We start from the raw sequence: 144,179 nt of genomic DNA, 5'->3' as shown, positions 1-144,179 counted from the left end.
GTTAACATCACCGGAACAGGCATACATCACCACTGACACAGCATGCTCTTGATGACTCTACATCGACTTAAGGGTTCACATTTATGGCATTAACTAATCATATAACCAGTGACATGAAGTGTGTAGGAGAACCTGTATTGCAGAGTGTGTGTATGCAGGCATAAGTGTGTTTTTGCATCGTTGCCCAGATTTACGTGCACAAATGCAGTTATGATTATTTAAAATACAGAGTTGTGTCTGGAGATGCACAGTGGTTGCTGTGCGTGTTTTCCGTATGTTTATCAGCTTCTCCCAGGCTCGCAGATTTCGAGACCTCAGCAGGGATTCAAACACAGGATTAGTACTGATATCATCCGGAAAAGGTCATTGTCTTTCTATCCTTCTCTTGCTCTCGTTTTCTTCCACCTTTCATCGCTTTCTCCCTCGCTTCATAGGAACTTTCTATCAGCTCATTGTTTTTATTTTTGCTTTTTTTCCTCATCTCTCTCTTACATTTCTCATATCATAAACAAATTTGTAAATGTACACTGTGTTGTCTGAACATGCAACATATATTTTGCAAACAGGCTGAAAAAAAACCATGGTAAAACCATCTTGTACCTCGCTTAAGAGGTTTTTGTGTGCATGCTGGGGTATTGTTTCAACACAAGCAATTTAAATGTTGAAGTGTGGGACTGAGCATATTTTTTTAGTCTACGACTCTGGTGCAGAGAGTCTAACTTAGTTATTACTGATAACAGTGTGATACTGTTCCTCTGGGTTCTTTTCATTTGTTCTTATCACCTACCGGTCCAGCCGTTCTCTCTGCCGACCTGCACGACCCTGCAGTTCACACACCCACCAATGTCCATTTCCAGCCCACGTCAACAGTCTCATACACTGATCTGAGGTCAGGTTGGGTTTGTTGGTTCTAATATATGAACAAAGTTTCCCTCCCTTTTGACAGAGGAATACTCTTGCAAACATACACATACAAGAAACATACACTTGGGGGCCTGGGTAGCTCAGTGAGTATTGATGCTGACTACCACCCCTGGAGTCACAAGTTCGAATCCAGGGCGTGCTGAGTGACTCCAGTCAGGTCTCCTAAGCAACCAAATTGGCCCGATTGCTAGGGAAGGTAGAGTCACTTGGGGTAACCTCCTCGTGGTCGCTATAATGTGGTTCTTGCTCTCGGTGGAGCGCGTGGTAAGTTGTGCGTGGATGCCGCAGAGAATAGCATGAAGCCTCCACACACGCTACATCTCCGTGATAACACGCTCAACAAGCCACGTGATAAGATGCGCGGATTGACGGTCTCAGACCGGAGGCAACTGAGGTTCGTCCTGCGCCACCCGGATTAAGGCAAGTCACAACGCCACCACGAGGACTTAGAGCACAATGGGAATTGGGCATTCTCCAAACTGGAGAGAAAAGGGGAGAAAAAAAAGAAAAGAAAAAAAGGAAACATACACTTGACCCAGATTTGACATTTGACATTAAGTGGTGACCCAAGTAAAAAAACGTAAACTGTAAATAATGTAGCCTGGTCACATTTTCTTTTTTCTTCCATAGTTTTGTTCATGATTTCAAGTATAAGGGCATGAATTAAGTGACATTATTTTAGTTGTTGATGTCATAGGTCTTGGATGTCCAGACTTTAAAGCCTTTTATTTAATTGCCCTTATATTTACAGTGCAATGCCATATAAGCACAGGTAAGACCATGGAAGGCTCCTCATTACTGTTACAAGGTCAATGTAGAGTCTTTCTAAAAAATAAAAATAAATTATAGTATTTGTTTTGAAAAAAAGATTCCATGGAGGGAGAACCATGGCATTGTTCGTTCAAATCCAAACACACCTGCACCTACTTTTGGTCGTGACCACTGATTTACTGTATAATATAGAACTGGATTGCTGATGACGTTATAACAGTGAAGCCACTGCGCCGCCTTATTGCTCTGCCCAAACATTCCAGTGTGCGTATTGATTGAATAGAAAATCATAAAGTTTTATGAGTAAACAGTAGTCATTCAATCACTGATTTTATATCTGAAATCTGCCTGTAAATCCCTCTTCGCAAACATCCTACACGTAATTATTTATTTATTTAAAGTTGGGAAGTTTTCCTGTTTCTTGAAAGCCAGAGCGAGTTAGATATATATCTATGTCCACATTCACACAGCAGCAGAATACGGTTGTCAGTCCTGTTTTGAGAGCTTAATACGATAATGTTCACACACAGGATGGTTATTTACAGATGTGACAACCACATTCTATAACCGAAATGACATCTGCAATTTTTGAGGTCTCACAACCGCATTCTCAGCAAACCTGTGCTGTGTCAACAGAACCGTACTGGACAACTAATTGTTAGTAACACCATATACAGTGAGAGACACACTGTACACGCGCAGGGTTGGGAAGGTTAATTTGGAAATGTATTCCACTACAGATTACAGAATGCATGCTGTAAAATGTAATTTGTAACGATTACTCAAGGTCAGTAACGTATTCTAAATACTTTGAATTACTTCTTCAGCACTGGTAGATTTTTTCACTTGTTTTGACTATAAAAACTCTGCCAGTACAGTAAGACAAAATACACGTTAAAAATACATTCTCTGAAAAACCTAAATATCTTATGCAGTGTTGTTTCTAAAACAAGATAAATCAATTTGATCTTGTTTTAAGGATTTTTAGATATTTATACAGGAAAACAATACAAAAATGATCAAGAATATGATTTTTGCCCTAATATCAAATGTCTTACTAGAAAAAAAGAAATTATGATCCAACAATCTAACGTGTGCATGTAAAATGGCTAGAAATAGCATTTTAGCTTAGCGTAAAGCTGACAATTTACACAAGGTTTATTTCTATTTCTTCTGCTCCAAACTTACTTCAAACTTACATTCATACGAGCAGACAGAGAAGTAACACATCATAAGAAAGTGTTTCACCGCTGTTCAAATGCACTTTGGATCACATCATTTATATGTATAAATGTTTTCCATCTGAAAGGACTAAATATTAAATGAAACAAATGACAATAAAATGCAAAGTAATCTCTTCAGTAATCAAAATACTTTTTGAATGTAACTGTATTCTAAATACCAATGATTTAAATTGTAACTGTAGTGGAATACAGTTACTTATATTTTGTATTTTAAATACGTAATCCCGTTACATGTATTCCGTTACTCCCCAACACTGTACATGCGTGTGTTTTTATGTGGGTTTTCATTAATTCACAGAGACGAGGATCCAACTGCTGTTTTCCACTGGAGCTTCTCGTAGGCACGAGCCGCTCGGCACAAAATCTGTCTGGTAAATCTGGTAAAAAAGCATTTAAAGCCGCTGTCGGTTAACTATGATCTGATGGATGAACTCGTGCCTCGATTGGACTTGTTTGTTTAATAACACAGCGTCAATTGTAATAAGACATATTGTTGTGGACGTCGCCATCTAGTGACGTTAAACATAATTGTCACTAGAGGGCAAAATGCGACTGTCGTATCCGCAGGTCCCAGATGGTGAAACAGAGGCATTTTTGCCTATCAATCATTGATGCTCAATGACATTTTGGGCACACCAAGATGGCCACGTGAACAATTCTGGTGACTTCACCTCCTAGTTTACCATTGCGTCAGCAATCCAGATATATACATCGCGACCCACCAGTTGAGAAACAGTTTCAGCTGAACAAATTTAAAATGGACAGCATTTCTCTTCCAGGAAAACAAACTAAAAATATTGATGATGTCATCTTTCACTCATGGGTGTTTACAAATTTTTGTCCAATGCAATGCTCTCTAGAATGAGAATGTCCCTGCCCATAATAAAACCTACTTCTGACTCTCAATAGCAAGTAACAAATCATGGTTCATAGCTGTGATGTACATTAGATGCTACTGGCTATTTTAAATAAAAGGGTCATTGCCTTTTCCAAATTTCAATTTTTTTTTTTTTAAATAGGAAATATTTCAACAAGGTAAAAACATTAGCTATTTGATGGGGTCTTTTAATACCTGACTAAATTTTGTCAACCAAGACATGTTCATTTACAAAGTAGGCAGAACTTTTTGTTTCTACATAATTGTCAACCTGCACAGATGCTTTTGCTCTGATTGTCATGTTTTGTTGTTGAGTTGTTTATACTACAGCCAAATCTTCTGTATTATTGTTATTCTAGATTAAAAATGCATTAAAAATAAGACTGCTGTGAGAATAAAGCCATGTCATCTCTCTTCTAAATGCAGTCTGTATGAGGTCCGTACAATCAAAAAAAAAAAACATCAGAGCGCTGCAGGAGCTGCATATGCAGTGCTTGTATGTGTGAGCACATATATGTGAGTGTGTGTTATGGAAATCTAGCCCTTCCACTAGGATCTCTCCATCAGCGTTGTTTACAGGGTCATGACATTGTTAAAACATGTTACCTCATCTCAGTGAGATAAGTGGTTTTATAGTTTATCTTTCCTTTTTTCTAGTTTTTATTTTTATAAAGTTGATTAAAATGTAGTTGCCATTCCTGTCATTTGAGTGTCTAATTGTCTTGTATGTGTTATATTTGAAGTCCTGTTATGTTCAGCAGCAGCTTATGTGGCATGTTTGTGTATCATTTTAGATGTGTGCTATTGAGTATACACACACACACACTTGTGCATTCATTTTGTGGTGTATGGGATACATAGCTGATGTGTTTGTATTTCCATTTTCCCACCAAGATTTAAATCTTATTTAAACCAAAGAGAAACAACCTTCTGTATACCTGCTTTTTCAGGATATCAAGGTCCTATTCATTTTGGCTTATTCAGATAAAGAGATCTCATAATGGCTGGTCTTATCACTACCATCTCTCTTGTGTGTTCATATGAGTGGGCAGCACTGAGGACTGGCATCATGTTGGCTCTTGGGCGTGGCATCCTGAGACTTCAGTTCAGTATAGTTAAATTTGTGTGCTATGTGTGATGTCCCAGCATATTATGAGTATGTTTTGATGGAGAGTTCGATCACAGGTAGACTACTGGTAAAAATGCTTATATTTAGCTTTCTTTTCTAATTAAATACAGTTTTCATCACATATTGAGCTAAAAGGTTTATAGAGAAATGTAGGCTACATGAATTTCTGAATTATTTAGTATTTTGCATGTCCCCTTTTTGATTTAATGACAGCATGTACTCAAGCTGGCATGAACAAAACCTGATGATTCATGTTATCACAGCATGATCTTGCAATGTTCAAAAGAGCATCTTTTGTGCTTCAATGGAAGAAAGGAATCTTCTCTTTTTTTCCACTAAGCAGTTAATATAGTCACACATTTGCTCTTGTGTGATTAGTGATCTAGAAATAGTGCAGAATCTTTATTTTAAATCAAAACTTTTCTTTGTTTTAACATTTTCAAAGTCCTAAAGATTTGTTTATTTCGGGGTTTGAAAATAAAAAAAAAACTTTTTAAAATTAAAAGCAGATCTTTAACCAGATTTTTAATGCGCTCACAGACTTTCAGACCCCACTGCATATGCATGTGTTTGTGTGTTTTTGGAAGGTTCTCTCATTTCGAAAGGTTTCCCAGGCTGTTTGGCTGGTTTGTATTTCCAGTTGATTTTGCTCTGTGTGCTGATGATGATGATGCAACTGATTTAACAGATGTCTCTGTGCATGATAGAACGCCTGGTGGTCATATTACCAGCATGTTATTGCTTTCACACTTAATGTCCTCAAAACACTATAGACACCAACAACCATTATAGGTTGTTAAGGCACCATCACTGAATTAATTCTTAAAGGAATGTTCCGGGTTCAATACAAGTTAAGCTCAATCGACAGCATTTGTGGCATAATGTTGATTATCACAAAAATTTATTTTTTCCTTTTCTTTAAAAAAAGCAGAAATTGAGGTTACAGTGAGGCACTTACAAAGAAAGTGAATGGGGACAATTTTTGGAAGGTTTAAACTGAGAAATGTAAAGTTTGTAATTTCGTAAAAGCACTTACATTAATTCTTCTGTTAAAACTTATGTATTATTTGAGCTGTAAAGTTGTTTAAATTGTCATTTTTACAGTGGTTTTAGGGTTTGTTGACATAACATCGTCATGGTATATAACTCTACACAGAAAAGTTTAGTAAGTGATTTTATCACACTAAAATCATGTTTACACACATATCCTTTGTCTTGTGGGTATACCTTTGAAAAAGTTAGTATTTTAACGTTCAAAAATATGCTACATTCACTTCCATAGTAAGTGCCTCACTGTAACCAAGATTTTATATTTTAATTTTTTTATTAAGGAAAAGGAGGGACGAGTCAAAATTGATTTTTGTGGTAATCAACATTATGCCACAAATGCTGTCGATTGAACCAAAATTGTATTGAACCCGGAACATTCCTTTAAACATCCGGTCTCACTCTCCTCCACAATAGACAAAGAAGGGTGGTGATTGGTTTGAAGAGTCTGACGCATATAAACACGCAAGCAGGCTTTTGATGTATTTGAAAGATGTGGAAAGTCATGACAGATGACGTAAATGTCATAACTGGCACTTAATGCATGTTGGAAAAAAACAGGATAATTTCATATTAATATTTTCTGGAGGTGAACAATTTAATGGACTTTTATAAGTAAACATTAACCAATAACCAATAAATGCTATTAAAAAAAAAAAAAAAAAAAGGAAACAGGTACCAATATTTTGTAACTCCAAAAGCATATAAAGGCAGTATAAAAGTAATTCATATGACTCCAGTAGTTGAATCTATGTCTTCAGAAGTGATATGATAGGTGTGGGTGAGAAACAGAACAGTATTTAAGTCTTTTTTACTCTAAATTCTCCACTTTCAGATTTTTTTTTTTTTTTTTGGCGATTCGCATACTTCGGTCATATCGCCCCCTACTGGGCAGGGAGGAGAATTTATAGTTTAAAAAGGACATACATATTGATCTGTTTCTCAAAAACACCTATCATATAGCTTCGGAAGATATGGATTTAACCACTGGAGTCGTATGTATTACTTTTATGTTGCCTTTATATTCATTTTTGAGCTTCAACATTTTTGTCACCATTCACTTGCATTGTGAGGACCAACAGAGCTTCATAAAAATCAGAGGATATTCTTCTAAAAATCTTCATTTGTTTTCAGTAGAAGACAAAGTTATACACATCTGGGATGGCTTGAGTGAATGATGAGAGAATTTTTATTTTTGGGTGAACTATCCCTTTAATACATTTTGAACTAATGTGAACTAACAAATGAACAATAGTATATTCATAAAAGAACTTTCACCAAGAATAATAAATGCTTTAAAAATGTGTTCCTTGTTAGTTCATGTTGTCTAATGCATTTACTAATTTTATCCTATAAAACCTTAGTGTAAAGTGTTACCTTAGATTTTATATTTAAAGTTTGGACAGTTTTCTGATTATCTATTTTTTTTCTCTTACATGCTTTAAACACGAGCACATTTTCTGCATCAATGAAGAGCCATATTAAACAATATATAGAGAAATACCCTTGGGTTTCACCAGTCCTATTAGTTAACCAGTTGTAGCAGCACTTTAAGATTTCCAGCCAATTGGCTGCTTCTACAGCAGAGTGAATGGGGTCAGGGCCGAGTGACTATAACTTGTTTCTGAAGTATGTATTGCCTGCAGTCACCTGCTGGTGTATTTTTAGTTGATTGTTGTTTATAGTGGGGTGTCTGACAGGCCAGCTGCTCTTTCTCTGTGCTGTTACGATTTGATGCAGTCTGAAGTATATTGCTGCTAAATCTCATTTTTATGCAGTTTATTGCTGCTCTCTGCTTGCTAAAGCACTTGTCCTGGAAATTAAAGGATTTGAGAGAGAATGAGAGCGCTGCAAACAGACATCAGGAGCAGAGAGGACAATATGGTCCAAACATTGTATGTGTATAACCTCACAAAGGTTCTTGCCATTAAACAAACTTATGCCAATGTTCAGTTTTCCTTTCTTGCATTAAAAAAAAAGCTGCGAGTAATAAGACTAGATGTGTATTATTTAAATAAATATCTGTTTTTATGGTAATACATTTGTTTTATTTAAACATCTTATTACTAATGGGCTTTGGCTATTTTCTAAACAGAGATTGATGTTTGCTTCGAAATACCCTGATTCCAAAAAAGTATTTGTACTCTTAAGCCACAGTTAAAAAAGCGTGATGTGTGTGACCATTAATTGCTTGCAGTCACATTGGGGTCTGGGTTTTCAATAGCCAGTATCCCCTTTCTTTCAGAGTCCCCTTCTTTCGCTCTTTGAAGCAGAATGTCACCTGTTGAATATAGAGCTTCAATGGAGAGTGTTATAAAGCCATGAATCTTTTGGCAGTATCAGACAGCTGCCAATTGTAGAATATTGGGACATTTGAAAGTCCACTTTTAAGTAACTGGCTCAGTTTAAGCTGAGAGAATGAAAATGACAAACAAAATGCCAGTGTGATAAGAGCGCTCTTTTTTCCCCGCATGTTGGATGGCCTTTGAGTGCTGATAGGAGAGACTCTTCATTCTCCCATCTTTCATGCAGTCTCTCGTTTTACCTTTTCTCCCGAGTACATGGGGGATAAGCTGGGGGAGGGACTATGTAGATGAGCTGACAGATCCTAAGCGGGTGAATAACAATGAAGGTGCTAAAAACGGAACCGGCTTGGACAGACGTTAAAGAACGCTCTGGCCGCTGTGAATGATTGCAAATGAGAGGGATGAGAGGTGTCTTGTTTTTTGAATGTCCCCGTCTCCATAACAACCCTCCCTTTTGTGAGTGATGCTCTCTGAAAAGCCTCTTCCTATCACAAAACAGCGGCAACATGAAAATTCAGACGCAACTGAATTCACCCCAGCTTTGAACAATTGAGTGCAAATAAGAGTGTTTCCTGGAACAGGCTCATCAGTGAACAGAAAATGAGAAACAATTAATGGAACTTGCAGCACATCTGCATGATCTTTCCCATAGAAATAAGGGCTTATGTATTTATTTAAATATAATAATATAATTTCAAAATATGATGATGAAATTCAGCATTTAAGTTCATTTTGAAATCATTAAATTTGTGGTTAAAAGAACAGAACCAAAAAATAAAAATTCTGTCATTTACTCACCCTTATGGTGTTCCAGTATTTGCTGAAAGTCACTTCCTTAAATATGTTTTAGGTATTTTTTATGGTGCTTTTTGCATTCTTTTTGAAGCTTGAAAACTTTCAAAGGTCAGCTTTGAGATTGAAGTTTGTAAAGTAGATTTTAGAAAATAATAGCACCATGTAACTATGTTTGTATGAGTGTGACAAAGGCTTTGTTCACACTGAAAAAGCAGGGACATCCTGTATTTTGGCCAAAATTATGACGTCTCATACTGGACGCCTTTTATCTTGGGTCCTGTATTTTAGCAGAGAGCGAAACATCCCGCTTTGTGTCCTGTATTAAATCATAAAAAGGTCAGATGGTGAGATGGGTTACTGCACCTTAGCACATATCTTTGGCTAAGTTAAGCCAATTTCTGTGTTATTATAAGAGGCAGTGTTTTGCATGCCTTGTAACATATAAATAACATATGGGTGTGTTTCATTCAGAAGTGGTGATCTCTGTGCCCTGTTTACCTTCCACTGTGAGAGTTTTGTTGGTCTGAAATGTGTAATAAATCAGGCTGAACTCACTTTTGAAGTCATTTTTATTGAAAATTCTGTTTGGCCTACTGTGTGGCCATCATTATTGTATTAAATTCGAAGTGCCCTGTGAAGGAATTAATTATGCCATTCGGAGCATAGTATGTTTTCTCGTCGCAAATCCTGACATATAGCAACCGTCGCACACAGCAAATGAAGAAAAAACCACATGAAATCCAATCTGACCATTCAGACTGAGACACGTTAGGAAAAATCTGATTTTAATCGGATTCCAAACCACCTACAAATGTTGTTTGGATGAGGCTTGTAAAAATCAGATTTAATGTGTTTCTGTCCTGTTCAGACTACAAAAACCTAAATGGATTTGAGTGACTGCATCCAAAAAATCAAATTTTTTTCTGCCTGTGTGAGCATAGACTTAGTGTTTTGTTAATTTGGATGGGATAGGGGATGAGTGAAATAGAAAAGAGGAGCGAGTAATTGAAATAGAGGTGTGCCGGAAAAGAGAAGTGTTGACTATATTACACCACGCCGTCTGTTATGTCATGTGACTCAAACCAGACATCATAAAACAACATGTATTAATCCACAGTAAAGCTCCCTTAATTTCCTTAACTCCCCCTGGCTTTAGCTGTCACACGCTTTGAAATTTAGATATTATATGAAATTGACTGGAGTTTTCATCAAGCTCAGGAATTCTCAAACGACATTTCCATTGTTTATAATTTAACATCACTACTGATGAAATGATTTAGTGTAATTGTTTTTCTTTGTCTGAGGATAAGTGGATCTGGCCATGCATGTTTAGGTGATTGTCACAAAACCTGTCAATAAAATGTCCTGTCCTACTAATTCTCATTAAAGAGCACCTATTATGGTTTTTCAAATATTAGCTTTCATGTAGTGTGTTATATAGCTGTTTGTGAATGTAAAAAAAATTCTGCAAAGTTTCAGAAATCAGTGCAAGACAAATGGAGTTATAGACTCCCAAAAGAAAGAACCGATTCTGAACACCTGAAACGAGTCGTTAGTAATTCCAGACTTACTTCCTGTATTAACCTATGTAATGTGGTAACAAAAAACCCACCTCTGGTCTTAATTGGCTGCTCGCGAACAGCTTTGACCTCCCTCAAACACTACACTAAGCGGTAGACCAATCACAACAGACTGGGACATCTGACCAATCAGAGCAGAGTAGGCTCTCTGAAAGGAGGAGTTTAGAATGAATCCTTTAGAACGGATCATTGAGTCGTTTTTGACACTGAGAAAAAAAAGGTAATGCTGCAATTTAAATTATGAGCAAGTTAAAGTGTTTTTTGACATTGGATGCATGTAAATCTATCGTATGAGACCTTTAAAACAAAATTAGGCATGTTTAAAAACCATAATAGGTGCTCTTTAATGCAATGCAAAAAAGATGGTCATTGTGATTATTATCATTACTGCAATGTAAAAACAATGACATGAATAGCTATTATTCAAATGATAATGTATTTTAATATCATAGTAGTATTCCCTTAGTAATGAATCATTATTGTTTTTTTTGTTTTTTTTTCCATTTAAAAAGTAATTGTACAGCAGCATCTTTTTTTAGTGTATTACAGTGTTACAAAAATGAAAATCATCATTGAAAACATAAAATGTCAGGATGTGGCACGGTAATGAGAATTAGGGCGTAAAATGAGCTTATGTGTCCTGCAAATGATGTGTCAGTATCTTACTGGTCCTAAATGTATGCTTCATTTTCTTTATGCATAATATCATCTCATATGTTTGTTTCTATTGATTTAAGGTAAAATATAATCAGGGCTTTTTCTTGACAGGTTTTGTGAGTTAGATAAAACGAGCCTTCAGAAAGGTCAAAAGTCAGGTCGCGTTCATGAAAAGTCTTTTTTTATGTGTATTTCATATTTGGTGATATTTGGTTGAAAATGTATAAATATGATTTGGTGAACGTGTGAAACGTGTCTGATTTTGACATCATTATGATCATCAGTAAGCCAGTTCAAATAGAATCAGATTTGTGATTTGTGATTTTAGCCAATTAATTACATTCCCAATAACGTTCACTTCATCTGTTTCCACCAAATCTTCCATTTGCTTTAGATGATCAATCTAAGCCTCCTTGCTTTACGTCTCCATTACCTTCTTTCTCCACCTTCCTTTGGAATAAACAATGAATCGCTAGAGCTCTCTTACCCTGCGTTAGTGTGTACGTGTATGCACACATGCCCTGCGGGGACTGCTACCCTATACCCAAACACTAATCTTTCTGACATGTGCAAGATGATTCCATTACTGACATTGCTCTGACGGCTCTCACTAGAGCATCTGGCCACAGAACTCAGCTATTGCATGTGTGTGCTTGTGTGCAGTAGGGCTGGGCAATATACAAAACAATTATATATAGATCATTTTAAGCCTTTTGACAATATTTGTTGATATAATTCTGGTGTGATATTCATGTATATCCTCTATAATGGCTTTTAAGGTGTGTTGTTTAATCAGAGAAAGCATCATCAAACAGCCACTTTAGAGAATTAGATACATAACGTTCATTGCAAGAAGTAAATTACAGTGAAAATATAGTTTACAACAATAAAGGTGTGGTTTCCAGACCATCTTTCACTGAATTAACACAATATTTAATCATTTTAATTTATGGACACCAGTTTAACAGTAGTTGGAATAAACTGCACTGCACAAATAGGGGCTGTTTGAACTGTTCACAGAAATGTATGGCACTAATGCCTTTTTTTTAATAGTTTAAATCTGAAACACTGTTTAAACACATCTAAGTGTACTTATAGAAGTGGTGAGTCAAGGAGGAGTCATGAAATAAGTGTAATGACATGCTCTTTAGGAACCTTAATAGCCAAACAAAAGCACACTCAAATCATATTTAACAATGATAACGATATTTAACAATGTTGCTTAATTTTATTTCATCTGCAGAATAGTGTATGCTGTATATCATGGATTTTCAATATACTGGACAAAAGAAAGAATATATTAAAGAATAGAAAGCAAGGGATTTGCCATTCTGCTCTTACCATTCTGCTGCATTGTTTTATGTAGGTTATATTTACTATTACTAAGTCCAAAACATTTTTGATAGATGATAAATGGCTTATGATGGTATTTAAAATATGTAGCATTATTTTATCTCTTTGCGAAGTGGTCGAGTGAATGTTATCTGCCCTTGTCAATCCTAACCTCAATAGCCTGGTTGCATATAAAACTAACAGGATTAAAAAAGACAAGCTCTCAGTAGACACAAACCATAACACCCCCCCCACACCCCAAAAAAAACAGGTTTGCAGTTTTAAGATTGGTGCTACAATTTTAACCATATACAATTTTACATATGTAAACAAATATTCAAGTTTTGGTGAACCAAATGTAAAAGTTTCAGTCGTTTATTGAAAACCCCATTTTGAACGACCTCTTATCTGAATATTGGGGGGCACGTCTTTGTTTGGATTATGACCCTTTTCACTGAAAATCTGTATAGACCAGAAGTTGCTCATGGCCGCCGCTTCTGTCCTTGTTTGTTCTGAGTCAGCCATTGAGACGTCAAACTGCATTACATTTCCAGTGTGTCTGATCATTGTTTGACGATGGAACTCTTTACCATACACCTCCTTTAATCAACATAAAGCACACAATTAACCTGCTGCTCTACTATTATTGATTCTGTTTTTCATAACACGATTATCCATGCTGTGTGTGTTTGCATTGGCACAGTCTTTGGCTTCTCAGAACCTCTGTGCGTTTGAAATGGAAGCTACAGATGTAATGTGGATAATCACACTTCCATGAAGCGACCAGGACTTCACTAGATTTTGTCTTGGACATCATTGGTGTCATCTATGCTGCTTAACGGGATAGTTCATTGAGAAATGAAAACTCTGTCATTTACCCACCCTCATGTTGTTCCAAACCCATACGACTTTCTCTCGTCCATGGAGCACAAAAGGAGATGTTTGGCAGAATGTTACCCTTAGTCACCCTTCACTCTCATTGCATTTTTTCCATATTATTCTCCATATAATTGAAGTAAATGTGACTGAGACTTAAATTTAGAATAACATCTCCTTTTTAATACAGGATTAAACATTTTGGGTGAACTGTCCCTTTTAGAAGGGGAAGTAAGTTTTGCTCTGTAAAGGGTAGATTTATAAAAGCCAGGCTCTTGAGAGCAGTTATGGGAGTAAAAGGTGGGGGATGGAGGGAGTGGGAGGATGAATGAAATGGATAGAGGGAAAGATGGAGTAGAGAGATGGAGAGTGGGAGGTTTAGCTGAACACACACTCAATCCTCCAGCAACAGGTGTACACACAAGACAACTGTCCGTTTTGCACAATAGCTTCAATGGATGTCTGTCAACAATCACACCGGTGCACGTAACCACGTCTACCAACACATACACACACTTTATTCCACCTACAAAAAAATGTGCACTCAATGACACACAAAAAGCCCCCCTCCATACACACACCTTAAGTATTCTTTTTTCTTTAGACATACAAATGCACTGTATCTGGTATGAGTGTGTAGCATTGATGTTTTGTGACATGTTTGCTGTCTTTGAGCAGGTATTTATCCGTCTGCCGTCTCTTTGAGTGCACAGCACGATTTGATGTCTGTGCGCATTTAGAGGCAGTATTAGGGTGGCCAAGCGTACTGCGTGTGCATGCATGTTTAGTGGTGTGTGTGTGTGTGTGTGTGTGAGAGACTTTGTTTTGTAGATGATTTCAACCTTAGGTGTGCCATCTATTCATTTCATTTTATTTTTTAGAGTTTATCCTAATCCTTTTTAAGAGAAATTTAAGAGTAAAATCTTTAATCTGCCATTGACTTACATTTGTTAGGGGGTGTTCACACTGCATGTGTCCTTGTGCTAAAAAAAAGCTAGATACAATGCCACGAATAGCACTGGTGTCAAGAGGCGCATTTGTAGCATTAGAAGTTCTTTTTACTTGATGGTATCTAAAAATGCGGCACTCCTGCATGGACAGCTAAAAAACAGTGAGACACAATAGTTAAAGCATGTTTACATAGGAAAACAACTGAGAAAACAATGAATAACAGTGCGGATGGTCGCAAATGTGTTTGGTTTTAAAGGCCTCTTAGAATGTTTGCCATTCAAAATTTAACTGACAGTGATGTTGCCAATGTAATATTTGCATACTGAGTTGCAGTTGGTCTTCTTTCTAGCATTAATGTGCAAACTGTGGGGCGAATTCACTAAATCGCCACTTTTGCGTGTGATATTTCAGCTCAGGAACTCTGTGTCTTACTTATTTCTACACAAGCATGCCTTTTATGCAAATTAGGCTCATTAAAGATAGCACTTTATTAAAAAAAACTCTGTGCTGTTTGCCTGCAACAATAAACATTGCTGTATTACCACCTGAGGAAAGCAGGCAGTGAACTGAATTTGATTAAAAAGACATGTGTGTATATGTTCTATCAATCATGGCATAAGTATTTCATCAAATAATGATCAAATGATGTAGAGCGTTAGAACCGGGCATATATTCAGATGTGTGGTGTAGTCAAGCATGCTTTCGTCATGTTAAAGGCATGTTAAATTCAGGTGTCTGGATCTTAGTAGTGTAGTGATGCTAAACAATCCTGTCAGAGTGAGCCAGATTGTGGTGGTTTGCTGCATCCTCCACAATACAGCGCTCAGAAGTGGCCCACAAGATCGGAATTGCATGTGCAAATTGAGCTCAGCAAAGATTTTGTGGGTGTGTTTGCACTATTACCATCTAGACTGTAGTCACCTTTACACTGCAAACTTGTCACGTAGTGTTGATTCTTGTGCACAGCTGACAGAAAACAAGAACAAAGCAGCTCTGATGCAGCATTTTGTTGAACCAAACAGAACCAAAGCCTAAAACCTAACTCTACATAAAACTTGTTTTGCTGCATTGCATACAATCTTGTTACATCACAGGGGTTTTTTTTATTTATTTTTTTACATTGGATTTAGTTATTATTGTGGCTTTATTGAATGGAGATTATGGTATGTAAGTGTCTGTGTTTAGATGAGGTTTTCTGTTTTTAACTCTGACATTTATTGTGGAATCAATGGAATTGACCTGAACATTTCCCACATCCTGTGTTTGTTCGTTGAGGTAAAAGCTGTTTTATATTTTCCCTGTCTGTGTGTGTGTCAACCTTGTGATGAGGTGAGACGGATACTAAATTGACACATGAACAGCATCCTCACGTACCAGTCAGAGCGACATCAGTCCGTTTACCTGCACTCAATACACACAAACACACACAATGAGTGTGTGTGGTGTGTGTGTGTTCCTCCTGCTGTGTCTTTCTGCGGTTGTGTAATTACCCCTTAGCCACCGCTCAGCTACAGTAATCGCCTGTAATTGCCGCTCAATGTCGCTGTTTGGTTCCTGTGTCAGAAAAATCTTTCTTTTGCTCTCTCTTCCTTTCATTTTCTTTAATTCTTTCTTTTTCTCTCTCTCTTTGTCTTTCTAAAAGCAAAATAATAAAGATAAAGGTTAAGCACGTGTTGCTGTTCCTTGGCCTTATTTACAGTTTAGTGGCCCCTGTTTAAGTTCAAATTATTTTATTCTTCATTTTGTGCAATTTCTCTCAATTTTAACTGTAATTCCAAGGACCTTGGAATTCCAAGGTGTCCATTAAGTCATTTTTTTAAGCTGAAGGCTGGACCAAATGTTTCTCATTCAGGGCCAGTTGCATAAACATAAGCCGCTTTTCCACCGTTGGGCCGAACGGTTCTGAGCACAGTATGGAACAGTTACAGTAGCATTTCCACTTGAGCACGATTATGAACCATTCTCGGCATGGAATTCGTGGCATGGTTAGCTAACCGTACTCAACCGTGCTGGTGAAATGGCTTTAGTATGTGTAGACTTATTTAGTGTATCTTCATGATTTTAGTAGGACAGTTTAGCTAGTATTTCGGCCTATATTTTTCTACATTACTTTTTGTCAGGGAAGTAGATTACTAGCTCATTTTAACTCAAAATACATCAATATATTCTCCTAAACTATTTTAATATAATACTTATATACTATTTGGTGAACAAATACCCTTTTTAGCTAGTCTGGAACTTTTACCTTTCTGCATGTTTGTGTCCAGTGGCAAACACAAGCCCTCAGCAAATTATGGTAAACCCCTCGCCTTATTCAGTTTACTTTCCTTTTTGTGAAATGGTCTGTGTTTTTGCTGATGTTAGCAGAGTAAATCACGGGAAAAAATCAGTCCTAAAAATTGGAATATGCGATCATCCTCCATAGCGTGCCGCACTTGCTTCCATGTTTACCTCTCACGCCTTCGCCAACAAACGGATCTGTTATGGACATTCTCCTGATTTCATTTCACCACAGTGGAAAAAGAAACTGTAACCGTGCCAACTGGCCCGGATCGGCTCGAACGGTACGGTTTTGCAATGAGAACTGTTCGGCGCGATGGTGGAAAATCGGCTAATGACATAAACTTAAGACTGCATCTAACAATAAGTCTGACTACCTAAAGATGCCAGAGAAATCCTGTTGCATAAAACAAGCTCACAGCTGTCTTTAATAAGACAGTCTAATTCGCACTGCATTGTGGTAAAAGACACTGAACAACTTAAAAAAACATGGCCGACAGTGGGCACTCAGCACAGTTTTCCTTCACTGTAAATATTTGCTTATTAAAAGAATGCAATGCTTCAAAATCAATTCTAATGAACAAATTTTGTGATTTTAACCCAAAGAATAAAAACACAAGGAATAGGGGGCCTGGGTAACTCAGCGAGTATTGACGCTGACTACTACCCCTGGAGTTGTGAGTTCAAATCCAGGGTGTGCTGAGTGACTCCAGCCAGGTCTCCTAAGCAACCAGATTGGCCTGGTTGCTAGGGAGGGTAGAGTCACATGGGGTAACATCCTTGTGGTCGTGATTAGTGGTTCTCACTCTCAGTGGGGCGTGTGGTAAATTGTACGCGGATCGCGAAGTGTAGCATGAACCTCCACATGCTGGGAGTCTCTGCAGTGTCATGCACAACGAGCCACGTGATAAGATGCACGGATTGACTGTCTCAGAAGCAAAGGCAACTGAGACTTGTCCTCCGCCACCTGGATTGAGGTGAGTAACCACATCACCACGGGGACCTACTAAGTAGTGGGAATTGGGCATTCCAAATTGGGAGAAAAGGGGATAAAAAAATATAAATAAATAGTAAAACACAAGAAATATTTTTGCCATCATAGAATTCAAAGTCTTAAAGTCTCAACTCAAGCCCCTTTCAGCCCTCAACTGAAGCCCCCACTGACTCAGCTGACAGTTATTTTCCATGGCAACATGGAATGCAAACAAAAGTTAGCCTAGGGGTGTGCTGTCTTACATTTTAGTTTCAAATTAGACTGATCTTTTATGCAACTGACTGAAAAATTCAAGACCAACATTTTAGACGATTAACTAGTAAGACCAGACTAAAAATGTGTAATGCAACCGGCCTCTGGTCGCAGACGAATGGCCTTTCACATTGAAAGCCAGGAAAATCGCTGTTAGTACATTCAAGCCTTTACAATAGGCAGCGCTAATCTACAAGCAATTTTATCCCGGTACGGTGGGTGACGCAAAGCACCTTTCAAGCAACATAGTTCTCTAGCGAGCTGATCAAAAAAATAAAACGCATCTCTCTGCAACAGGAGTGCCATTTTTTTATTTTCCTAGTCAATGGCTGTGCCCTCCCACACACACTTATTTTGCATTTTTCTAATTTAATCGTTTATTTTTCATTACAAATGATATTATCAACATAACAGTTTGAGTAAAAATGTTTGCAAAACCCAGTGATTATGATATAATCATGATCCTGCATGTGAATTTTCACAGAGCATCTTGTGAAAGTGCTTCATTGAAAGAAAACCTGTCCTTTTGTACAAAATGAGTGAACACCGTTAATGTCACATTTGCTTATTTGATTACTGATAACGAAATTTTTGGAATCTTAAATATTTCTTATATTATGTCTCAAGTTTTTCAAAATCACACAGAGGGGTAATCACTAGTACGCAAGCAACAGCGAGAGTGGAGCAGGCTATTTTATTTATATGAAGTTTCCACACATGCATTCCAGTCTACATCTTGATGTTATCCTTCCTCATGATGACGCAGCATGTTTTCATCAGCTGAATGGGAGACTAAACACAGTCTCGTCACATTTTAACTTTTTGTTTAGCCTCCCATTCAGCTCATGAAAACACGCTGTGTGATCATGAGGAAGGATAACGTTAAGATGTAGATTTGAATGTAGGTGTGGAATTTATACAAATAAAATTGTCTACCCCTCTCTCGCCGTTGCTGGCGTGCCAGTGATTACCCCTCATTGGCATGCGTGCCATACGTTGCCGACCCCTGCTCTACAAGCTGCAGCAGCAGCAATGATGAGTGTGTTGTTGATTTGCTTAACGAGACAGAAAACATTCAAGACACTTTCACAAACTATAGTAATTCACCTGCTGGACAAGTTAACTGTTAACTGTTAGCAATTGGAATAAGACTGATTATACAGTATGCAACTGCCAAGCATACTGTATATACTCGTGTTAAAGAGTCATGAAACACCAAATCACATTTTTTTATGTGTTAACAGATACACTACCGATCAAAACTTTTGAAACACTTGACTGAAATTTTTCTCATGATCTTAAAAATCTTTTGATCTGAAGGCATATGCTTAAATGTTTGAAATTAGTTTTGTAGACAAAAATATCATTTCATTATAAAACTACAATTTCATTTAAAAAAAAACAACTTTTTTGAAATGGATGACGTGGACCAAATAATAAAGAAAAGCAGCCACTAAGTGCCCAACATAGATGGGAACTCCTTCAATACTGTTTAAAAATCATCCCAGGGTGATACCTCAAGAAGTTAGTTGAGAAAATGTCAAGAGTACATGTCTGCAAATTCTAGGCAAAGGGTGACTACTTTGAAGATGCTAAAATATAACACAGTTTTGATTTATTTTGGATTTTGTATAGTCACAACATAATTCCCATAGTTCCATTTATGTTATTCCATAGTTTTGATGACTTTACTATTTTTCTAATATGTGAAAAAAAATTATAATAAAGAATGAGGAAGTGTTTCAAAACTTTTGACCAGTAGTGTATGTACAGGTTGCACATAATTGAAAACAATGATTGCTCTCATTGTTTATTAATAAGGTGAAAGTGGTTATTTTTTCCTTTTTTTGAGACATTTTGTTCTACCAGTGAATCCACTGGTTTTAGTAACTGCAGCGGCTCCTGTCATCCAAAGACCAATATTTTATTGGTCAGGGTATTTCATCACCAGGCAAAGAAAAAACAAACTGAGATACTCAACGTAAAAAATAAAAATAAATAAATAAATCTTTGTCGGCTCGCAAATGTTCGCTCCATGTGTGAATTGCTTCCTAGGAATCCATTATTTCTATTCAAACTGTTTATTGTGGGGAAAATTCATGTTTGGTGTGAAAAGGCCTTATAGTCAATGCATCTTAATTACGTAGGATCAACCAGTTCTTAGGTTGAGATACAATACGTACCTTGAGGCACAAGACTTTGATGCTGAACTTATGTTTTGAAAGTAATGTTTGTGCTTATTAAGGTGAAGTTTAGATAAAAGGCTTTTCTCGATCACAGTCCTTTTCTACTGTCCAAACAATGGTGACTTGTTTTCTGTGGTTGCCATATTTCTTTTTAATAAAAATACTTTATTAACCCAGAACTTCAGTTTCATTCAGGATCATATAGGTGATGATGACCGAGTTCCTTCAAATACACTTTGCTGTAATTTTTCATTCTCTTTCCTGAACAACCTGTCACAGTTGATACAAAACACGCCATTAAAAAGTCCGTCAGTGGCCTCACAAAAGCCTGAAGCTTCTCTTGTATTTTACTCTGACAAACCGTCTCTGGCATGTTTAAAGGGTGCGATCAGGTTGTTCCCTGCGGGAGGAAATTTTCAGAATTAATATTCTCTGTGGAAAGCTTATAAACAGACCTTCAGTCTTTAAGTTTTATGATCGCTTGTGTTTTCTTGTCCGTTATGAACAAACTTATCTTCAGTGTGTCAGCTAAGCTGACATGTATGCAAATACAAAAAAACGGTATTCTCCCTTTCTCTCTGTGTACTTGTATAAACCTCATCCATACGAGCCACTTCCTTTAATGACAAGATAATTTATTATGGAAAAATGCTACAAAGACATTTAGATGATGCCAAAACCAATTCTACCTATGAGTTTTGAGTCCTGAGTCTCAGGTTTTTTTTTTGTTATATCATGACAAGCAGTGACAGCAGTGTGACATGCTCTAATCTTCATAAAACTATTTCTAAAACTATTTTAAAGGATGTTACATTTTTTGTTTAATTACAATCTATGCCGTTTTTATGACCTCATACTAATTGATAGACTGGAATTGGAATATTAGTACTTTTAAAATTCCTTTGGAACACTGCAGGACTTTTTAATGAAATTAAAAATGTTGAAAAACTAAAAATGGTGAACTGTTACTGCACGTATTCCATTGAATTTTCCTTATACATTCATATAAATTTTAACCTAAAATCTTAAAGTTTTAGTTCACCCAAAAATGAAAATTATCTCATAATTTACTCCTTAAATTACAGTCCTTAAAATGCAAGTGGATGGTGATCAGACTTTTGAAGCTCCAAAAAGAACAGACAGTCAGTATAAACGTCATCCATACAACACCAGCTGTTAAATTAATGTCTTCTAAAGACATACGATAAATTTTGGTGTGATAAAAGATCAACATTTAAGTACTTTTTAACTCTAAATCATCGCTTCCCGTCAGCAGCGGTACACGCGTGTGACATAATCACGTTGGCATATTCACACGAGAACTGACACACCTGTAAAAGCAGCACTGTTTACAACTGAGTTGGAGGAACGCTGTACAGAAGCTTTGTTGGTTTAGGTTTAGATCTGTATTTATTTCGTTTCGTTTCTTTTTTTTTTCTCTCCCCTTTTCTCCCCAATTTGGAATGCCCAATTCCCAATGCGCTCTAAGTCCATGTGGCGTAGTGACTCGGCTCAATCCGGGTGGCGGAGGACGAATCTCAGTTGCCTCCGCGTCCGAGACAGTCAATCCGCGCATTTTATCACTTGGCGTGTTGAGCGCGTTACTGTGGAGATGTAGTGCGTGTGGAGGCTTCACGCTATTCTCTGCGGCATCCATGCACAACTCACCACGCGCCCCACCGAGAGCGAGAACCACATTATAGTGACCACGAGGAGGTTAACCCATGTGACTCTACCCTCCCTAGCAACCGGGCCAATTTGGTTGCTTAGGAGACCTGGCTGGAGTCACTCAGCACACCCTGGATTTGAACTCGAGACTCCAGGGGTAGTAGTCATCGCCTTTACTCGCTGAGCTACCCAGGCCCCCTATTTAGATCCGTTTTTTACTCACAATGGGGCATTTGTTTGCTCATCCTGAATGACTCAACCAAGTGGAGAACGTGAGATTACACTCGTAACATGGCAAATAGGGATGCACCGATCCGATACCTGGATCGGTATCGGCTCCGATACCGAAGCTTTTAGACGGATCGGGTATCGGTCCGACGAGCCCGATCCAAATCCGATACTGTGTGTTAGTCATGTTTGTTATTGTCAAGCTCCAAAAATGACATAAAAGAACCATAAAAACACCATTAAAGCAGTTCATATGACTCGTGCATTTTATTCAAAGCCACTGGAAGACGTGTGATTAGCTCTGTGAATCACAAAAGGCTGTTTAATAAGTATAATATAGTATGCGCAGCGCCAGCATGTTAGTGAATGGTGCTGCTCTGTTGACACAAACTCATGCACCGGCTGGTGATGTACTCGCGGCTATTTTTAGATATATTTTAAAATTAAAAGTCAATAATAATAATATTAATAACAATTTTTTATTATTATTGTCATCATTAGTATTTGTTTACAATTTATAACAATATTTAAGTTGACTGGGTTCAAAAAATAACTGTGTGAATGAAAAGTGGACTGACGTCTTACAACTAAATTGAACAAAAAAGAGATCTGAATCCTTTAAAGTCCAGATGCAAGTTGAAACATTTAAAAAAAAAAGAGAAAAAAAAAGGCAAAAATAAAACACTGGTTTCTTTTCTACTGAAAACTTGATGACTGGAATTACTGTTAATTTTGCTGCTACATTATCCAGTATACTAGTTAATAATAAAGTGTTTATTAATAAGCTATATATTTATATTGAAATAATGTGTAGTTAGAGGTTTGTGTTTCTTTACATATTAAAGTGTATGCCCAATTAGTTCCACACAATAATGTAAAGATATTCTAAACTGATTATGCAAAAAACAACACTGGTATCGGCTTGGGATATTGGAATCGGATCGGAAGAGAAAAAGTGGTTTCGGTGCATCCCTAATGGCAACGCGAATACTTCACACGAGAGACCAGGTGAACTCCACCCTCTCATGAATCTTACGGAAGCGATGGATTATAGTTAAAAAGTACTTAAATATTGGTCTTTTTTTCACACCAAAAGCGATCGTATCACTTTTGGAGATATTAATTTAACCGCTGGAGTCGTATTGATGACATTTATGCTGACTGGCTGTGATTTTTGGAGCTTCAAATGTCTGATCACCATCCACTTGCATTTTAAGGACCTACTGAGCTAAGATATTTTTCTATTTTTCTTCAAATGTGTTCTGGTGAAGAAAGAAAGTCATACACACCTGGGATGTCATGAGTGTGAGTAAATGATGAGAGAATTTAAAATTTTGGGTGAACTATCCCTTTAATGTTGAACAACAAAAAAATCATGTTCATGTTATTTGTCAATTACCTGAATATTTCAACCAATCAATGCATGCTATTGTTAAAACGTGGTGTTTTTGTTACTTGCCCTTTAAGAACTTTAAGATGATTCTAGAATGTATCTATAGACAGTCATTGGTCAAAAACCGGGCAAGTCGGCCTTCTGTTTGCCAGCTTGAGTAGATTGTCTGTGTTTTCATCCCATGTTTAACTTGATCAGTGCCCTTCTCAAGGGTTATAACAAATGACAGCAACAAAATTACAGTCATCCATCTCAGCACTGTGGATCTGCATTCTGTCTTTTCTTGCCCACCCCCAACACAAACAAGAACAAAAAGACAAGGAAGACACAGAGGACACATCATGAAAAGATTGGCCCATATTTCTTTCCCAACAACTCTAAAAGATCAATAAAAACAGTCTTGCTGGTGTTTTGTAAAACTATTCTTGTGTCAAGTTCATATTTTTTGTTTCTTGGTGGAGATAGGCCATGTGGAATCCTTACGTAAGCGCACTGACTTCCTTATGTACCTGTTGTTTACAATGAGTTTTTCACAGTGTCAAACAGTGCTGCAGGTGGAGCTGCAGGTGGATTTTGTGACGCTGGCAGCACAAAAACTGCAGCTGCTGCTGCTTTGCGAATTTGGAGTAAAATTAGCAGTAATTACTGACCTCCCCTGCCTTCAGTTCAGAGAACATTGTTTTATCACCATGAAAATTGGTGGATGTGGTGGGAAGAAAGAGCTTTGTATAGAAAGTGAAGACTGTCTTGTTCAAATCATAATGTAGGTTGTCCACCCTAATTATAAACTGCTATTCCTGACAAAAGCTAAGCTTTTTTGAAAAACAGCAACAACTTTCTTTTGGTTTAGGCTAACTGCTACTGTTCCACTCAACTAGGACTTGTAAATGTCCTAAAAACAAAAGCTTTCTCTCTTGTCTTCTTTGGGGACAAAATCTTGTGTATGGGAACCATTTCAAGCTACTTGAACTGCAGTTGCAAATTCTCTTCTTTTCCTTAACAAAGAATCTTTTTTCATCTGTACTGCTTTTTAAAAAAAAAAAAAAAAAACTGTATTAGCAAATCTTATATTGTTTCTTTTCGTTTATGTGTGTGTTGCAGACTGAGGTGATTAAAGGACCATCTGGGAGTGTGGGGATGACATTCAGGCATGTTCCGGCCACTGATGGTGACACGGTACATGTGAGCATAGAGACCGTCACCCCAAACTCCCCAGCTGCCCTGGCGGACTTACAGAGAGGAGATCGCCTCATTGCTATTGGAGGTCAGAGTCACTATCTGAGCAATCTAGATCTTTTGCACTGCTTTAGAAAAAAAAAAAAAAAACTTCAAGACCATGCAGGAAAAAGTTTTTTGACGTGTGCAGTTATGTGCAGATGGTTCTACATGCCTATTTTGACTCTTAATGTGCAATGATTTATGGTAAATTAATCAAAAAGTGTTCATTTTAACCCTACTTTTATAAAATTATATTGTAGATCCAAGTAGCTTTTCCACCATCAGCCAGAATGGTTCTGAGCAACAGTACCAGTAGCATTTCCATTTAGAAATACAAACCTTTCCTGGCCTGAACACAGAACAACGCATCACCCCTTAAAGGGATAGTTCACCCAAAAATGAAAATTCTCTCATCATTTACTCACCCTCATGACATCCCAGATGTGTATGAATTTCTTTCTTCTGCAGAACACAAACAAAGAGTTGTAGAAGAAAATCTCAGCTCTGTTGGTCCTTACAATGCAAGTGAATGATGACCAGACATTTTAAGCTCCAAAAATCAGATAAAGGCCACATAAAAATAATCCATAAAACACCAGTGGTTTAATCCATATCTTCAGAAGCGATATAATAGGTGTGGGTGAGAAACAGATCAATATTTATGTCCTTTTTTACCATAAATCTTTCACTTTCAAAATGTGAAAGAATGTGAAAGTGGAGATTCCCAGAAAGTTATACACATATGGGATGGCATGAGGGTGAGTAAATGATGAGAGAATTTTCATTTTTCGGTGAACTACAGCTTTAAGCATTTTGCTCAGCTTTCCGACTTGGCAAACTCAGTCACTATTTATTTTTTTTCAAGGATACTGTGGCCATGTGGCAACAAGCTTCCATAACTCTTCTTTACATCCGTCTGTTTATACAGGAGTCAAAGTGACATCCTCTGTCCAAGTGCCGAAGCTGCTGAAACAAGCTGGAGAGAGAGTGTTAGTCTTATATGAGAGGCCAGTGCGGCACCAGGTGCCTACTGTTGGGTTAGGGCCACTCCAGGAAACCTTAGGGCCTATGGAGGAGCCCGTCTACCTTCCCCAGCCTGGGGGCTATGAGGAGGACCCAGCCCCAATAGCCACCATGGACATAACTGATAACAGAGACATGGACTCTGAGTTTGAGGAGTTAATCGTGGAGTCCAAATCAACTGGAGCTCCAGTCAGTGTTGACACTAAAGAGGACTTCTTGCTCTCTGTAAACCAAAGCCCCAAAAAGACTGTGGCGAACCTGGCCAAGCCCCTTGGTTCCATCTCTCCAATTCTAAACCGCAGACTGAACCTTCAGTCCCCGCTCAAACCCCAGCCCAAAGAATCACCTAAGCCACCAACTCACAAGACTGTTGAACCATGCGAACAACCACAGAGACCAACGGTGCCCCCGCCTCCACCACCCGCACGCCCTCCTGTTCCTCCCAGGCCCCATATTAAGGTCACATCTGCCACCTCAGAAACCCAAAATATGGTGGAAGGTAGTGAGTCTGCAGTGGAAAAATGTCCAGAGAAAACACAGCCCGCTCCTAGCAATGGGGACAAACCGGCAGACAAAATCCCTGTTAAATCACCAGAGCCAAAGCTTTTGAGTAAACTCCCAGAGCCCACTGATGAAATCCCCAGTATTCCAGGCACAAACAAGCAAGATTCAGCCAAAGACAAGATATCTGAGAGCTCCACCAACACTAGGGACAGTGTAGATGAACAGGGTCTCTGGGAATCATCCGAGACCATGTATCGCAACAGAAATGCTCGCTGGAATAAAGCCTCGGTGGTCTTTGAGGTAGAAAACAACCACAAATTCCTCAATGTAGCACTTTGGTGCAAGGACCCCTTCAAGGTCGGTAGTCTCTTGTGCTTGGGGCATGTCAGCTTGCGCTTGGAGCACATTGCAATGGAATGCTTATCAACATCGTCTGCTGAATATCAGAGCACATTCCGAATATGTGCCCCTGAACCAAGAGCAAGTGTCAGCCGCACCGCTTTGCGCAGCTTGAGTACTCACAAAGGTTTCAATGAGAAATTGTGCTATGGAGACGTAACACTCAACTTCACTTACCTGGGAGACGGGGAGTCAGATATGTTCAGTGGACTGATGGAACGCGAATGGGAGGGGAGTCTCCAGGAAGAGGAGTTTAAAGACAAAGAAAATGTACGGGAGCAAATGCTCATGGTAACTCGGGATGAACTGAGTTACAGCGGCATGCAGTTCGGGGAAATGCGGCACAATTTTCAGGACACTCAGTTCCAGAATCCCACTTGGTGCGAGTATTGCAAGAAGAAGGTATGGACCAAAGCTGCTTCGCAGTGTATGACCTGTTCTTATGTCTGTCATAAGAAGTGTCAGGAGAAGTGTCTAACTGAGCACCCTTTTTGCGTAGCAGCCTCAGACCGCCGTGGGGCAGATCCTGAGGCAAAATCAACTATCAACCGGGCAACGACGGGTCTCACGCGTCACATTATCAACACTAGTTCACGCCTCCTCAATTTGAGGCAGGTGCCAAAAGCCAGGCTTTCAGAACAGGTTGCAGAAATGGGACCAGGAGTTGTAGAACCTTCTCCAAAACACACGCCTAACACGTCCGACAACGAGAGCAGTGACACGGAGACCTATGTTGGGGCCAGTCCTTCTAAACAGCCACCTGGTAGCAGTGGTTCAAAACTGGTTCGCAAGGAAGGTGGGCTGGATGACAGTGTATTCATTGCTGTAAAAGAGATTGGTCGAGATCTTTACCGTGGCCTCCCCACAGATGAACGTTCACAGAAACTAGAGTTAATGTTGGACAAGCTACAGCAGGAGATTGACCAGGAGTTGGAGCACAACAACTTACTGATAGTGGAAGAGCGAGAGACGATTGACACCCGACGAAAGGCCCTGATCTCTGCAGCTCTTGCAAAGTCTGGTGAACGGCTCCAAGCTTTGACTCTACTCATGATTCACTACCGTGCTGGCATTGAAGACCTAGAGTCTGTAGAAAGCACCTCACCTTCCGAGCAGCATGGCTTTCCAAAGGCGAAAACAGAGGGTCTGGATGAGGCGCTGCTGGGCACAGAGGTGTACGATAGTGACATTTGTAGTCCAGTTGACGTTCCAATGCTGGATGAGATTACAGAAGAGCAAATCTGTGTAGAGGCTTTACCGTAGAGATGACAAGGGGCATCAGGGGCTTGAGACTCAAGAACATACTTTTTTTTTTGTTTTTTTTTTTTTATGGCAAGGCTTAAGAATGACCTATGAGCATCCCACAAGTGAATGCAAGGTTTACAAAGTATTCATGGATATTTGCCAGAAGATCATGGAAATGTACTGTCATATGAGGAATTTTGTGAGTGTCAGTAGTTTACCAGATTTTATTTACTTTTTAATCATTTTTTTTTTTTTTTTTTTTTAATAAATATTGTTTTTTCGTTTGGTTTTGTTTTTGTTTTATTTTTGGTCCCTTATTAACTATTGAAGAGGACTAAACCACCTTTTTGTATGCTTTCTGCAGTATTACAAAAATACATGTAATTCGGGTCTAGCCCATCTGAGTTCTCATGGAATCATGATCAAACTGAGTTTACCTGCCTTACCTGAAAAGGTGCAATACATTTTTTAATCATAACAAGCTTCAAAAGAGAGTGTCAGTGTGAGTAACATACATCTTAATATAGATATAAGTCTCTGTCTGCAGTAATATGTGCTTTTGGTGATGTTCATGGTTGGAAATACTTCACAGTTTTTTGTTTTGAGCTTCAAGCCCCTCTGCCTTACACTATGTACACTACAAAAGGTAGGATTATATCCTGAAAAGCAGTCCATAGAACATGATGTCCAGAAAGTGTAACATGACTTTTTTTTTTTTTTTTTTTATTCTAGTAGTACATATTGGTTCCTAATCAACCTTGTACTCTCCTGATAAGTACCTTTTATCATGTTACTTTTTGACTCATTTTAAGTTTGAGTCAATTGTTTAATTTTTCAGTTATTTAGTTTTTTGTTTTGTTTAATATGTTTTTAACATGTTTAAATGTTGAATTGAGAGGAAATCCTCATAGGAAATATAATCTTGGCATTATTACAGCATAATATTGGGGACCATTTTTTGTCATTTATATTTGTTACTCCAAGCCAATGTAATGTTGTTTTCTTTTTTGAGGGAGGGATATTTCTACTGCATACATGATATCAGTTTCGAAGTATGTTTTCGATAATCACATTATATTATCATGTCACAATGAATTTGTTTTGAGCCTCTACGAGTTCAAAAATTGTAGGACATTTTTACAAACGTATTACTAATCTTTATCAACTGATGCTTCAATTGGTTTAGATGAGTGGTTATGTTTGTGTGAATGTGTCAGCAAGTTACATTTTTGTTAAAGTATTCTTTTGTTTTGGTAATCTGATTCTGTTAATAGAAAGTTTTCAGTTTGTCTCACATCAGTGTGTCTGAGCATATTTTGCCGCATTTGAAAGTTCATTTCACACGTATACTAATGAATGAATCTCCCAAATGACTCTTTAAAATAATTATTACATTCACCACTCTACACATCACCTGTCACACTAAAAAAATACATTATTAAAAACTCTTTTGTCAATACACACAGTATTCCATAATTCTAAAAGCCAATGCATTCCTTACAGTCTATAGCTTGTCTGCGGGGCCTAAACACTATAGTGCTTATGTTGTGGCCTCCGTCTATGTATGTCAGTTTAATTGTTTTTTTTAAAATTGAAAATAGATCCAGTTGATTCAATACACATGCATTTCTGGGTCTCTCTTCATGAATATAAGGTTTTTTGTAAAGACAGATGACAAGGCCTTTAATAAAGGGGGTGGGGTGGCGGGGGGGGGGCGAACAGAAATATGTAGGGTCAAAGCAACCTGCTTTAACAGTTGTGGTGTCCTAGTTAATGTTCCTGCTGGTCGTACAATATCTATTCAGCTGGTAGAATCAGACTCACATTCTTGCTTGTGCAGTATTTGCATATGGTGTTCATGGAACCACAAACCAGAAGGGAAGCGTTTTCCTTTTGAATCACTTAAAGAAATTACATTAAAATATTACACTCAGTAAGTCATAAAAATGAATGAAAATCTTTTGTTGCTGTTTTAGTTCTGTTTGTCTAGTTGCTGCTGCTGTTATGCTGTGCTTCTCACACCAACACATGCATTCATGTTTCTTCAATTATTTCAATCTCACAGTGGAAAAACAAACAAACAAATAGAACAAAATATAAAGCATCATATCCGCCTTGGCAAACTGTGGTTATGCTTTTCTGGGAAAGCTGTTGTTCTTATTGGAAGCTGTATCATGTTTTAAAGTGCTATTGTAAATAGCCTAGTAATGTAGGTCACTTTAAACCGGTCCTTTCTCCCTGAACTCTTATATAGTGCTCAACATGTGGGTTCATCTTTGTTGTTGTATTTGCTTCATGTAAATATTATTTTGTTTGTTAGTGGGTTTTAATTATGGTTGAGGGCATCTACTGAAGAAGTGCACAGCTTTTAAACTTGCTGCAAGACATTTACGCACTGACATATCATATTTGCTTATGCACTTGATAAATTATTAGAAATAAAATAGAAAATGTTCCCCTGTGATTTTTTTTTTTCTTATGCATCTTAACACTTTTTAACACACATACACCTTATGATTACATGCTTGATACCATTTTCTTTGTTAAACTCTGATGTATGGATAGTCACTCCTTTTGTGTGTATTGCAGGATTATCGTAAACTTGCTACATGTTTAAAATGCTGCAACGAGCTATTAGGATTATTGGGAGCAGGTGGCTTTCTATTAGTGGACCCATTAACAAGATTGCCAGACTGAACAATAAATAAGGGGAAATAACACTCTTAAGCCTTGGGCTGATTCAGTAAAGAAAAGCCCAATGCACCTTTTAAAATCAATAGAACATATTAGTGCTTGATTGGAGTATAAAGCATTATGGGTTGTCATTGGATAAAATAGACTTGAATTGTCATTCTAGCTGGTTCTCTTTTCATGCCATCATGTTATGATCCAAAATGAAATGATCAATAATACAGACCCTGCTTTGTTCGCATAATGATTAAGATCATTCTGGAAACATGAACATTCAGTCTTATTAAACATTTATTTTCCGCTCTGGTCACAGACAGTAGTTCCCTTGCAGCTCTCAAGCTGATCACCAGACCAAATACTGGATAAAAAAAACTCAACCCATTACTACTGAAGTTGATATAGTTAAAGCACAAACAAAAGACATACCAGTCTGAAGGCACACACTGACATTGGCACATACACATATGTTTTTGATAAAAACAAATTTAAATTATATACATAATACTCTTAACCCTTAATGGGCAAACAGTTTAAGAAACAACATTGAAGTTTAAAGGAAACTGCTGCAACAGTAACCTAGCAAATATTGGCAAAACATTTACCAATCTGATTAAGCTTAGGGTGCTCAGTCCTGTTTCTAGAAATTGGCATCCATCTATCCTCTGTAACACCTATGTGTAGTTGTATACCTTGATTAGCTGGTTCAGTTGTGTTGGGCTAATTAGAGCAGGTTTTTATACTTGTGTTTACATTTAAACCTGTGGAATTGTTTCAGATAATAGTGGAAAACAACATGTGCAGTTTGCTGCCCCATGTGCATTTGGTCTGTCCATAATTATAATTCTAATGACAGAGGAATGAGTGTGGGGGCCCCATCTCTCATATCTAACACAAACAAGCTCAGTTGTCCAGGGGCCGGTTGCACCAGCTATACGTACATTAGAACTTTGCCTAGTTGTGGCGTAAATGGGCAATTTACGCACTACTAAATATTTGAGCGTTGCACCATTAAACTTAGGTAGGACGTAACCCTACGTATAAACTAAATATTTACAGCAGACTCCAACCAGGCGTAACTGATGGAATAAAAAAGCAGAATGATATTTAATGACATCAGTGAGCTCATGTTTTGCATGACAGGCATCAATCATTTCGACATATATGATGGTGCTGGCATTTACACTCGTTTACATTTACGAGAGAGAAAAAAAAACATACTTTTAAGCAGCTCTTCAGCATTAAACCAACCTAACGGTGCAGTTTTCAGGGTGTATCGCCTGGTGTCAAGTTTCAACACATTCAAAATACAGTATATACATGAAAATGAATAATTGTCTATTTTTCCAGCCTGTTGTATTAGTATTTATTTATCACCCTTTATTTATTTTAGATACAGTTCCTATATATTGTTATTTACACAGGGCAAATATGCTATTTATTAAATCTACTTCTGTTACGTATGGTATTTTAATGGGGATATAATTTATTACAGCTGACAGTTACATGAGCAAACAAGGTTTGAACATCAACCATAACAACATCAAACTGAAATGCACAGCTTTTTAATACATCTGTGTACAAATTGGAAAGATGTTTATTGGATCAATACAGGTAAACGTCATAATATGCGACTACGCATTACTTTACGGAGAGCTTACGACCTACTAGTTAAGACTTGCCTTAAGAACAGGTGGTGCAACCAAATTAAGCACTGACTTAGTTACAAACTAACTAGTAGTTACTAAGACCTTAGTGTAAACTTTATGTCCCAACTTACGTGAGACCTTACGCACAGCTGGTGCAACCCTACCCAGATACCTAAAACTGAGCTCACATGATTTTTCTCAAAGGCTTGTTTGGGTTAAAGTTGTTGCATTAAACTGATTCTAGCTCCAGAGGAAAACATGCTGTGTATCAAATCATTTACCTGTGGGCAATAAGAGAACATGGTGTCCTCAGTACTTAGATACCAGGAAATGAAGGAGCATGAAACAATATTGAAGACCTATTTACTCACTATATAAGATTAGTTTGTATATAGCAGGCTCAAAATGCTTTTTTAGAATATAACGTAAACAAAAGATGGGAAGAAGCTGTCTGGATTTTTAAATATTAGGTTTACCAGGAATTTACCTTGTTAGCATATGTTAAATTAGGCCCTTGGCACAACAGTATTATTATGGGGTCAAAAACAGTGTACATACAGTACATACCTAACACTTGCCATTAAATAGTGTTTGCAGCAGGTTTATCTGATTTTAAGGCATATGATGTATCTTTACAAAAATAAAAAAGATGGCTAAGGAAACCACACCATGGCCTGCACAGACCTCTGATGACCATGTCCCTTGGAAAATAAAGAAATACTTACATGAAACAAAATATTTATAGTCTTCATAAAACTCTAGTCATTTTATATGGCTTTAAGCATTTAGGGTTTTATGACCATTTTAGGAGCTCAATTTAAGGAAAGTTCCAGGTTCAGTACAAGTTGAGCTTAATTGACTGCATTTGTGACAATGTTGATTGCCACAAAAAAAGCAAAAATCAAGGTTACAGTGAGGCACATACAATGGAAGTGAATGGGCCAATCTGTAAACATTAAAAGTATAACCACAAGACATAAACAATATGCGAGCTAACATGATTTTAGTGTGATAAAATTGCTTACTAACCTTTTCTGTGTAAAGTCTTAACCTATGTTACAACTTCGTAAACCCTAAAACAATGTTTACAGCTAAAATAATTCACAGGTTTTAACAGAAGAATTAATATAGGTGCTTTTATAAAATTATAAGCTTGACATTTCTGCCTTTAAACCCACCATAAATTGGCCCCATTCACTTCCATTGTAAGTGCCGCACTGTAACCTCACTTTTTGGACAAGTAAAAACATTTATTTATTTATTTTATTTTTTTGTCGTAACCAACATTATGGCACAAATGCTGTTGACTGAGCGTAACTTGTATTGAACCCGCAATATAGCATTCCTTAAGGCCATTTCATTTCACAGCCAGTTCATGATAACACATTTGCTAGAACCAAAACAACAGAGGGAAAAAAGAAAAAGAAAAGAAAATGACTATGGGAAAGAGCAATATTGAGGCATCCTGTACAAATGAAGATATTAGCATTCCAGCACATTCAAATGACTTACTAAAATATAGATATATATATACTATATACACTTTAAAAGCAAAATATAATTTTAAGTACCTAAGGTATCTGGATGCTATACAGTAATAATTTACTTCATATAACAAAACTAAAAGTTTATATCACCATGTAAAATCTAAATATAGGAGTATGGTACATCATGTTCAGTTGACACCACACAAGTCACACATATAAAACAGATTTCCAAAGACAGTAGGACTTGTTGACACATGACACTCACTTGCTTGATTATCTAATGTAGTCGGACCTTTAGCTTTTTCACACACACACACAAAAAAAAAAAAAAAACATTATGCAGATTTTGTTATGTATTAAGCTTAGGTCCTGCAGGTCCTGTTTGTCTGCTCAAAAGCCGGAACTGAAATAAAAGCCACAAATCAAATCATTAGTGTAAATATCTCGTAAGTAATTCGCCTAAAATGTTCTTCAGCTGTTCTTATTTATTCTGTGTGAAAATTGACACTGTTCATTTTCACCTGATTATGATAAGGATGAAAACATTTTATGGCCCATTTCAAGGTGTTATAATCCATCTAGCTGAGTCAAATGCACCTTAAATGACGTTTTCACCTATGAAAAGACTTCAACAGGACCAACAGATATGATATGAAGACCACACTTTTTCCTACCACCACAAACAAACAATAAATATACAATACATATCTGTCAGAAGTCATATTTAAACGAAACCAATTCATATCTGAATCCTCCATATTTTACCTTATCAGCTGCCCATTTTTCTGACATGTGCACCTAGAAACGACTTTTGTTAATAACATTGTTATACTGGATAAAAGTGCATGTTTTCCCTTTTATATTCTCACAAATCAGCATTATAGGTTTTCTTTAAAGTCTGTCGTTTTGCCCATTCATAAAACAAAACAGATACTCTGGGTGACATACATGGCCAAGGACAGTGATGAGGCCTATTCAGGGCTCTCTAGATCCAGATCGTCACCCATTTGGTAGCTGGAGCCCTGGGTGGAGTAGGAACGTGTCCTCATTGAACAATTAGAGTCCATCAAAATGGCCTGAGAAAGACATATATAAGAAACAGTGAGACAGATGGTGGGTTGATTTCACTGTAATTGAATGAGGCTTTCATGAAGAACACGTAAGCACACAAAGAAAATGTGTGCTTGTGTGTGTGTATATATGTGTGTGTGTGTGTGTGCATGCAAGTACTCATCAGGAGCAGTGTAGTGCCCCTCTTGAGAAAGAAAGCCTGTGATGCTTGGCTTTGATCAAGCAGCATTTAAGGGCAAATGCACAAGTCTGTTTCGATCAGCATCACTCTTTGATCTCTGCTTGAGGGCATCCTGCGCAGTTTTTATTTCTATCTATTCTGTAACATAATTTTCTATTTCAGTCATATTCTACCTTGTCAGTGGTTTGAAGTTAGAGATGAAATCAAAAGGAAAGCATTTTGCCAGGTGGAGTGAACAATATGATTGTTATTGTAATAATAATATTAATAATAAAGAGAATAAGGAAATGAGTCATGAAATCACAAATAAATCATATCAAAGAAAAAAACCAGTCTTGAGCTGGAGGTTGTTTTCATATATATTTTTTTTTCTTTTTTTTGCTATTATCAGCTTTCATTCACATTGAAACAGTTTCTCCTTATAGAGTCAGACTATATAAGCCAAAATCTATTATAAATGCTATATATTGTTTTCAGTCTTAGTTTAACTTAGAAAACTCTAACATTCTCCAAGTGTTAAAGGGATAGTTCACCCAAAAATGAAAATTCTCTCATCACTTACTCACACTCATGCTATCCCAGATATGTATGACTTTATTTCTTCTGCTGAACACAAATTATGAATTTTAGAAAAATATTTCAGCTCTGTAGGTCCATACAATACAGGTGAATCGGTGCCAAAATGTTGACGCTTCGTAATGCATCATAAAAGTAATCCATATGACTCCAGTGTTTTAACCATATTTTCAGAAGCGAAATGTCTTCTTCTTTTTTTTTTTTGCTAGAAATTCTTCTCCCTGCCAGTAGGAGGTGATATGCATAAAGAGTGTGAATCACCAAAAACACAAGAAGAAGAATGTGAAAGTGAAAGTTAAAGTGGAGATTGACTGAGCAGGGAGGAGAATTTATAGTAAAAAACAAATTATTTATCTGTTTCTCATCCACACCTATCATATCGCTTCTGAAGACATTGATTTAACCACTGCAGTCTTATGGATTACTTTTATGCTGACTTACGTGATTTTTGGAGCTTTACAATTTTGGCATCCTTTACCTTGAATTGTATGGACCAAAAGAGCTGAGAAATTCTTCTAAAAATCTTCATTTGAGTTCAGTATAATATCATCTGGGATGGCATAAGGGTGAGTAAATGATGAGAGAATTTTCATTTTTGGGTAAACTATTCCTTCAAGATGCATATGCATATCAGCTTCAACACTGCCTCAAAATTTGTATATGTGAGTGAGTAGTTTGGCTGTGATGTCACAGCATGAATGTAATGTGTGATGCATGTTGAATCGATAATCAATGGTGGGGTCTAACCATCTTTTCCTCATTGGCGGGAGGATTGCGCAGGAAGAAACAGAGAGGAGCGAACAGGATGTCCACCACACCAATGATGGTCATGAGCCAAGGGAAGCCGATGCTCCGAGCGATCGCACCACCTGCGGATGGACCTACACGACAGACATGTGTTAACTGAGCCTCTTTATAAATTTAGCCAATTTCAATGTGTTAAAAAGTCCCATGGGGAAATTAAATTAAGACATTCATAATGGATTGAACAGAATTAGATATAATTTTAGTTATCTTTCTTGTTGCTTACCTAAAGCAAAGCCCATGCAGAAGGCAACGTCAGCAATGGCATACACACTGCCGTACACAGACACGTGTCTCAGATCTACAAGATAGCCCATGATCGGCATCATCGAAGAGTCCACCATACCTACAGACCACAAATGATTAACTAAACATTTCTTAAATATGGAATTTTAGATATTATTATATAGTAATAATTAGGGTAAATCAACATGGTGCATTAAGATTTTAAGAAATAAAGAAATAGATTTAAAAAAAAAGTAATACTTTGTATTGAGGTCAGACTTACCAATTGCAAATCCAACTCCAAAGTTTGGCACAATGAGTCCGTATATATCTTTTGCAAAAGGCACCTGTAGGACAATGAGCAGAGCTAAATAAAGAGAGCTGCTGCATATTATCATTTTAATTACAAGGTTTGTTACAGCACATTAATTTCATTAACTTATAAACATACGAGAAACATTCTGGCCATTTAACTGTCCAACACTAGTGTTATTCTCACTTTTCTACAATGATGTTTATTCCATAGGCAAAACTTCAAGTGTGTACTTGATTCTCTTCCGAACTGGTTTTCTAGTCTAATCTCATATTTCCAGGGTAAACAGTGTCAGGGCTCTGTTTTTCAAATACATTTTCTTTCAAGCCCTAAACAGAGCTAATGGGAACAAAAAATTAGGTCTCGTCTGTAAACTGTGTGTTTACATCCAGTTTGGCATATTAGAGGGACTAAAAATTATAGTCTTGGGCTTTTATTCACTTGGTGCTAAAAATTCATTCATTTGGAAAGAGTGCTTAACCAGTGTTGTTGGTGGTGTTGTTGTTGTTGTTGTTGTTGTTGTTGTTGTTGTTGTTGTTGTTTTTAAAGAGAAAGGCAGTTTTGGAATGATTTAATCTCAAACTTACACAAAGAATGCTGATGCCAACCAGCAGCATCCCAATAAGTGAGCACAGCCACCTATGCAGAAAGAAAGTGAGAAAACAGGCATGAAAAAAAAGCTAATGACAGAGCCAACAAAAACAGTTCTCCCTTAAAACCTGTTGTTCTGAACCAGAAGTTCTTAAAGGGACAGTTTACCAAAAAATGAGAATTCTGTCATCATCAAGGGCAGTTCTAGGGTCAGCGGATATTGGGGGCTTAGCTCAAATCTCTGTAGATACATAGTATGGGGCCATCCTATAATGAAATAACAGAATATAATACACTTACTGTATAATAAAAGTTTAAATGTGTGAATCTTAATATATTACTGGAATTAAAATGTCTTACTAACTTTTGTCTCAGCCTCAGATGCGCTCAAAGAACAGAAGTGATTTTAAAGGAATAGTTCACACAAATTATGTGAGTAAATGATGAGAGAATTTTATTTTTGGGTGAACTATTCCTTTAGCATTATGTACTTTAAAACGTGATTAAAAAACACCTTTTGGCTTTCTGTAGTACAATGCGTATTATGTTAACAGTTGGCATTTTTGTATCTTTGATTAGTGATTTTTAATTAGCTAGTAAAGAAAGTTAACAGGCTGTAGATAGGCTAATGAGAAAAAAATAATTGCTGGATTTGCCAAAGATTGCAAGGTTCACAGTATTATGTCTTAATAGAAGAGTTATGCAAAAAACGCTTGTGTATGAAATTAAGCAAATTCCTTTTCAAGTCATCACAGTTTCTAGTGTCTCACCAAGAAAGGCCATTCAAATTTTGAGCCAATCGCAAGTGCTCTTCTTGTATGCACGCAAATACACCCGCGTGCTGGAAAGCAGCCACAAGATAGCGTGTGGCAATTGAACTGTCGGTATTTGGTATAACCAAAAATTTAGTACATAAGTCAATACTTATATATATATATTACTTAATATTAAAAATATATTTATAGTTTAGTATTGACTTGGTACCAAAGTACTGGTACTTATGACATTCCTAGAAGATGATAAAAACATTCAGGGCTTAAGCCCTGGAATCCCACCCCTAGCGTCGCCCATGGTCATCATTTGCGAACCTCATGTTGCTTAAAGCCCATATGACTTTCTTTCTTCTGTGAAACACAAAAGGAGATGTAACAAAATGTTAGCCTCAGTCACGAATAACCTTCATTGAATATTTTTTCACACAATAAAAGTGAATGGCGAACGAGGCTATCGTTCTGCCAAACATCTCCTTTTGTGCTCCACAGAAGAAAGGAAGTCATATGGGTTTGGAGCAACATGAGGTTGAGTAAATGATGACAGAATTTTAACTATCCCTTTAAGGTTTAAGACATTCAGTAACAAACCCGGGCCACTCAGGACACAGCAAAAGAACCAGTCCAGATAATGACATATATTAAAATGTCAAAGTGGAAATCTGCAGGCCCATGTTGAGTTTTCCAATGAAAATTTTAATGTTGCCAGACATTTTTTTTTCTTTTCTTAGAGACATCTCCAGGCATTTTTAAAAGAATGTCATATGTGACGTAAAAACAGACAAACATACATGACACATTTTGATAATGGGAAACTCTTTTAAGTGCTTGTGGTTTATTATAAGCAAAATCACAACAGTAAGCATCACAACATGCTTGCATTGATCTGTAATAAAAATTAAAAAAAAGGTAAACAAACACAAAACCTGGCAACAGAGTCTAATTTAGGCCTGTCCCAAAGCAGAGGAAGCCGATAGTAGAGCAGAGGAAGATAAGAAAAAACTTAATTTCCCTCTCCTACCTCCCCATTTTGTTAGCCAGAACAGCAAAGATGTTGGTCCCTATAAGATATGAGACACTGGCTGGCACGAATGCAACCCCTAAAAGGAAAGAGGAGAGAGAGAGAGAGAGAGAGAGGAGGGCTCAGATAAGAAGACACTTTATCAGTTTGATCTTAAAGCTGTTTGTCTCACAGACACTGTTATGAAGCAGCTTTTCTCATTCTCTCACTCCTTCTCTTCTTTCATTAGCTCGCTTGCTTTTCCATTGCCTGCCAATGACACCTCAATATCCTGTCAGACCGCAGACACTCCCTTGCCTGCTCTCACTCCTTTCCCTGCCTCTTGTTCTACCTTTACTCTCTCTCTCTTTTTATTATTTAAGCTTCCGAAACAGCAGGAAAAACCTTGGAGAAACCCAAAGAAACCCAATCGAGAGTGAGAAAATCTGCTCTGTATGGAGAACATGACTAATGCTGTGCTCTCATAGCTTCATGAATTCTTTACACAAATTTTTGCACAATACAGTTAGGGTTAATGGTTATCCAACAAACTTTGTAGATAATGACTAGCAGATAAACCTTTACTCAGAGCTGAAGAGATTTCTAAAGAATAACTGAATATTCTGGGTTCAATGTAAGTTAAAGGAATAGTTTACCCAAAAATGAAAATGTTCTCATCATTTACTCACCCTCATGCCATCCCAGATGTAAATGACTTTCTCTCTTCTGCTGAACACAAACGAAGATTTTTAGAAGAATATTTCAGCTCTGTTGGTCCTCACAATGCAAGTGAATTAGTACCAACATTTTAAAGTTCAAAAAATCCCATAAAGGCAGCATAAAAGTAATCCTTAAAACTGCAGTGGTTATATCCACATCTTTAGAAGTGATATGATAGGTGTGCTTAAGAAACAGATAAATATTATGTCCTTTTTACTATAAATTCTCCTGCCTGCCCAGTAGGTGGCGATATGCACGAAGAATGCAAACCAAAAAGCAAAAGAAGGTGAAAGTGGAGATTGATAGTAAAAAAGTACTTAAATATTGATTTGTTTTTCACCCACACCTATCATATCACTTTTGAAGACATGGATTTAACCCCTGGATTTCTTTAATGCTGCCTTTATGTGCTTTTGGACCTTCAGAGTTCTGGCCACCATTCACTTGCATTGTAAGGACCAACAGAGCTGAGATACTCTTCTAAAAATCTTTGTTTGTGTTCAGCAGAAGAAAAAAGAGAGAAGGGATTAAAGGGAGAATTTTCATTTTTGGGTGAACTATTCCTTTATGCTCTTGTGGACAGCTTTTTACAGAAAGAAGAGTCAGTGTTGTTCCACTCAATGATGATGGCTTCAAATAGCTGATGAGACCAAATATTCTCTATAGCTATATAGTTGTCCGTAAGTTTACCCACAAGGCTTAAACATTTAAAAAAATCAAAGGGAAAAACTATCCAGTACATGAACTCTTGCTCATTTCCTGGCCAATGGTTTGTGGTTAAGACCATTAAAAGCTTAATGTTTTGCCATTTTAGTCTTGGCCCATTTTTTTCTTTCTTTTTTTTTTTTTGCCCAGGAGTATACACAAGATTTAACCAAAGAATTAATGCAAGTGCTTTTATAAAATTATAAGTTTAATATTTCTGTCTTTAAACCCTCCAAAACTTGGCCCCATTTACTTCCATTGTAAGTACATCACTGTAAGTACACATTTGATGTTTGCTTAAAAAAAAAAAAAAGGGAGTCAAAATAATTTTTCGTGGTAATCAACATTATGCCACAAATGCTGTTGATTGAGCTGAACTTGTATTAAACCCAGAATATTCCTTTAAAGGCCTTAAATCGCTTAAAGAGTGCAGTTTTATTTTCTTTGTTGACGTATTTCCTATTGAAACTTTGGGCTGCACAGGGCTTGTCCCTTTTTTTAATAGCCAATAGTCATTGGTTTATGTCACAGCCATGAACCATGATACTTACTAACATGCTACTTACTAATCAGGCATTCTCATTCTAGAGAGCATTTGATAGAAAAAAAAAGTTTGTGTAGTGCAAGATGAGTAATCAATATTTTTGGTCTGTTTTTCCAGAAGAGAAAGACTATAAATGTAAGTGTGTATATCTGTTTAAAGTTAATTCTGTCAACTTTCAGGAGTAAACTAGCATATAGATGGCTTCAAAGCTAAAAGACATTGACTGAAAGCCACAAAATACAGATTATAATTTCTTTTATCCTTACATGTGTTTACATTTACACTCTTGTGTCCTGCAAATGAGAGATACATTATTTTTTACTTACCTGTTTCTCTCTCAAATCAAAACGGATCAATAATCCATCCTAAATTATGACCCATTTTATAAATAGAGTGAGAATTACTTTGGAAATACTGCAATTGTAGAATTGTGTGTGTGCATAAAAACAATAAAGACATTCTCCCACCTAGCTGCCATTTCCTGGGGCACATTGTCTCCATCATCCAGATGGGCAGAGCTGGCTCCAGCATTGCAATGGCCATGTTAGCAAAACAAATGGAACCTGAAAAAGAAAATGAGGGAGAGTAAGTGGATTCATCTTCTGAAGAATTCTCTCTTTCTGTACACACCCACATTAATTTTTCTTTCCCTTTCTCGGATATAATAAACAGCATCATCCTGTTCCTACTCTCAGGCCACTGTAATTGGAGAGGAGGAGATTCTCTCTCTTTCTCTCTCTCTCTCTCTTTCCCTCTCTCTCTCTCTCTCTCTCTCTCACTCACTCTTTCTCTTGTTCTCACATATACACACTTGACATTTTCTCATTCTTATCTCACAAAAATACATCCCTGTTTAATGTGTCATACTAAAGCATACACATTCAACAGTGTCACACCTGCAATCAAATATTCAACTAAAAAACATACTGTGTTTAACATATTATCAAAACACATAGATCAGAATCCATTCTTAAGGTGCACTCAGTATATGTTCTCTCAATAAAAAGTTGAGAAACAATAAAAACTGAATAGTGCTTTCAAAAAATATGTTTAGAATTATGTTCTTTCACATGAAATGAAAAGTCATATCAGTAGCCTAATAAAAGCTGCGTTCACCTCATGGGGCTCGACAAGTTGAGATCATATGCTATTCACTTTATCTTGGTAACTATTGGACACTTTTGCTCAAAGAATACTTAATTTCTGTAATGGCATCAGGAACTGAAAAATTTTGTGTAAGGTGTCCAGGATCCAGGACCACTGCCATATCAGCCAGTGAAGCATTAACAAAAAATTACAGAGTGCACCTAAAGTGCACACTTTTATTTTCAGGAAAAATCCTTAAGAATTGTTTTGTGTGTGTGTGTGTGTGTGGTTACTGGTCTGACCTGCTGCAATGAGGATGTATGGATCTCTCATGAGAGTCATTAGTGGAGTTCCTTTCTGGCTCTGTGAACAATAAAAAATAAATATATTAAGCTAATCAAAATAGTAAAAATTGTTCCAGGTTTTGCAATATTACAATATTATATATTTAGACAATATTTGTACCCTGGATTTGATTTTCAGGGGCATTTGTAGCTTTATCACAGCATATGTTTTCTAATCATATAAAAGCAATACCAAATACTTCAATTTGATCAATTTACTAACATATATTCTCCATCTGAATAATTATATCTTATGTTTTATGCAACAATTTGCATAACAATGCCTAGAGTAGAATATGAAGAAATGTATCAGATGTTACAAATAAAACAAAGAAGACCTTATTATGGGGGTATTTTTGCCCACACATATTGAATATCAAGGGTATTTTTGTCACTTTTGGTGGCGTTTTTGCCCCAAGCTCCCGTTTATTTCTGACCCTACCTTGAACACAATAATGACACATTGATAAAACATTGTGCTTCCCACTGCACAGAACTTGGATTCCCTTCCATCTCATTCAACTATCAATGCAGCCTCGGGTTTTTTATGAAGGGTTGTGTGTCAGGGTGCATGAGCCTGACATGCAGTCATTTGGGAAACCTCAGCAGTTCCCATCTAAGCCATCTTTGAACAGAAGATCACAGATGAGTGTGTGACAAGAAGGTACCAATGTTAACTCTCTATATTGATATGGGAATTGTGGCATTGCTAGTATAATAAAGAAGATCGTTTTTAAGAGAGGGGAATGACAGAGAACATTTTTTGATTATTTTATGAGTTATGCTATCTTAGAAATAACTGTTTTACTTAAAGGTGATATTTTCTCCTATCCCATCTTAACATCCAGAGACAGTTATAAGTAAGCCATTAATAGGCTGATTCCCTTGAAAAGTGTAAACACTGTGGGACTGTGGCACTCAAAACATTGCTCTGTTTGTGTGAGCATCCTGACAAGGCTGACACAACAATATTGGATCAACAAAGGTTTAAGTTTTTTTTTAATTTTTATTTTTTTATTTTTTTGTGATGCGGTGTAGAAATTATACTTTTAGGTATGACTGTTTAGTCAAAAGAAAAGAAAAGCCTGTTAGTTATAGTTACACCTTTTCACAGGATTATTTTTAATGCCACTCAGTGGTCACTAGGTGATAGCTCATATTTCACATTACCACTCTTCATTATATTAGCACTGCTGTTCTTTATTCCACTTAAATGCACATACCTCTCTGTGGATATGTCATTCCACTCAAAACCCCCTGTCATTATCACCCCAATGCTGCTACCCTAGCCGAGTTAATTAATGCTGGGAATGATCTCATTGAAGAACAATTAGATTTTGTCACTCACTGCTATCCTTGCCAATAATACGGTTGGATATTGACACTCATGAGGCTTCTGGCTGCAGGGTACTTCATCTGTCTGAGCCTAAGTACTATTTGATGTCCAGGCGTTATTGATTTGATTGATTATTGATTTGAAATAATAGGTTTATTACATTTTGGCCAGCACTGTTTAATGATGACAGAAGAAACTGACCTTTTAAGCAATGTTGCTCAGATTTGTTAAAAATAAAATTTTGTATGTAGCATAATTAATCATGTTAGAGCTTTTCTTAATCATATTACTGTCAAGAGGGTGAGGGGAGACAAAGGGACCCAAATGCAGAGGAGAACAGTCAATGAGATTATTAACAACAGAAAAGGGCTTTCAGCAAGCAATGACTGGCGAATCCGGCACTGGCTGCAGTGGCGAGATGATTAGAAGCAGTAGCAGCTCAGTGGGCTAAGGGAGGAGTGAGTGAGGAACAATCCAAAGGATGTCTGTAGAAGCTGGTGTGGTGCAAAGCAAAGCTCAGGCTAAGGTTTCTCTCCCGACATGCGGGCAGAGAATGAGGAATCCTCCTCCAAGTGTACTGGGTGGCGAAGACAGGCAAAGGATAACTAGAAGATAACCACACTTCCCGATACGCGGGCAGAGACAGGCAACCAAAGACACATGAGAGATCTCCAACTAAACAAGAGAGCATGGTTAACACTTGACAGTGCAAACAATTAACTGGCAAAGAAAGAGAGGAAACACAAGGAATAAGTAGGAAGTGCAATCAGAGTGAAGCAGGTGTAGCGAGCGAATAAATCATTGGCATGATCAGCGCCTCCCCAGGAACGGAAACCATGGAAACACTAGATCATGCGTGCCGGTTCCACCTGTGGAACACGAGGGAGGGAGAAAAACAAACAACAGAATGAGCCGGCACAGATGCCGGAACCGTGACAGGGGAGCTTACGTGAGGGCAGACGGAGTGGAATATCCTTGGAGGACAACCAAACCCTCTGCCCGCACACATAAGTTGGGGCTTAGACCGGTGTCAATCTGCTGACCTCTTAACGTGAGCACTAGACCATAAGAGGGCTTCTCTGGTGGCTTTGTACGTGTGTCGGCACCTCTGCAAAAAGGCTTGAACGGATGGGACCTGAGCATCGGGCTCTTGGGTGGGAAACAGAGGGGGCTGGTAGCCGAGGATACACTGGAAGGGTGATAACCCAGTAGACGACAATGGCAACGAGTTGTGGGCATACTCGACCCAAACTAAACTAACGCTCCAAGAAGAAGGTTTACGATTTGTCTGGGGGAGAAACCCAGAGGACAAACTCACTGTAGCCCACAGCTGTTGACAGAACTCTGCCCAAAAACGTGAAACAAACTGGGGGCCTCTGTCAGAAACCATGCCGACTAGGAGGCCATGAATGCGGAAGACGTGATTAATGACCCCTACCACTGTCTCCCTCGCTGAGGGTAATTTGGGGAGGGGAATCAAATTAGCTGCCTTCGAGAACCGGTCCACTACAATCAAAACGACTTTGTTGCCGTGGTAAGGGGGGAGACCAGTTACAAAGTCCATGGATATGTGCGACCAGGGTCTCAAAGGGACCAACAGCAGTTGGAGGAGCCTGGCTGGGGGATTACAGGAGGTCCCGCGCAAGCAATGGCCACCAGAAATGCTGTCTAATGACTGTCTGGGTGCGAGTAGCCCCTGTTTGGCAAGCGACATTGGATGAGTGACCCCACTGTAGGACGTGCATCCGAACTGATCGTGGAACAAATAACTTGCATGCTGGGCATGTGGCTGGGGCGCAGTGTTTCGTAGCGCAGTGCGGACTTTATCCTCCACCTCCAAGGAAACCATGCCCACCACTCAAGAGGCGGGGAGGATGGTATCCCTGGTGGCAGTGGAGGTCTCAATTTCGAAACTTCGAGATAAGAGTAATGCTTGATGTTTTTGGAGCCCGGGCAATATGAAAGGGTGAAATTAAAATGTGTGAAAAAAACAAGCCAGCAAGCCTGTCTAGAGTTAAGACGTTTGGCACTACGGATGTACTCTAGGTTCTTGTGATCAGTCCAAACCACGAAAGGTATCCCCAAACCCTCTAACCAGTGACGCCACTCACCCCAGGCCAACCAGACAGCCAGCAATTCCCAGTTACTGACATCGTAATTCCATTCTGCCGGTGTTAAGCGGTGTGAAAAGAATGCACACGGATGCATCTTTCCATCCAAGGGAGAGCGCTGTGAGAGGACCGCTCCAACACTGACCTCAGATGCATCCACCTCCACCACAAACTGACTAGCAGGGTCGGGGGTAATTAAGATAGGTGCAGTAGAAAACCATTCTTTATGTTTAGAAAACATGGCTTCAGCCTGCCGAGCCCAGTAGAAGTCAGTGCGCGTGGAGGTGAGATCCGTCAAGGGTGCGGCGAGTTGTCTATAATTCCTAATGAACCTCTGATAAAAACTGCCGAACCCCAGAAACCTCTGCAATGCCTTGCGAAAATCTGCAGTTGGCCACTCAGTGACAGCTTTAACTTTAGCAGGGTCCATACATACTCCCTCGGACGAAACGATGAACCCCAAGAATGGAACCAACTGTGCATAAAAAGCGCACTTCTCTACCTTGATAAACAGCCGATTCTCCAACAGTTGCTGAAGCACCTGCCTGACGTGCCATACACGGTCCTGGATATGCCCCCAATGGGTGTTAAAAGCTGTCTTCCACTCATCCCCCTTCCTGATATGGACCAGATCATAAGCATTGTGTAGGTCCAACTTTGAAAAGACGGACACCCCCTGCAAGAGTTCGAAGGCTGAGGACATTAACGGCAAAGGATAACGGTTCTTCACCATGATGTCATTCAGCCCCCGATAATCTATGCAGGGTCTAAGCGAGCCATCCTTCTTCTCCACAAAGAAGAACCCTCCCCTGCAGGCGATAAGGAAGGGCGGATAAGACCAGCTGCCACAGAATCGTTTATATACTTGTTCATAGCCTCCCTCTCAGGAGTCGAGAGTGAATACAGCCATCCTCGAGAAGGAGAGGTGCCAGGAAGCAATTCAATAGCACAGTCGTATGGGCGATGAGGAGGGAGGGTCATGGTGCAGGACTGGCTGAACACCGCCCTCAAGTTGTGGTATGCCAATGGCACTCTGGACAAATCCACCGGCTTATCCTGCAATGAAACACAAGACTGGACAGGTGAGACAGCAGAGTTAAGGCAATGTGAAGAACAAAAAGAGCTCCAAGCAAGAACAGTGTTGGTTGCCCAATCTATGTGTGGGTTGTGCATTACCAACCAGTATGTTCCAGCACTACTGGGGTCGATAGAGACTGGATGAGGTAGAAGGACAATTGTTCAGAGTGGTTACTGGAGATGAAGGTGACTGGCCTAGTGGAATGGGTGATGACTGACAAGTTCATGCCACTAAGTGTGTGATCAGTGACGGGCTTGTCCAATTGGACCCTGAGAAGTTGGCATTTAGAAGCCAAGTCGATGTCAATGAAGTTCCCTTCGGCACCGGAATCCACCAAAGCAGAAACAGTATGACTGTCAGCACCAATCTGCAGCAGGGCTGGGAGAAGTGTGCGAAGTCTGGGGGCTTTGTCCAATGGTGACGCGCTCGCTAGTAACCCCCTTGCTACTGATGACCGGTGTCTTTTAATGGGCACGTAGCAAAAAGCTGACCCAATCGAGCACAAGAGAAGCATAATCCCTTAAGTCATTGCTGCCTTTACTTATGTGACATAGGAACTTTACCAACTTGCATGGGCTCAGTGTCAAGGTGAGAGTCAGGTGACCTGGTAGAAGGAGTGGGTTGTGGGTGATGATCAGATGCCTGAGAGGGCGAAGAGCGGTGTTGTCGATGATCACGACGCTGAGTCAGGCGTTGATCGACTTGAATTGCCAGGTCCACCAGATCGTCAAATCGAGTGGGAAGGTGCAAAGGATAAATCTCATCCTGAATACTGTCAGAAAGTCCCTGCAAGAACAGATCCCACACAGCGTGATCGTTCCAGTCGCTGGAAGTGGCCAGGGTGTGAAACTTTATCGCATAGTCGGCAACTCGTCGATTACCCTGGGACAGTCCAGATTAAATCCTCCCAGCCTCCCAACCTTGAGCTGCATGGTCAAACACTCAGCGAAGTTCAGCAGAGAAAGCGTCATAGGTGGCGCAGCACAGTTGTCGATTATCCCACATTGCCATTCCTCATTCTCCAGCCCTTCCGGAGAGGAGCGTGATTACACATGCAGTCTTCATCATGTCTGAGGCAAACGTAGAGGGCTGCAAGGAGAAGAACAGTGAGCATCACGAGAGAAAAGTGCTAACAGGTCCCTCACCTCCGAACGGAGCTGGAAGGAGGATGCATGCCTCAGGGCGCCATTGGGGCATGGGAAGCTGTCGAAGAAGATGGAAGTGTGTCCTGAGAAGGACTGGGATCAGGAGGTGGGCGGAGCTGCTAGACCACCACGGTGAGTTCCGCAAGCTGTGATGCCATCATCTCCAACGTGCGGTTAGAGGCAGAGATTTGATCTTGGTGTCATCCAAGAAGGGCTCCTTGTTGCGAGAGGGCGGAGCAAAGAGTAGGCTCCTCCGCTGGATCCATGTAGGCCAGTTTATTCTGTCAAGAGGATGAGGGGAGACAAAGGGACCCAAACGCAGAGGAGAACAGTCAATGAGTTTATTAACAACAGAAAAGGGCTTTCAGCAAATAATGACTGGCGAAGCCGGCACTGGCTGCAGTGGCGAGATGAGTAGAAGCAGTAGCCCCTCAGTGGGCTAAGGGAGAAGTGTGTTCATAGGATGAGTGTGTGCATTGTGGAAGTCAGGAGCAATCCAAAGGATGTCCGTAGAAGCTGGTGTAGTGCGAAGCAAAGCCAGGCTAAGGTTTCTCCTCTGACACGCAGGGAGAGAACGAGGAATCCTCCTCCAAGGGAACTGGGCGGCGAAGACAGGCAAAGGCGAACAAGAAGATAACCACACTTTCCGATATGTGGGCAGAGACAGGCAACCAACAGACACACGAGAGATTTCCAACTAAACAAGAGAGCACGGTTAACACTTGACAGAGCAAAAAATAAACTGGCAAAGAAAGAGAGGAAACACAAGGAATAAGTAGGGAGTGCAATCAGAGTGAAACAGGTGTAGTGAGCGAGTAAATCATTGGCATTATCAGTCCAAACACCTTTCACGTCAATCAAGGCCAAACTCCACTACTCGCTGTATAAAACTAATCTCGCTAAAGCTGCCTTTTTCCACTAGAGGAACACTAGTCAAAGAGGTGAAATGCAATGTGTAGCCCACTGAAGTAAAATGTGCTATTTAGGCTATAAACCTCAAAACTAATAAAACAAGCAATGTACACATAAAAACTGAGAAAAGGCAAGATTAGAGTCTGGTTGACTTGTTCAGTGCTTCAAACCAATCTCTGAATATATATAAAAGATTTAATGCCACTAAACTGGAAAACTTTGATTGCTCTTTGTATCAAGCTGGTACCTTGTAAACATGACATTGTTTTCTGGAGGAATGACAAAAAAATAAAAAATAAATGTTAGGGTGTAACTAAATAAAAATGTGATACTACTGACTTAATGTGATGAGGAGGAGGGCGTGGCCGGGCCGTAAGAGGAGCCGGGGATGCCAGTTCGAGAGAGAGAGAGACGTACGCAAAATGCTAAATTTGTCATATATATTTTTTTATTTTCTCCCCTTTTTCTCCCCAATTTGGAATGCCCAATTCCCAGTGTGCTCTAAGTCCTCATGGTGGCGTAGTGACTCACCTCAATCCGGGTGGTGGAGGACAAATCTTAGTTGCCTCCACGTCTGAGACTGTCAACCCGTGCATCTGTGGCTTGCTGAGTGCGTTACTGCAGACACAGCACATGTGGAGGCTTCACGCTATTCTCCGCGGCATCCTCGCACAACTTACCACGCACTCCACCGAGAGCGAACCACATTATAGTGACCATGAGGAGGTTACCCCATGTGACTCTAACCTCCCTAGCAATTGGGCCAATTTTAGTTTAGGAGACCTGGCTGGAGTCACTCAGCAAACCCTGGATTCAAACTTGCGACTCCAGGGGTGGTAGTCAGCATATTTACTCGCTGAGCTACCCATGCCCCCCCTAAATTTGTCATATTGTATTGCAAGCTTAGCAATGGAGCCAAAAGAGAAATCAAAGACACTCACCAAAACCGTCCAAATCAGTTTCAATGAATGGACAGTTCATGTAAAGGAAACGGTTAAAATAAACAATTCAATTATATTTAGTGTTGGGAACTCCAATAACTCACTTGAACCCCTGTGCAGCATTAAGTGATTGTTGACTTTGTTGAAGATAAATATTTAGTTAACTGCTTCTGTTTAGTAGAATATTATGACATAAAATAGGGTGTTTTCTAGTTTTATGAGCTTATATTTAGTAAAAATGTATATGTTCAGTTTAATGTTGTAACCTTAATTGCTTAATTTCACCACAATTAAATATATAAATATAAGGTGATTACTAAATATTTAAATGTTACATATTTAAAATGTTTTCTTCTTTAAATAGCTTCAATGTAGCTACTTTTTGTTAGCAACTTGTAGTGTAGCTAATTAATTCTTTTAAAAGCGAAGCTTGACTTAAGTTTAAATACTTAAAGTTATGAGTAGCTTGTAGCTTAGAAAGATACAGCTTCAAAGTAGCTTCCCCAAACACTATAAAAACACCTGTGTGCCCTACTCCCAGGGGTTGTGAAAACCCAGCCAATCTGTTTGGAATTTACAATTTAAGCCAGTGCTTGTCATCTTTGTGTGCAATATGTATCAGGTGGTCAATGAGCGGATTGTGGGCAATCTGAGAATATCAGGAAATTAACCTAAAAACTTAATGTTGGCATACCTTAAGAACAATGCTTAAACCTTTTCCTCCCAAAAGCAAAAACAACCTTATGCAGACTCAGTTTTTAAATCCCAAATATGATTGTAAATAACATTTGTGTCATACAACCTAAGTATTCAAACGCAAATACACCTACACAGCCAAAATCATTGCCAATGATTTACTCGCTCGCTAAACCTGCTTTACTCTGATTGCACTCCCTACTTATTCCTTGTGTTTCCTCTCTTTCTTTACCAATTTATTTTTTGCACTGTCAAAAATCATTTCTAATGCAGAGGCTGATCTTTAGCTTTAGAGTGTTTTACCCAATGCTAAACATCATTTATAACCCCAAAAAACTAGACTTCTGAAAAACAGACTGCTGCTCAGTTTAATTCAAGTCAGGAATGAGAGTGATGTACTTACTTCTGGCTCAACCTTTGAAGGCTGAAGAACAAACAACTGCAGAGCTGCTCATAAAAATGAGAAATCAGATAAAAAGCAAATAATTGTTCAGCATCTGAAATTCAATTCAAATGTTTTTTTTTAAATTATTATTATTAGCATTATTCCACAATGATGAATTTATGACACAATAACAGGAAGGTTTGACACTAAACCAATCAGTTGTATTTTGATTGGAAAAATGTTAAAGAGCTAAAAGAACAGATTTTAAATCACTCACCTCCATCAAGCACAGCGAGCACTGCCAGGATAAGGAAAGGAGCCGTCTTACCGACAAATTCATACATGACACTGCCAAAAGGAGGGCCAACTGCATCACACACACACACACACATACATTAGTGCTTAGTCAAAATGTTTGGCTCACCAACATATGCAATCTCTATGTAAAAACAAACAGTAGTATCTTTACTTTGAAAACAATTGGCATCGCCAATATGTTTAAATAAACACAGGCCATAAACAAATTCATTATGTGCAAACTGGCCAACTTAACCTGCTGGGTATGTGTGCATTTGTTTAAAATAATGTGGTTTAAACAAGCTTGTAGTTGTATCAGATTTACTATAATTGTTTACATAATCAAAAACTGTTTGCAGTCTGTAAGTTTGAGTGTTTAAAATAACTGTGCAATTGCAATTTATTTTTCAGCTTTCTTTCTGATCAAGCAAATTTTCAGTCAGGTCATGTGACTGTTTCAAAGTTTTTTCGTTTGTGTAACGAGCGATAGTGAGGCAAACAGACCCAGGGGCAGAGGAACAATTCAACAAATTTATTAGCAGCAAATATAGGCATTCACTGGGTTGTGAAGTCAGGAATAGATTTGTATAATCTTCTGTTGAAGCTAAGTGAGGTGCAGAACAATGCCCAACAGAGATGAGCAATCTTAACTCCCGACACGCGGACAGAGACGAAGTATCCTCCGTATATGACCAGCTGACACACAGCAAACTGGAAGGCAACCACACACCTGACACACAGGCAACCAACAGATACACAAGACAGGACCAGCTAGGCAGAGAGAGTGAGGTTAGTACTCAACGTCAAACACTCAGCATTAGCTAGACTACATTCAACATTAAGCCACATTAAACAATCCATCCAAGGACATGACACACGAGGGGGTTAATATAGACATTAACAAACAAGGAACAGGTGTTGCTTGCCAGCTGAATGTTGGCATGATCAGCGTTCCCAAGGAAACAATCAGGGTTCCCATGGAAACGCTGATTCCTCATGCCAGCAGCACCTGAAACACATGAGAAAGAAACACGCTTGGAACAAAACAAACAGGGAATGATGATGCCAACGTTCCCAATGTGACATCACCGGAGAGCGTACAGCGGTAACTTGTGCACGGCGGTAACCAACAACCAGACCTGTGCGCTCACACAAAGAATGTACACAAAATACTAGACAGACAGGGGACGATGATGCCATGGTCCTCGTCAGACAAAACCCAACCTGACAAGGTGACAGGACCGTGACATCACCGGAGAGTACATGGCCGTAACTCGCACACGGCGGTAACTTGCACACGGCGGTAACCAACAACCGGACTCGTACACTCACACAAAGTACGTACACAAAACACGAGACAGACAGGGGATGATAAAGCCACAGTCCCATCAGACAGAAACCAAACCTGACAAGGTGACAGGACCATGACAGTACCTCCTGGCGTCCCAATGGGATAAAAAAAAAAAGACAAACAGAACGAACAATTAAAAACCAAGAACAGGAAACACAACAGAAAGGGAGGGAAACCAGGGAGGTAGTTTAAGTAAAGGGGAATGGTTTGGAGGCCTGGGAGGAGGCCTCAGGGCAGAGGCAGGGTCTGGTGGCCTGGGAGGTGGCCTCAGGGCAGAGGGGACAGTGAACTGGGCAGCAGCTGCTGGGTTCAGGAGAAAGTGGCTCAGGGGGTGGAGCTGTGGACGGCTCAGGTGTGGGCACTGCTCATGGCTGGTGAATGGCCTTTGTGGCCGTGGACGCTGGCCACAACAGGGGAACGAACTCCGCAGTTGTGAGCATGGGCAGCTGCAACAGGGGAGCGGCCTCCATGGCCTTGGGCACCGACAGAGGCTGGAGAATGGCCTCCATGGCCATGAGCACAGGTAATGACAGGGAAACAGCTTCTGTGATTGTGAGCACTGGCAGTGACAGGGGAACAGCCTTGATGGCTGTGAAGACCGACATGGACTGGGGAGCATCTTCCGTGGCTGTGAGAACAGGCAGTGATTGGGGAACAGCTTCCTCGGCTGTGAGCACTGGCAGTGACAAGGGAACAGCCTCTGTGGCTGTGAAGATCGACATGGACTGGGGAACAGCCTCCGTGGCTGTGTGCACAGGCAGTGACAGGGGAACAGCATCCTTGGATGTGAGCACTGGTAGTGACAGGGGAACAACTTCCATGGTCGTGGGCACTGGCAGTATCAGGGAAACGACCCCCATGGTCGTGAGCCCAGACAGGGGATGAGAAACAGCCTCCGTGGCCATGGACACAGACAGTAACAAGGGAACGACCTCCGTGGTTGTGAGCAATGGCAGGGACTGGTCAACAGCCTCCATGGTCATGAGCACAGACAGGGAATGACCTCTGTTGTTGGGGGCACTGGCAGTGGGACGGCCGAGGCTTCCGGTGCTGACTCTGGGACGGACGAGGCTTCAGGCGCTTGCTCTGGAATGGACAAGGCTTCAGGACTGGATCGTTGACTGTGGCAGGCGTGGGCACTGGCTCATTGACCTTGGCAGGCGTGGGCACTGGCTCATTGACCGTGGGCGCTGGCAGAGGCAGGGAAAAGGCCCCCGTGGCCGTGGGTGCTGGCAGCAGCAGGGGAATGGCCTTCGTGGCCTCCTCCGCCTCCTCCGGCGGTGATCGGTTTATCACACTGCAGTCAGGCCGGATCGAACACTCGGCAGAGCTCCGTGGCGAATGCTAAAAATGACACGCAACAAGGACGTTCATTGTCCCACATGGCGGTTCCCCAATCAGCGGCCCTTTTGGTGAGCAGCAGGATGACGTAAGCTACCTTCATTCTCTCCGAAGGGAAAGCAGAGGGCTGTGACGTGAAGAACAAGGAACTTTGTGCAAGGAATGCGCTATAGGATTCAGCCTCACCCATATACAGGGCTGGAAGGGGAAAACGGGTTTCTGAGCATCCAGAAACATGGGGAACCGCTGGAGCATAAGGAGATAGGCGGAGTTGCTGAACAAAGGAGGTGAGCTCAGCGAGCTGCGAAGCAATCATCTCCAAAGCCCAGTTCGATGCAGCAATTTGATCCTGCTGACGTCCCAGCAAGACTCCCTGCTGAGAGAGGGTGGAGTGAATAGCGGATTCCTCCGCTGGGTCCATAGTTTGGCTGGATTGTTCTGTAATGAGCGATAGTGAGGCAAACAGACCCAAGAGCAGAGGAACAGTTCAAAGGATTTATTAACAGTAAATATAGGCAGTCACTGGGTTGTGAAGTCAGGAATAGATTTGTAGAATCTTCCGTTGAAGCTTAGTGGGTGCAGATCAACGCCCAACATAGATGGCCGATCTTAACTCCTGACACGCGGGCAAAGACGAAGTATCCTCCGTGGATGACCAGCTGAAATGCAGCAAACTGGAAGGCAACCACACACCCGACACGCGAGCAACCAACAGATACACGAGACCAACTAGGCAGAGAGAGTAAGGTTAGTACTCAATGTCAAGCATTCAGCATTAGCTAGACTACATTCAACATTAAACCACATTAAACAATCCAGCCAAGGACATGACACACGAGGGGATTAATATAGGCATGAACAAACAAGGAACAGGTGCCGCTCGCCAGCTGAAAGTTGGCATGATCAGCGCTCCCATGGAAACAATCAGGATTCCCATGGAAACGCTGATTTTGCATGCCAGCGTCACCTGAAACACATCACCGGAGAGTACACGGCGGTAACTCGCGCATGCGGTACAAACAACTGGACCCGTGCACTCACACAAAGAACGTACACGAGACAGACAGGGGACGATGATGCCATGGTCCTCGTAAGACAAAACCCAACCTGACAAGGTGACAGGACCGTGACATCACCTGAGAGCGCACGGCGGTAACTCGCGCATGGCGGAGACTAACAACTAGATCCATGCGTTCACACAAAGAACATACACGAAACACGAGACAGACAGGGGACAATAATGCCACGGTCCCGTCAGACAGACACGTGACAGTTTGTTAGTTTGTTAGTTAGTTAGTTAGTTTGTTTGTTTGTTTGACTACATGTACAGAGAAAAATTGTAAGTGGGGACTGGTTAAGCATGACACCATTAACAGGAAGAGCCGGTTCAGCCCCAATTTATTGAACTTTCTCTGACAAATGTTCCTCTGCTTTAATCAGGGCACTTAAATTTAACTCCCTTCTTAAGCTCCAAGGCACATATTGCATAACCCCCTAACCTAGCATTTCTCTCTGGACTCAGTATGTGTTTCAAAGAGTATCAGAGTAAGGATGCTCAAGATATCCAATGTACCAGTGCAAACTACCTACTACAGATCAAACTAGACTTTTACGTTTTCAGAAGAAAATGCAATGCGCTTAAAATTCACCACTACATTGTTAAGGGTGTTGTGGGTGGTTGCTAGTACATTGCTAGGTGGTTAATAGGGTGTTCTGGATGGTTGCTAACTGGCCCAAATTAAAAGATTTTATTGTATATAGTATTTTATTGTGTGCCAGGCAAAAAATTGTAAGTATGATCTCTTAGAAAAGTAATAGCACACCTTTTACAAGTCACACAATTTGAGGTACTGTATCATTCAAGTTCATGGCACATAAAGAGCAGAATGAGTTATGCACCGAAGTTTAGTTCTTTGGTTTAGGGGCTTCTTCAAATCTCTTATCCAAAGTATAATGAATAGTAATAGTGATGCTTGCCTTATTATCTAAAATTCCAAAACATTTCTTGTAATCCCAAAACAATACTTACCCAAAACTCCCATGGCTAGTCCTCCCAGGGCAATTCCTATAGCATTTCCTCTTTCTTCGTCATCTGTGTAAACGCTTGCCAGCATCCCCATACCTTCATAATGACAAACAGAAAAAGTCAGTTACATAGGGCGAAGCTTATAGATCATCCACAGAGGGCAAAATATTGCGTAACCTGCAGAAAAAAGGACACAGACTTAAATTATAGCAATAAATGAAATGTAAACTAAATAAATCCTGATTGCTACAATGAAAGCACTAATCAGGAGTTCCAAGAGTCCCTTTTGTATACAGCCTTGGCTCTACATTACATCTTTGAATGGAATCGGAGCACATTTTGAACAGGGACCTGAGCATAATTAAAGTTAACAGTGGCTTTGTGCATACGGAGTTCAGACAGAAAAGATCAAAGTCAAATGTGCTGTAGTGCACTCAGGTTTACAAACTGTGCATTTAAAAAGGCATTTCAAACGGTAGTATAAAGCATTACATCGCAGTTTTTTATTGAGTTGTAATGTAGCACGTTGCATAAGGCTTATTACCTGCTACAGAAGAACAGGACGAGCCAACACCCTGTAGAGATCTGGCCAAAAACAGCAATGTATAGCTTGATGAAAACGCAAACACTTCACACAAAGAGTAAGACACAAACAGGAGAAAGAGGAAAAGTAGATGCATTTATCATAGGAATATGGCACACAAGATGTGTAGCTATAGTAATCATTGTATAATATAAAATAATGCATTGCACAAAAATCATTGCATAAACTTTGAACATTATGGCAGCTTCACCATCCTTTACACACTATAAAAAGTTGTTACATACAATTGCTACCTTAAAGGGATAGTCCACCCAAAAATTAAAATTCTTTCATTATTTACTCACCCTCATGCCATGCAAAATGTTTATGACTTTCTTCTGCAGAACACAAATGAAGATTTTTAGAAGGATATTTCAGCTCTGTAGGTCCATAAAATGCAAGTGAATGGGTGCCAAAATTCTGACGCTCCAAAATGCACATAAAGGCATCATAAGCGTAATCCATACGACTCCAGTGTTTTAATCCATAGCTTCAGAAGTGATATGATAGGTGTGGGTGAGAAACAGATCAATATCTAAGTCGTTTTTGGCTATAAATTCTTCTCCTTGCCCAGTAGGGGGCGATATGCATGAAGAATGTGAATGACCAAAAACACAAGAAGAAGAATGAGAAAAAGTGATCTGTTTCTCACCCACACCTATCATATCGCTTATGAAGACATTGATTTAACCATTGGAATTGTTTGGATTACTTTTATGCTAATTTATGGGATTTTTGGAGCTTCAAAAATGTGGCACCCATTCACTTGCAAAAGAGCAGAGAAATTATTCTAAAAATCTTAATTTGAGTTCAGAAGATGAAAGAAAGTCATACATATCTGGGATGGCATAATGGTGAGTAAATGATCAGAGAATTTTCATTTTTGGGTGAACTTTTCCTTTAAGGTGCTATTTCAACTTGATCTGACCCTGAAAAATTACTTAATGTATTTGTGTTGATTTATTCATTTTAAAGGGCTTGTTTACCCCAAATGTTTAATTCTAAAATGTTTAATCATTTACTCTCCCTAATGTAATGGCTTTCTTTCTTACATGGACCACAAAAGTAGATGTTAGGCAGAATGTTTACCTCAGTCAACATTCACTTTTATTGCATAGAAAGGACGCAGTGAAAATGAATGGTGACTGAGGCTAACATTCTGCCACATATTTATGTTCTACATAAGAAAAAAGTAATATGGGATTGGAATAGTATTAGGTTGTGTAAATAACAACAGAATTTACAGAGCATATAAGTGAGCTTAATGTTAAGCAAACATTAAAATTATGTTTCATGTACTCACTGATGGTGGAAACAAACATGATGCAGAAACCGGCAAACATTGGGATCTGGTAGCCTATTCTGCAATTACAGAAATAAATTGACTCAGGCACATCTTTTCTCATATGAAACCTAAAACTTTGGCACCAGCAATTTTTTCTGTTCTGTAATAATACAGTGAAGGCATGTTTTACAAGCAGATCTTATTTCACTGTAACAATTACAATCCCACATTAAAAACATTTGGTTTGTTTAGTTTTTTGCTTGAGCTGCACATGCTGTGATCTAACTGATTAAACACTTCATATCAATGTCAAGAATATTACTGTCAAAAATACTAAGCTTCAAGAGAGAATAATATGCTATGCTGCATATTGCAGTACTGGCGTCTCTTATAAACAGATGTTATCTCATTGTATTAATTACAATAAAATACAATATTAATGACATACTGTAATGGATGCAATAGCTTTTTTGTTGTGAGCATGTATTGATCTAATTTATTAAACAATTAATCCTAATGTCAAGATAAATGTGACATACATACATTCATACAAATTGCTGCAATATATTGTTGACTGATTATGGCATAATGCCAGGTGTTAACAAAGCTCTACTTGCTCTGTTTAGTGCCGTGGTGCTGAATCACACTGGACTGGCCAAAGCAGAACATGTCAGCAGGAGTGGTGCCAGAGTGAACCGTACATGCATGAGTGATCTGACTACTGCTGATCACTTTTAACACACAGAGGCAGAAGGATAATTGCAGTGCAGTATTCACCTTACTTACAGTCCATTTACACTCACTGCAAACACACATACAAAATTCTGCCATGTGCTGCAACTGTCATGCTCCTTTTGAGAGAATTGCTGCTGTATATTCAAAGCTGAAAGTGTGTTTTTTTGTTTTTAGTTAACATAGTGTGGGCAAGGACTCCTCTTTTTCAGTCAGTAATAATGTGAAAAGTTGGCAGCACTGACAAATAAGGTTGTCCGAGATGATAAAAATGAGAAAGAAAAAATCTAGTTTAAAACACGAGTCAATTTTGTAGAAATTTAATTTTTGCTGCATACATTTTTTTTTTTAAATAAAACTTTTATAGCATTTTCTACAAAAATATTGATTTAATGATTTGTAAATGCCATGTGGTGTACCCATCAAGTATAATGTTAGTACTTTCCTTGCAACTTGAATACATGAGAGTGTACACAACTTCATTAATTTCCAAAAAGTTTTCAAACACATTTTTAAGGTAAACAATTTATTACAAATATGATGTATTTTTGAGTCAAGAATTGAAAAGTTTTTTTTATGGTTACACCACATGACCTGAACAAAATGTGTCTTTTCATAAAGATATATTTGACCAGGGGTGTGAAAGTTTAGGATAGACTTAGTTAAACCTGTTTTGAATGTCTGTACCATTAGACTTAGCATTAGGCTGACATTTGTCTTAACCCACCTGTTGGTGAGGGGTCCTATGAAGGGGTTAGTGATGAGTTGTACTGTTGCTTTTGAGGCAAACAACAGACCCACTTTCACGTTCTCATCCAGAAGCTGCTCATCTGCTTTGGGGCAATCGGACTGGTTTTGAGGGGGGGTCGCAGAAGGAGGGGCCGTGGTCAATGGGCCAGACGTGCTCATCTGGGGACTGAAGCCAGTCAGGCGTGTAGAGTTATCGTACAAAGACACAATGCTCTGAAATGTGCCGGATGGCGAAAGAGAGGAGATGGAGTGATTCTGGGCTGCCTGGGAGGCCTCGTCGTCCACTGTGTACAGGTAGCTGGGAATAATTGGCACTGTCACAGAGAGGAGAGAAAGTTGGTATATGTGAATTTATAATTACATTACGATGTTATTAAAATCTTCGTTTACACGTGGTTTTAATTAATATACTCAGTCTCTGCACTGTCACACAAACATGAGGTAAGGTAACTAAGCAAACTTTGTTCTACATCTATTCAGAATTAGCTAGAAGCTAACAGTCAGCTAAAAACATCTGTAACAAAACTAACACCGACTGGAACAATTTGATTGGAAAAAAGCAAAACAAAAACAAAGATTTATCAAGATGTTTAAAACAAGTTGTGACTTTTCAAGTAAAAGTTTGGGGCTGTAAGATGCAGGGGCGTAGATTCCAGGGGGGATTGTAACCCCCCCCCCAATAATCAACCCCCCCCCCCCAAATCTACGCCCTTGGTTAGATGTGTTTGACATTAGCATGAGTAAATAACCCACGGGGACACAGTGTGAGATAACGACAGGTCCAGTTTTCGATTAATGCCATCTGTATCCACACACACATGCCGTACACTCTTCATATGTGTTTCCAACGTAACTGCTGTGCCCCTCTGGCTCGTGGATGTGAGAACCAACTCAGAGTCAAAAGCGGCGGTACAGCACAGGCATCAGTGCCACTGTCACATTTAATGACAGCGCACGCAGACGGAGCACTGTCAGCGCTCGAGGACATGCTGCCTTAATTCAGATAAGCTTGCACAGAGATTAAAACAATCTTTTTAAGACAGTCGAGCATATTCTAAAACACTTTCACCTTAATAGTAAAGGTTTTTACCCTCGAATGGGCATCCAACTCGTTCATTTAAATTAGTAGGCTACTTAACAGCTATTTTAGTAATTATTTAAAAATAAATCATTCATAAACGCATTCAGCAAACATATAGCTATTTCCTGATGGCCTGGATCAGTATTTGACACAAATGCAGAAAGGCCCATTCTTTCCTATGGTAATTTCTTTTATTTTAGATGAACCTCCCTATTTTAAGGATGAAAAACGAAAAGCTTTAATGTTTACATTTTGTTTAAATTAAACTGTAATTAAATTATTCATTATTAAGGAGTGGCAGTTGGTTACTTTCTGCTCTCCCCTGTATTTTAGCAAAAAAAAAAAAAAAAAAAAAAAAAAAGACATCCAGTTATTTGCATTGGCATACTCTTAGTTAGCAAGGCGTTTGAATGTATTCAACATTGAAGCCAATAGCTTCGTTTCATATCAATTTCAGCATTCATAATACAGAGAAAGTCAACTAAATAGTATGATCCATGATTCATAAATATTACAGCGGATTAAAAAAAAAAAAAAGTGATAGAAGGGTGATTAGTAATAGCATATGATGCAGCAAAAATGCAGCATATTTCACATGAGCAGTGTTTATATAACCCGTTTATAAGAGGTTGATGTGAGGGATGTGTAACTCAGCATCATATCTGCTTGCACATGTAACAGGTGTGAGCAACAGCAGCACTTACCGACCACCGTTAAAAGCATGTTGTCCAAAAGCAAAGCTATAAAAACGATAAACAGAATGAGCCTCCGAGACTGTCTTTCTTCTCTTAGCCACGTCAATAAATTAAAATCTCGTAGGGCATCAAATAGTCCCATTTTTATCAAATCCAATTGCACGAGAGCGAGTGAGAAAGGTCCTGCAGCAGAGAAAGAAAATGTCAAAGAACACTTTTAAAACATAGCAAAATGTGTCATGAAACCTGACTATAAATATAAGAAAAACATCAAACATTCAAGTAAAAAAAATAAAAATAAACTATAGACTGTATAAAGACAAAAAATAGACGACAAGTGGTTTTCTCTTTTTCTTTTTTCTAAATATTCAAAATATTTAAGGCGAATAATATATCAAGTTGGGCTTTAATTCTTACCTTACAAGCACATTTGCATTGAGCTTTGCTGTCAGTTCTCGGGTGAAACGCAAGCTGGATGCGGAGCGTTTTGCTTCACTGCTGTTTGACGTCACGCTGTTTCACACATGAGCGCAGAGAGCTGGTGTGCGCGCAGACAGAAATGGGCAATACAAGAGGACTTCATTTACTATGTTTTTATGTCTCACCCTATATAATAACCACTGTCATATTTATCAGCAGATGCAGGAGGGAATCTGGAAGGTATTTCCAAATATATTTGCGTCTTATCATTGTGTATATCTATAGCTTACAGCTACATTTATGTTCTGTTCTTGGAAAAAGTCCCCACTCCTGTTCTTTAAGCAACTTTAAATTAATTTCTAAACGTGTGCTTAAAGGGATGCCGTCTTAACCAACTTGATTGGAACACTTGGAAGCTCAACTGTCCACCTGGCAAAGGCACACCACTTGTTGGGTTGAAAAAAAAAAACAACAACTTTAAAAACAACACTTATAACTGGAAACGTTTGCAATTTAAATGAAATATAAACGTAACTGGCTTTTTGTGGCACTGCAGGTTGTGAAGCCAAGTTTTTCAGCGCACCTTACCAAACGGATCACATCTACAGCCTTTTCCTTCTTCTTTATAGTTTTAAAATGGCGCCACCTTGTGGCCCTAAAAAGCGTTCTTCACAGTACATTACAAAAAACATAATTACACATAATATACAATATATATATAGCTTATATGCATTATATATAGCTTATGTTGTATATTGTATAATTTAAATAATTATACATTATACATAATATTTAAATATACATAACATTTGAAGACAGGGGGATTCAGACATTTTAACAGCCACAGAATTATTCATTTATTAATTTGGTTTCAAAGTGCATGATCAGTTGATAATATTAAACTTCACAAGTGCATTGCAGGTGCTTCATCATTCTTTTATAATCTAGTGTTTATAATAGTGACTTGAACATGTCTGTCAAGCCACAAAAATAAAGATGAGTAAATAATGACAGAATTTTCATTTAACTTTAAATTGAAAATACATTATAACATTATATTATACTGGAAACTAAACAAAACCTAGAGACAAGTACAAATAGACAGGCTTACATTCCTTAAAATGCAGTGAAAAATGCAATACACAATTTACCCTGTAGATATACTCTTGCATAAACATGAATAAATGTCATGAATAAATGGACTTGCTAAGTGACATTTCTGATCAGCAGCACGTTACATCCGATATATCTGACCAAACAACATATAAATATAATGGTCTCATGCACTTTTCCTTACAATACAGGCACTGAAGTGAAAGCCACAACACATAGAGGCAGGTCTCATCTTTGCATCTGGCTCAGATGCATATCTTATTATGAGCCCGTTTTCTCCTGTGTACCACAGGTGTGTACTGCAGCAGGATTGTGCGCCATACCCCTTCGACCTAATCTATCAAACTGGCAGTGATATAAACATTAAAACTAATAGCCATGTGCTGAGACTGGCCATATTTTCCTGTAGTAGTTCTGTGTGCCATTAGCAAAGCTCAAACCACAAAAGCCCTTTGCTACTTCTGTCTTCACTTACTCTCTAGATCTTTTTGCAGTACATTGCCCATGCTAAGACACTTTATGCACCGCCTATAAAAGCTAACAATTTTTGATTGGCCGAGTTTGAAGGCCATACTCATAATGGCCATTCCCATGATAATAAACAAAAAGGTAACCATGAAGTACATTGGGTGCTTAGGCACAATGTCACCAAAACCGATGGTGGTCAAGGTGATGAAGGTAAAATAAAAGGCATCAAAATGATTCATCTCTTTCTCCCACTGTCTCAAAATTTGACTGCAGATCAGCATGTAACCAAATACTACCAGCAGAATAACCAGCAAAGGGGATTTAAAATGATCCATCTCCTGTCCAATGCTGTTGAAGAACTTGCCTGTCTGTAGGGGTATGCGGTCAAGCTCCGGACAGGAGCTGGATTTTGTTCGAGAGCTCTTGAAACGTTCCCTTTGAAGCTTGAAGTTTTCTTTCACAACAATCCGGTCAAAGATCTCTTTGTTATTACGAAGCTGTAAGGACTTGCGTCTGAAGGAAGACTGGGTTCTTATCACTTGCTGAATGTCCATTGTCTCATGCACCACCACTTCCTTGCTAAAAGTGTAGGTACCATCAGCAAGAGAACCTTGCACTTGGTGAGGAGATGATTCTTTGCCATCCCTTTGAAGGCTCCTCAAGCAATTAAGCACCAGTTGCTTGAAGAACAAGCTGAGACGAGCATACACCTTAGACAAGAGAACAGCTAACATATCGCCCACATCTGAGATGACCAGCAACATGAGGGGGATGCCCACCATTGCATATAGGATACAAGCCACCTTCCCCTCTGTAGTCACAGGATACATTTGCCCATAACCTGTTAAATGAGGAAATGGAAAGAGCAGAGTGTTAAAAATCCTCAAAATCGTCTTGATCATTAAAGGGATAGTTCACCCAAAATTTAAAATTCTCTAATCATTAATCATCCTCATGGCATGTGTATGACTTTCTTTCTTCTGCAGAACACAAATGAAGATTTTTAGAAGAATATCTTAGCTCTACTGGTCCAAACATTGCAAGTGAATAGTGACCAAAACTTCAAAAAGCATATAAGCATATGTGGAGTGGTGGTGGCATAGTGGGCTAAAGCACATAACTGGTAATCAGATGGTTGCTGGTTCAACCCCCACAGCCATCACCATTGTGTCCTTGAGCAAGGCACTTAACTCCAGGTTGCTCCAGGGGTTTGTCCCTGTAATAAGTGCGCTGTAAGTCGCTTTGGATAAAAGCATCTGCCAAATGCATAAATGTAAATATAAAGTAATCATAAAAGTAACCCATAATACAACTCCAATTCTGAAAAAGCTGTGACAGTATGAAAAATGCTAATAAAAACAAAAAGGAGTGATTTGTAAACTATATTCACTCTTTGCACTCCTTTTTGTTTTTATTAGCATTTTTCATACTGTCCCAACTTTTTTGGAATAGGGGTTGTACTCCAGTGGTTTAATCCATGTCTTCTGAAGCAATACAATCAGTTTTGAGTGAGAATAGACAAAATTGTAACTCCTTTTCCACTGTTCATCTTGCCATTGCAGTCTAGACACGATCATGATTTCAAGCTTGATTATACATCCTAGTGCTTGATGCATACACAGAGCGCTAGATGGTGCCAGGTAGTGTAATTGACCTTAAAATCATGATTGCCAAGGAGACTGCTGATGTCAGTATTTATTGTGAAGGAGTAACGTCTATTTTACATTTGACTATTCTAACCCAAATCCAATTGGATCGCTTCAGAAGACATGGATTAAACCACTGGAGTCTCATGGATTACTTCTAGGCTGCCTTTATGTGCTTTTTGGAGCTTCAAAGTTTTGCATTGCATGTACCTACAGAGCTGAGATATTCTTTAAAAAGTCTTCTTTTGTGTTATGTAAAAGAAAGAAAGTCATACACATATGGAATGGCATGAGGGAGAATAAATGATGAGAATTTTTATTTTTGGGTGAACTATCCCTTTAACTCACATCGTTAAGAATGCATTTGAACACTTCCAAGTCAAAGTTTAAGAAGACTATCAATGCAGAATTTTTTCACCTACATTAGACCAACAGCTTTTAGCACTGCCATCTACTGGAGGCCTTTCTCAGTGCATCAGTAAGACAAAAGTGCGCATGTGGTACAAACATGGCAATCTTGTTCTAATCAGAAGTCCATACTTCAAAAAGCTTATAAGTAAATTGAGGTTCACTTGGTAGTTGATGAGAATGTTTACTGCATGTGAATGAATGCATTTGGTAACACTAGGCAAGTGTGTTCATCATGTCACTAATGTGTGTAATCAAATCCATTCAGTCCTAAAAAAAAAAAATCCCCCCACCTTTCTCGTTGGATTTCTCTGTTAGAGGCTCTTTCTAAAAAATAAAAAAAAAGTCAGTTTAAAATTATTCCTACTATAAAGTGATTATTTCAAATGCTCTATGTAAAGCATTAGAAAAGGAGCAGCTCTTTAGATTTTGTCCACTCGAATACATTATTTTTTATTTTTTACTTTTTCAATAAAATACTTTCCTCCTATTCAGGGTCTAGGATGAAATACATATGGGGGCATTTGGAATTTATGAGGGGGCACACATTTGCCAAAATACCTTAATTAATTTAACACTGCTAAAATTAGCGTAAGTGTCCTATCGTTGCCATCTGGGGCAATTAAAGGCTTTTCTAGATATGAAAAACCCTTAAACTATACCAAACTTTCAAAATAAATACAATGTAAACAGTGGTCGAGGGGCTAGTGGCACACTGGCCATCTAGAAAATCGGGAGTTTTCCCAGAGGGCCGCTGGGCAATGTGGGCCAGCCCGCTGCCACGCAAGTATAAATAAAAGCATTACTTGGAACTGGAGCGCAACTTCTTTTCACAGTATTATTAGGCACAGATTGCACACCTTGCTGAATAATGCTCATGCCTGACAGAAATGCAGAAAATAAGTGATGAAAAATATTAATTTGTGGCTATTTAAGCCTTTGAGGCTTACTCGTTTAAAGGATAGCAGAAGCAGCGCTTGTCTAACCATTAGGGTTTTTCACGTTTTCTCAAGAATAATCTGGGGAAGAAATTCAGTCACCGCTGATCTAAAGAAGCAAAAAACACACAGAGTGAAAATATGAGCAATTAATCTGCTAAATAACCAAACAATCCTATCTGCAAAGTCTGTGAACTAAGAGGCTTGTGTTTATACTTTACATATTGTAACAGATAAAAGACAGGCAAGGAGGAGGCTGGGAACCGGCTGAACAGTAAACATAAAGTTTAAAAAAAAAAACTAAACATAAAAACATAAAATGAACACACATGCAGTGCGGCAGCGTGCTTCTCTCTCTCTCAAACTGGCACCTCCGGCTAGTCTTTATCCCCCTCATGGCTGATTAGCCAGATTCAGGGCTGGCCGTATGTCCTCTCGGGCCGGCCCCGCCCTCCTCCTTGTCACACATATATTTGTTTATTATAAAATTATTTTTGAGGTGTTGTGTTTATAGGCCCTATTTAAAATATGTAATTTTATGGTCAGAAAAGCAATGAAATGCTGAATTGTGTGTAATAATTTTTCAGAAAGATAGATAGTGCTTTTAAAATGATAAAAATGGTAAGGAAATGCTTGTCACAGCACATAAATTACTTTCCCTTGTACTTTCATGTACATTTTAACCTAACATCTGCATGTTGAAAAAAAAAAGTTTTCAGAGATGTTTAATTTGTCTGACATATAAAGTGCTTTTTTTTGTGTGTGTGTGTGTGTGCTTTCTCTTTTAAAAAAAAAAACTAAAAAAAACAAAGGCCACTCATCACATTATCTGCGTTTCTATACTGTAGAAGTTATGACAATTTTCGCACCAGTGGGGCCCATTGTCATGATTTTGCTTAGGGCCCCACAAACCCACTTCACTTGCTAGTCCACCGCCATGATTTACAAGACTAATTTCAAGCATTGAAACCTTTAGATTATTAAGGTCTTTCGGATCATGAGAAACATTCATTCAGCCAGGTAAACTGTGCAACTGAAGGCCTATCAAGTGAAGAAATGCTCTTAGGAATAGAATGCTTGATAAAGATAAATACCTATTAACTCAGGACAAAATCATATAGTAAATTAAATGAACCTTTGCACTAGCAGCCAATAGAAATGTATTTTTTCAACACAAAAATTTGAAATTGAGCCGGAAAATAAAATTAATGAGCCAGTGTGTTATGGTGTGGTGTGTTGCGGGCCGGATGTAATGAGCAGCTCTGGGCCAGAAAGTCCAGGGGCACTTTTTAGTCCCAGTTTGGCTCTGAGTAGGGCTTCTATCCCAATATAGTACTCTTATCCCAGCAGACACAGTAAGTAAACTATTTGTAGGTTGATTATACATCCCAACCCCTCGACACAGCAACACTGACTCAACCAATGGCTTCAGTTTGGGGCAGGACAATCAGTTTGTCTAATTAACAGCTGTCATGGAAGTGTTCGGAAGAAATGTTTGAAAACAATGTTTATTTTTGCAACTCTATTTGGTGCAAGGATCTACAATTGTTTTGTCGAAGGATGAATAAGTTCTAAAGGTAGTTGATCATGTTTTTTCACAGTACAATTTTGGGAGGTAGCCTAGATTTGACAAATGTATGATAACAAATCAATGGAACCATAATATTAAACACCAGAAATGCAAATTATAGCAGACTGTTTGCAGTGACAGTTAGGGAACCTACAGAGAACATCATTTTTTACAACATCAGAAATAAAGTGTCAGAGTTGCTGGTGAGTAAAGGGAGATACAGAAGGAAAGAGAGTTCATATGAACTTAGCCTTCTTCATAAACCACTTTTAATCAGCTGACTCTTAAAAACACCCATTAAGGTTAGCTGCTGAGAAAGCCAACACAACATACGCCCTTCCTTAATAACATAATGGACATCCACAGTGAAAGGCAAATGGACTACGATGTTGCGTACTTTTGAGTAATCCAATTCGCAACTTAATGCTTTTTCTCTGAAGATTTTCTGTAAGATGTAGGTTTACATTCAATTAATATCTGAGCAGTTATTAGCTGTGTTTTACAATTAAGATTGAGAGATAGAAAGAGGAAGGAGTATTTCTCCACAGACATTTTGAAAGTAAAACAGTAAAATGTGTCATGGGATTTGGAAAAAAGACTGATTCTGGTTTAATGCAAAGTGAAACTAGTTCTGATATGACATCTGTGTATGAGCTGAAAAATGTTCATGGGACTGCCAAATTTATCATCTGATATACAGATAACCGTACAGGTTTTGTGAATGTACAACAGAATTATTATTAACCTGCCTCTAACTGTTACACTTCACATTTCACTACCAAGGTTTACTGTTGTGAACAGACTGAAACTGGATTGATCTGATTAGAACATGCCTCTCTAAAGTCCTGTTGATGCAGAAGTGGCTTCCCTACGTTACTGGTTTATATGACTTCATGGTCTAAATGGAAATGGGTTCAGTGGTGTAGATTAGTGTGAAATTGTCGGGGTGAGTAATGCTGGCAGGAGCTCTGCCTCCTCATTGCTGGTAGAATATGTCTGTATCTTGTTCAAAATCAGTTGAAAAGTGCAGATCTCCATGTCTTAAAGCTGTGCTTTCTTAGCTATGGTCACAATATTTTTAAGCTGTGCCTCATGGTGACATAGAGTCTCAACTATTCTTTTTTCATTTTAAACTATTCTGTTTGATATGGTCCATTCATTTTATCCTCAAACACAATAACTGACAAGACAGTATATAAAAAGTGTCTGTTTATTTATTTATTTATTTATTTATTTGCCTTTTTAACAATTTACTATCATCATTTTATTGACTTTTTCCTTTTAAGAGAGACAGTAATATGGGGAAGAGAGAGAGGGAGAGGGCCATTTAATAATAATGAATTGATCTACATCCTGTATCTCTCTCTCTCCCTGTTTATCCCAGGCATTGCCCATTTTATGAACACCACACCCAGTATTAGATGTCTTTTAGTTCTTTGACCCTCCATCATTGTCACTGAAGGGGTCTTGCCCAATTGATGCTCTCATTTTAATGGTAGGGCATGAAATTTTAATAAAAGGAGTAAGAGGTTTTCTCATATTAAACCTTAACCTTTATCCAAGCCCTCATGCATAACCTTAACATATGTTGTAGACCATAAATAGAAACAGTATATGTTACATTAACACAAATCATTTATGACAAAACATTCCTTTTTAACCCCTTTAAGTATGAACTGTTAATTCCCCAATACTGTGAATTGTGTGCTATGAAAATTAATCCAAAATTAACATGCAAAATGATGTACATGAATTTCACAAGTGAATCTAAAGAAAACTACATTAAATACATGTGTCCAATTATGTTATAAAAGATATGCAATGAATCAAAGTAGATGCTTTTCCATAAGAAAATCTTTTTTCAATCCTTTTCAGTGTAAACAATTATACAGTTAAAGCATTTTCCATGTCCTGTTGTTAATCTGTGGCAAATTCACTTCTGTTCACAAAAGAACACTATTCTCTATTCCAGTGGCGACACCTGTTTCTGTCTTTTAATGGTTTGACTGGTTACTGTGGACAGTAGTGCTGTTGTGTGTGTCAGAATTTCTCATGTTAATAACAAACTCAATGGTAGGCTAAATAAATGCAAAAACGAGTTTAGACACTTACACATAAACTTTTAACAATTTGGTTCTAGTTAAAACAATAAAACCTTGTCAAATTTCTGAAAGTTTTGGTGAGATTATTTAATATTACTTACCCACTGTAGTGAACACGGTACAGCAAAAGAAAAGTGATCCATAGAAGGTCCAGTTCTGATTCTGTTCCTTTTTAGTACTGTATGCTTTCAAAATCGTTTCTATGTTATTCAACAAGTCTTGCTGCATCGATGACTCTAAATGAAAACACAGAACTGTGGCGCTTATATTTGATTACATGACAATTGCATGTTTCAGTAGCATGGATATATTCTCTGAACGTGCTGAGTTAAAAAAAAAAAAAAAAGAAAAGTTATTTATTTATTTATTTTTGCTTCTGTCCACATATTTTCGTACACTTTGTAGGCTATACTTTTGCGTGCACTGCTAAAACTCCCTCCCGAAAAACTGTAAAACAATTTTTTCAAAAAGTTGAATTCATAAATGTAAAAAAAATTAAAGAGAATAAAATAAATAAATAAATAAATAAATAAATAAAAAGACACAAGCTCATATATAGTAGGCTACCAGTGTGATTCTGAACCATCTCCACCACTTTGCGTACAACCGCACGGAATTCCACCGACTCGTTAAAAGGGTTCCTCTTCTCAATCTGACAAAACATCAGCGCTCCCAACGTCGTATAAACAATGAGAGAGAAAATTAGGCAAACATGCGGAAACAAACACCACATCCATTTTGCGCATCTCCCTTTTGTGTTTGACTTTCGTCCCTCTTCTGCTGCCACGGACATCTCTCTCCGTCAGAGACACGGGAATGGATGAGGAGATTAATCTTTCTTCTCATGGCAGTGTAGTTACAGGAGCCTTAAGGCGGTCGTACACCGGATGAGAAGCGCCGCGCCGCGCCGCGGCTAGGACACGCACAGGTATCAAACACGGGGCACGTCGTTGCGGTTCAGGTTGCAGAAAGTAGCCTACACACAAAAGTTACCAAGATGTTTCACTTCTTCAAGAATGAAGAACGCTAAAGTAAACAATCTATGTCCTTTGATAATGATTTGGGTTAAATGTAATGGAAAATATGCGAGTTGCGCTCCGTGGCGCGGCAGAATTTGAAGAGTGGCAGCGGTGGTGTGCATACCTTCATTGAAAACAGTTGTTTCGAATTTTAGAACGCGTATCAGATACGTCTGTTTTACCACTATTTCTATAGCAATGCATCTTTCTTTGTTATGGATTTTATTTTTTTTTATTTATTTTTTTTTTACTTTTTTTTTTTTTATGAGTGGTGGTGGCGTAGTGGGCTAAAGCACATAACTGGTAGTTATGAAGGTTGCTGGTTCAATCCCCACAACCATCACCATTGTGTCCTTGAGCAAGGCACTTAATTCCAGGTTGCTCCAGGGGGATCGTCCCTGTAATAAGTGCACTGTACTGTAAGTCACTTTGGATAAAAGCATCTGCCAAATGCATAAATGTAAATTTCATCATGCAGCTGGAGGTCAATTGAGTGCATTTGAAGTTTTAAAAGGATCACCCTGTTCTCCTCTCTTTTAAACACAAACTCAAGCCAGCCAGAAATAAGATGAAAGCATGTCTTCTTGTGTTCATCCGCACTAACGCCACAATTCAGCCGACAGTGCATCATTTTCTTCATTGGTCAAACCGGACTTGTTTTTTTTTTTTTTTTTTTTGGTTGATGAGGACTCACACCAGACTCAAGCTAAATGCTATTTCACACAAAGACTATAACTCCACTGTCAGAACAAACCAGAAGCGCCAAATGTACGCCAGATTTGGCCCAAACTCTATTTCTATCTGGGAACTTTAAAAATGGAGTTAGGACAGAAGAACAGTATGTAGGTATCTCGAGACGTACAAATTGAACTTCTTTTTAACTTGACACTGCGTCTAAAATACGCAGCGCTTATACAAATATACGAAATGCGGTGCAATGCGCAGACTGATAAAAAAAAAACTAGTTCAGTGTGAACGGACCTTTCAGAATGCATACTTTATTTTCTTTTTTTTTTAAGTAAAAATTACAATCACGTCAAAATAATTTTGTCTGCTGTGAGGTACTGTCAGATTTCAGCACAACACCAGCACGTTAGGTGTGGCATTTTACCAAGTATCTTTCAAGCCTGAATAATTTATGCTGCTAGGGCACTTATCCAATACTGACTCTTATGCTTGTGCATCTTAAATGTATCATTCTGAAAATTACTATAGGATGTTAAAGTGTAATCAGACAGACTTGGCACTCTGGTTCAATTTCACTTATAGCTTTTCAACTTGCAAGCTCTGGAGCTCTGAGTGGAAAAAAAATCAAGAAACATCAGACAACATGTAAGATGATATTTATTATATGGTCACATCTGCTCTCACTTTCACTTCACAACTTCAAAATAAGAGTCTTTGAAGAAGATGATGGAGACAGACTGTGCAAAAGGCGATAGAGAGAGTGTCAGAGCGCTGTCGTGCTAGCCAGCATGGGGACTTTTATCATGAAAACGCGCTTATCGCGGATAGCCGGAAAAAACGCTGTTCATTACTCGAAGATCGGCAGACTGCCTCTGCCACTGCTCGCGATCGGGTTTTCTGCTTAAACTAGTGTTGAAGACGTGCATCGTCATTAATATCAGCCACAGTTTGGATGTAATTTGTGTTGTGTGCGTCCTATAAGAGAGAAACCACACCGTCCACCACAATCATACATCTCATGCTTCTACTGATATGTACCCAGCCATCTCAAGAAGATAAGATCTGTGAAAGACAGTACTTAAGTTCTCCCTCTAACTGGCTCAGGCCTCCCATCATTCTCAGCAACCCGTGTATGTTCAATAGCAGTGGTCCCAGAGCCTATACTGAGCAGAGAGTATTCATTCCTCTGGATGTTTCCAAGGAGGCCTCCTTGTCTCTATCACATACCCCACGTTGGGCCCACTGCAGTCCTCAAGTCTATCTGTCCACATCCTGTTAGTAGGAACTGACTGATGTGCATGTAAAGGTTGACTCCCCTCTCTGATTTGGTTATACCGCATCTGTGAAAATAAACCTGTTCAAACTGCTACTTCCCTCTGTGGTGTTCTGACCGACACACCTGGTTCACTGCGATTCAAGCTAGCCCTAACAGTATAAGGTAGCCCTTCGCTACATTTGTGGTCCTTCGAGCCGGATCGTAGTCGTACTGGGAGTATGCAACGGAGTGATGAAGCATCGTGGCCCCCCTCCACTCGGCCCAAACGTCAGTTAAGACAGCCATCCTATCTGAAGGATTATGAGGTCAGTGCAGTGCGACCGAAGATCCGTGGCCCCTCACGTGCCAGCCCGGCACCACACCCGCCTAGAGAGGAAGATCGGGGCTCACAGCCTCATGTGAAGTGGAGTAGACCCCCCGAAGCACATGGCGATTATTTACCAAGTTTTGAGGAGAGCTATGATGACACAAGCCTGGGCTGGCGACATACCCCTATGCCCTACACTGAGGAGGGAGCCGAGCCAAGCTGGCTACACAGGGAGAGCATGCGGTACGGTTCCGCCTTACCTTATGACACTAGAAGGCAATTGCTTGAACTATCGGCCTCCGCCAGAGTGCAAGGAGCAGCGCAGCGTGATCGGGCATTCGAGCATTGGCCAATGCCTCCCCTTCCATTACCAGAGGACTCATTAGTGCCAGAGGAAGAGGAGGGTGACGGGGAGCTGCCCCCTCCGCCATGGCCTTCCTCCGACTACCCTCCAGAGTCGGCAGCGGTCGAGGAGCAGCGAGTGGTCATTGTCATCGACCGAATGATGAGTGAGTTACAGCTCATGAGGGACAGTATGACACCCAGCATCACAGCCCACACTTGTCCACATTTGACACCTCGAAGCCTGAACGCCCCTCAGCCTAGACGAGGTCCTGAACAGTATGACGGCTGGTCCCCAACCCTGCGACCAGGACCCCACTCGCCCATCTCACGTCCGCAGCCCAGTATGTATCACACCAATGTGGGATCCTCAACTCAGCACCCAACTAGGCCTGATATGAGCCAACCACACCCCGCCAGCGGCAGACAGTTCTCATCAGTATCCGTGAGTCAGGGAGGAGGAGAGTATAGGGGGCCAAAGATTCCTCTGTTTATTCATAACGACCCAATGGAGTTCTCTCGGCTAAAATTAGCTCTGTTAAACCTGCTACCCGCGGATGCTTCAGAGCTTTTCAAGTATCAGATACTTGTGGATCATGTGAAGCTTGAAGAGGCCTGTCTCATTGCCGACTCTTTCATCAACTCACCTAGGCCATACACGGACACCATGGCAGCCTTGACGGAGAAGTTTGGCCAGCCGCACCATGTAGCCTTGAAGCGGATTGCTGCAGTGATGGATTCGCCTGAGATTAAGAGAGGAGATATATCAGCCTTTGAGAGATTCTCTCTGCACATACAGTCACTTGTAGGTATGCTGCGGACATTAGGCCCAGATGGAGAAGTCGAGCTGAAATGCGGCTCACATGTGGCCCGTCTCCTTACCAAGCTTCCAATTGAGATGAGAGCGAACTTCAGGCGTCTGATGTTCCACCGTCCTGGACACACTCCTACGCTGCTCGACCTGGCAGAATGGCTTCGATATGAATCGTGGTGCCAAGGATACGACAACCCTTCTGACATCCGTGCCCCAGGGCTGTCTGGCTACCGAGCTGAGAAGCGTCGCAGTAAGCCCATAGCTACGGTTCTACATGGGGCTGAGAGTTATGCATCAAATCAAGCAACTAGACAAGAAGTCCAGAGTTCATCCACGCTGAGACGGAAAGGCAAAGTGAAACCCTACTGTCCGTATTGCGAGGGTACAGAGCACTTCCTCAATACGTGTCCGGCTATTCAAAAACTCACTCGAGAGGAGGTTGTAGAGTGGATTAAAGTCAACAAGAGATGCTGGAGATGCGGGAGAGGACATCAAGCAACACAATGTGACCTCAAAAGGCTCTGTGATGTGTGCCAAGGAAAGCATCTAAGGGTACTGCATGATGCCAACGCACGCCCCAAGGTTGAGCAACCGAAAGCTGAAAGTTGTCTTGTAAGTACCAGTACGGAAGTTCTTTACCTAGATAGACCATCGTCCCATTCTCGTGTTCTGTTGAAAGTCGTCAGAGTTCTCCTGCGCAACAGGGACAGGACACTGGATACTTATGCGATTCTGGACGATGGATCAGAGCGGACAATGCTCCTTCCTGAGGCAGTTGACAAACTGGGCCTGCATAAGAAGCCTGAAGATCTTGCTCTCCGCACAATTCGACAGGAAGTTCAAACCTTGAAGGGCGCCGCTGTCTCATTCAAAATCTCATCCCCCACTAATCCCAAGAGAACGTTCCGGATAGGGGAGGCCTTCACTTCACAACGCTTGGGTTTAGCAGACCACTCTTACCCCGTGGTCAGCCTGAAGAGGAGGTACAAGCACCTGGCAGACCTCCCCCTTGAGCCATTTGAGCGCGTCAAGCCGCTTGTGTTGATTGGTGCAGATTACCCCCATCTACTTACCCCTGTCGAGCCGGTGAGACTGGGCCCTCCTGGAGGTCCGGCAGCCATTCGCACGAGGCTGGGATGGACGCTCCAAGGACCTGCACACCTTACCCAGTGGGCCCCGAATATCCAGCAGTGTCTCCTCACTAGTGTCTCATCCCCGACGACAGAGCTGATGCAGAACGTGGAGAAGCTCTGGAAGGTGGACATCCTGCCATACCAGAGTGGCAAACTGGCAGTGAGGTCAAAACAGGATAAGGAAGCGCTGGAGCTCCTGGAGGCCAGGACGAGGCGAGTACAGGTTGCAGGCATCCTTAGATATGCCACGCCCCTGCTAAGGAAGCAAGGCGTCCCCCCACTCAGAGCTCCCAAGGAAGCCGTCCTACCGAGCCTCAGGAGTCTAGAGAGACGCTTGGCCCGGGACCCTCTATGAGCTGAAGAGTATTGCGCAGCGATTCGGAAGTTGGTGGAAGCAGGAGCGGTTAGGAGGATCGGCTCAAGCGAAGCCTCAGCCACCAATGAGTCGTGCTACATACCGCACCACTTGGTGAGTCATAACGGGAAGAGTCGTTTAGTCTTCAACTGCTCTTTTCAATTCCAAGGCCGAAGCCTCAATGACACCCTCCTTCCTGGACCAACACTGGGTGCCTCTCTACTGGGAGTTTTATTACGCTTCAGGGAACATGCGGTGGCAGTTAGTGGAGACATCAGAGGCATGTTCCACCAGGTTCAGCTCTTACCAGAAGACCAGCCATTCCTCAGGTTCATATGGAGGGACATGAAGCGCGATAACCCCCCTGAAGTCTTCCAGTGGCAGGTTCTACCATTTGGTACTGCGTGCTCACCGTGCTGTGCCACCTTTGCCCTCCAGAGGCATGCAAGAGATCATGGCGGGCCAGGAGAAGGAATCCAGCATTCGGTGGAGCGCTGTTTTTATGTGGATAATTGCCTCCAGAGTGTGCACACCGCAAACGAGGCCAAAGAACTGGTGGACCGGCTCATGGAGGTATTAGCTTCCGGAGGGTTTGAGCTCAGACAGTGGGCTTGCAACATACCAGATGTACTCAGACATCTACCTGCAGAGGCGAGATCTGACAGCATGGAGCGATGGCTTTCCCATGACGAACCTGGCTTGTCGGAACCGGCCCTCGGCCTCAGCTGGCACTGGGGATCAGACACCTTAGGCTACAAGAGCCGACCTCTGGAGTATGGAGCACTGACGATGAGGAATGTCTATAAGGTACTGGCCCGACAATATGATCCCCTGGGATTTATTGCACCTTACACGACTCGTGCCAAGCTCATCGTCCAGAGCATGTGGGACAAGCCTCGTGACTGGGATGACCCATGCATCCCGCAAGACCTGCAGAAGGCGTGGAAGGACTGGGAATCTGAGTTACACCTGCTACCACGCATCTCTGTACCCCGACCCTATGCTCCAGCCCTTACTGAACAGATGGTTGTTTCCAGGCAGATCCATGTGTTCAGTGATGCCTCAGAAAGGGTTTATGGCTCAGTCTCCTACCTCAGGACAGAAGATGTCCAGGGACGAGTCCATCTAGCATTCCTTGCCGCTAGGTCCAGGGTAGCACCCAGGCGGCAACATTCCATTCCCCGCCTCGAGCTTTGTGGTGCGCTGACTGCTGCTCAATTGGCCAAGACGATCGAGAGAGAGCTGACGGTGAAGACAGATAAGACAATTCTTTGGAGTGACTCGATGACCGCAACGAAACTCCTTATCCAGGACTATGATGTTCGGCTCTGTCATCCGGGCCCAGAGCGAGTATTCGCTGAGATGCATCGGAACTTTTGGATACTCCGTGGAAGAGAGGCCATACGGAGGGTGCAACACCAATGTCAGGAGTGCAGGCGATGGAAATCGAAGCCATCGGTCCCAAAGATGGCTGACCTACCTGTGGCCCGTCTGCGTCTATACAAGCCAGCATTCTACTCTACTGGTGTCGATTGCTTCGGCCCCTTCCAAGTGAAGATAGGACGACGCTCGGAGAAAAGATGGGGCATTATCTATAAATGTCTTACCACTCGGGCAGTGCACCTGGACCTCCTGCACGCTAGGGATTCTGACTCCTTCTTGATGAGCCTCAGGCGGTTCATCGCCCGCCGAGGGAGTCCAATGGAGCTCTATTCGGACCAGGGCACGAACTTTAAAGGAGGTGAGAAGGAGCTCAGTGAATGGTTTGATAGCATGTCCTCTGCCCTCAAACGACTCCTAGCCAAGCAGAAGATTGATTTCCGCTTCAATCCCCCTGCAGCTCCCCACTTCGGGGGTACGTGGGAGAGGGAGATCAAATCTGTTAAGACTGCGCTGTATACTGTCATCGGAGTTCAACCTGTCTCTGAAGAAGTATTGCTTACAGTGCTACTAGAGGTCGAGGCTATACTGAACTCGAAACCGCTGGGTTACACCTCCTCCAGTGTTGCCGACTTGGATGCCGTGACTCCAAATGTCCTCTTGATGGGGCGGCTGGATGGAGCGCTACCTACAGTGGTGTACCCTAAAAGTGAGGGACTGAGCCGGCGAAGATGGCGACACTACCAAGTCCTAGCAGATCACTTCTGGGCGAGATTCATCAGGTGCTACCTGCCAACCCTTCAATGCAGACAGAAGTGGCATGGTACCCCAGCCGATCTGACAGTAGGTTCAGTAGTCTTGTTGATGGACCCCCAGTTTCCCCGGGCACTCTGGCCAGTTGGCAGAGTGGTTAAAGTACATCCCAGTGTGGATGGGCATGTACGATCTGTATATGTACAAGTTAAAGACAAAGTCTACACCCGGCCCGTTGCTCGGCTTATTGCTCTTCCAGTCATACCGGATGCTGAGGAGGAAAAAGAATGCCTATCAACGACTCCGGATTAAGAATACGCCTTTACATGAGCAAATTGCACGCAATTTGGGGGCGGCTGTGCAAAAGGCGATAGAGAGAGTGTCAGAGCGCTGTCGTGCTAGCCAGCATGGGGACTTTTATCATGAAAATGCGCTTATCGCGGATAGCCGGAAAAAACGCTGTTCATTACTCGAAGATCGGCAGACTGCCTCTGCCACTGCTCGCGATCGGGTTTTCTGCTTAAACTAGTGTTGAAGACGTGCATCGTCATTAATATCAGCCACAGTTTGGATGTAATTTGTGTTGTGTGCGTCCTATAAGAGAGAAACCACACCGTCCACCACAATCATACATCTCATGCTTTTACTGATATGTACCCAGCCATCTCAAGAAGACAAGATCTGTGAAAGACAGTACTTAAGTTCTCCCTCTAACTGGCTCAGGCCTCCCATCATTCTCACCAACCCGTGTATGTTCAATAGCAGTGGTCCCAGAGCCTATACTGAGCAGAGAGTATTCATTCCTCTGGATGTTTCCAAAGAGGCCTCCTTGTCTCTATCACATACCCCACGTTGGGCCCACTGCAGTCCTCAAGTCTATCTGTCCACATCCTGTTAGTAGGAACTGACTGATGTGCATGTAAAGGTTGACTCCCCTCTCTGATTTGGTTATACCGCATCTGTGAAAATAAACCTGTTCAAACTGCTACTTCCCTCTGTGGTGTTCTGACCGACACACCTGGTTCACTGCGATTCAAGCTAGCCCTAACAGTATAAGGTAGCCCTTCGCTACCCAGACTGTGACAACTTTGGATTACTTCTTCAGCACTGGTAGATTTTTTTCACTTGTTTTGACTATAAAAACTCTGCCAGTACAGTAAGACAAAATACACATGATAAAAATACATTCTCTGAAAAACCTAAATATCTTATGCAGTGTTGTTTCTAAAACAAGATTAATCAAACTGATCCTGTTTTAAGGATTTTTAGATATTTTTACAGGAAAACAATACAAAAATTATTATCAAAAATATGATTTTTGCCCTAATATCAAAGATCTTACTAGAAAAAAATATGATCCAACGTGAATTTTCTTGATAAAAAAATATGATCGTGCCTGGTAACTTGCATGTTAAATGGCTAGAAATAGCATTATTTCTATTTCTTCTGCTCCAAACTTACTTCAAACTTACTTCTCTGTCTGCTCGTATGAATGTAACACATCATAAGAAAGTGTTTCACCACTGTTCAAATGCACTTTGGATCGCATCATTTATATGTATAAATGTTTTCCATCTGAAAGGACTAAATATTAAATGAAACAAATGACAATAAAATGCAAAGTAATCTCTTCAGTAATCAAAATACTTTTTGAATGTAACTGTATTCAAATTACCAATGATTCAAATTGTAACTGGAGTGGAATACAGTTACTTATATTTTGTATTTTAAATATGTATTCCTGTTACATGTATTTCGTTACTCCCCAACACTGTACACACTGGCGGCCGGGGCGAACTGGGAAGATAACTCGGCCCGAGATTTTACATAGAAACTGTCCCAAAAGTTGTTGGGGGGGGAGGAGGGCTGGGTGTTGCTGTCCTTTTCTGCATATAGCGGCGCCGTTTTGTGGTGCATTCTACATACCACGGCAGCCCATGCGGCCCCATTTTGCGGCCAGCCCACCAGGAAAAGTCCCGGTTCTCCCAATGGCCAGTCCGCGCCTGCTGGCAGCCAAAAGTTTGGAATAATGTACAGATTTTGCTGTTTTGGAAGGAAATTGGTATTTTAATTCACCAAAGTGGCATTCAGCTGATCACAAAGTATAGTCAGGACATTACTGATGTAAAAAAAAACAGCACCATCACTATTTGAAAAAAGTCCTTTTTGATCAAATCTAGACAGGCCCCATTTCCAGCAGCCATCACTCCAACACCTTATCCTTGAGGAATCATGCTAAATTGCTAATTTGGTTCTAGAAAATCACTTGCCATTATATCAAACAAAAACAAAAAAAGCTATTTGGTTCGTTAAATGAAGCTTAACATTGTCTTTTTGTTTGTTTTTGAGTTGCCACAGTATGCAATAGACTGGCATGTTTTAAGGTCAATATTAGGTCAAAAATGGCAAAAAAGAAACAGCTTTCTCTAGAAACTCATCAGTCAATCATTGTTTTGAGGAATGAAGGCTATACAATACTTGAAATTGCCAAAAAACTGAAGATTTCATACAAAAATGTACACTACAGTCTTCAAAGACAAAGGACAACTGGCTCTAACAAGGACAGAAAGAGATGTGGAAGGCCAGATGTACAACTAAACAAGAGGATAAGTACATCAGAGTCTCTAGTTTGAGAAATAGATGCCTCACATGTCCTCAGCTGACAGCTTCATTGAATTCTACCCGCTCAACACCAGATTCATGTGTAACAGTAAAGAGAAGACTCAGGGGTACAGGCCTTGTGGGAAGAGTTGCAAAGAAAAAGCCACTTTTGAAACAGAAAATCAAAAAGAAAAGGTTAGAGTGGGCAAAGAAACACAGACATTGGGCAACATATAATTGGAAAAGAGTGTTATGGATCTTAACCCCACTGAGCATTTGTGGGATCAGCTAGACTGTAAGGTGCGTGAGAAGTGCCCGACAAGACAGCCACATCTATGGCAAGTGCTTCAGGAAGTGTGGGGTGAAATGTCACCTGAGTATCTGGACAAACTGACAGCTAGAATGCCAAGGATCTGCAAAGCTGTCATTGCTGCAGATGAAGGATTTTTTTGATGAGAACTCTTTGAAGTAGTTTAAGAAGTTCTGAATTTTTTTTTCAAATTGTAATAGTAATTTTTCATGTTATTAATGTCCTGACTATACATTGTGATCAGTTGAATGCCACTTTGGTGAATAAAAGTACCAATTTCTTTCCATAAGAACAAAATATGTACATTATTTCAAATTTTTGGCCGTGTGTGTATGTGTGTATATATATATATATATATATATATATATAGTGTTCGTACAGATGCTTCGAAGTTAATTTCAAGGACTTTAAGCACATTTTTATTTGTTTTCAAGGACTATGCTCGAGAAGTCATTAAAACAAATTCTTTATTTGATCATTTTAAATAAAAATATTTTATTAATTAATATTATAAACAGTATAAAACACCACTTATTACAAGTACAAAATATCTCAATGTGCATCTTTAACTGCATACTCTCACAGTAACAATTCTTGGTTCATTCATGATGAAATTGATGTGCAACTGTAGTGGGCTCCCTTAAAACACACTTCGCTTTCCAACAAAAGTGAATAACTGGGTCCATAAACAGTAGTCCATATGACTCATGTGCTGTGTTATATGTTTTCTAAAGTCACACAACAGATTTATGTGAGGAACTGACCAAAATTTCAAATGGGTCATTCTCAAACAATATTGACTTTCCAGCTTACAAAATAAGTTCAGTTTTTGCCTATAAATGCTGAGGGTAAACATTTTTTAACAGCTGACATTCATTTTTATTCATAAAGGACAACTTGGCTGTTGTTCTTTCTTTTATTATTTAATTTTGTTTCACGAATGAAGAAAGTTAACACTAATGAGGGTTAAATGGGTTACACCACCACATTTTGAGGATATTGAATATTTTTGTGTGAAAATATTAGTTAAAATGTGAATTAATAACTTTTTAACAAATTAAACAACTTTTTGTATTAAATTTTTTTTTTTAAAACATAAAAAAACAAAAAAAAATTTTTTAACACTGATAACACTAATGCCATGAAATCAAGGGACAAACACTCTTTTTAAAATATTTAAATTATTAATAATAATTTTTTTTTGCACACTTGTTCGGCCTTGCACTAATGCTTTAAAAAATACGTACAAAACAAATACACAAATAACTTCACATGTCATAGAATTGGTGCACCAGATGAAGGGGACAAGGATTTTTTTCAGGCAATTGACAATTTCAAATATATTTTCTAAACAATTTGCAAAACAGGGTCAAGCCATTTCATATCATTAAAGGTTAGGTTATAGAATGATAAAAAAAATTTTTTTTCGCTATTTGAAAGCTTCTTTACGACTAAAAAAGTCAAGGGAAATGTTTGTCAACAAATTTTGATACTGACTCAAATGTTTTCAGAAATAACCTATTTTGTGAGGCACAAAGCTGTCTTTACAGAAGGGGGCTAGACGGCTCACAAAACTGAATCCTCATTGATCTGCATTCAAATCTCAGATCGTTTTACATCATCTAATCACTCTGAGTGTAATTTTTAATTAAAACTGATAGTTGCAAGGATTTATACTTGTTAAATCTGCCACAGCAGCATCTATAAAATATATTTTTTAAATCCTCCAGTAACAATTGATTGTGATTGGCCCATTCTGAACAGCGCTGCCTAAATTAACAGGTGCCATGACTGTGCGCTGCTTCAGCAGTGGTCTAGTGGTCTGTCGTTGCGTTTTTCCGAAAATAAATAAATACATTTAATTTATTAAATGATTTAAGCAATGTATTTTACGATTTTCTATAATTCAATAACTTTTTACGCATCTCTTAGTAAAAATTGCTATTTTCAAGGGTTTTCCAGGACTTCAATTTGAAAAAGCCAAATTCAAGTACTTAAAGCACCTTGTACGAATTCTGTATAATATATATATATATATATATATATATATATAGACACACACACACACACATATACATACACACACACACATATATAGACACACACACACAGTATATACAGCCATGACTTAGCATCCAGATAAAACATTTTTAAAAATTAAGTCATTCAAAAGTAAACATTTTTATGAGTTTGAAACAAGGGCCAATGAACCTGATTAAAAAATAAATAAATCAAAAAAGGTATTAGACAATAATACAGAACATTAAAATCTTTATTCAATATCTACTCTTTTTCTCATCTTAAAGAGATTTAAGACAAATAACCTGGTTTACATTAGACAAAGAGCAAATTAATAAGTAAATTGACAATGCTGGATTGGTGATTCACAATTAAAAGAAAACAAAATGAACAACATGCATGTATTTACTGTCATCATATCAAAGACTAGGTAAGTCAACACTCTGTTCACTTCTCATAGACAATTCTTTTTAAATGCCATTTGACAGCATAATCCGAAGCTAAATTAACAACTGAACAATCTGTATTTCCCAATATAAATAACCCACCACTGCTTTCCATGGCTCCCCAAAAAACTGAACACTTAACAATATAACTGTGGCATATTGCTGCCATCCATATCCATATGTGCATTTTTTCACCCAAGCAGGCCTCATGGTTGTGTAATGACAGTTTCGTAAAGATGGCATAAAACCATCATCAGTATATAACATTTGGGGGTGAATAAATCTTAACCATGAAGTCAAATCAGGCTGTTACTTAAATATAAATTTAAATCTGTCTTTATACTGATAATCCTTGTTCCTAGACCAATGGACGATACTGAAAATAAAATATAAAAAATTAAGCATCATTATCCAATTAAAACACTCATAAGAAATGAAGTGTATGTGTGCTCAGGGTTTTGATTTGAAGGATTGTAGTAATACATTAGCCTGTGTCAGGCAGAACTGAACAACCACATTCATCTATAAAACTCACTGCCTTTCTTAGATCGCAGGCTAAGCAAATCTTCAACATTCAGACAGACAACAGTTTGTATGTGTTTGTGTGTTAACACATTATATATACACGTTTATATAAAGCATGTGGGTGTTTTGGTGTGTGCATATGAATATAATACATGTGTGTGTGCTGATATTTATGTGTGCATGAGTGTATGGAACAAAGGCACTAAAAACTCTGAAGCTGTATGTGCCCCAGATTTTAGGAAGGTACAAATCTAAAAAAGATATTATATTTGGACGTCACAGTTTTTGGAAAATAAAACTGCGAAATATTTAGAAAAATCTCTTGCACCAGAATTAATAACATTTTTACAAAAAGATGCTTCTTAAAAAGAAAATCTATTACAATACGTTTTCCAGGTTATTCAATACAGTTTTGGCAGATAAATAAACTTTAAGTTACATGATTTGCTGGACCAAATCCATTGAGAAGATAGCGGGAAAGCTTAGTTCTCTATGAGACGAAGACCTGATTAAACAGTTCATCTTGTCAGCATTATTTAACTACTATAAAGAGCAGCAAATCAAATCCAGTTGTTAGATGCTCTGCTCTACAAATACAGACCTACTAGGGCCACTGAAATTATTCAAATACTACAAAATGATAGGTGTATATGCATCACAGTAGGGCTGCACAATTATTCGTATTTTAACTGCAATCACGATTTCTGCCTCTCACGATTAATTAAGCATAATTGTCTGCGATATTAGTGAGCTAGAAAACAGAAGGTGTCAGCCAGGTAAAGTTGCAAATTGTTGTTCATTTTCATTATAGGCTGTGTTTATGGATGAAAGACCAAGTCACAAGCTCTTTCCTAGTCCGTTTTCACCTCACCTGATCACACTTCAGAAGTTCGCCACTGACCAATCACTGTTTCTCTTTCGAGCACGCGCTGAAATACAGAACCGCACTAGATGTTTACAAGTCTCGTATGTGGGGCGCACGAGGATAATGATACGCCGTTCTGTGCTTGATTCCATCTCGTGCTTTGATGATGTATGTTTTATACAGAACAACTGTGCTCCGAGTTCGGTTCGTGCGCGTCGCTAACGTGCGCTGACTGGGTTATTTTAAAGCGCTACGCATTTACCTCAGTAGCACATTTGCCTAATTCCAAATATAGTTGGCCATAACAAGTGTGTAACAAATCTAAAATAACCCCATGGCACCGGGGTTGTGTGGCGCGAGGAAGAGACGAGAGCATTTCACCATGTATGGAAGGAGCACAAAACTGTTGTCACTGTCACTTCTGCTGGTAACACACAGAAACAACACTGTCTTCATTCAAAATAAAAGGCTTGATAAAATAAGTAGGCTTCCTTCAAAATAGACACTTGAGATTGTATAGCCATTATGTGTGCTCAATTACTACACAAATGTATTACCATTAGCCTATATATTACATTTACATTTATGCATTTGGCAGACGCTTTTATCCAAAGCGACTTACAGTGCACTTATTACAGGGACATTTCCCCCAGAGCAACCTGGAGCCTTGCTCAAGGACACACTGTGGGGATTGAACCAGCAACCTTCTGATTACCAGTTATGTGCATATTACATATTACTGTAGGGTATGGGGATATAATAATAATGTTAATAATAATAATAATAACAATAATAATAATAAAGAATGGATCTTAAAAGAGGATGCAAGTGTAAACACCCGAGTAACTGTTTCTATTAGCAGTTAAGAATTAACCAAATCTGAATTTTGGTCAAAAGGAATCATTTACTAGTTTGCAGTTCTAACAACTTGTTTAAAATGAGAGCTACTGTTTAATGGAATTTTATGTTTTTTGTTCTTTTAGAATCAAGATCTAAGCAGTGGCAACAGTATTTATTTATTTGTTCAAATTGTGCAGCCCTGTAATTAAATAAAGTTTTCAAATAACAGAATAATTGTGATTAATAATCGTGATTAAAGTCTTGAGCAAAATAATCGTGGTAATCATTGTCACCATTATCGTGCAGCCCTACATCACAGTGCTCAACCAGTTTTGCAGGGGCTGAAGGGAAGAGTAGTTTCTTAGAGTTTCACAGAGCTTCAGCAAATCAGGAGCCACAGGTCACGACTCCCGGGATTCCAGCTTGTTGTACTTAACCCAGGTGGTCGTCAGTGTTTGCCACAAGAACGGCAGCTGGTAGTTCCGAGGCACAATGCCCCGGATGTTACTCTCAAAGTACCGGAATGGACCAAACCACCAGACACGAGATAACAGGTTGCTAGCAGAATTCTCCTTTAAAGCCTATAGAGCAGCAGAGAAGATTAAGTTAGAAGAGAAGACAATAATGTGGTTACATGCTGAAATCTAATTTGTTTTAAATGCAAAGTATTTAAACACCACCTTTCTATAACCTTATGAGAACCTCATTTCATTTTTATCCACTGAAAATTCTGGTGTCAGAAATTATTGCAAAAAGAACAATTAATTTAAAGTTCAGTCATGAAACTCTACATGGGGCATTGTTAGCTGATAGGTCCACTGACATGTAATCTGTTAGACAATCAATGTGGTACTATCTCTTTGTCAAACATTTAAATTGCCTGAGTTGTTTTGCAGGTAAGTGGGTTTCACTGCAGCACACTATGAGAGTTTTCTCTCTGAAACCTCTCCTCACCTTCTGGTTGGCAATTATCTTAATGGAGCTGACATATGAAAATCACTGAAAATACACTGAAATTAAAATTATTAAATTTGATTTTTTTTGTAACCCAATTTGTTTTTGTGACATTTTCCTAGGATTATTTTATTTATTTTTATTTATTATATTCCAGTGGCTGTTAGCAGTATATTACATCCTATGTAGGCTAGGGTGGGTTGGGGGTGTTGCATCGGGTGGAAAGATGGATTTAACATGTTTTCATTCTTGCTAAGTAGTTGCAAGGGTGGTGTAACTCTCTATATTAATATAAAACTTGAAAACAAAATATTAATTGAAACATTATCTGAATAAAACAACAACAACAACAATAACAACAACAACAACAATAACACTGTTTAGAGAAGTTAGCACACTAGGCCACCCCTTTAGCTCACTGGCCAAATACAGTATTCTGTTTTAAACTCCAAATTCACCTGTTGATTGGCCATTGTATGGTACCACCAGAAGAGGCGTGTAGTTATGAAGTAGGCCACCACCACATCAATGGTGTAGTGGTCATGAGCCAACAGTATGCAGAATATACCAACTGCACTCAGGACCCAGCAGAACCAGTGATACCACCAAAACCTACGTGGAGAATCTGTTACCCAATACAAACGAAACAGCAACATTAATGCTGTTTCATGGTTTTACATTGGACACAGGCATACACTAGCTTTTAAGAACACTAGATGGCACTGTCAACAAAAGTGGCACACGGATTCTGTTATTGGTTTAAATGTCCACTAGAAGACACTACTGACAAATGTGTTTCCCAGCATATTTCATTAGGAGCCTAAAACTATCATCTAAAACAGGGCAAGTCAAATCTGATCCTGGAGCCTCCATCCAGAGTTTAGCTCCAACCCTAATCAAACGCACTTGAGCAAGCTTATCAAGGCCTTCTGGATTCCTTGAAAATTACAGGCAGGTGTGTAAGAGCAGGGTTTGAACTAAACTCTGGACTGGATTTACACAGTCTAAAGTATGTTTTGTATGGATGTCAACTGCAGCACACACATACTTTTGTTTATGAATGTGTGCATGTACTCACACTCTTTAATAAAGAGGTATGTTAGCGTTAGCATCACGGTGTGTCCACTGTACAGGTAATCTCCACACAAAGAGTGAGAGCCAGTGATTGACAGGCCACCACCTGCCATCATTTTCATTACCCGACGCAACTGGGCCTCCCAGTCACCGAAAAGCTGGAACATAAACACACAAGTATAAGCAACATAAGAAACTGGTTTCACACAACATTATAGTATGATGTGAGACATAAGTATCTTTAAATATACATTCATAATGAATTAAACTAGAGATCATGAGCTACAAATGCTATCCCTCAATAGTCACCTTGGGAGAGCACTTAAAGTGCATGCCTGGCACGGGTAATGTCGTTACATACATGGTCACACATCTGTATAGGTACAGAGTGCCCACGATGAAAAAGAACCGTCGGCCAATTATGGACCTGCAAACAGAGAGAGACGAGGGTGAGAGCTAGAAAAACAAATTTCTGATGAAAGCTTTCTGTTTGGTAATCAGGAAACAAGTTTCAGTTATGATTCTGCTATTTAGATGTGATCATGAAATAAATTTAACAAGCTTATAAAAAACCACTAAACTGCCTAGCTGAACTTTCCCTGCTGAAAAGACCAGCTTTAATGAATTTCCATGTTGGTCCAGGCTGGTTTATACCAGTCTAGATGGTGGGCCAGCAAAAATGCTGGTTAACCGGCATGGTCTTTCTGGTAAAGTTGGTTGACAAATGAAGACTTGCTGGTTAAAAGCATGGATCACTTAAAAATGAAAATCCTGTCATCATTTACTCACCCTCATGTGTTCCAAACTTGTATGACTTCCTTTTTTTTGGGTGAGGGTAAATGATGACAGAATAAAAAATAAAAAAGTCTTGTATCTTTTTGTCTGATTTTTAAATACTTTTTTGCTTCAAATCAAAGTTTGTAATGTTATGATTCACCTCAGAGCTGGTTGGTTTGGTTCATGGCTTAGAACTCTTATGCAGGATATTATGGAAAAAATTAATTGGAAAAATACTCCCAGGACTACTACTGCTAAAAAGTGGTCAGGCACTTTTGTGTTCTATACTGGTCTTTTCAACAGGGTTGGTTGGGGAAAACTTAAATAACAGACCTGTGTTTGAGCAGACACCATTGTGCAAACCACAGTCCCACAAGCAGCATTCCATTGATCTCACAGATGGAAAACGCCCACTGCACACGATCAAACAGATCAAAGAACTTATCCGGCAAGGGCGGGGACTCTTCTTTGGGGGGAACGCGCTCGTGCACCACTGAGATCACAACTGTTGTTGTGAAAAAGCAGCACAGAGCATACAGGAAGGCCACACCTGTTTTTAACCACTCCGTGGGAAACGGCGTGCGCTCCTGCTCAGAGGGCAACGGAATCAAGATGCGAACCGGCTCGGCGCGGAATCCGTTCTTATGTCCACCATTAAGGATCTTCCCATTGCTAACACTGCCATTGGCAAGAGTGATGCCGGCATGTCCATTTGTGTGGAGACCATTTTCATGGTTGTTGCTCTTGTGTGCCTTCATATGGCTGGTGAAGCGCAAAGTCTCTATTCGCTCTAACAGTTGTCGACCACTGTCCCCAGTTACTAACGACAAGGGCGGGGCTTTGAAGTCCTCTTCAGAGAGACACAAGAGGGCGGGGCCATCCATGTTATGCAATGCATCTGAATACTCTTGCATGCCCTCCTCAGTCAGCCAATCAGAGACATCGGTGGTCGTCCAGAGCCTTACCTCCTTCATGTCTGTGTGAAAAAGGTTTCAGGGTGCCGGGACAGGAGTGGACACGACTGAGCCCACACTCAGCTGTTTGGTGCCCTGAGAGCAGTCATACTGTCTCTGGGACATTTGAAGAGAATAGCTGGGAGGTTTAATCTCTTACCCCCTTTCCTCCACTTTTTTAAACTGAGAAACAGCAAAGTCTGACTGTGGTTGTGGCTCAGTGATGCTGAATCCTGAAGTGCAGATCTTTTGTCAGTGCATATCAACATACAGTCCTGAAAAAGAAAAGAAGGCCCAAGTTATCTATCAGAAAGCAATCAGTGTATATAGAAGCAGCGACCAATTGACAGCAATCCTAGAAAACAACAATCTTCAGCTAGCCCGGTCAGGGCAATACTTCAGATTTCTGCCCTGCCAATAATTTCACTAGACACACAAAATCCATCCATTTTCTATATGCGCATTGTCCTATGTAGGGGTCGCATGTTGCTGCTGGAGCATATCCCAGCTACTCTGAGCCAAAGACAGGTTAACACCATGTACAATCAGTCCATCACAGGTGTAACACATATAGATAGAAAAACACATTCACTTCTCCAGCCAATTTAGAGTTTCCAATTCACCTGCATGTTTTTGGAATGTGGGAGAACCCAGATCATTAGCAGGTAACCCATGCCAACATGGGCAAAATATGCAAACTCCACACAGAAAGCCCCAGGGTTGGCCAGGACTCAAACCCAGGACCTACTTACTTTGAGGCAACAGAGCTAACCACTGGGCTGCCAGGCCCCATGACAAAAATATTTAAACATACTTTATAGCAATGTTTTTTAAATGTGACAAAAATCTATATATTTATTCTAAAAGTTAAGCTTGTTTTAAAACTATTAGGTTAACAGCTGGAAATTATACAGTCTTATAATATATATCACACATCCATCCATCCCTGGAAAAAATTAAGAGACCACAGCAAAATTATCAGTTTCTCTAGATTTACTATTTATAGGTATGTGTTTGATTAAAATGAACTTTTTTTTTTTTTTTTATAAAGTACTGACAACATTTCTCCCAAATTCCAAATAAATATATTGTAATTTAGAGCTTTTATTTGCAGAAAATGACAACTGGTCAAAATAACAAAAAAGATGCAGTGTTTTCAGACCTTGAATAATGCAAAGAAAACAAGTTCATATTCATTTTTAAACAACACAATACTAATGTTTTAACTTAGGAAGAGTTCAGAAATCAATATTTGGTGGTATAACCCTGATTTTCAATCACAGGTCTCATGCATCTTGGCATGCTCTCTACCAGTCTTACACAACGCTGTTGGGTGACTTTATGCCAATTCATGCCGCAAAAAATTCAAGAAGCTCGGCTTTGTTTGTTGGCTTGTGGCCATCCATCTTCCTCTTGATCACATCCCAGAGGTTTTCAATGGGGTTCTGATCTGGAGATTGGGCTGGCCATGACAGGGTCTTGATCTGGTGGTCCTCCATCCACACCTTGATTGACCTGGCTGTGGCGCATGGAGCATTGTCCTGCTGGAAAAACCAGTCCTCAGAGTTGAAGAACATTGTCAGAGCAGAATGAAGCAAGTTTTCTTCCAGGATAAACTTGTGCGTGGCTTGAGTCATATGTCCTTTACAAAAGACGAATCTGCTTGATTCCAGCCTTGCTGAAGCACCCCCAGATCATCATCGCACCCACTGTGAAATTTGGTGGAGGATCGGTGATGATCTGAGTGTGCTTCAGCAAGGTGTGTCAGAGAACATTATATCTGGCTGATATTTATTACTGCTATGTCAGAAAAGTCATAGCCAAACAAAACAAAACATCAACTCCACCATTATTCACGTAGGTAATATTCTTTATTGTGCAAACCCAACACAGCAGGCTAAATAGCAGATTTACTGGACTAAAAAGTAAGGCCTACATGTGGATGTCTCGCCTACTGCAGCGGTTTATACTAGATACCAGCCTATAGCTCTCTGATGGCATTACGCAAATGCAGAGAAAGAGAGAGAAAGAGCTAGCAAGAGTGAAATATTAAAAGACTCTGACTCAACACAAAAATTTGAAGACCATTAGTTATTAAATCAGCTTATGTGGGAGCTGGAGCAAAAATACACACAAACACACGTTTGTTTGAATGGATTAGTGAGGACATCTCATAGACTATCAATTGTATCATACAAGGCTAATGATACTTGCTAACCTTACCCCTAAACTTCCCTAACCCTCAAAAAACCAGTGCACATCAACTGATTTGAAGCAAAAAAAAAAAAAAAAAAAAAAAAAACCTTTTTTTTCAGTGAGAACCATCTAAAACATCAAAAGCTGACTAGTGAGGACATGAGTCACTATATTTGTCAAAACACTGTCTAAAAATATAAAATTTGGATATCACAAATATAGAAAAAACATGAACACACAACACACACACACACAAGGCCTAACCAAAAATGTGTGATGTGTTTCTCACATTTTCCAAATTTTGTATTCTTGTTCCGTTTTTGAGTTTCATTTCTAATCATTCAAGCCTTATTAATTCTGACATCAATAAAGAAACTGGTTTTATTTTAGATTTGTGGAAGGAGGAACTGCCATGTTCATTCACCCGTAAACTTTGCAAAAAAGTATTTTCCTTATTCCTTGTGCAATTACTTTCAAGTTACTGTCACAGTTGCTATGGGATCAAAATCCCGTCAAAAGTATTGCGGTACCAAAAATAATAAGTGTGAATCAAAATAATAAGCGTGAATAAAAAAAAAATAATACGCGTGAATAAAAAAAGAATAAGCACAGATAAAAAAAATAAATAAGCGCAGATACAAAAAGAATAAGCGCAAAAATAAGTAAAAAGCGCAGATCAAAATAAGCGCACATCAAAATATTAAGCGCAGATCAAAAAATAACAAGCATGAATCAAAAATATATAAACGTATAAAATATGCTGAAAAAAAAAAAAATGCTGTCTCACAATTTTGCTCATATTTTCATTTTTTTTGTACGCTTACGCTGTATTTTTCTGCACTTGGATTTCCAAAACTTGTGAGTAGAATTTCATGTAAATCAGGGGGGTGTTTTGCGTCCCCATTGGTCCACTAGTTCTTGATCGACAGCTCCTCCTCTAGACAATCATTCAAAGAGGTGAGGTGCCGTCACTCCAATGTGACCCCGACAGCTACTGCTCAATCGCACGATGGTAGATGAAGATGGATAACCGTCAGTTGGCAAATCCTAGACAATCACAGGTAATTGAATATAACTATATTATTTGTGGTTGATAGATACGCTGCTTGTGTCTGTTTTGAGTATTTTCTGCCATTTGCTTCAAATGTTATTGAAGTTGTATACTCTATGTTATGGAAATGTTCGTAAATGTTTTGGATATGTATACTCCAATGTTGCCTGTATCTTTAGAGACGGTCCCTAAATTTGAGACCATTTGTGAATAAAGAACGTCCAACATCAAGCCAACTTTATTACATTATTTATTGACGTGGGGACGCTTGGTTACTTGTTTCTGATTTTGCTGCAGTATCATGGAAAAAGAAACTACATGTAGCCGTGCCAACGATGCCAACGTAGGATCGGTACATAACGGCACATTCAGCAACATGGAAAAGCGGATCAAGTTGGGTTCCGAAATCACGACTACATTGGTACAGCTAGTAAAAACATGCATCAAACAGAGAATGAAGACTTCACCCGCAAACGGTTAACCAGGCGTGTGAGAGATACAGGCAAGCTGTCATTTCTCTATGCATCGCAAAGGTTAATTAATTACAATGAACTATGCGATTAATTTGTTAATTTTTTATCGTTTCACAGCCCTAATAAAAACAGATAGTCCCACCTCAAACTCACGCCACTGGTCAGGCCATTGTTGCTGAGTTAGGTTGGACGGGCCACTCAAACAAACAGAGGAATGTTTTTAAAGCATTAGCTAGAAGGACTAAATGGAATACTTGTACTTTAAAAAAAAAATGATTGTCACACTGAAGGATTAATTAACTAGAACTGTAAATAATCAATTGACAGCCCTAGTATTAAGTTAAGAAGCTAAAGGTTCAGCTAACATTAAAAATAGTGACAACATCAATAGTAATATGAACATTTATTACCATAATAAACACGTCACAATCAGCTTGGACATTGGTATTGTCTGTGTAGCTCAAATACAAATCAATCTGTTTATGAAAATTGTAATGCCAAGCTTGCAAGAGTGAGCTGTTATTTGTGTAACTGTTCTCTTGTAGACCTATGATTACCTCTCAGTTTACATTATAATAAAAGAGTTCTTCATACACCTGGATAGGTTCCCAATCACAAAAGGTGGCAAATATTTACATACAAGGACACAACTCCCACACGCATGTGCATATTGGTGAAACAAAGGGAGATTGCTGTAGGCAAGAAATTGAAATAGGCTAGAGGATTCATCTGGTCATTGATATCTACATCAAAATATTGACAGTTCTTAAATGCAGTCAAGCTGACGTTGTTGTGTATGACAACAATAGATGAAAACAGCAGGCTTTTGTTTCATATTGACACATGAAGTGTATGAGAACCACACCTGCTACCTCAAAAAGTACCTAGAACTCTAATATACCATGTATAAAACTGTACATAGCTTTGACTGAATGTTGTGTGTGCACTTTAGTCACTGATTCACTTCTGTTACAGGCTCAAGAGCAATATTCTGGACTCCTGGCCAAAAAGCACAATCTAACGTCTTTACCTACTGCGTTTAGTCATGTAACAACACACGTGTACACATATCTACACACACGCATTCAGGTCAATACACAAACAGGACAGCTAAGCACTCTCTCTCAGCTTCCTGTGTTTTGGCAGAGGAGCTGCAAAACTTTTGAGACTCATGGAGTAATAAATAGCCTTTTGGTCTCTTTTAATAAATGAAATCAATAAAGCCGTTAGTGTACCAGGTGTGAAAAAAATATTGGCAACATAACTAGACAAGCTGGATAATATATAAAACTATATAAAAATTTTACAAGCAGTTAAATGAGTCATTTGCATGACACCAAATACATTCGTTCTCAGTTGTGATAGTAGTTAACATTTAGTAATTATGAAATAAAAATGTTAAACTCAAATATAACATGATACTATTGATTCATATCACAGTTTTGTAACAGTTACTAGTAAACAGTCACCATTTATTATGCATTATATGACATGAAAGCATCTCTTTTTTTCCAGTTAAATCACTACTGGCAAGGTTAGTGGAGTTCATGCACTATTACACAGGATCTGTTGCAGAAGTAGACATGCAGTCAATCAAATTTAAATCAAGAAGTTTTATGGCAGTGACTTTAAATTGTGGACTTTTTCCCCTAAAAAAATAAAAATAAATAAATAAAGAGCTGTTATTTAAAAATACAAATATTGCCAGGACCGGAACAATCTGCTGTATAATCATCAGAAAATCATTTTAATTATGCAAGTATCTAAAACACTTATCTTAAAGGCTTATCCAGTTCTCTTCAGGTTTTGCCAGATGGCTTTGAGAAACCTCAAGATTAAAAAGCGAATATTCAGCATCTACTGTATATGATGCCAAATCAAAGGTCAAGCTAAATGATCTGTCAACACATTAACTATTGCACTCAAATGTCAAGGAACCTTTAAAGGAATATTCCAGGTTCATTACACATTAAGCTCAATCAGCAGCATTTGTGGTATAATGTTTATTACCACAAAACAATATTTGTAACTCATTCCCTTTACTTCTTTTAAAAAAGCAAACATCGAGGTTACAGTGAGGCACTTACAACTGAAGTGAATGGAGCCCATTTTTGGAGCATTTAAAAGCAGAAATGTGAATCTTATAATTCTATAAATGCACTCACATTAATTTGTCTGTTAAAACAGAAACAGTGCATCGCAATGGCAACCATGTTGTAAAACTGGAAGTAACATTACCCAGAAAAGTACGTGAATTTATCACACTTAATTGAAATCATGTTAACGTAGCTATTGTTTAAGTCTTGTGGTTATATTTTTGAAACAGTGAATAATTAAATTAAGGATAAAACTTTTTTGTGTGTGTGTGTGTGTGTGTGTGTGTGTGTGGTTATCAGCATTATACCACAAATGCTGTTGATTGAGTTTGATCTAAACCAAGAATATTCCTTAAACAGACAATGTATGTGGAATAAAAAAGAAAAAAAGAAAGGAGTCAAATATGTGCAGATGTGAGGTTGAGACACTGTCCTTGAGAGCTTTGGTTTCTCTTCTTTCTCACAAGCACTTTTTTTTATTTTGGCATATTGTGGGAAAGCAAATGTTTCTCTAGAGGAAAGTAAGCCATCTACTAGAACATCTAATGTCAGTGCTCTGGGAGTGTGTGTGTATTTTTCCATTCAGAGACGTCTCCATGTCAGTCTCTGTGAATTAGAGATGAAATAAATCTTATTGCTTTACCAGCCCTGCATGAAGAAATCAAGATAATGGAAGACTTTAGAAGCAAGTTACTGGCCTAAGAAACACAGATTAGTTCATTTTTGCATCTGGATTTATTTTATCAGGGTAAAGTCATAAACGGTTTAAGCAAAACAGATCAGCACACATAGATTTTTGCCCATTATCCTGATTTCACATTGCATGTAAACACCTTTACAAGCGTGCTTATCAGTTATCCAATGTGCGCAAGTGTTGTGTACATGACTGTTTACATTTTGACGTCAAAAGCAATAAATAACCTGTTGATTTCAGATCTTACAAGCAGTTTTCTTGCATTGTCAGATATTTGGAATAAGCTGGTTTTTGGTAGTTTTAAGTGTATTGGTGTGCATGTAAACATGCTCATTATCTTTTGATTGGTGCTCTGCTCAGAGAAAAAAAGTTGAATAAATCTGGTGTGTCTAACTTCAGTTGTCCATTTTTGCGGAGGTCTGCTGAAGGTCTTGCAGTTCCCAGAACCCATCTGTGAGTGTGTATGAGTGAAGTGAAAGGGGACAACTGCTGCTCTTATTACCAAAATAAAGACTTTTATTTTCTGCAACATTGAAATGAAATACAATTTAACTGCTGTTATGCAAGGCATGTACTCAGTGTCCTCCACTAACATGACCTTGACTCAAGTCCTACTGGCATCAGTACAGCAGCTGTTTAAGCATGGCCTCATTCATCCCTGCTCCTCCAAACACCTGCGACTCTAGACTAAAACCCAAAGTATACTTCGGTCAAAATGCGTGACGCAAATCTTGTCATCAGCAGAGTGCGCGAGCACTGAACGAGTGCAGCCCGATTTTTCTAACCGCGCATCTTTGACCGCGCAGAATGCACATGCACCTGGAATTTTTGGCACTAATTAGCGTGTCCATAAGGTAGAAACACTCGCATTTGAGCTGACCGGAGACAAAGGTAAAAACATCAACAGTGGATGTGCAAGTCAAGACAGCGCATGTGTGAGGAGGTCAGGAGATACCTGCAATTGTATACCTAGAGTCTGAAGGACTGTAAAGACATCTTTATGGGTCTAAACTCCTGAAGATAAAGTACAGTATCTCATAGCAGTCGTAGCGCGCATGCGCCAACCTCCTGTGTATGCGTGCACAGTCAGATGGAATATACTTTGACAGGCTCGTGTTCGACTGTATGCAGATGCTTAGCGTTTGCGTCAAAATTTAAGTATACTGGCGGCCAACAGTTTGGAATAATGTACAGATTTTGCTGTTTCGGAAGGAAATTGGTACTTCAATTCACCAAAGGGGCATTCAACTGATCACAAAGTATAGTCAGGACATTACGGATGTAAATCACTATCATTATTTGAAAAAAGTCACTTTTGATCAAATCTAGACAGGCCCATTTCCAGCCGCCATCACTCCAACACCTTATCCTTGAGGAATCATGCTAAATTGCTAATTTGGTACTAGAAAATCACTTGCCATTATATCAAACACAGTTGAAAAGCTATTTGGTTCATTAAATGAAGCTTAACATTGTCTTTTTGTTTGTTTTTGAGTTGCCACAGTATGCAATATACTGGCATGTCTTAAGGTCAATATTAGGTAAAAAAAAAAAAAAAGGCAACAATTAAAAGAAACCTCTTTCCCAAGAAACTCATCAGTCAATCACTGTTTTGAGGAATGAAGGCTATACAATTCTTGAAATTGCCAAAATCCTTAAGATTTCATACAAAAATGTACACTACAGTCTTCAAAGACAAAGGACAACTGGCTCTAACAAGGACAGAAAGAGATGTGGAAGGCCCAGATGTACAACTAAACAAGAGGATAAGTACATCAGAGTCTCTAGTTTGAGAAATAGACACCTCACATGTCCTCAGCTGACAGCTTCATTGAATTCTACCTGCTCAACACCAGATTCATGTACAACAGTAAAGAGAAGACTCAGGGGTGCAGGCCTTATGGGAAGAATTGCAAAGAAAAAGCCACTTTTGAAACAGAAAAAGAAAAGGTTAGAGTGGGCAAAGAAACACAGACATTGGACAACAGATAATTGGAAAAGAGTGTTATGGATCTTAAACCCATTGACCTTTTGTGGGATCAGCTAGACTGTAAGGTGTGTGAGAAGTGCCCGACAAGACAGCCACAAGACAGCATGGGGTGAAATGTCACCCGAATATCTGGACAATCTGACAGCTAGAATACCAAGGATCTGCAAAGCTGTCATTGCTGCACATGGAAGATTTTTTTGATGAGGATACTCTGAAGTAGTTTAAGAAGTTCTGAATATTTTTTTTCAAAATGTAATAGTAATTTTTCATGTTATTAATGTCCTGACTATACATTGTGATCAGCTGAATGGCACTTTGGTGAATAAAAGTACCAATTTCTTTCCATAAGAGCAAAATCTGTACATTATTCCAAACTATTTGCCGCCAGTGTATACTTTGGGCTTAACACTCTCACAACCTCACCTTCACCATTTCAGACAGATCTCAATGTGAATTCGGCGACAGTCAGACAACCTAACCCAAACACCAACCCTAAACCTAACCGTCAGTGAAGTAAAAATGTTATATTTGAGCAAAAATGCAACCTCCAAATCACTCTCATCATTGATTGTGAACATGATTACTTCTTGGTTTCTGTGGGACCAGAACCATGTCTCAGTAGCATCACAGAAAAAGGGAAACATTTGAATTAATGCAAAAATGTCTGATGGAAGATGCCACTTGACAATAACTCAGCAGAATGAGGTCGATTTCAGGGTACTGGAACATTTGGCAGTAAAATGTCATGTTCATGTTGACAATTTTTACTTCTGCACTCTATGAATCAACCTTTTTAAGGGGCATGTGTGTGTTCTCAGTTATGCCCTTGCAGAAACTGCTTGACCTTTATTTTACCTGTCTTTTTTCCCCCCTGGAAAGCACAACTCCTTCCTGCAGCTCACATTTTAATAGCCTGACCGCAAAGCCCTCGTGCTTCCTCGAATTGTGATCCACTACCACACATTTCCACACTTTCTCTTCCCCACATTTGTTTTCTTTCCATTTCGCTTGCAATATCACTCAATTCATATGAATGAGAATACAACTGGTAGTGGTTATGCTCTGTAAATCCCTGGCAGTTTATTGTAAACATTTGCTTTGCCTTACATTATTTACTTTATGTTCCTTGCCTACAGCAAACCACTGAATACAAAGACACACCAGTTTTTACTCTGGCATACTGAAATCAAGTAGCTATTAGGATATAAGTTGTGAAATGTCTTATATAGTTATGTTTATAACACAAATACAACACAGAGTCTTCTGTGTATTAGCCTAAACAGAGGTATATAGGGTGTTTCGATTGTTCAGTAAAGAGCAGATACTGAAATGTCTTTCAGGGTCGATCTGGTCTCCCAGTGCAAGAGTTTTAATACATGCTTCAAAGTTGTTTTTACCTCATTATGATCCTGTCAATACCTCAGACTGCACGTTTCATTTTTAGTTTGATGACCTTTTTCCAATACTTTCTACTATCACTGTCCATTTCCTGTATGCTTAAAGCACTTTATAAAACCTGTTTTTAATAATTAGTATTAAACGCACTGTTGGCCTACTGTTTCGCTGCACTTAAGCAAATATGCATGAAGAAACCGTTCGCCAGACTAAAAGCACAAACATAACATTAGCCTAACTGTAAACCTAATCAGTCTTTCAAATCTTGGTGTGTTATGAAAGGGAGTCTATCATTTATTAGCCTTTATACTGTATTTTAACTTACATTCATCTCTGCATATTCCTTGGGGTGATGATCACGGATATGGCTCTTCAGTTCGGGCATGTGGGTTTTAAAATGAAATGACGGTTGAGTGAAACAGGAGGATGTCGCAAAATAAAGATATTATTTAATTATTCAAGTTCATATGATTCTATGTAAATGTAAAAGTCTCTCACATAATTAAACTGATATTTACAATGGAAATATTAATTCCTTTACTTGGATTTTAGAAAAAATACCATGAATGCAATACAGTGAATTATAAATGTCACTGGTATGATAACGGTCTCTTTTTAAAACCACGGTATACCGTGAAACTGTTACATCCCTATGATGCAGTAAAGTGTATAACCAATGCATTAACCTGTCGAAAACACTACTGGAATACTCCAGACTTCCTGCACTTAAATATTCCAGGTTCAGTACAAGCCAAGCACATTCGACAGCATTTGTGGCATAATTTTGATTACCACAAAAACTCATTTAGACTCGTCCCTCCTTTTCTTAATTTTTTTTTTTTTTTAAATCAAGGTTACTTTTAAATCAGGCACTTAAAATGGAAGGGAATAGGGCCAATTTTTGGAGAGTTTAAAAGACAGAAACATGTAGCTTATACATTTAGAAAAGCGCTTACCTGTATTTTCCGGAAATAAAGTCACACATGGTCAATATTGCATTGTTGAGAGAGAGAGAAATATATAAATAAATAAATTAATAAAAACACAGATAAGTCACACCTCTGTGTCCCCTAACAGAAGTTGCAAACGGCAGGCACTAGACCCAGGAGCAGCCACTCGACTTTCCTTCGGCCGCTCAACATGTCAAGACATGCTCTGTGAAGATTTCCTCAGGATCTATGCATTGTATCATGCAGTATTTGGCCTTGTTTTAATCGGGAGCATTTGCTTTAAGTAACTGTATGTAACAGTTTTTCATATTCCGTTTATGTTTCATGAGCGACTTATTTCTGCAAAATACGGCACCTTCATTTTCCGGTTAAAACTCGTATATTATTTGAGTTGTAAATTTGTTTAAATTGATGTTTTTGCAGCAGACAACTAGGTAAATGAACTTCTAGTTATTTGTCACCAATGTTACATTGTCATGGCAACAAGTTTTAAAATTGGATATTTACACAGAAAAGGTTTGGAAGCGATTTTATCACACTAAGGGTATGTTTACATGACAACGATGTACTAAAAGCGGAAAAGTTTTTCCTTTGCGTTTTTGAAAAGATTTGCGTACAGACGACAACGTTTTCAAAACGATCCCTGTTCACATGGATCCATGAAAACGACTAAAAATGCGTATTATGCATACCAGGCCAGTAGTTGGCGATGTCACTTTGTAAAGAAACACTACGTGCCTGCGTACATAAGAATTCTTCCACAGAGCGGTGAATACAAACAATGAAGATGGTGATCGCTGGTCATAGTTGTGATGCAGTAAAGCTACACTTTGCTGGAGAAGCGTCAATAAACTCAAAATCTTGAGCAGCACAAACACAGTCCTGTAGTCCGCCATTGTTGTTTTGAAGTACTCGCGCGCATGCCTATAGACTGAACACGTAATACACGTGCGCATGACGTCATCGTTTTCACAAATTTGCGTTTTTGTGTGTTTACACGGAGATGATAACAGCGTGGTTTTCAAAAACGTGCACTTTGAAACCTGTTTTCAAAAGTTTGCGTTTTCAGGCCCCAAAACGCCGTTGCCGTGTAAACGAACAGCCAAAATGCATAAAAAGTTTTCCGTTTTCAGTTGAAAACATTGTCGTGTAAACGGCCCCTAAACTCATGTTAACATGCATATCATTTAAGTCTTGTGGCTATTCTTTTGAAACGGTGAGTAATTTATCCATCACGGATCGTACCATTCACTTTAATTGAAAGTGCCTCACTCTAACAAAGATTTTTGCCTTTTTAAAGAAAACACAAAAGTCTAAATTAATTTGTGTGGTAACCATTATGCCACAAATGCTGTCATTTGAGCTTAACTTGTATTGAAAAAGAAAAAGGAAAATAAAACAACATCAAAACTCCACCTGCCTCTAAGTGCACTCATAAACAGCCTGCCAGTTTAACACATGCCCCATACAACAATGATTGCAAGGTTTTAGACCAAACTAAGAAAGAGACAGACATGTGAAAGGGACAACTGACTGCAAGAGACATTAACAGAAAGAGAGAGCAATGTTTCCAGGAACTTGGTCACAGTTACTCAAGTCATTGAAAATGCATTTTGCATTAGCCAGAGTAAACACGACTGGAATACAAAACATAACCAGTGTTGAGACTTACCCAAACACACATGAGCCCTTGTGATACTGCTGTCATTAACCTCCCTGGGATATGATATATAAATAAAGAACTCTGTCTATAATTAGACCATATGACATTTCACTTTAAGTAGGACAGATTGTATGAACAGGAAAAAACAGGGACAAGAGGATGTGTGTGAGTGAAAAATAGAGAAACAGAAAGTGAGAGAGAAACCACTGGAGACACTGAATGAGATGGGTGGAGCACTAAAAAAAGCAACTGAACAGACACGTCACAAAACTCCACATCCTCATATACTGGAAAACAAGACTGGTTCACATGTCACATGTGATCTAAAATAAATTACTTGAATGTTTAAGATTACAGGAGTAATACATCCTCATTCTTCCATAATGTACAGATTTATAAATGCTTTAATGTAGACATATGCCGCACACCCACATGCACACGCATACTGTTGTTATCTTCCTTTATCCTGCACTGCTTTCCAGTACTTAGAAACACATTTTTCTCACTATGGCTTCCATGTTGTGGCCCAGTTTCAGGCCATTCCTAAGAAGAGAAAGTCTGAATAGAGTTTGTGCCTCTTTAGACACAGAAACAATGTTACCTTGGGTCTCAAACTAGAGAACTGTGGCCGACAACCATAAGTGTGTGAAAAACAAGATTTTGTTTGACTTCCTCTCAACATTCCCAAAGAGATGTGTTAGATGTATTACTGTGTTTGTGCTTAACACTCCTATTCTATTCCTGCTTAACACTATTAAAACCTGTGTTCAGCTTTAAACCAGCTTTCTGACAGGTCAGCCAAGAGACTTTCTCCCTGAAAAGCCAGGAGAACCTGGTCAAAGTCCTCATTGCTTTTTGTACATTGAAGGAATATTCTAGGTTCAATACAAGTTGAGCTCAATCGACACCATTTGTGGCATGATGATGATAACCACAAAAAATAATATCGATCAAAAAATAAATAAATAATAATAATAAATTAGAGGTTACAGTGAAGCACTTACAATGGAATTGAATGGGGCCAATTTTTTGGAGGGTTTAAAAAGGCAGAAATGATAAGATTATAATTTTATTAAAGCACTTGCATCAGTTCTCTTAAAATACGAGTATTATTTGAGCGTAAATGTGGTAAAATCTACGTTTTTGCGGTCGTTTGGGGGTTCTCGCGGTATGTCCTCATGGTGACGAGGTTGTAAAATTGGATGTAACTTTACACAGAAAAGGTTAGTAAGAGATTTTGTCACAGTAAAATAAAGTTAACAAGTGTATTGTTTACAGCTTGAGGCTATACTTTTGAAACATTGAGTTTTTTTTTGTTTTTTTGTTTTTTTATGTTGACAGATTGGCCCCCATTCAGTTCTACTCTAAGTGCCTCAATATTAACACAGATTCTAGGTTTTTTTTTTTTTTAAGAAATGGAGGGGCAAGTCGAAAAACATTTTGGTGGTAATTAACATCGTCACAAATGCTGTCGATTGAGCTGAATTGTATAGAACCCAGAATATTCCTTTCAGTACCGTCAGATTTCCTCACAATCACATGTATACATACATGTGTTTCAGTCCAGGTATCTGAGAGGGTCATGAGTGTTCCTCAAATGTATCCTAGTGGTTTCAGGGAAGGAACTGACAGGGATTCCCCAAAAAGACAGATAAAAAAAAAAAAATTCAGTGTGCAGAAATAACGTTTAGCCTTCGACGATTTCAATAGACCTCAAGAGTTATTCGTCCCCTGTCTTATTTGGCAGATATTTTAAATGGGACATGTTAAATCGTCCTCAACTGCGTAACAACCACAGAAAGCAACATGTGGGCCACACAGCCTGTAACAAAATATCACCCACTTTTTTTCGAAACAAACCCGTGAAAACCGCTATCAAACATCGCTGGTGAAAAATTATAACAAGCTCACGTGTGTGGAGCGAAAAGAACGTGCGCTTGACTGACATATTTGACCGCTGCGCCGCGTTTTCAGACGCCGCGTCAAATTAAAGAACTTCTACTTTTCTAAACGCTTTTTTTTTTTTTTTTTTTAGCGTAACAACGCGTTTGAACGGCCCCATACGCTATATTACGGTTATCCAGATCGCGCGCCAGTGGACATAATAAACACAATGCTGCTTTTCCTCTCATACGTGGCAACATCTGCCATTCCCTACTGGTGTTGTGTCATAACGCCTCTTTACCTTCAGAAACGTGGAAATCCATGTTGCTGCTGATCCAATGGGAGACGCGTACGTTGGACCCCATATGTCGCGCCGATTAGGCAAGCGATTAAAGAGAGATTACACCGCAAAGGATCACTCGACCCGAGCGGAAAATAAATTCTTCTAGTCCACAGTGGGCGGTTATTTAGACCTATAGAGGAAGTCATGTCAAACGTGTTCTTAGAAAGGCCTTGGAGAAGTAGAGATCAACAGACCCCGTTGAGTCCAACTCACCGTGTTTCCCCCCCCCCCCCCAAAGGAGACTTGTAGCTCGGCTGATCCAGAACCGTGGCGTAGAAAAGTAAATCCGGATCCGACGCGATCCCGAACCAGGCCAAAACAACACGCCTGCCGTCGCGTTATATGCTCCCGTCAAGAGCGAGTAAGTGTGTGTTGTGATGTGATGGTCTTGGCCGTGTACGCCAGGCTGGAGACGTGCGCGTCAGAGTGTGTTTGCGTGAGTGGGTGGATTTTTTTAAAGCGGTAGGTCAGGCGTGAAAAAGAAGGAGGAGGGGGGGGGGGGGGGGGTCCCGTCTTGTCCCACAACTCTCTACGGCCAGTGACGCAATTCCCAACGCCCCACCTCCTATCTGAGGTCCAACCAGAATGTAACACTGGATTTACATTCCAAACAATCGCTGCAGAAAATATCCATCATTATGTGAGGGGAAGCGTGGAGTGGAAGCATTAGTCACATTCATTTTTTGTGGTAAAATAGGTTGCATAGGGTTAAGTATATAACGGATATGAAATCTCTGTGATTCAAAAACTCTTTAGACCCTAGGCCCCTTGACACCATTTACAATAAAACGATTTCTTCTACAATAATTAAATTAAATTATTAAACATACTATTTTGGAATAACATCTAAGACCTATATAAGATATATATATATATATATATATATATATATATATATATATATATATATATATATATATATATATATATATATATATAAAATTCTAAAAATGCAGAAAGTTTTCTCTAAGGATTAAGGTTATTCTAATAATCAGCTGTGTATAATATATATATATATATATATATATATATATATATATATATATATATATATATATATAATGTTTTGTGAAAATTTTTGTTAGATTTAGCTAATCTCTGGGGACAAATTTGTCCCCAAAGTATATCTAAGGAGGCACAAACAAACACACACTCACACACACACACACACACACACACATACACACACACACACACACACACACACACACACACACACACACACGTGTTGGTGCAGCTATCATTATGAGAACTCTCCATAGACATAATGATTTTTATACTGTACAAACTATAGATTCTATCCCCTAACCCTACCCCTAAACCTAACCCTCACAAAAAACGTTCTGCATTTTTACATTTTCAATAAAACATCGTTTAGTATGTTTTTTAAGCGATTTAAATTATGGGGACACTAGAAATGTCCTCATAAACCACATTTATAGCATAATACCCTTGTAATTACCAGTTTGTAACCTAAAAAAAAGTCCCCGTAAACTACTTAAACCTGCCCACACACACACACAAAAGTCACATTGACCTGTTCTTAAAGGAAAATTCAGCATTCATACAAGTTTCTCAAATGACAGCATTTGTGGCATAATGTTGACTACCACAAAAACCTATTTTGACTTGTTCCTCCACTTGAAAAAAATAAAAAAAGATTACAGTGAAGCTCTTACAATGGAAGGAAATTCGGCCAATTTTTGGAGGGTTTAAAGGCAGAAATGTGAAGCTTATAATTTTATGAACGCACTTTTGTATTATCTGAGCTGAAAAGTTGTTTAAATAGTCGCTTTTACAGTCATTTTAGGGTTTGCGGCGTATACGGATTAGCTCAACTTCTATTGTACGTGCCTCACTGTAACCCAGATTTTTGCTCTTTTTTTTTTTTTAAGAAAAAGAAGCAAAAGTACAAATGTATTTTTTGGTAATCAACATATGCCACAAATGCCGTCGATTGAGCTTAACTATTGAACCCTGAAGATTTCTTTAAATTACGCTAATCAAAAATACTACAAACCTAAAACTTAAACTTACCCCTAACAGAAACCTTGTGCCATTTTAAGATTTTAATTAAGACATGATTTGGTCCATTGCTAAGCCTTAACTAGCAGTGTTGGGAGTAATCTGATTACAAAGTAATTAGTTACTGCAATCTATTTATATTATAGTAATGTAACACATTCCATTTTTAAATTCTTGTAATCAGATTACAGTTACCGACTTTCAATTAAGTTATACTTAAGTAGCCTACATCAATGGGCTTGCACATATCATAGGCCTACATTTAAAATATGAATTCATATGTTCATGTATATCTGTTTGTGTATCTGCGACAATGAACAAGGAATATATATATATATATATAATTTAAATTTGTTCAGCAGGAAAAAAAATTATATAAAGAGTTTCAGAAAGTAACTTAAAAGTAAAGTATTTTGTAATGTGTGATTACTTTTATGGTGAAGCAATCAGTAAATGAATCTGATTACAATTTTAAGGGAAGTAATCAATCATTTGTTGTGGATTACTTTTTGAATAATTTACCCGACACTGTTTACTAGTCAGGACAGTTCACCCAAGTCGGTTAAGATGTTTTACTATATTTAGACTATTAATTCGGTTCTCACAAGCTCTGCACTATTAGTAGGCCTACAGATGTGCGCATGGAGAGATTGCAATTAAACAGGGAAAGCTACTATTTGGCCAACATTTACAGGGTCTTCAGTGTAAACACAAATCCGCATACACCCTGCCTCTGAAGTCTGGGGAAATGAGTCACGTTCAGTTGAGCAAAAACAGATGACGGAGAGAAAGCGCCGAGCAACGCACGGCAAAACAAGAGGCTGAGAAATGGTCAAACAAGTGGTAACAACAATATGTTTTATTCTTTTTCATTGTATTATCAGTTACTGGGCGTTTTTGTCCTCTTGCAGTGTCCACTCATCCGCAAAAACGATACCAGCAATTGCCAGGTATTTTGGCACCAAAGGTCGGTATGAGGAGGTTAACCCGTACCTAATCGATGACATTCTCGCCATAAACAATTCCCTTGTGACGCTCCCTTCCTTGAAATGCAACGCAATTCATTTGACAGCTGTAATCCGACATGGGACGAGGTTCCCGACCACTAAAAACATACAAAAGATGCGGGAATTCTATAACCTCGTCGTGCGTGATGCGTCCGGCAACTTGAACTGCTTGTGGGAGATAAAGTCAAATTGGAAGATGTGGTACAGGGATGAAATGGACGGGCGACTGGTGGACAAGGGCCGTGAAGATCACAAACACTTGGCGCAGAGATTAATCAGGTGGTTCCCATCTCTGCTGACAAAGGATAATTTGCGTCACGGACGCGTAAAACTGATAACCAGTTCCAAGCACAGGTGTGTGAACAGTACCATCGCTTTCAGAGCGGGACTAATGGAAGGACTGAAAACACAAGGTAATGCTGACGGGCGCAGCCCTGCAGTTACCATAAGCACTGAGTCATCTGCATGCCACACAGTTAGAGCATTATTTTCTTGCACGCCTTGACATGCAAAGTGTGTTGTTGTCTTAAAGAAATGGTTCACCCAAAAATAAAAATTATCTCATCATTTACTCACCCTCTTGCCAACCCAGATGTGTATGACTTTCTTTCATCTGCAGAACACAGACTAAGACGTTTAGAAGAATATCTCAGCTCTATTAGTCCACACAATGCAAGTGAATGGTGACCAAAACTTTGAAGATCCACAAAGCACATAAAGGCAGCATAAAAGTAATCCATACAAAGCGATCCAATTGGTTTTGGGTGAGAACAGACCATAAAGTTACTCCTTTTTTACTTTGTCATCTTGCTATTGCTATATGTCGGCACTCGGCACGATCATGATTTCAAGTTCGATTACACTTCCTAGTGGTTGACGCATATGCAGAGCGCTAGGAAGTGTAATCGAGCCTGATATCATGATCGCCATGGAGACTGCAGATGTCAACATTTTGAGTAATAAGAGAGTCACATCGTGGTCTGTTCTCACCCAAAACCGATTGGATCACTTCAGAAGACATGGATTAAATCACTGGAATCGTATTGATTACTTTTATGCTGCCTTTATGTGCTTTTTGGACCTCCTGAGTTCACTTGCATTGTGAGGACCTACAGAGCTGAGATATTCTTCTAAAAATCTTCATCTGTGTTCTGCAGAAGAAAGTAAGTCACATCTGGACTGGCAAGAGGGTGAGTAAATGATGAGATAATTTTTAATTTTCTTTAATACCTGATTTACAGTACTGTTCACTGTAGTAATTACATACTGATGACATACAAATATAAAGTAACCTGTTTGCATGAGTTCAATTTTAAGTGTCAAAGTGCCATGGTTATAAAACCATAATGACAATTCAGCAAAGGCCATCATCAGTTTTATTTTTTCAAATTAATTAATTTTATTTGTTTTTCAAGTTGAGTTGGAGCATGCTGTGAATGACACATTGATGCGTTACTTCGACCAGTGTGAGAGGTTTGTGAAAGAAGTGGAGAAAAACAAGAGTGCCTTGGAGGAAGTGAAATGCTTTATCGAAGGCCCTGAGATGAAAAGAACAATGGAGAAAATGGCTGACAGACTGGAGGTCCCTTATGCCAGCATCACAGATAGTCAGTAACAGTTGTAATGTCATGATCATCGCCCTGTTTCACAGTCAAAACACTGAAATTAAATCTAAATGCAAGTAGCGATGAGCAGGGTCCAAGTTGAGGAGGGAGAAGTATGTTACAGAGCAGTATATTAGTATGAAAATGCCTTTGAGACAATAATCAATTGGTCAACTACAACTCATTATGTTTTGTGGAAAGAACAGTATTTCAGCAAACATGCTGCAAATTACATTCCCTCTTGAAGCTACACCCTTGCAACTGCAAGCAGAAAACTTTGAGCATCAATTATTACATGTATTTCCTTTCTTAAAGCATGTAAGGCTGTTTGACCACGTCTCACAGGCAAATTAACGAGCAAAATATTTGTAAATATTTGACCATTATACAAAACCACAAAACTAGAGGAAAATCCAATGTAAGTGCTTTTAAAAAATTATAAGCTTCACGTTTCTGCCTTTAAACCCTCCAAAAATGGACCCCATTCACTTCTATTGGAAGTGCCTCACTGTAAACTTGATTTTTGCTTTTTCTAAAGAAAAGTAGGGACAAGTCGAAATAATATTTTGTGGTTATCAACATTATGCCTCAAATGCTGTTGATTAAGATTGACTTGTATTGAACCTAGAGTATTATTTTAAGAAGACTAACAATCCATAAGAAAGGCAATAAGATTCCAGCTCATTGGCTGCTTGGGCCCTAAATCAGTTTAAGTTGAAAAAGTGCAGGGATGTTGCCCACATTATTTCTGTTTGTTTTGGTGAAATAGACTGAAGCACAGAGTGTCCAGATGAAAAAGTGTAGTAGAATTGACAGGGCTATTTTGCTGTAGGTGCTTATAGAGAACAGAAGATATAGTAGGGCAATGAGAAACAAAACAGCAATGAAAACCTTTGCTCAGCTGATGAAACAAGCCTTTATTGAGTTTAGGGCTCTGGTCTGCTCGTCTTATCTGCTGATGTCAGCAGTTGCATGTCAGTGCACAAACAGAGATAGACAGATGGACACAGTGAGAGATTGAAAGAGGGGAAAAGAGAGGGAAAAACTTACTTGTTGATGGTAGCTACTGTAGTTTTTATGTATGACATTAGAGGGCAGTGTTGATTATGTTTTCAGTCTGCACTGGATGGAAGCGCAGTAATATCTGTGATTACATTTACACCAGTTCTTTTCAAATATCCGGATACATTTAGCATTTTTACACAGAACTAATAGAAGAAATACACAATTTACTGACTTGTTTGATCAAAATGTATTTACAAATGACACATGAAGAAACTAAATGCTGCCATACACACCTTATAATTTGTTTTGCTTTATAGATTCAGTGGAGGCAGCATTCTACCTGTGTGCATATGAGTTTACTATCAATGGGTTGAACTCACCCTGGTGCCAGTTGTTCGACGAGGTAGACGCACAGGTACGGAAAGAGAGCAGAGTTCATGGCAACAGAGATTATCAACCGTAACATGATTTGTTACTCTGTCACACTCTTATTGTAAGAAGGAAATACACACTCTTATGATTACCCTTTGTTTACCATGTTTACTATATATAAAGTAGTATTCATATAATTATACTTGGAATATTTGGTGTATAGCTGGAAGATAAAACAGCTAAAAATGTAAAAGCTTTAACATAAAGTTCTGGTATTGGTTCTGTAATAGTATGCCATCTCCAGTCTTGTCTAAAGCAGAAACAATGATATGGCCTCTGATTAATTTTTGTATTTCATAAGAGAAACCTGTTCCATTTTAATTGTATTATTATTATTTTTTTTTTATCATTGCTGATTATCCTGGTGTTTTATATACTGTTTGGTATAGTTTGAAGGTGACCTGTCTGTTTGAAGAGTTTATTCCAGGTTGTGTTATGGCGATTGTTCTGATTTTGAATCTGTGCCTAAAAGGACAATTTTGAACACAAAAGTGGAAAAGTCTTGGTATTATACTATTATCTGCAGTATAATTCTTTAGAAAACGAATATAGTTAAATAAATGACACTTGAATAGAGCAAAAATGTTGATTAATTTCCTGAAAATGTTTTATTTTATTTTATTTTTTTTATTTTTTTAAATCTAAACCATGATGGATTTTAAATTCTAAATATTAGTCTAATTATTTTGCACACCTGTGAGAGGTCATATACACCTGTAGGTGTTTGAAGGTGTAGTGTTGAAGTATGTGTGTTCTATCTCCTAGGTGATGGAGTATGCTGGTGACCTGAAACAATACTGGAAACGAAGCTACGGTCATGAAATCAACAGCAAGTCCAGCTGCATCCTCTTCCACGATCTATTCCATCGCCTTGACCGAGTTGTAGCCCAGATCAAGTAAGAGCAATCTCTCTTTTATCAGTGGATAAAAGAACGATTTTATGGATTTGTACTGTCAAGATTAATACGATTTTGTTTTGACAGTGAAAATATGTCAATTTAACAATATCTACTTTACTCATACTTCTTCGTTTAAATGGCATTTTGCTATTGGACCGTAAGTTAAAACCTTTTGCTCTGGCGTCACAATGGCCTTGAAGATTTATTCTCACAAAAGAATAAATCGGTGACCAGCTCCCCTTTCTTTGAAAGAATAGAGGGGCTGGTAGCTGCTTTCAGAGCAGTATCAGTTGTTATGGCTGTAATAAAGAGCAGTAAATGAATAAGAGCAGCAAGTACAGACAGACAGATTCAAACATGTGGGAGAGGCTTATTTTCCTTAGCTATGAGTGTCTTAGTTGAACTGTGAAGATTACAACTTGTTTAGTCTGTGAACTAAGATGTGTCTATGTGGGACAAAAATAAACCAATTTACATGAGCAAAAATTAGAACTGAAGAGTTGGTTCCAAGTTTGTTTCTGTGTGTGAGAAAGACAAAGAGAGAGGGATAGTGTGAGGGAGGCAAGGAAAGAGAGAAAAACAGGTTTGTCAAGCCAGGAACACCTCTATTTAAGAGCAATAGAGCATACATAAGAAATAAATTTTTGTTACATTTTACAGCCTAACTGGAGCGTCACTCCACAAATTCGCCCTCACACCCACAGCCCACTTTACACATTGCACAGAACACACAGCGTCAAAACAGGAACTGGAATTATTAAATCCCCTTGTGTAATAAAATCAGCTCTCCTACTATTCATTCTGTCCTGCACCTGACTCTTGACCTTAGATCTGTTATACATCCTTTTCAATGTTTGAAAGTCAAACTCAAAGTTAAGTAAACTTGGGTGCGAGGTGCGTCATAAAATTAGATGTTTCAGTTAGTGCATCCGTAAAGGATATATTAGTGGACCAGAAAGCAGTTGCTTTAGGTAACATAACTTGTTTAAATATAATTCTCTTAGAAGGAAATAAATTCTTCTCTTTGAAATTGAACTGTTCCACATACACTATATTGCCAAAAGTATTCGCTCATCTGCCTTTAGACGCATATGAACTTAAGTGACATCCCATTCTTAATCCATAGGGTTTAATATGATGTCGGCCCACCCTTTGCAGCTATAACACCTTCAACTCTTCTGGGAAGGCTTTCCACAAGGTTTAGGAGTGTGTTTATGGGAATTTTTGACCATTCTACCAGAAGCGCATTTGTGAGGTCAGACACTAATGTTGGATGAGAAGGCCTGGCTCGCAGTCTTCGCTCTAATTCATCCCAAAGGTGCTCTATCGGGTTGGGGTCAGGACTCTGTGCAGGCCAGTCAAGTTCTTCCACACCAAACTCGCTCATCCATGTCTTTATGGACCTTGCTTCGTGCACTGGTGCGCAGTCATGTTGGAACAGGAAGGGGCCATCCCCAAACTGTTCCCACAAAGTTGGGAGCATGGAATTGTCCAAAATCTCTTGGTATGCTGAAGCATTCAGAGTTCCTTTCACTGGAACTAAGGGGCTAAGCCCAGCTCCTGAAAAACAACCCCACACCATAATCCCCCCTCCACCAAACTTCACAGTTGGCACAATGCAGTCAGACAAGTACCGTTCTCCTGGCAACCGCCAAACCCAGACTCGTCCATCAGATTGCCAGATGGAGAAGTGTGATTCGTCACTCCAGAGAACGCGTCTGCACTGCTCTAGAGTCCAGTGGCGGCGTGCTTTACACCACTGCATCCAACACTTTGCATTGCACTTGGTGATGTATGGCTTGGATGCAGCTGCTCGGCCATGGAAACCCATTCCATGAAGCTCTCTACGCACTGTTCTTGAGCTAATCTGAAGGCCACATGAACTTTGGAGGTCTGAAGCGATTGACTCTGCAGAAAGTTGGCGACCTCTGCGCACTATGTGCCTCAGCATTCGCTGACCCCGCTCTGTCATTTTACGTGGCCTACCACTTCGTGGCTGAGTTGCTGTCATTCCCAATCGCTTCCACTTTGTTATAATACCACTGACAGTTGACTGTGGAATATTTAGTAGTGAGGAAATTTCACAACTGGACTTGTTGCACAGGTGGCATCCTATCACAGTACCACGCTGGAATTCACTGAGCTCCTGAGAGCGGCCCATTCTTTCACAAATGTTTGTAGAAGCAGTCTGCATGCCTAGGTGCTTCATTTTATACGCCTGTGGCCATGAAAGTGATTGGAACACCTGAATTCAATTATTTGGATGGGCGAGCGAATACTTTTGGCAATATAGTGTATCTTTGGAAATTCAAAATTTTTAACTAAAGGGACAGTTCACCCAAAATAAAACGTCTGTTATCACTTACTCACCCTTGTGTTGTTCCAAACGAGTAGAACTTTATTTCTTCAGTCGAATACGAAATAAACATATTTTGCAGAATTCTGAAAACTGCTGTTTTCATTTTAAGTGAATGACAACTTATGTTTTGGTCTGTTCCTCACATAAACCTATTGTATGGGATTATAGTGATATACCAATATTGTATTTGACTATAGCGTATGAGTAAGGACTACTTTTATGGTAGTTTTTGGTTCTTTGTCCTCTTTGGAGCTTGACAACCCATAGTCACTATAAACATTCAGTGTATGGATAAGAGCTGTGCAAACATTCTGCTAAATGCCTCCTTTTGTGTTTCACATAAAAAAGAATGTCACTCAAGTTTTGAACAACATGAGGGTGAGTACATTTTCATTTTTGGGTGAACTATTCCTTACAGTATCTTCTGTATGTAAATCCAACCAAACAGGTATTGCATGTTTGTGGATGCCTGCATTATCTGGCACTTTTATTAGTTTTTTCTTTCTTTCTTTCTTTTTCTTTCCTTTCCTTTTTTTATTTTTTATTTCAGGTCATGACTAAGCAAATCTTTAAGTAGCTGATAATAACATTATTATTATTCTTTTTTTTTTATTATTAGTATTCTTTCACATAAGCCCAAATCATAAGAACATAGCAACACTGTTTAAAAAAAAGAAAATTAAAAATAATATTTAAAGTAAAATGACCCCTTTTAATACACACTAAATGTAATTTATAAATTAAATAATAATAATAATACGTAATTTATCATTTATAATAACCACTTGTACTTATAATAGTTATTAATGTAAAAATAATTATTATAAATTAAATTATAATAACCCTCCTATGTAGTAAATACAATTATTTAGTATACTGCTATAAGTTGTAACTAAATGTTGACTTACATTATGTTGATGTTCATGACATGACTAAATTCTTGTCTGGGATGTCTGGGCAGGTGCTGTCTAGTTTTTTGACACTTTGAATATGCTCACATAACTTGAGTGGTATGGACAGTTTTTAATGCTAACGAAATGGTTTAATGAAGACCTGATTAGTTCAACCCTAGCAGTGTTGGGTTTTGATTTACAGTTGCAATCAAAATTATTCAACCCCCCTGATCAGCAATACATTCTGGTGATGTGAATTAAAACACATCAACTAAAACCTCAGTAAACAGTCAAAGTAAGTTTTTAAAACACATTTGAGTGATTTTGAGAACAAAGAGTTCTGTTTACCCAAATTTTTTAATAAAAAATAACTAATTCTCTCCACAAATGTCATGTCAAAAATATTCAACCCCCAAAGTCGATCATTTGTGGAGCATTCTTTATCCTTAATAACAGCAAATAAATGTTTCAGGTAAGTGTTCTCAGGCTTCGGACACCTCTCTTTTAGAATTTTTACACATTTCTCATGAGCAAAAGCTTCCAGCTCATTGACATTCTTTGGTTTCTGTGCTGCCACTGCTTCCTTGAAATCCCAACAAAGGTTTGCAATGGGATTTTAATGATGGACTGAAAGGGCCATTTAAGGACATTCCATGACCTATCCCTGAACCAGATTTTGGAGAATTTGGATGTATCCTTGGTGTTATTGTCTTGCTGGAAAGTCCAGTGATCACCGAGCTTCAATTTACACACTGAAGGCATCACATTTTTCATGCCAAAATGGCCTGATACCTGAAAGAATCCATGGTGTCAGTCACAGAGTCAGGATAGCCGTTTCCTGCAGCCACAAAACACCCCCATAACAGGACTGACCCACCTCCATAATTGACTGTGGGGATGGTGTTGTTCTTGTCATCACCTTGTCATCTTACTCCAGACGTACTGCTGACCCATGGGTCTAAAACTCATTTTCAGTTTAGTGTCATAGTGTCTATAAAACCTTCTTCCAGGACTCCACAGGTCTTTCCACTTCTTGAATATTTTAGTCAACATTTCCCTTGGTGAAGTTGTGCTTTCTTCCACACCCCAAGAAGGTTGCTGTTGTACCATATTTAAAAAATGTACGAATGGTGCTGCCAACTTGGTCTATTGGAAATTGAAGTGCCGTGGAAATGTACTTTTAGCCATGACCTTTCTTGTGTAATGAAATAATCTCCTCTATTAGCTTTTGAGACAGCTTATTTTTAATTGCATTTTTTGCATAGAAATACATTTTTGCTTACAATGCTAAACTTACATTTTAAAACTTAAATAAGTGCCATTGCAGACTGATGACTTAATTTTGTTTTAAAACAATTACTTGTGTAGCCTTACATATTTAAGAAACAGCTACATAAATAGGGGTTGAATAATTATGACATGGCTGTATTTTTAAAAAATCCTGCTATTTACAAATATTAGGTTATATATTCACATTATGACTTTGAATGTGTCACTCAACTGATATAGATGTAAAGCTGAAAAATTCTGGGTCATCAGAAAAGCTTACCTTTGTAAATCCTTACTGTCTTGGGGGGGTTGAATAATTTCGATTGCAACTGTATAAGGTATTTATATCCATACAATGGAAATCAGTGGGGTCCAAAACTTCCAAGCTCCAAAAAGGACATAAAGGCAGCACATAAGTAATCCATACGACTCAAGTGGATTAACCCATGTTTTCTGAAGCGATAGAATAATTTTTTAGAGTCAGAAACAGACCAAAATGTTCTTCCTTATTCAATATAAAATCTTGCCATCAGCAGTCTTCTTGGCACGTTTATGAGATTAATTACCTTTACGCTGCCTTTATGTCCTCTTTGGAGCTTGGAAGTTTTACTCCCCATTGACTTGCATTGTATGGATGTAAACCAGGGCTGTCAATCGATTAAAATTTGTAATCAAATTAATTACATGACATACCGATTAATTAATCACAGCATAGCTATAATTATTTAAAAATGTGCAGAGAAAGCCCCACTTATTAACAATAATTCAATATAATATGATAAATAATTATATTTCAATTATAATATATATGAAATATATATTATAAATATAATTCAAATAACTAAAATGTGTTCCATTATTGTGGCAGACGATAAAAGCATTGATAAGGAAATACAAAAAGTGGCTTTAGAAGGCGATATATTGTTTATTTCCATATTATAGAACATACAGTAAGCCTATCATTGGCCTACAGTCCACAGCCATCCATTTTGTATTTTAATTTGACAGTTTGTCAAATTGATAATTTGATACATTTATTATAGGGTTTTTTCCAAGGACGTGTCTATGTACACATGTGTCAGATGGATGCTTTTTGAGTGTCTCACTTTGGTTCAAACTTCAAAACTAGCAAAATTCTCAAAGTGAATTAAAACCATTCTTAATATTACTTTATGACATCATCACAACAATGCAGGCTAAATGTGAGTGAATTCTCTTATTACAGTGAATCTTCTTCTTGCCAGTGGAGCATGTTTGGTCCAGGTGTTTTCAATGAAAGTGTTTGTTTGTTTAGCATTTATCATACATGCTCAGCTTTCCATTAGCTGTGTCAAATATATGTTTATGAGACGTGCCTTTGACCTACTCATTCAAAAATCCATGCAAAGTCCCATTCATGATACATATGTTTTTTGAATGATTAAACAGCAGGTAGGGAATATTGCAGGTTCTCTTCTGTAAGTGTTTAAGTGGTTCTTTCAGTCCCAGTACAAGGACTTTGTGTTCAGTTTTCTTTTTCTTTTTTCTAAAAGATCATCTTTGGTCATATTCAAAGGTTGTGGTGTACTCCTCTACTGTCATTGGTGGCAAAAAGTAGAAATAATTGCGTGCTGGGTTTGTAATCTGCAAGTCGCACTGATGTACAATATACTGTGATTTGTAATCTGTGTTTTGTAATAAAAGTGCAGGTGCAATCTAAGATCCCTCTGAAAAGGCAAAAATCTCAGCTTGAAAATCATGCATTCAAAACTATTTAGCAGAGATTATCTAGAGTATAAAATGTCATTATTTTTAGTAGGAAGATTGAGCAGTGATGGAAAATACATTCAAAGTACATACCTTTCTTTGTCTGTTTTTTCTCTACTTTCTGTCTCTTTCTTCCTCTCATGCTCTGTTTCTCTCTGTTTTATTGTTTGTCTTCCCTCTCTGTCTCTCAGATCGAATGGTGTAGTATCAGAGGTTGTAACAGTGCAGGTTGGCCATGCTGAGACGCTTATACCCCTCCTCACCCTGTTGGAACTGTTTAAGGATGACATCCCTCTCAACTCTACTAACTTTGCCACCCAACAGAACAGAATTTTCCGGAGTGGGCACATTGTGCCGTACGCTGCCAACCTGCTGGTTGTGCTGTATCAATGCCCGGATGGGATTAGAATGGGGATGCGACTTAATGAGAAACCTTTGACCCTTCCTGGACTCAGTGATCCTGTTCCCTTGTATGAGGATGTGAAGATGCACTATAGCGCTTTGTTAGGGGGTTGTGACCAAGAGACTGTGTGTAAAATAAACAACTCATAATACAGAACCACGTAACACACAGAGACCAAAAGCTGGCATACAATTTTATGGCACCAAAAATGTTTTTCAAACAAATTTGTTGAAGAACAGTATATTAAAAAAATTGAAATACAGCTTAGTCGATTGTGATGCTTTCATTAATGTCCACCTCAATTTAATGCACCATGACCATGTGTTAAAGAATAGAGGAACAAATAACATTGCAGTTTAATTAACCACACTTTATTGGACTGATTATATGGACCAATATCGATAAGTGATCGATAAGTCCAACCTTGTGCAGTTTCAGGAAAGGAAAGACATTGAGCTCTGACCTTCCAATTAATCAACCAGTTACATTCCACATACAAAAACTTTCAGCGCTGCTATATCACTTAATTAAAGTTTACAACACTATAGTCTTCGCAATAAAAGAGATAATTGTTTCTATTTAAAGAACAAAATCTATCATTGCTGCATTTTAAAGTAAGGAATCTGTGATTGTGCCATGTTTACAAAGTCTGAACTATTATAAATTGCTGGTACTGGAAGAGATCGCTTGTGATTGCTTGTTACTGTTTCTATTTATACTGCAATTACAGACCAAAGAATACACCTTTAAATGAGTCATGACATGAGGAATACATTTTTTCTTGATCTTTTAACATAAAAGAGGTCATTGTACTATAAAAACATACAGTAAGTTTCTGAACACAAAACCTCCTCCTCACTGTGAAAAGAGAATTTGTTGAAACCAAGCTGCCAAAACAACTCGTTCTCTATTTCCTCCACATTGTGATGTCACACTGTGGTAGAAATTTGAATCTGACCACCTCCAGAACAACACATCAAAGTCTGCTTTATATTATCACTTCCGTAGCCCCACCCAGTAGTGGTGAGCAGTGAGATGGCAAGAAGAAAGAGAGCCAATCATAACAGTGGGTGTTAATTGCCAAGTCTTAAAGGAAAAGCAGCACCAAAACTGTGTTTCTGACAGAGAGAAAGAATAAGGGTGGAAAATGATCATGTTTTACAAATATATGTTTTTTATACAAAAAAATAAATACAAATAATTTACTAATATTATACAGTACGTGACCCTCAAGGAACATATTGAAATAATAAAAATGTCATGACCTCTTTTATTAGACTTGTGTACAGTACAGGAGTCTTTGGCCAGTGTCTCATGCATGTTTGATTTTATTTGAAGAAGCTGACTGCATTTATACAAATCTTTCTACAGGTAATACATTTCATATTCAGCAGATTTAATATGCATGCAAAATGTTTAATATTAATCAAATTAGGGATGCTTGATATAAAAGGCAAATGTACTTGAAGGGTTTTTGATCCAAACATCACAACACATATTTTGTTGTTTCCAAAGTTTTTTAAGGTTTTATTTTTAATTAAATCAAATGAATTAAGTGCTGGTCCTGTGATTTGGGAGATGTTTGACTCTTGCATCATTTCGTGGGTTACTTCTCTGCATTTGGTAGACTTTGCAACATTTGTTCATTAGTTTTTCCAGCCTTGTGATGACTGTCCATGACTCTTTGATTTCATAAAGTCCTCAAATTATCAAAAGATACCAAAGAAAAATATAAATTGCAGATCCTATTGGAAGTTTTTGTCACACAGGTTCAGACTCTTGATGCTCTATCATAAGGGTTTTTAGGTGTTGTTTCACTGAGGATACATTTGTGGTGTCTAATTGTTACAGTATCTGTATATGAATTAAAAAGTCGACTATAATAAACGGAGCATTCAGAGCAACCTTGTGTCAGTTGAAAGTTCCTTGATGAAGGTTATTATCTCTCGTCTACACAAACCATGCCCAAGATTCAATTTGATTTTATGCATGAATGTAGAACATCCTTCTCTCCGCCCCCATCTGTTCCCCAGCGCACTTGATCCCTCCTCCGTGCCTCAGAACCGGTACACTGCTCTCCATTCAACCGTATGCAGATCGTGAGTCCCGGGAGGTGGGACGAGGGCAGGGCTGCTGGAATGCGACGTGTCTCGGAACGCAGTAAAAACAGTTAATTCTCCGCGTCTCTCCTCAAACTACCTTCAGAAACTTCACCTGAGCTTTCAGTCTGCCTCCGAGTGAAGGTCCGAATCCGAGCGCACTCCACCGGAGCGACATGCCAGGAAACACAACTCAAAACACGGTGAGATTAGAAAAAACAGACGTAGCTGGCAAAACTCGTGTGTAGTGCTTTGTTTATTTTGACACGACCATCTTCTCTTTGTTGGCATTACACAGATGTTCTATGTGTGGGGTAGGAATTGCCTAAAATGCATGAATTTTTCTTTCTTTTTTTTTTTTTTCCTTTTTTTTTTTTCAAGGCTTAATGTTATATAACTGCATGCAATCATTTGGGGAAATATTTGGCAATCGCTCTGGCGGGAGTGAACGCAGGAGTGGACAAACTGACCATTAAAAAAATATAATAGATTTGAAAATTTTATTTAATATATATATATATATATATATATATATATATATATATATATATATATATATATATATATTATTATTATTATTATTATTATTATTATTTATTTATTTTCCACAAAGGATTCATTTAATAAATTATTTTATTTTTATAAAATGTATAATAATATTTTCAATATAATGTTATATATTATAATATACAGTATATAATTAATATAAATGTACATTTATAATTATCTAATATATATATATATATATATATATATATATATATATATATATATATATATATATATATACAGTAAATACATACATACATACATACATACATATATAATACACTGTAAAATCGAATTAGTTGATCTTACTTTGATATTCAAGATGTTGGAGTGATGGCTGCTGGAAATGGGGCCTGTCTAGATTTGATCAAAAATGACTTTTTTCATATGGTGATGGTGCTGTTTTTTTACATCTGTAATGTCCCGACTATACTTTGTGATCAGTTGAATGCCACTTTGGTGAATTAAAGTACCAATGTCCTTCCAAAACAGCAAAATCTGTACATTATTCCAAACTTTTGGCCGCCAGTGTATATATATGAGTTATGATTCCAAAATGTGACATTTCAAGTACTGTTTAATTAGGACCACTTAAATGTTTTTATTAATGACAACTTTAGGGTTTAGAGAGTAAAGTAACTTAATTAAAACAAGTAAAAATAGTAAAAACTTATGCTTAAATTGAGTAAACTATTTTTTTTTTCTTTTACAATTTGAGATTACTATTAGTATTTACAGTGTATGTAATAGAAACAAAATTAAATACATTTTTAAAAATACAAGAAGTTCAAGAACAAAGAGACAAATAGAAATTTGGGGATATAATAAATACATAATTACCTGTATTTATTCATATGTAATAGTGGCTGTGAGGTGCTTCATGTTTGTAAAACTCTACTCTCAGGAGTTCTTGTTAATTCACCAAGGCCATGGATCAGATTTCGGTTGTTTGTGAGGGCCACTGCCCATGAGAAAATAAACCATTATTACTGGCTGTTTTGGAGATTTCATGCACATAGACCACATACCTTTAAACTGAGTCTATAAACAATATGATAAATGTTTAACTCTATATAAAACTATATCAAAAAGTAAGTGAATTGAAACACAAGTGAGAAGGTAAATCATGGTTGTTAACATATACAGCTTCATAAGCGGTATTCAATGTGTTTTAAAAGTTAAATATTTTAGATATCAATTTTAATGAGAGTTGAAACAATACAAAACACTGTGATTTCAGTTAGAAGTGCATCTGGAATCATTTTTGTTGCAAGATCCTAAAATGGCTGCCTTTCCCTGTCACTTTTTATATTCTCAAAAGGAGGACAAAGAAGTCCTTCTTTATAAAATGCACATACCTTTCATCTGATAGATAGCTGGGTATCAGGTGTAATATTAAGATGTTTAAACATTGTAAGGACAAACCCACAAAGACATTACAAGATTTCTTTATTCTCCTCTGTTGTCTTAGAAAACAGAGACATTTGACACCTGCGGCAAGAAAGACAGGCGAAAGTCTGTCCTTTTAGGACCGTGTGCTTATGGATGTCAGAATTTAATCAGGTGATTTTGTGTCAGCCATTCATATATTCAAGTTGTTATCTGTTATTTCAACAGACTTCATTCATAAAAACCTACTGGCACTACAAGGCTGGCTTAACAGAGAAAAATAGAAGAGTGAAAAAGACTGAGTGTGTTTGAGAGAGGTAGTCTGTAATAGGATTCAGTGGAAGCCAGCAGGGTTTATAATGAATGAGTCTATTTGTTTTTTCAATCACTCCACAAACAAATTTGAGGCGAGTATGAAGAAGAGCTGTGTGTACATTTGTGTGCATAGATAAATGACATAATTGACAGAGCGGAGACCTGCTTAATGCTCCTATAGTTGTAAAGACATGACTTATTTATTTTTGACGTGTAACAGTCACTGGAAATGTAAGTTTTGATCTTGTTTAAGGGTGTGTGTGTCCTCTCTGAAGTTGATGCAGATACATTCCTACTTAATGAATATAATGGTCTGTTTATAAACCAGCGCTGGCTTTCCTGCAGCTCACAAACCCAGTATTTTTCCACCTCAGTTCTCAGTATGAGTAGCTCTGCAGGGAATTCAGTCTAAGGCATACATGAGAGAGAGAGAGAGAGAGAGAGAGAGAGAGAGAGAGAGAGAGAGAGAGAGAGAGAGAGAGAGAAAGAGAGAAAGAAAGAGAGAGAGAGAGAGAGAGAGGGAATTAGCCACATTGACCACATTGTATTAAAGACTTTCAGTCCAAGACTATCGGTAATAACAATACCCATACACACCCACACACATTGATATGTTAAGTACTAGTTACTTAATATTTAAAATCCTTTGTATGTTTTCTACAGTAACGGTTATGCACATGCTATGGAATTTCCAAATAGGCAAATAGAAATAAAGCAACATGAAAAATAAATTGTTCATAATGTTTTCATTTCCGTTTCTTGTTTTCAATCTTTAGAATCTAAATAGACATTTTGGAAAAGGTGTTCTTGCCTTAAAGTGATATTCATACCAAACACAGATCATTATATAATTTAAATAATGAAAATACAGGGGGCCTGGGTAGCTCAGCGAGTATTGACGCTGACTACCACCCCTGGAGTCGCGAGTTAGAATCCAGTGTGTGCTGAGTGACTCCAGCCAGGTCTCCTAAGCAACCAAATTGGCCCAGTTGCTAAGGAGGATAGAGTCACATGGGGTAACCTCCTCGTGGTCACGATTAGTGGTTCTCGTTCTCAGTGGGGCGTGTGGTAAATTGTGCATGGAACGTGGAGAGTAGCATGAGCCTCCACATGCTGGGAGTCTCCGCGGTGTCATGCACAACGAGCCACGTGATAAGATGCGCGGATTGACGGTCTTAGAAGCGGAGGCAACTGGGACTTGTCCTCTGCCACCCGGATTGAGGTGAGTAACCGCACCACCACGAGGACCTACTAAGTAGTGGGAATTTGGCATTCCAAATTGGGGAGAAAAGGGGATATAAAAAAATGATTACAAAAAATATAATGAAAATACAAGACAGGTTTAGGTCTTACTCAGAGTAACAGACTGATGCTCTGTGGATAGCTCTCTAGGGTTTTTGCAGTGCCTGAGAATGCCCAAATACCTTTTTTCTTTCTTTCTTTCTCATTTTTTTTTTCATCCTGTGTCTATGTGCTCAAACTTGTATCCATAGACATGTAAATATATATACAGCTCTGGAAAAAATTAAGAGACCACTGCAAAATGATCAGTCTCTCTGGATTTACTATTTATAGGTATGTGTTTGAGTAAAATGAACATTTTTGTTTTATTCTATAAAGTACTGACAACATCTCTCCCAAATTCCAGATAAAAATATTGTCATTTAGAGCATTTATTTGCAGAAAATGACAACTGGTCAAAATAACAAAAACGATGCAGTGTTTTCAGACATTGAATAATGCAAAGAAAACAAGTTCATATTCATTTTTAAACAACACAATACTAATGTTTTAACTTAGGAAGAGATCAGAAATCAATATTTGGTGGGATAACCCTGATTTTCAACCACAGCTTTCATGCATCTTGGCATGGTCTCTACCAGTCTTTCACATTGCTGTTGGGTGACTTTATGCCACTCCTGGCACAAAAATTCAAGCAGCTCGGCTTTGTTTGTTGGCTTGTGGCCATCCATCTTCCTCTTGATCACATTCCAGAGGTTTTCAATGGGGTTCAGGTCTGGAGATTGGGCTGGCCATGACAGGGTCTTGATCTGGTGGTCCTACATCCACACCTTGATTGACCTGGCTGTGTGGCATGGAGCATTGTCCTGCTGGAAAAAACAATCCTCAGAGTTGGGGAACATTGTCAAAGCCGAAGGAAGCAAGTTTTCTTCCAGGATAACCTTGTACGTGGCTTGATTAATGCGTCCTTTACAAAGATGAATTTTCCCAATTCCAGTCTTGCTAAAGCATCCCCAGATCATCACCAATACTCCACCTGGTCATCGAATGGTTAGACAGAGTCCTGGAGAGGCCATCAAGCCACAGTGTCTCGCACCCACTGTGAAATTTGGTGGAGGATTGGTGATTTGCACCAGGAGTGGCATAAGTCACCCAACAGCAATATGAAAGACTGGTAGAGAGCATACCAAGATGCATGAAACCTGTGGTTGAAAATCAGGGTTATTCCACCAAATATTGATTTCTGAACTTTTCCCAAGTTAAAACATTAGTATTGTGTTGTTTAAAAATGAATATGAACTTGTTTTCTTTGCATTATTCGAGGTCTGAAAACACTGCATCTTTTTTTTTTTGTAATGAACTTTTTTATTGATTCATATGCACATGACAGTGAAAAACTCAACACATATTTAAGAATAAACATTTTACATTTAAACCCCACTAATACAATCCCACCCTGACACCTAACGAATGCCCCTGTGGTCCCACATAACACACACACACAATCCAACAACAAAAATATAAATAAATAAATAAAATAATAATAAGCATACATGATCAAACTAAACTACACTCTCCACATCCCCTCCCCGAGAGTCCCCCCAAAAAAACTAAATATTTGCCCCATTTTTTAACAAATAAGTCCCTAAACCCCAGCCTTCTACTTACCACTTCCTCAAATGCAGCTACCCTCCCCATTTCCACACACCACTCCGAAAAAGAGGGTGCTCCACTTGACTTCCATGCCCTTAAAATTACTTGCCTGCCAATCATGAGACTGGTCAGAACCCAATTTTTAATGTGATTATCCCCTAAATGCATGACCGCCCCATCACCCAAAATACAGAGTCTGGGACAAAGCAAAACCTGAATGTTCAAAACATCACACAAATAACTCCGAACCCTCAACCAAAACTCCTGGATCTTAACACCCCCCCAAAAGACATGGGTAGTGTCTCCAACTTCTGATTGGCAACGCCAGCAGGTGGGTGTGTCTTTAAGACCAAGCCTATATAATCTAGAGGGGGTCCAATAAAATCTATGTAAAATCTTAAATTGCGTAAGGCGAACCCGTGCAGCTCTAGATACAGACTTGACATTTTTATGAAACTTAGTCCACACTCCATCCTCCAATACCAAATTCAAATCTTTTTCTCATACTCTCTTGAGAGAAGTCAAGGCTCCATCCCCCGACTCTGAATTAGCAGGAAGTAATACACTGATGCTTCATAGCCTTTTCCAAAAGCAGCAATCATCTCTCCCAAAGCACCTGCCGCTTTAGGGGTGTGTGTGCTACTCCCAAAAACAGTACAGAGCATGTGGCGCAACTGTAAATACTTATAGAACTGAGATCTGGGAATCCCAAAATGATGAACCAAATTCTCAAAAGATCTCAACACTCCACTCTCATATAGGTCACTGAGTGTAGTAACCCCCTTCACAATCCACTCTGACCAGCAGAAAGGGGACTTGTTGATACATAATTTGGGGTTCAGCCATATGCTCGAGGCAACATTTAAATAAATTACACTGCATCTTTTTTGTTATTTTGACCAGTTGTCATTTTCTGCAAATAAATGCTCTAAATTTGGGAGAAATGTTGTCAGTACTTTCATAGAATAAAACAAATATGTTTATTTTAATCAAACACATACCTATAAATAGTAAATCTAGAGAAACTGATCATTTTGCACTGGTCTCTTAATTTTTTTCCAGAGCTGTATATGTATATGTTGAAAGAAATCTAAACATAACTGTCTTAGCTACACAGCACCACATAGATTTCCACCACATAAATATCTCCTCAGATGTCTGCGGGCTTGCTCCTCAAATAAAGAAAGCAGATAGACTAACTTTACTAACTTTATTGGACACATACCTTTCTTTTCTCATCTTTTTAAAAATGATAAATTATGTGGGTAGGAAATACATAAAACTAATTGGAATAGAAATGTTTGGGTTTTTTTATTGAAAAAACAAAACAAAATACTGTAAATGATATGATATATTATCATAATATATTATTATATTAGGGTTTGATTTAAACTCTTGTATGTATGCATGTGTTTTTGTAGGATTTACAAAGGTCCACTAATGTAGTATATCAGGCCCACCATGTTAGCCGCAGTAAAAGAGGGCAGGTCGTGGGCACCAGAGGAGGTTTCAGAGGGTGTACAGTCTGGCTCACAGGTAACACACACACACACACACACAAATCCATAAAAAGCTAAACTTTTAATAAATTTAAATTATGAAATCATCCAGTTGTACAGCATGCTTTAGTAATTGTTTAAAGATATTAGAAATCATGCTAGATAGCTACAGAGCAGCTTCAAATACGAGCACACGTAATTTCACAAACATGTGACACATGTAAAGCAAGTAGGCCTATACGCCTGACAGGAAACTAGATTTTTGGTATTCATTAACTTGTTTCATTTTGAATCATATAATCAAATCAAATCTTTATATGTACACATGGCTGGGCAGTGGCAGTTCTGAAGTTTTTGGGGCCCTAAGCAAAACCACTCTTTGGGGCCCCTGCCTCCACAACACACCATCCACCCCCCAAGAAAACTACCTACTCATTACCATAATTTAATTCAAATTCCAACATTTATCGCAGTGTGTTCCTTTACTTTGATAATATTTAATTTGACATCAGAGAGTATCTTAACCAGGGAGTTTCGTAAACAGTGTTGCCTCACCTTGAGTGTCACAGTCTGCATGTAGGTCTCTGATTGGTAGATTTAGCTCACAGTAGGGAGAGCTTGTGCCGGAGAATGAGCATTCTGAGTCGGGTTTGGGGATTTAAGGGTGGAGTTGCACCAGCTATGTGTAAGGTATCATTTAAGTTGGAATGTAAAGTTCAAACTAAGGGCTTTGTAACTACTCTTTAATTTATAACTAAGTAATTACTTATGTTCTTAATGCATGACTTAGCTGGTAGGTTGTAAGCTCTCTTTAAGTGTAAAGCAATGTGTAGTCGCAAAATATGATGATATTACAATCCATTTATTGATCCAGCATCCTTCAAATTTGTAAACAGAAGTGTTGAAAAGCCATGCATTTCAGGTTTATTTTGTTGTGTTGATGTGCAACACTTTTTGTCTCACATAACTGTCAGTGATAAATTAATTTTAATTAAAATATGATAAATAAAAGAAAAATCAGTACATATAATACATAGTATAGGCAATCTAAATATGTAAATAATCGGCTAATGTTTAGGAACAGTATGCAAAATGATTACGAGAATAAAAAAATACCAACTCAACTGGCATTTATTAATTTGAATATGAGATATATTTTGTATGTTTTGAAACTTGGCAAGCCAGTAACTCCTGAAGACGCACAAAGGAAAGTGTATAGTTTAGATGAGTTTCCTGCTGAAGAATCACTAGAAGTCTTTTTTTAAACAATAGTTTCTCTTGTAAATGTCAACATCTGAATATCTCAAGGATTGTAGTCTGTCACAAAAACACTGATGTCATTCAGTCAATAGCTCTTTTATTCCTACCGTACCCGCTACTCCTGGTCGGAGGCTTCTGTGAATATTAAGTTAAACGTACGGTTTAATGGTGCAACGCTCAAATATTTAGTTGTATACGCATTTACGCTATAACTAGTCTAAGTTGTTATGCACAGCTGGTGCAACCGGCCCCCATGAGAGGATGATGTACTCTCTGCCAAAGTTTGTCTGTTTCTTTCTTAAAAAAAAAAAAAAAAACACTTTTGGAAGACTTGCCGTTTTCTCCACAGTTTCGCTGACTTTTTTGGGAATTGCTGCACCTCTTTTGTTGTGTAATTTCATGTTTGTTTGTTTTTTGTCACTGAGATTGGCTAATCTATTCAGTCACAGCTAACTATCTGGCTCACATTCAAACGAGCTCTCCAATGTTTGATAGCCAGCTACAACAGGTAAAGACATCTTCGTGATGAGGGAAGAGTGGAGTTCCTCTAAGGGGGAGTTGGATGGCTTACGTAGGGGAATTGTGCAATTACATGACTATTGTATTGGGAAAAGATGATAGCCTACAAAATTATTTTATATTTATAGCTGCAATCTCTAATTCATTGGTTTTACACCAAGATTATATGTCATTTATATGACTTGAACATCAGGGAGACTTCAGCCTTTAATTAAGCCCAGGACAAATGAACAATGTTCACAGCCTCACCGTTGCTCAAGGCCCCCCTTTGACGGGGGCCCCAGGCAATTGCTTGGTTTGCTTGTCCTCTAGCTTTGCCTCTGGCTGGAAACAAGAACCGTGTGTGGCTAAGCCAGTCTACACAGAAAACAACAATCAAAGGCAATATGACAAAAGACAGTTAGTGTTTACCCCGAGACAGACCACTTGTATTAAATTTAATGGATATTGGATCGCCCAATATGACGGGTGTACAAAGGAAGTCCCGCCATACAGGTAAAAGACCAACCATTTTGGAGATATCAATCTTTCCCCATTCAAGTAGTTAGGAGCTTTAGTTTTATGCCACTTGTATCCATAGAAAATTGCTAACTAAGAGCATTCCCAAGTTGGCCACCGAGTGGACTGACTTGCCTTGCAAGGGACTTTGATATGTTTAAAATGTCTTTGAGTGTGAACTTCAATCCCTGTATTTCCTCAGTTTGGGATTGAACCTGCAACATTTGCATGAGCAGATTATTCTTAATCTTTCAGGTGTTATTCTAGGTTAACAGGAAAGAGATAATGTTACATTTAAACCGTACTTTTCACTGTTCAAATTATAGCACACACACACACACACACACAAAACATCACTAGCACATTATTTACAACCTACTAAAACTCACCAATCCAAAAGTCAAACACTCTGTAACATCATATGATTCCACTGAAACCTAAAATTATTTAAGTGGTGTGTATTTCATTGCTTTTGCTGCTACGTCTGCTGTGTTTGTGTAGGTCTGTCAGGGGCTGGTAAGACAACGGTGGGCTTTGCATTAGAGGAGTATCTGGTGTCCCATGCCATTCCCTGCTACTCCCTGGATGGTGATAACATCCGTCACGGCCTGAATAAGAATCTGGGCTTTAGTTCAGAGGATCGAGAGGAGAATATTCGGCGTATTGCTGAGGTGGCCAGACTGTTTGCAGATGCTGGGCTAGTCTGCATCACGAGTTTCATCTCGCCATTTACCAAAGTGAGCAACCACAACAGCACAAACAAGCAAATCGGATCATTGTAGTATTGACACAGTGAGTACGGTTAATTAGTTTAAAACTGTGTTTTAAAACAAGTATTTCTACATTACAACACTTGGAGGCACCATCAATACTACATGTCCTGGAATGTTTTTGTAAGATCTATACAGCAGGACAATTTCTAAACCCACGTTTATAACAGCCTCAGACAAACAGGACAAAAAAGGATGTGTTGAGACATGGTCAAAAACATGAAAGGAAAGTGTAAGCAAAATGAGTTACAAACATTGTGTAGTGTCTATTTTGTTATACTATATTTTCACTAGTGTTTTATTCTTGAAATTTATAATTAACCTGGATAAATCCTGCCACTGCAGGATCGTGCGGACGCCCGGCGCATCCATGAAAGTGCTGGCTTGCCATTTTTTGAGGTGTTTGTGAACGCTCCTCTGGAGGTGTGTGAGAGCAGAGACGTTAAAGGACTTTATAAGAAAGCAAGAGCTGGAGAGATTAAAGGTACTATAGCATACACACTGCTACTGTACAGTACAGTCAAACATTTACAAAATGAGTTAAAGATGAAGTTTGTAATTTCTGTCTCACTAGCATCACCAAACGGAATTGCAAAAATATTGTGACGCTTAAAAATAAGATTAAATTTGTTAACATTAGTTAACAAGATTAGTTAACATTAACTAACAATGAACAATACTTTTAAAGCATTTATTAATCCTTTTTAATGTTAATTTTAACATATAATAACACATTTTCAAATCAAAAGTTAGTTCAGGCACTTTGAACTAACATGAACTAACTCTAACTTTAACTTAAATATATTAATCACTGTTAGTTCATGATACCATGAGGTTGAGCCAATGTTAATAAGTTAGACTGTTCGGGATGCTCAAACAAACCACAGTGCCACAGTTTACACTTAACCTACAAATGCCTTACTTACAGTTGTCTCTGCATATTATACCGGAGTAGGAGAAAGTATTTTATCATCAAAAAAATTACACACTTCACTTTTAATAATAGACAGCCAAAAATGGCCATTTACAAAGTATCTACTTACACAACCCCTTTTTTCTCTTTTTGTCTTTCTTGCCTTGCTCAGGTTTCACTGGTATAGATTCTCAGTACGAGCGTCCAGATACTCCTGAGCTGGTTTTAAAGACCGGAGAGCTCACTGTGACAGAGTGCATCAAGCAGTTGGTGGACCTTCTGAAGGAGCAGGTTAGTCAGGAGCTGAACACAGGCTTGAGAACGGGCTTCATTTGTAATTCAAGTGTAAATAGCAACAAAAAGTATTTTTGTGCTAAGTCAGAGACTATTTAGCAGAGACAGACCACTTCTACAGTATTTAAATGAATGGAAGAAATTGGAACGCACAACCAAGAAGCTCTAGCGCCCAACGGTCAACGGATGTAGAAAGGAAGTCCCTCCTTACAGTTAAAAGTGCCAATCAACTTTTAGATACTGACATCATCTGTCAATCAACTCGCTAAGGTGCATTAACTATACAAGCCAGAAAAAGTTTGTGTTTTAGCGTAATATGAGGTAAAGAATCTAATCTAATTTTATTGCTGATTTGAAATATGTTCTTTCATCGTAGTCTTGACCGACCGTTTTTGAGATTTTGGTCTTTCCTCATTCAAGAAGACAGGAGCTGCACTGTCATGACTGGAAATAGCCTCCGAGAGTGTTCCAAAGATGGCCGACAGTGGACTGACTTGCTAGAAAGACTTTGGCTAAGTGCAAATAGTGGCAGATACTATTTGCACCCCTAATGAAATACTAACATACAGTGTAGGAGCATTACTGCAGCATGTTTATTGTGTTTATTTAGAGTCCCACAGAAACACTACACCAACCCCTACCACTAAACCTAACCCTAACCTTCCCCTACAAAAATGAACCATGGTTTTACTACAGTAGACATAGGATCACCATGGTATTTTGTAGTAAAATCATAGTAACCACAAAATTAAACATGGTTACTGTATTAACAACATATTACAGCAGTAACACCATGGTTAATTGCATTACAACTATGGCTTCCGCCAAAAACCATGGTCAATTTTACCCCAGATCAAACCTTTCTCTAAACTTCCCGACCTTTACCGTGATCAAATCACTGCGAGGAAATCCACTTTAATTTCATTTGTATTTATTTTTACAAGAAGTATTTAAGGAAATATTAAGAGTGGGGACAGGAAACAGGATGTGAAAAAGTGGGACAAAAGGAGGAATTGAAAAAAAAAAGCACATCCATATTGTCATTACAACCCATGCCACTGAAGCTTCACTAGTGTGTGCAGTTTGTCTTCAACTTTTGTGTTTCCACCAGATTATGGGAGTGCAAACAGCCACGCTGTGTGGCAGGTGCTATTTACACCTAGTGCAAATATATTTATATTATATTCTTATAATATATTATATATATTATTCTTAATATTCTTATTTATTTTTTTATTCAATCATTATTTGCTCACTATTTACCTTAATGTTGTTCCAAACCCAAATAACTAAGGCCACGTTCATTCTAATCCGCTTTCATTTAAAAATCTATTTTTCAGTGAAGGAAACACTGTTCCAGTGTAGATGAGAGCACTACACTTATCAAAATCAATGCATTTTCAAACAAAAATGTGTGAACATGGCCTTACTCTCTTCCATGGAACACAAAAGGAGATGTTTAGCAGACTGCTAGCGGCTGATAACTTTAATTGTATGGGAAAGAGCAGCATCAACTTTCTTCAGAATGTTTCCTCTTGTGTTCCATGGTAGAAAGTAAGTCATTCAGGTTTTGAATGACATGAGAGTGATTGAATAATAACAGAATGTTCATTTAATTTTCATCTCATTAGGTAACAACACATTTTATCATGGTGAACCTTTTTATACATTGCTGATTAGGAATTAAGATGAAGTAATAATTCACCAACACCAATGTCATTAGATTTTTTCATCCAACCCTCTCGCTCTCTCTCTCCTTCCCTTCCTCTCTCCCAGAGCATTGTTCCCAGTGGAGTTGTTGAGGAGATTAATGAACTCTTTGTGCCTGAGAACAGACTGAAGCTGGCACAGGCAGACGCCAGCACCCTGCCCTCTGTCAGCATCACCAAGGTAACCATCGCACCATCTCAGTAGCATTCATCCTCAGAGCCAGGATCCACTCCAAAGTGTTCATGTTCATTAATGTTATGTTTATTCAAATGAGTGAATATTTGACTAGATGTCACATAACTGGTTTATCAACCTGTGAAAAGTGTGGTGTTACTCTTCCCTTATTATAGTCCAAATTTATTCCAAACACTCCCAAGAATAGTGATTTGAATGCTGTTCCTAAAAGGTTCAAATGAATGTGATTGTGGCGAGCAGGGCGGGGCCGAGCAGCGTCTGGGCAGAGCGAGGCTGGGAAGATAAGTGGTGAATGAGCTCCACCTGTGTGCCACACCGGTCTCGCTTTCCAGTGAGGAGCAGTGGGAGTATTTAAGAAGAAGAGACAGCGGCAGATGGGGAGAGAGCGACGCCTGCAGCTGTGTGTTTGCCAAGTGTTAGTGTGAAGCGACTGCTGAAAAGCAGTGTGTGAGATGTGACACTGAAAAGTGTATAGTTTTTGTGCAATAAATGTCTACGTGTTGTCAAGCCGGTCCCAGCTTCCTCCTTTGCCATCCTTGAATTGTTATACTGGTGCCGAAACCAGGGAAGGAGGAAGGATGCGCTGTCGTGGAGTCCTCGGCGCTGCCATCCGTCGGAAAGCGGAGGAGCCGCTGCCGTCCACCAGGAGGAGCCGCTGCCGTCCACCAGGAGAAGGAGGAGCCACTGCCGTCCGCCAGGAGAAAGAGGAGCCACTGCCTTCTGCAAGGAGAAGGAGGAGCCATTGCCGTCTGCCAGGGGATGGAGGACTTGCTGCCGTCTGCCGGGAGGTGTAGGAACCGCTGCCATCTGCCAGGGGATGGAGGAGTGGCTGAGGACCAGTTGACAGCGTGTCCGGGGCCAGCGAGCCTGTCTCTCTCTCTGCTTTCTTCTCTCTCTCTCTATTCCCACTCCCAGGCTTGTGCGGGTCGGACCTGGAGACCATCCTGACGCGGCAATGCTCCCTCCCTAGAAATCACAGCCCAGAGAATTCCCCGGCCTGAGTTTGGCGATGGGAGTATGTGGTGAGCAGGGCGGGGCCGAGCGGCGTCTGGGCAGAGCGAGGCCGGAAAGATAAGTGGTGAATGAGTTCCACCTGTGTGCCACACCAGTCTCACGTTCCAGTGAGGGGAGGTGGGATTATTTAAGGAGAGGAAACAGTGGCAGATGGGGAGAGTGAGATGCCTGAAGCTGTGTGTTTGTCGAGTGTTAGTGTGAAGCGACTGCTGAAAAGCAGTGTGTGAGATGTGAAACTGAAAAGTGTATAGTGTTTGTACAATAAATGTCTACATGTTGTCAAGCTGGTCCCAGCTTCCTCCTTTGCCATCCTTGAATTTTTACAGTGATCTTACTTATTATTCTGTGATGTTATATTATTAACGAGAAATTTGGCCAAAGATAATCCCTCCTAATACAGACATATGAATCAGAGCAGACATGTTCAAGAGTATGATGCAAGCTAAATGTACAGTTTGTAACTATAACTTATTCTATTCGTTTGTGTGTAGTTGGATTTACAGTGGGTGCAGGTGTTGGCTGAAGGTTGGGCTAGCCCTCTTAACGGCTTCATGAGGGAGAGAGAATACCTACAAGTTCTTCACTTCAACACCCTACTGGATGGTAAAAAAAAAAAAAAAAAGCGAACACACCCTTGCGTTGTTCCAAACCATTATGGCTTTCTTTCTTCCATGAAACACAAAAGGAGATGTTAGGCAGAATGTTAGTCTTAGACACTTTTTCTTCATTTTTTTGGTGAACTGTTCCTTTAAATTTTTTATAAGAGGTGCCTCAAGCTTTCTAGTCATTGGAAGTCTCGTTACAGTTGTAGGTTAATATCTTGGATTTGACGATGGTATTTTTACCAACAGCAGAGACTTGATCCAAGCTCTGCACTAGTAATCTAAAATATATTTGTTATACATAAATTCCCATGTGCCAGTGCTGAAGCTGCTTTCATGAGAAGGAATGATGCAATGCTCTGGTTTCCTGTGAGGCTCACACATTATGTGTGGTTTAATTAGGTTGGTCACCTATACAGCAAATATCAGAAAGGGGAGTAGGCTGTATTTTCATAGTATTTACTTTGCATATAATTGAATTACACAGCAAATATGTGTGTACATACATTACGACTTCGAGCATTACGAGCTATGAATTCAAGTCAAGCAGGATAGAATACAAGTCAAAGTTCATGTGCTAAGTAAATGGGGCAAGTGTTGTTCTTATTAAAAATGGCTAATGAATGTGCAATAATGTGCAAGATAAAGACATTTAGTTCACTAATGTCTTGAAAATAATTTCTACTAAATGTGGATGGTCTTAACTATGCCTAAATGCAGATGGTACCATCAACCTCTCAGTCCCCATTGTCCTTCCTGTTGCTACGGAGATTAAAGAACATCTAAATGGCAGCGTGGCTGTGGCTCTGGTGTACCAGGGAAAACGTGTCGCCATCTTGCGGAACCCAGAGTTCTTTGAGCATCGAAAGGAAGAGCGGTGTGCTCGCCAATGGGGAACAACCTGCCCCAAACACCCTTACATAAAGGTATTCTTAAATACTTTTTTAACCATGATAACAGAGGTTTAAACAAACCACCAAAACATTGTTATAGAAGAATACTAGGATTATACGCACAGTTTAAATTGTTTAGGGTTTTAGGAGCAGGGCTCAGAACCAGGGACCAAAAACAAATTATTATTAATTTCGGTTCGTTCTAAGCAGAACCAGTATTTTTTTGTTCCAGTTCCGGTGTTCCACAGCCTCCTTTCTAAATAGTTACCAGTTAGAACAAAATAAATGAACGGTTAATAACATTATTTTTAAAATTACAGCACTCTGCACTAAGTTGCAGTGTTGCCAGATCTCACAAGAGAAACAAGGCAACTGTTTTGGAAAAACAAGTTCAAAATAAGGGACTTACCCACCCAAAATAAGCAATTAAATGTTCAGGAATTGTCAGGAAATTATAACAAGCATAGTATACGGTAGTCAATATGAAGTAATGTCTTTTTAATAAATGTATTATTTTTATTAAATATTTAAAAAATGTTAAATAGTCATTTGGCCACCTAAAATCATTTGATAGCCTAAATCTCTCTCTCCTGCATGCATACAAACTCTACGTGGGTGTGTTTGGAATAAATGTCACCTTTTGCAGGCCGACTGATTTTATTTTTTTTTTATTTATTTTTAAACTAGTGTTTTCCTTCAGAATTAAAGTGCATGCTTACGTTCTACTAAAAAGATTACGTTCTACATTTCCAACAGGAAATGGTGTACTTCCAAAAATTTAGTGTGATAAACCCTTTGGTCTTTGGTTTCATTAAAAAAATATCGGAACAAAATGAAACTTTTCTGTTGTTTTGTTATTAACCGGTTACAAGCATTTAAAAATAATGTTTTCACTCCAGAACAATTAAAAAGGATTTTGTTCCCATTTTTGGTTTCGTTCTGCAAAAGATTTAGTTCATTTTCGGTTATTGTTTTCATTCCTTGAACTGTTTTTAGTTCCTGCTCAGAACCTCTTAAATATCTCAATATGTTAAGCAAAAGTAAAAAAGCACTTTAGTGGGGGATCCAATAAATTTTATAGAAAGCACCTGTATTTTTTATTGATATGCACCAACTAGCTATACATTTAATGATCTTAACCTATAACTAGAAAATAAGAAAATGTTTTCATAACAGATAACATAACAGATTTTTTGCACAGCATGCTCACTACTAACATTCAATGTTTGTATTATCGTTGTAACCATGTAAAATGCATATTTAGTCAAATATAGCACCAATGTAGATGTCAAACTGCAAAAAGTTTTGTACTTTAACCGCTTGTTAACAGATGGTAATGGAGAGTGGTGATTGGCTGGTAGGGGGTGAGTTAGAGGTGTTTGAGCGAATCAGATGGAACGATGATCTGGATCAGTACCGTCTCACTCCACAGGAGCTAAAGCAGAGATTTAAAGAGATGAAAGCAGGTAAGAGCAGATGCATCAACAAGGATGTTTAAGGGGGGCCTGTGTAGCTCAGCAACTACCATGCCTGGAGTCGCGAGTTCGAATCCAGGGCATGCTGAGTGACTCCAGCCATATCTCATAAGCAACCAAATTGGCCCGGTTGCTAGGGAGAGTAGAGTCACATAGGGTAAACTCCTCATGGTCGCTAAAATGTGGTTCTCGCTCTCTGTGGGGCGCATGGTGAGTTGTGCGTGGATGCCGCGGAGAACAGCGTGGGCCTCCACACGTGCTATATCTCCACGGTAGCGCACTCAACAAGCCACGTGATAAGATGCGCGGATTGATGGTCTCAGACACGGAGGCAACTGAGATTCATCCTCCGCCACCCGGATTGAGGCGAGTCACTACGCCACCACGAGGACTTAGAGTGCATTGGGAATTGGGCATTCCAAACTGGGGAGAAAAGGGGAGAAAAAAACAAGGACGTTTAAAGGTGTACTCTGTAATTTTTTTTGTTTTGTCTTCTTGGACTTGACACTGACACCTAGGGGCATTGATGCAGCATCATCCAAAAGTTTTCATTTACCAATGCCAATGAAAACATTCACAGTCAGTACCGGGATTAAGCGAGTAGTATTCGGCTGGTCATGTGATCCTGACATGGCAGCCCCCATGAGGGGACCCTCTCCATGTAGAATAAAACAGCTTTGATTAGTTTATTGATATGGCTGGAGTCTTCATCTCATGTAAGTGCTCATTCTTTTTTTTTTGTTATAAACAATTTTTATTGATTCCATTCAACAAATTAAATAAACATCACAGAAAATGCAGAATCAAATTATGTACAATTAAACCCTTCCCCCCGAACACCCCACCCAACACAAACACACCCCAGTGGTCATAAATATTTGGAAACAACAACAAACAAAAAAAAACACAAAACACGAAAAAAATTAAAAAAATTAAAAAAAATAAAAAGCATATTTTCAAAAAACAATCAAATTGCACACACATATTTAAAACTAGAGATCCCTCTCCACTACCCCTCCCCGAAAGCCTTCCAAAAAGGCCTAATATCTGCCCCATTTCCTATCAAATAACCTCAGATTTCCCAGCCTTCTATACATCCCTTCCTCAAAGGCCGCCACCCTCCCCATCTCCGAGCACCACTCATGAAATGAGGGCGCTCCATCTGACCTCCAACCCCTTAAAATAACCTGTCTGGCGATCATGACCCTCGTTAGGACCCAACTCTTTATGTGCCGATTCTCAACGTCGATGACCACCCCATCGCCCAAAATATACAGAGTCTGGGGCAAAGTGAAAGCCGAGTGCCCAATACATCACATATAAGACTCTGAACTTTCAACCAGAACTGATGGATCTCAACACCCCCCCCCAAAAGACATGAGTTATGTCTCCAACCTCTGATTGACATCGCCAGCAGGTGGGTGTGTCTTTAAGACCAAGCCTATACAATCTGGAGGGGGTCCAATAAAATCGATGAAAAATCTTAAATTGCATAAGGCGAAATCCTTGCATCTTTAGATGCAGACTTGACATTTTTTAGGATCCTAGCCCACACCCCCTCCTCCAATGTCAAGTTTAGATCTTTCTCCCATAATTTTTTGAGAGAATTCAAAGTTCCATCCCCCAGACTCTGAATTAGCAGGGAGTAATACTTTGATGCCTTATGACCCTTCCCAAAAGCAGCAATCACCACTCCCAGAGTATCTGCTGCACTGGGGGGAGTGCGTGCCACTCCCAAAAACAGTGCAGAGTAGGTGGCGCAGCTGTAAATACTTATAAAACTGAGATCTGGGAATGCCAAAATGTTGAACCAAATTTTCAAAAGGTCTCAATACTCCACTCTCATATAGGTCACCAAGTGTATTAACCCCCCTCACAATCCAATCTGACCAACAAAAAGGGGACTTATTAATACATAGTTTAGGGTTCAGCCATATGCTCGAGGCTACGTTTAAATAAATATCAGAATTAAACACTCTGGACACTTTTGTCCATATCGAGTGCAAATGCAAAATAACGGGGTGTGACTTAACCTCTCCGGCTAGTTTAATCGAAAGTCTTTGCAGTGGCGAGATAGGGGCAAGATCTTCCTTTTCAATACAACACCAGGGAGGGGTTCTCTCAGGTGGAAGCAACCAATGAGCCAAATGTCTAAGACTGAATGCATAATAATAAAACAAAATCTTGGGTAGGCCTAACCCACCTTTGTCAATCGGCCTATGTAATTTATTGAAATTTAATCTGGGACGCTTACCATTCCAAATGAAGGACTTCGCTATGCTATCAAATTGCTTGAAATAAGAGAGGGGGACATCTACAGGGAGAGACTGTAGCAGGTAGTTGAATTTTGAAATACAATTCATTTTAATAACATTAACCTTCCCAATCATCGATAAGTGTAATGAAGCCCACCTGTCCACATCATTCGAAAACCTTTTTATTAAGGGATCAAAATTAACTCTAACTTAATCAGACAAATTTGCTGGGAATAAAATTCCCAAATACTTAATTCCTTGTTTGGGCCACTGGGAGACACCCGGTTGGAAGGCCGTTACTGGACAGTATGCTGTCAAAGCTAAAGCTTCGGATTTAGACCAATTGACTTTGTATCCTGAGAACTGTGAGATGGCAGCAACCGGAGTCTGATCATTCACTACTGACCACATGATATTGATGAAACGCCAAATGTTATCAGAAGAGCTGCGGCCCCGAATAAACCCCACCTGATCTATATGTATAAGAAATGTCATAACTTTACTTAATCGGTTAGCCAAAATTTTTGCCAAAAGTTTTACATCTAGCTGGATCAGGCAAATTGGACGGTAACTCTTACACTCGCTTGGATCTTTGTCCTTTTAAGAATCAGACTGATCCGGAATTGTGTCATGGTTGGGGGAAGCTTTCCATTCTTTAATGATTCTGTATAAACTTCTAACAAAAGTGGAGCCAGTTCTGTAGCATAAGATCTAAAAAATTCAGCGGCAAAGCCATCTGGCCCGGGAACCTTGCCTGTTGGTAAGGACTTAATTACCTCATCAAGCTCCTCCAAGATTATCTCAGAATCAAGAGAATTTTTTTGCTCAGTGGTCAATTTAGGGAGAACTAATGGTTCCACAAAGTTTCTAATATCTTCATAAGTAGACGAAGACGTGGAACTGTAAAGATCAATATAGAATTCTTTAAAAGCATTATTAATATCAATGGCTGAGGTAAATATTTTACCACCAGCAGATTTCACTGAGGGAATGGTAGAAAAAGACTCTCTCTGCTTTATATATCTAGCCAAAAGTTTTCCTGCTTTGTCACCCAACTCAAAGTATGACTGTTTTGCCCTGAATAACCAAAACTCTACTTTCCGCGACAAAATAGTATTATATCTGTATTTCAAACGGGTCAATTCTCTGAGGCCATCAGACGACATTCGGCGCTTCAGCTTGCTTCGGCACTTTTAATATTCCCTTCCAGCTCCACAAGTTCTCGTGCTTTAGATTTTTTGATGAATGAGGCATACTGTATGATCCGACCCCTAAGAACCGCTTTAAGTGCCTCCCAAGTCACGCCCACAGAGGATACTGAGGACCAGTTGGTCTCCATATAAACATTGATTTCAGCCTTTAACATTTGTTGGAAATCAGGATTTTGCAAAAGGGATATATTAAAGTGCCAACTATATGATTTCTTTTTCTCTGTATGTGGCAACATCTCTAAACTCACCAGGGCGTGATCTGAGACTAAAATGTTTCCAATTGAGCAGTCAACAACAGATGGAATGAGGGATTTAGATATAAAAAAAAATCTATTCTAGAATAAATCTTATGAACTGATGAAAAAAATGTATAGTCCCTACCAGATGGGTTCAAAAGTCGCCAGATATCTACAAGACCAAGATTTTTACACATCCTGTGAAGTGTCAGTGTTGCTCTAGGGGGTTTACACACTTTTGCTTCACTATGATCAAGGATTGAGTCCATCAATAAATTAAAGTCACCTCCCAATATTATATCATGAGGGGTGCCAACGGTTTGCAACATCCCTTCAAGATCTATAAAAAAGCCCTGATCATCAGTGTTAGGTGCGTAAATATTAGCCAAAATCAACCTTTGCCCCTGAATGTCTGCTAAAACAATAATGACTCTTCCTATTTTATCTTTAATCTGTTTGAGAAATTTGAATTGTAGATGTTTATTTATCAATATAATGACCCCCCTGCCCTTACTTTAGCCAGCACTAAAGAAAACATGTCCACCCCATATCTTCCCAAATTTTTCAGCTTCCTGTGGGGAAAGATGCGTTTCTTGAAGAAACACTATATCACATTTCTTACGCTTAAGAAAATAAATAACCTTCCTTCTTTTTATGGGGTGCCCCAACCTATTCACATTCCATGTGGAGAGAGATAGTCCACTCATATTAACATTTGACATATTGATATAATAAAAAAAATAAATTGTGTCAAAAGCAAGATTATACAGACCACATTTCCCATTAATGCAACAATCAAACCCCGAACTTCCCCCCGAACAAAACAAACAGAAAAAATAAAAACGTGCGCATAAACCCTGCGCACAACAGCGCCAACCAGCGTCAATCCCTCTGAACTCAAAGAGTCCATGTACGCATGCGAGAACCCCCGCGACAACTTTGCCGTCGGATTGGTCAAGTCCGGTGCTTCTGCACAGGTTTTGTGAGGCAAAATCTATGGCATCACGTGACCTCTCAAGTGCTCATGATTTTAAACATATGTTTCAAAATAACTTTTCATTTCTTTGGGAGTAAAAAATAAATAAATACTGAGTGCACCTTTAAAAGATAACAACAAGCGAATACAGCACATCAAGTCAGTTTTAGTATTGATCTGATCTCATTTTAAATTTATAAGTAACTGCATTTAAAGAGTGATCCTCTGGTGACACATTAAACTTTAGCTTTATGTTTTTAAGTTTAATCAATCTTTCATTCTGGATCTGGATCCACTGTTTTCCCAGATGCCATATTTGCATTTCAGCTGAGGAACCCAGTGCACAATGGCCACGCTCTGCTGATGACTGACACACGTCGACGATTAGAGGAACGCGGATATCGAAGGCCAGTGCTGCTGTTGCATCCTTTGGGTGGCTGGACCAAAGATGATGATGTGCCTCTAGACTGTAGAATGAAACAGCATACGGCCGTGTTGGAGGAGGGCATTCTAGACCCACACTCCACCATCGTGGCCATCTTTCCCTCCCCAATGATGTATGCAGGACCTACTGAAGTGAGTAGAATGTGATCTGTAACACACACACACACACTCTCCCACAGTCACAGGATTGCCCATGGACAGTTGAAAAGAGAGATAATATAGAAACACACAGTTTCACACACATGCATTTTAGAAATTATAATCTCCCCTTACACAGTTTAAACTGAGTAACAAGTAGGCTATTTATTATCTAACCTTCCGTCTATGTGTATGTTAGGTCCAGTGGCACTGTCGTGCAAGGATGGTAGCAGGGTCTAATTTCTACATTGTGGGTCGTGATCCTGCTGGAATGCTCCATCTGGAGTCAGGGCAGGACCTGTATGATCCAACTCACGGGGGTAAAGTTCTGTCCATGGCACCTGGACTCACCTCAGTGGAGATCATCCCATTCAGAGTGGCTGCATACAATAAGACTAAGAAGGCCATGGACTTCTATGACAAGGACAGGTGAGACTGGAGTAAAGAAAAAGCATTTAAAACAATGCAGGGGGCTTTGCACTCATCATTATTACATGTTGGCTATGAAAGTTTTCATTGGATTAAATTGGTATACGGTGAATATAGTTATGACACACACACAAATTATTCTGGAGCTTGAAAAATGGATGCCTTTACCATATCTCCTTTTGTTACACACATTTCCTCATTCATTTTTCAGGCATGCTGAATTTGAGTTTATCTCCGGGACCAGGATGCGCAAGCTGGCTCGCAGTGGAGAGAACCCTCCTGATGGCTTTATGGCTCCCAAAGCCTGGAAGGTCCTAACTGAGTATTACAATTCCCTACAGAAAGACCAATGACGACTTGTCAATATTCCCAACCAGACCCATCCACAGCCCCTTACAAGACATTCCAACACAGAAACCTCTCAAGATCACTAAGTTTTGCACTGTGAATACCTCAGTTCACTAGTGTAAGGCATTAAATAATGAAGGTGGACACTTGTTCTCAAAATAGGTTACCTAAGGAAGGTCAGTTTATGCAAATTATCAGGGTATTGCTTTTTAAGGGAATATGAAAGTGACATGTTGGTAAATAAGATTTCTCTACTGTGAAATTTGAACTAATGTGCCTTAAATCTGATAAAGACATTGCCAATCCCAAAGAGAATATGAGATATTGTTCTTAAATTGTATTTGGAAATGTGACTTGTGCTTTTGGATGCGTGTAAATGAGTGTATCAGTTGTAATCTAAATGAAGTGTTTTATCAGAGCAGTATTCCTATAGTCCAAATACTGCCAGTGCAAGGGTAGGATTTTACTATGTAACCAGAATAATTGTTTACATATAAGTTTTTTATTTCTCAAGAGAGGATTATCTGGTGATTATATTGGGGAAAATACTAAGGAACATATTTATTTTATTAATTCAAAGAAAATAATGAGTGACACTGTTTTATTAAAAAGTTAGGAATGTCTATGCAATGTAATATTATTTTAGATAACTGTATATCTTATCTCTTTTAATTAAATTTTTGTACTGTAGTTACATAAGCGTGATCATGTGGCTGCTTCTTTAGATGCAACTCTGTGTGTGTACAGCTTGCTTTCTGTTCCCTGGAACAAGGGCAAAAGTTACATTTAACAGATGGATGGCGCAACTCGAGTTTAAAATTATGCGCAACACAGCTACTGGAAGGGTAACTCTCTACCGCCATCATGTGGTCACTAGCTCAAAAACACAACATCTGGAAAATAGCTGATTATGCAAATACTATATAACTTCAGGTAAGTTACAGTAACTTCAGCAAACTGCTGTACTGGAACCTTTCCGTGTGACACAAAGAGCAGTTTATAATCACGTTATGGGTTTCTTCGACTTAGGGCACTTTCATGTCTTTTTACCATGCCTTAATCATACATTTTAGCCATTTTCCATTTGTGGTATTTATTATTTATTTATTTATTTATTTTTGTAAATTCATTTTATGTAGGCCTACAGATTTTATTGTTTTAGCCCCAGACCAAGACTTCAATATAAAACTATTAAAATCCATTATAAAATACAAATTCTTACATGTCCAAAACTATGATAATCTAAACAAACAGTGAAATAAACAAAAATCTATTTTTTTATATTGACTGTCCCACACTTGCAGCATCATTTCCACCACACCAAACAATTTGCCTTTTGTAAGTTTTATTAAAAAGTTAGTGTATACTTGTTAACCAAGTCAACAAATTAAGTGTCTGTGAAG

General features: G+C 38.9%; 6 protein-coding genes across 11 annotated transcripts in view; 3 read left to right on the top strand and 3 right to left on the bottom strand.

The window, feature by feature from the left end:
• Positions 1–30,334, top strand: part of pdzd8 (PDZ domain containing 8) — a 69,975-nt gene extending 39,641 nt beyond the window's left edge. For both annotated transcript variants that reach the window (XM_051646510.1, XM_051646508.1), the window contains 2 exons: positions 24,592–24,754; positions 25,637–30,334. In XM_051646510.1, the coding sequence (XP_051502470.1) occupies positions 24,592–24,754; positions 25,637–27,897 (2,424 nt within the window). In that variant the 3' untranslated portion in view covers positions 27,898–30,334. The remainder of the gene's footprint in view (positions 1–24,591; positions 24,755–25,636) is intronic.
• Positions 30,335–30,843: 509 nt separating this feature from the next.
• Positions 30,844–61,885, bottom strand: slc18a2 (solute carrier family 18 member 2). 2 transcript variants are annotated; one of them, XM_051646526.1, is made up of 17 exons: positions 61,796–61,885; positions 61,388–61,561; positions 59,580–59,916; positions 58,139–58,197; positions 56,797–56,880; positions 56,256–56,348; positions 51,515–51,604; positions 51,256–51,299; positions 42,592–42,652; positions 41,671–41,766; positions 39,256–39,334; positions 37,461–37,512; positions 36,844–36,907; positions 36,562–36,681; positions 36,279–36,412; positions 34,652–34,779; positions 30,844–34,106 (listed from the first exon to the last, which is right to left on the bottom strand). In XM_051646526.1, exons 2-16 carry the CDS (start codon positions 61,518–61,520, stop codon positions 34,675–34,677), a joined length of 1,551 nt encoding a protein of 516 aa, XP_051502486.1. In that variant the 5' UTR covers positions 61,521–61,561; positions 61,796–61,885; the 3' UTR covers positions 30,844–34,106; positions 34,652–34,674. The 2 variants fall into 2 exon arrangements, with proteins under 2 accessions (XP_051502486.1, XP_051502485.1); XM_051646525.1 differs by having other exon boundaries at positions 30,844–34,779.
• A 758-nt stretch (positions 61,886–62,643) lies between these two features.
• On the bottom strand, positions 62,644–70,836 carry kcnk18 (potassium channel, subfamily K, member 18). Its single transcript, XM_051646015.1, has 3 exons — positions 70,611–70,836; positions 70,145–70,279; positions 62,644–64,220 (listed from the first exon to the last, which is right to left on the bottom strand). The coding sequence occupies exons 1-3, from the start codon at positions 70,834–70,836 to the stop codon at positions 63,379–63,381; spliced, it is 1,203 nt and encodes a 400-aa protein (XP_051501975.1). The 3' UTR covers positions 62,644–63,378.
• A 12,438-nt stretch (positions 70,837–83,274) lies between these two features.
• sgms1a (sphingomyelin synthase 1a) lies at positions 83,275–104,633 on the bottom strand. Of its 4 annotated transcripts, none has more exons than XM_051646536.1 (6): positions 104,422–104,633; positions 88,854–89,748; positions 88,053–88,170; positions 87,748–87,901; positions 87,128–87,294; positions 83,275–86,296 (listed from the first exon to the last, which is right to left on the bottom strand). In XM_051646536.1, exons 2-6 carry the CDS (start codon positions 89,492–89,494, stop codon positions 86,117–86,119), a joined length of 1,260 nt encoding a protein of 419 aa, XP_051502496.1. In that variant the 5' UTR covers positions 89,495–89,748; positions 104,422–104,633; the 3' UTR covers positions 83,275–86,116. The 4 variants fall into 4 exon arrangements, with proteins under 4 accessions (XP_051502496.1, XP_051502495.1, XP_051502497.1 ...); XM_051646535.1 differs by lacking the exon at positions 104,422–104,633 and adding an exon at positions 104,167–104,415; XM_051646537.1 differs by lacking the exon at positions 104,422–104,633 and adding an exon at positions 103,533–104,102.
• A 2,312-nt stretch (positions 104,634–106,945) lies between these two features.
• Positions 106,946–118,112, top strand: minpp1a (multiple inositol-polyphosphate phosphatase 1a). Its single transcript, XM_051646530.1, has 5 exons — positions 106,946–107,653; positions 108,656–108,847; positions 110,167–110,264; positions 111,047–111,177; positions 117,639–118,112. Exons 1-5 carry the CDS (start codon positions 107,062–107,064, stop codon positions 117,997–117,999), a joined length of 1,374 nt encoding a protein of 457 aa, XP_051502490.1. The 5' UTR covers positions 106,946–107,061; the 3' UTR covers positions 118,000–118,112.
• Positions 118,113–119,927: 1,815 nt separating this feature from the next.
• LOC127411158 (bifunctional 3'-phosphoadenosine 5'-phosphosulfate synthase 2-like) lies at positions 119,928–143,472 on the top strand. The gene is made up of 12 exons (XM_051646521.1): positions 119,928–120,152; positions 126,519–126,633; positions 129,375–129,610; positions 129,989–130,127; positions 130,729–130,847; positions 132,627–132,740; positions 134,261–134,372; positions 135,092–135,297; positions 136,595–136,730; positions 141,725–141,993; positions 142,199–142,428; positions 142,640–143,472. Exons 1-12 carry the CDS (start codon positions 120,126–120,128, stop codon positions 142,779–142,781), a joined length of 1,845 nt encoding a protein of 614 aa, XP_051502481.1. The 5' UTR covers positions 119,928–120,125; the 3' UTR covers positions 142,782–143,472.
• Positions 143,473–144,179: the final 707 nt, after the last annotated feature.

This window comes from Myxocyprinus asiaticus, chromosome 20 (assembly GCF_019703515.2).
Source record: "Myxocyprinus asiaticus isolate MX2 ecotype Aquarium Trade chromosome 20, UBuf_Myxa_2, whole genome shotgun sequence".
NCBI classification, from domain to species: domain Eukaryota; kingdom Metazoa; phylum Chordata; class Actinopteri; order Cypriniformes; family Catostomidae; genus Myxocyprinus; species Myxocyprinus asiaticus.
Note: the sequence above shows the minus strand (reverse complement) of the source record. Positions and strands in the feature narration are given on the sequence as shown.

Excerpts from the sequence above, each read along its gene's own strand:
- sgms1a (XM_051646536.1), bottom strand. The coding sequence starts at position 89,494 with ATGAAGGAGGTAAGGCTCTGGACGACCACCGATGTCTCTGATTGGCTG. Across the intron at positions 88,171-88,853 it reads TGGTGTCTGCTCAAACACAG|GTCCATAATTGGCCGACGGT; the intron begins GTCTGTTATTTA and ends CTCTGTTTGCAG. Across the intron at positions 87,295-87,747 it reads ATACCTCTTTATTAAAGAGT|ATTCTCCACGTAGGTTTTGG; the intron begins GTGAGTACATGC and ends ATTGGGTAACAG.
- kcnk18 (XM_051646015.1), bottom strand. The coding sequence starts at position 70,836 with ATGTCCGTGGCAGCAGAAGAGGGACGAAAGTCAAACACAAAAGGGAGA. Across the intron at positions 70,280-70,610 it reads GATGGTTCAGAATCACACTG|AGTCATCGATGCAGCAAGAC; the intron begins GTAGCCTACTAT and ends GTTTTCATTTAG. Across the intron at positions 64,221-70,144 it reads TACCGTGTTCACTACAGTGG|GTTATGGGCAAATGTATCCT; the intron begins GTAAGTAATATT and ends CTCATTTAACAG.
- slc18a2 (XM_051646525.1), bottom strand. The coding sequence starts at position 61,520 with ATGGGACTATTTGATGCCCTACGAGATTTTAATTTATTGACGTGGCTA. Across the intron at positions 56,881-58,138 it reads CATGTTTGTTTCCACCATCA|TGTTTGCGTTTTCATCAAGC; the intron begins GTGAGTACATGA and ends CTTTGTGTGAAG. Across the intron at positions 42,653-51,255 it reads CTTCAAAGGTTGAGCCAGAA|AGCCAGAAAGGAACTCCACT; the intron begins GTAAGTACATCA and ends TATTGTTCACAG.
- LOC127411158 (XM_051646521.1), top strand. The coding sequence starts at position 120,126 with ATGCCAGGAAACACAACTCAAAACACG. Across the intron at positions 130,848-132,626 it reads TGGACCTTCTGAAGGAGCAG|AGCATTGTTCCCAGTGGAGT; the intron begins GTTAGTCAGGAG and ends CCTCTCTCCCAG. Across the intron at positions 132,741-134,260 it reads CCTCTGTCAGCATCACCAAG|TTGGATTTACAGTGGGTGCA; the intron begins GTAACCATCGCA and ends GTTTGTGTGTAG.
- minpp1a (XM_051646530.1), top strand. The coding sequence starts at position 107,062 with ATGGTCAAACAAGTGGTAACAACAATATGTTTTATTCTTTTTCATTGT. Across the intron at positions 107,654-108,655 it reads GGAAGGACTGAAAACACAAG|TTGAGTTGGAGCATGCTGTG; the intron begins GTAATGCTGACG and ends TTGTTTTTCAAG. Across the intron at positions 108,848-110,166 it reads TTATGCCAGCATCACAGATA|ATTCAGTGGAGGCAGCATTC; the intron begins GTCAGTAACAGT and ends TTTGCTTTATAG.